Source organism: Emys orbicularis, chromosome 8 (genome assembly GCF_028017835.1).
Source record: "Emys orbicularis isolate rEmyOrb1 chromosome 8, rEmyOrb1.hap1, whole genome shotgun sequence".
Classification (NCBI taxonomy): Eukaryota; Metazoa; Chordata; order Testudines; family Emydidae; genus Emys; species Emys orbicularis.
The window spans coordinates 14,357,158-14,465,968 of record NC_088690.1 but is presented as its reverse complement, the minus strand read 5'-3'; the positions used below and the strand labels follow the sequence as shown (position 1 = coordinate 14,465,968).

General features: G+C 43.5%; 2 protein-coding genes across 2 annotated transcripts; one reads left to right on the top strand and one right to left on the bottom strand.

The window, feature by feature from the left end:
• Window positions 1-258: 258 nt before the first annotated feature.
• Window positions 259-33,456, top strand: C8B (complement C8 beta chain). The gene is made up of 12 exons (XM_065409807.1): window positions 259-350; window positions 3,038-3,194; window positions 4,707-4,848; window positions 6,601-6,742; window positions 10,024-10,156; window positions 12,357-12,554; window positions 21,044-21,284; window positions 23,274-23,402; window positions 23,984-24,147; window positions 28,580-28,733; window positions 29,757-29,825; window positions 33,305-33,456. Exons 1-12 carry the CDS (start codon window positions 259-261, stop codon window positions 33,454-33,456), a joined length of 1,773 nt encoding a protein of 590 aa, XP_065265879.1.
• Window positions 33,457-42,574: 9,118 nt separating this feature from the next.
• On the bottom strand, window positions 42,575-85,645 carry C8A (complement C8 alpha chain). The gene is made up of 11 exons (XM_065409875.1): window positions 85,395-85,645; window positions 81,698-81,818; window positions 80,300-80,444; window positions 77,491-77,635; window positions 74,255-74,444; window positions 69,198-69,398; window positions 64,124-64,364; window positions 57,489-57,617; window positions 55,172-55,329; window positions 45,008-45,230; window positions 42,575-42,726 (listed from the first exon to the last, which is right to left on the bottom strand). Exons 1-11 carry the CDS (start codon window positions 85,643-85,645, stop codon window positions 42,575-42,577), a joined length of 1,956 nt encoding a protein of 651 aa, XP_065265947.1.
• Window positions 85,646-108,811: the final 23,166 nt, after the last annotated feature.

The window sequence follows — 108,811 nt, the reverse complement described above, 5'->3', positions numbered from 1 at the left end:
CCTAAGCTGATTTTTATTTTCTCTGACATCCTCCAACAGACTTTTCAGAACTTCCTGTAGAAAGCTGTGTGCTAGCAACTATAAAGATTGTCATGTGAATTTGTCAGGAGGTGGGTCATAGTTTTTCTACACGGTAAACAAAAGATTGGCTAATTTACCCTTTGCTGCTTGAACCACTTTCAGATCCCATAGAAGGCTGAACTGGAGTTCTGGTGGTTTAGGACTGCCAGTGATATTTGCTGATAGTACCTTAGAATCATGAGTATATCACATACTATACTTCTCTTGTACCCAGTGAAAGTGTTCCTGTTTTGTGCAGTACTGGGCTTCCTAACTGTGCATTGCTTTAGGTAAGTGAATGTTCTTAAATAAATATCTATGCAATGACATGATAGATAATGAAATGTAACACTGACCGTCTGCTTTTCCTTTCATGGTGAATAAGGAATGTCGTCTGAAGCTATTTTGGAGTTTCTACTGAAGTAAGAAAAGGCACTGTTTTAAAATGAGCATATTATGAAGTGACTGGCTTGAAAAAAGTAATCCTGTCTGATAAATCTTATGAAGTGAAAATCTGTTTACAGTGCAGTTACTTACTGTGTGTACCTCACAAGGGCATTTTGAGGATTATTAGAGTTCAGCTTGATTTAGGGGTCAAAAGAAAATTAATTTAGGCTAATATTTGAAAGCTCTTCTACTATCTGACTAGAATTGGTACTTGCCCGGGGGGGAGTACTGGATCATACAAGATGTCTTTCCTTTACCTAGCTACGATGATCCTAAATTTCTCAACTGGTCTAATACCCTTTGGTCCTCATTTCATATAAACAAAACCCAACACCTGGACTACATAGTTGGCTGATCATTTTCCCCACTTCCTTTTTTACATATAATATTGAATGCACAATATTAAGAACAATCTGCTATACAGGAGGGTCTACGCTCACAGCTTACATTTTTTTGCATTCCTTGTGCTGGTGGAGGCTGGGGGCACTGATGGGGCAATTTGCTTATTGATGGTGGGTTGTGAGGAGGAGGCGTCTAACATCAGGCCCCCCCCCCCCCCAACCGCCTCTGGCCTTTAGGGAACGGCATTGGTAAGCTCTGCAGGAAATAGAAAAGCCTAGGAGAGAGGATAGAATTACTGTGCTCCCTGGGAGCTCCTGGAACTATTGTGTAGGTGGAGGGGGGCAGTTGTCAATCAACCCCAAATCAGGGCTTAGGCCTTCAAGACAACATTGAGCTCTAAGTTTTAGAATTCAAAGACCTTTGCAATGTTCTTTAAAAAAAATATGCACATTCTTTTAATCCATAGTTGAGCAAGTGCAGTGTACCCTTGGCTATAGGTATTAGTTTAAAACCACTCTTCATCGTTAAAAAAGATGTATGCTGTATGGGTAAAATTCTGCTCTCAGAGACACCAGTGTCAAGCCAGTGTAGTGAAGTCAATGGAACTACGTGGGATTCACAGCAGTATCACAATGAGCAGACTTTGTCTCAGCACCTCTCCAAGAGAAGGGATTGACATTTTTAACAAATCACCACCGGCAACTATAAATATTCTCCATTAGTTATCTAAATCGTCATCTTGGTTGACTGACTCTTTGATTAACCCCTGGTAAAATGAATTCATTTAATCTGTTTTGTAATTAAAGTCACTGGTGAGAATAAATGTACAGATGCCTTTGAGACTTTCAAATTACTGATAGAAAGCCTGGGATTTTTAGTTTGCTATTAGTAGGGGTCATGGATGCACAAGGCATGCCAAGTCTCTGACCTTAACGTAGACTCTTTGGGAGTATACCCTTCTTCGTGCTAGGCCCTGGACCTCCACTTTTGACTGGGTCGCAGACTTCAGCACTTTGTTTCTCACCATGACTCCTTCAACAGGTCTTAAAGAGCTTGGCCCCTGTTGGAGACTTACCCTCTTGGGAGCTGCGCAACCAGCAGATGTTTGCTGTGACTCAGGACAAATGGTTCCTAACAAGACACCTTTTATTAGACAACTGGAATTCAGTAATTCATGTCCTCAGGGTAGAAGGGAAAAGCAAAGCAGACGTGCATGTGCAGGCTGGCAGCCCAAACTCTCTCTCGTGCCCAAATGTCCAGGACTGACACACGCACCCCTCTGGCCCCACCAGCTAGCCCTGGACAGCAGGATTCTCACTGCAGTCTGCTCACACCTCAGTTCTTTGGTTCAAGCCCAAGTCACACCATTTCATGTTCTGCCCTCCTGGGCTGGCAGCCTTTAAAAGTTAATGCCTGGTCGGTGGTCTTCTATTGTATCTTCAAGGTAACTCTGTTCATATGGTGACATATTCTTACCCACATTGACCTGCCTACTTGACTCCCACCCAGTCACTGCATTTCCGATTCTTCTGTCCCAGGAAAGAAACTAACCCATTCACACCCAGTGGTTAACAATATAAAAGTGAGTGGGGAAACTGAGACACATATTTTTGCTAAAAATAATACCACCATTTCCCACAAATGGAAGGTGCAGTAAAAGCTGCTCGAAGGACCATCAGCAACAGGCACTCCCATTGCTTTAAACGATCCATGCAGTTTCCAGTGGAATTTTGTCCGGCCTTTAGATAAACAAGTCTGCTACAAAATCAATTTTTGCTGATTCTTTAGTAAAGTCCATGGTTTTTTACAGTTACGATCCAGCTGCAGGATTTTTGTCAAGTTGTGATTGTATCATTAATGACCTTGTTTGAGACCGTGGTGATGGGCATGTGATGTTTTACACTTAAATAATACCGTAGCCTTTGACACTCAAATTAAAACATTACGGTCCTGATTCTGCTCTCAGTTATAACAGTGTAAATCAGGAGCCGCACAGTTGCACACCCAGTGTGAGATCGGTAGCCAACTCTTTATTTTGCATGAAAGATTTTAGCGGAGCACAACAAAGGGATTGTTTTAGTGTGTGGAGAGAGAGAGAGAGAGACGCGCACACACACACAGCCTCTGTTTCGTTCTCCTAGCTTTGCAATCCTACACACTCAAGTTCTTATTCATTGTGAACATTTAGTGGTGAAAGGGAACCTCTTCTTCAGCTAAATGGAGTCAACATGAGCCTAGGCAAAGGCAGATGGGCCCGATCAGTAAGCACCCCTCCGCAGCCGATTGATTGTGTGCTTTCCAGCTGGTCACCGTGGAGCACCTGTGATCCCTGTCAAAAGAAAAGAGTGAGTATCTATGATCTTAACATGAAGCATAAGAAATACAAGAGAATAAAAGGCAAGACGGTCTTTCATAATATTGCCTCTGCAAAGACTCGGTGATGGAGTCAGTTTTTCTGGCCTGTGGCTCCTCACATCTCCTGCAGGGAGAATCTGCACGGGCAATGCAGCTTGATATGAAATTCACCCCATTCAAGGCATCCAGGGTCCAGCACAAGATCTACATACCATTGAAACGTCACAAAAGACCTCCTGGGGCTAAAGTGCATGTCTAAGCCTTGTGCTAGGCTTCCTTGCACAGGGATGAATTTCATGTCAGAGTTCCCGGCAAGTAACTCTTCTTTTTATTGGGACATGTGGGGCTTGCAACCCTTTGCTTTGGAATTCTGGTTCACCTTTGTCAGCTCAATCTCGCAATTCTTGATCTAAACATAGCTCCCATTGACTTCCATGGAAATTTGCTGCGGTAAGGGAGCGTAGGAACAGGGGCCGTTAATTTTCCCTCTCTTGTATAAAATGTAGCAAATGATCATAGTCCTTTGGCAGGAGCATTCACACATAGGGCCAGTGTCCGCAGGACTCCTGCAAGTTGCTAAGCACTCTGGATTTGAATGGGAATTGAGGGCACACAACACCTCACAGGGCTGGGAGACCCTTTTCATTACCTGCCATTGAGCATTTTCTAGATATGGAACATCTTCAAATTAAGATCCTGTTCCTAATGAAGTCAATGTCAAAAATCCCATTGTTTTAAACGGTGCACAGGACCACTTGTTAACAGGTTAAGATAACCATTCTTAGAATGGTTATCCCACGTCAGCCCTTTGCAGTCGGAGTAGTGATGCTCCAGCTGTGTAAGGAGTGAAGACTCTCAGTTATGAGTTTGTCTAGGAAATGGAAATGGGGCAGAAGGATAATAATCTATTGGATGGATCAGAGAATTACCTCACAGGGGTGTTGTCAGGAAAATATCAATAATGGTGTAGAAGGTTTAGTAAGTACACAGGTACAGATAGGGTGACCAGAGAGCAAGTGTGAAAAATCGGGACAGGGTTGGGGGTTATAGGCACCCATAGAAGACAAAGCCTCAAATATCGGGACTGTCCCTATAAAATCGGGACATCTGGTCACCCTAGGTACAGAGAATAACAAGAGGTGTCATTACCAGCTCTAATTGAAAGAAGGGAAATGCCATTGAACCCTTCCTTATTCTTTCCCACGCCGAGCGATTAGTGCCATTTAAACAAAATTTATCTTAATGACAAACTAAAAACCACATTTTTTACTCCATCACTACTAAGTGCGGAAAATCTTGTGTAATAAAATGAAAACTATCCCAAATTATTTTTTAAATTAATTCCATTACAAGAAAATCAAAATTCTGCCATATTTACTATTTTTCTTGGTGTTACTCCTATAGCAAATATGTCTCAATACAAGAAGTTTGTATTTTAATTTAGGAACCATAAAATTCATGCATTCTACACAGGTGAGTAAATGTTTTCTATGTCATTACAGTACAGATTTGCCCGGGTGGAACGGCCTTCTCAGTTCAATGGAGACCCGTGTGACTACTCTGACAAAGAAACAGAAGATTGTGTTACAAACAGTCCTTGCAGAAATAAAGTTAGATGTGAAGGCTTTGTATGTGCGATTACAGGTAAGTAGTTGAATTAGAGGTTGGAGCTAGGCTGTTCTCAGTGGTGGCAGATGACAGAACAAGGAGCAATGGTCTCAAGTTGCAGTGGGGGAGGTTTAGGTTGGATATTAGGAAAAACTATTTCACTAGGAGAGTGGTGAAGCACTGGACTGGGTTACCTAGGGAAGTGGTGGAATCTCCATCCTTAGAGGTTTTTAAGGCCCGGCTTGACAAAGCCCTGGCTGGGATGATTTAGTTGGTGTTGGTCCTGCTTTGAGCAGGGGATTGGACTAGATGACCTCCTGAGGTCTCTTCCAACCCTAATATTCTATGATTCTATGATTCTAGGGGACACTTCTGCTCCTGTTGAAATTGATGACAGAACTTTTTTATGGGATGTGCCTGAGTAAAAGTATGCCAGGATGAGGCCCAAAGTATATCAGCACTTACATCACATTTGCAAATGACTGATTTTAACTGGAGTGTAGGCCAAGTTCCAGTCTGCCAGTCTTGAGCATCTCTTTAGAATCCAGTTGTTTTGGAAAGTAGGAAATTAAAAAATAGTCTTGATAATAAAAGCTGACACAAAACTGGTTCAAAAAGTCAGATAGCGGCAGCAAAATATGTGCCCATGATTTTGGCACGTGCCTGAGATCATAAGGGAAAAGCTTTATATGGATTTGTTGTTGTAGTGGTGACAGTTCTGCCTACTCCACATAAATTACTGTTCTGTAGCATTCATTAGTTCTCTTTTCACAATCACTTTGGAGGAACTGGTGGTACCCTCTAAAGAGATTAGGGGAAATAATATAACAAGAGCTGGGTGTATAATTGAGTTTTCTGTTCGGCTGACTGGAAATAACAATTATTCGTTTTTTCTTGGCAAAATGAAAAACTGAATTTTTTTTGATTTGGTCAAACCAAACATTTAGCCTCTCTGTGCCTCAGTTCCCCTTTGGTAAAATGAGAATAATAGCACTTCCCTAGCTCACAAGAGTGTTGTGAGAATAAATACATCAAAGATTGTGAAGTATTTAAAGGTCTACTGATGAAAAGCGCCATATAAGAGTGAGGTATTATTTTTATATAATTCATTAACATCTCAGTTGTAGGGATCTTATTATGGATGGACAACACAGCATGAGAAAACAAAATTGTTCCTTCCGCCTTGATTCTTTTGAGGTCTCTGTAGAGCAATTCTAATAATAAAAGACATGAGAGACACGCAGCCTTCATGTCTATTATTTCCCTTATTAAGAATGTGTTACCAGTATGCTCCTCTCTCATATTAATTAATCCTGTCATTTAAAATGTCCCAAATTTGTTCATTGGAATTTCAAGTTATTTGTTCTTGTAATCGATCATCTACATAAGAAAATAATTATAATTATTCATTATTAAGGCCGGTGGGAAAATTTCCAAGGACTTTTTTTTTTTATCAAAAGAAAATTGGATTTTTGACTAAACAAAAATTTTTACAGAAAATTTCTGCCCTAATCAAAAGTGTTTGATTTTTCCATGGGAAAAACAAACAAACTTAACTTTTTTTCAGCTTGTATCCATTTTACACTTTTTGGCAGTTTTCAGACTTTTTTAAAATTAAAAGTAGAAATTTCTAGGGGGATGAGGAAATATTTTCCAACCAGCTCTAATCAACATGTTGTAATCTCTTAGTTTATAAGCTTTATGGGGTGATGACTGTGGCTTTATAGTTTTTAATAATAAAAATGATAAAGGACTTCTTAATTAAGTAATTTCAATGTTGCCTCTTAGGAAGATGCATTACACGGAGGTTGCTTTGCAATGGAGATGATGACTGTGGGGATCAGTCAGATGAAAAAAACTGTAAAAAGGTGTATAGAAAATGCAACCAGAAGATGGAGCAATACTGGGGAATAGAGAATCTGGCAAGAGGGTAAGTAGGCATCCTTTGAATAAACCAAACATAGCAAATTTAATTAAATGACTTCTTGAGAATAGAGACATATAGTAACCTGAAATGGTTAAAGTTCCCTGCACTTCTTTTTCAGATAAGGAAAATATGTTGATGTAGTCTCAGACTTGCTTAAATATTGAACTGTAAATGTTGTAACAATTGACAGGTCTTGGGTCCTGGTCCAAAGCCCACTGGAAAAATTCATATTGACCTGAAAGGGTTTTCATCAGAACCTTAGTAAATAACAGTCACAAAAAAACATCAGTGTGTGCAGTGAACACGCTAAATGAATTGTCTGGTTGTAATGCTCCACATGGCATAGGTAGTTAGCTTGCCAGTAGGCATGTCAAGGGAGCTGCTTTGTAGGCTAGTGTGTGCACTTATTTTCTTCTGGAAATGTGCCGATTGTGCCAAAGCTGGGTGAGTAGGTAGTGAACGACAAACCTTCTAAAACCTCTACAGATAATTGTTATTTAAACCATTGGACACCTGAGAAATCATGCATTTTTTTTTTGTTTTCTGGTTGAAGTCAAAGGAGTTACTCCAGATTTACATGGGTGTAAATGAGATCAGAATGTGGCCCGATAACTACTCTGTGCGTATGACAAATTTTGCCTGGGCCCAGGAGGCTGGGATAATGCCTATTTAAAAATCTGGCTCTGAAATAAAACACTGGGTGGGGATGTTGATATTTGAAAAGACAATTGAATCATGATTATATTATAGAATGGCCTGAATCAAAATTCTGTGTCCAAACTGTGACACTTTCTCGGGGCACCCAGACCTATGGGTGACCTTGTTACCCCTTTCAGAGTAGCAGCTGTGTTAGTCTGTACTCCTGTTCTTGTTACCCCTCTGCCTTAGCAAAAGAGAGGCTTGCTGATGCTAAACTAGGTGAGAGCTCCCTGTCACCACAGTCTGTTAGCCACCCCAGTCAAACTTCTCAGGACCATACTTTTCTTTGCACATAACACTTGGTGCACCCAAGTTCCCGAGTCCCTGGAAGAACATTCCCCTGGAGTATCCAGCCCATCATTGACACTCACAGAGATTACCAAATTTGCTATCTCCAGAGAGACCGTGTACACACCAGCTTGTTTGATTAAACCGAGTAGTCACACTTAATTTAATATTACAGCACTGTATTCTACTTCTGGTAAAACAAAGAGAAGTTTTTCATAACAACTGAGTAAGGGTAGTGGAAACAGAATTGGTTACAAATAAAACAAAAATATAACACGCTGGGAAGAGATTAAATATACCTTTAGCCAGCTACAGTCTTTTGGCTAAAGCATTTTTCTCACCCTCAGCCCTTTTGCATACATTGCTGATTTTCAGTCAAATCAGGATCCAGGTTTTTCATTTTTCACTCCTCTCTGCCAGGAGTATCCCTAGGTTCCTTTCCTCTTCATTATGCTCCAGAAAACCTTTGGAATGTATCCCTGTGATGTGATGTGTACCCTCAGACGAAGTTGTTTTCCCCTGCTGTTTGCTCTCAGTGTGCTCATGCCATATTGTCTTTCTCATTCTCCTGGCAACTTGCTTTTCCTGTTGTCTTTCAAATGAAGCTTGCTTTGTGTTGACTTACACAATGCTTGCTAGACATTGGAGGCAGGCAGGTAAATAAACATTCCTTTGTCTGGGAAAAACTTGTTTATCTACCCTGCCTGTTTACATCGTTCAAACATATTTTTAGTACATACATACACCTTCTTGACAAATGCCCATACATATGTCTTGCAATGCTTATGATGACCAGTATGATATAAGCTTTCATTTGACATGCTACACAACATTCTTTATAGATAAATACTATGACAGCAATTTGTTAGGTGTAGTGAGTTTGTCAGGCCTGATAGGAGTTGCTGTTATGTGATAATGAACCCTTTGTCAGTGGGCACTGAAGGGCTCTAACATCCCGGAGCATTGGATTGCTTAAAACCTGAATTTGGATTCAGATCTATATGTTGCAGTGGGCCTCTACATTTGGAATGGACTGAACCAAAAGCTAGGCCCCATTTAAGCCAATGGAAGTTTTGTCATCATCTTCAGTGGTGGCAAGATTTCACCCAAGAACTAAACAACCCTGAATTTTGGGGTGGTTGAATATGATCCAACTCATATAGGATGATAACTGCCTATAGGATCCTACAGTGGGAAAATAGTCCCCTAATCTTCCTTCACGTGCACCCCCTCAAAAATCTTGCTTCATAGAGTAAAAATCACATTGAAGGGAAAATGATCATTTCTGTGCAACTCTCTGAAGATGTGACTGCTAGGTGTGTCATTACTGATGCTTCATACTGTTAACCATAGTATAAATTAAAAAATAATTTGAACTCTTACAGAAACATGCCTCTCATTTCTTTGAAGCCACAAATGCTCAGTCATATGATTTTAGTGGATCTTCCCGCTTTTCACTGTGTTCTAAGATTGAAGATAATTTTAACAATTTCAGAGACCTTTTTATGCAACTTTTTGACTCCAAACTAAGGAAAGGGAGGTCTAACAAAGACCTGGAGCACAACATAACAATTATAGGTTCTGGGGATTTCCTGATTTCATCGGTATTTTTTCTTTTGTGATTTTTCCTCTAGTGATGCTCACTGCTATTTAAACATGATCTCATTCAGATTAGCGCCATCTCCTGAGACCGTGCACCATGTAGATGAGATTCCACTGGGATTCACCCTTCGGTGATGGTGGTGAATAACGGAGAACTCTTGGTCCCATCACCAAAAAAAAGTCATTCTCCCTACATAAAAAGATTGCCATGCTGTACTTTTACTCTTGACAGATGGATTTAGGATCTGATCCAGTGCCGCCCGAGTGTATATTTTGCCCACCTCTGCCCCTTCTGCCATTCCTGAAAAAGCTACTCCAAATCCTTACTTTCCAGCACAATTTCAATTCCATGAACTTTTATTGGCTGGGTAAAATGTTGCTATCACTGATGGGATGATGCTATAATGTCAGTCCCAGTTGACAGAATGTAATTCTTCTGCGCTTAATATTATCTTCAGCAATGTTTCAAAACATGACTCCCTCTTTCATTTGCTTGTTGGATGGGAAGGTTCTCCTAGGCCAATAGAGTGGATGATAGAAGATGGAAAGTTCTGATGACATAATCCCTAGGCAACGAAATAGGCAGGCACAAAAGGAAATAGAAAAAAAAATCTTGCCTTTCTTAGCCAAATTGTATATTTTGCTGCTAATTAAATTATAAACTTTATTGTTTCACTGTTATGCCTCCTACACAGGTTAAATATCCTCACAAACAATCTGGAAGGTTTGGTTCTTGATCACAGGTACTATGCTGGGGGATGTACTCCACATTATATTATGGATACCAGATTTAGAAAACCATACAATGTAGAAAGCTACTCCCCAGAGGTAAGAATCAGATTTTTTTTTTCTGCAAACCAACTTTAATTACATTTCCAATAGTTTTCAATGCAGCGTGTCGACACAGCTTCATTTACTACATGACATTTTAATGAATTTCAAGAATTGGGGTCAAGTGGTTTAGGACTAAATTTTGACCTACTTTGAAAATATTAGGGAACATAATAAGTGATTGTTATACTGTAATAATCATGTATATGTTGTTCTCAAAATGACACAAATATGAAAAAGTAAAGTTTCTGTAATGAAGCCATCCAAAATTCTCAGCTAGATTCTGTTGTTTCCTTGATTTGCTTGCAAGAAAGTGAACTAGATTTCAGAGATTCTCTATAATGATGCAGTGCACAATGGGTGCCTGAAACAGTAATGCTCATAATATGAGGAAATCAAGTATTAAATATAAAACTGTAGGGGAAGGAAAAAGGAATGATTCCAGTGTCCATAATGAAAGTGAAATATTTGTGTTCATGGCAACATGTAATTTGGGACACTTTTACCATTGTTCATTGTTGCACACAGCACAGAGTTTTGACTGGGTTGCATGTTCAGGGGAAGAATGGTCTCATAGTCCAGGCAGAGGACTGGAAATTAGGAGATCTGGGACCTAATTCTGGCTCTGCCAAAGATTTCCAATGTGAATTTTGGCAAATTCAAATAGGGTTTGATCTTATGCACATTGAAGTCAATGGCAAAACTCCTAATGACTTTAATGGTGCGGGATCAGGGCCTTACTTTCTCTTTGCCTCAAGAACCTGCTCCATAAAAGTGGTGTAAAAAATACTTACAACCAAGGGGCAGTGTGAGGAAAGCACCTTGAGATCCTCTGATAGAAAGGAGGTGTGATGGGATGTACCAACTCCACACTGGGCCTGAAGGGGTTAAGGAGAATCGGAGGGCTCAATCAGCCTTGCCCTGCTACACCTGTAGTAAGTGTCGAAGCTGGAGGGAGGAGCTAAAAGGGCCGAACCAGGCTCAGTTAGGGGTAAACTAGGAAGGAGTGCAGACCTCTGGGTCTCTCTCAGTGAGAGAAGCCTGGCTGGAGCCGGGGAGCTGAGTTGGTGAGTCCCGGCCAGGATTCAGCATGCTGCTAGACAGATCTGCAGGGAGCAGGAGGACTTCTGCTGAGTCAGTTGAGAAAACTCTCCTGCAGCAGAACCAGATGCTAAGAAGCTCTGCAGTGGGCCTGTGGAAGAGGCCTAGAAAGAAAGGTGCTGATACCTTGGGAGCCAGGAAAGAGGTTGCAGCAAAGGCTGCAGACTGGGCAAGGTAGGAGGTGTCCAGGGAGGCAGCCAGGGGTCTGTGTAGTGAGGCCTTGACTTCCTACTCAAGGGTCCCTGGACTGGAATCCAGGGGAGCGGGAGGGCATTGGGTTTCCCTACCAGCCCACTAGGGATGGTGGAGCAGAAACCCCCCTGTAAGGACTGTTGAAGCCCCCCGATACCAGGGGTAAGGACTGGTGAGTCCAGACTCAGACCCAAAGTTCAACAGGATGTTGATGGACTATTATTTGTCAGACTGCTGCTTTACCCCAGAAGGGGTGAGACTCTGTGTGACCTGGCCGAGTTGCAAGGAGAAGCTGGCCACCACAGAGCTGGCAGCACAGCTGGCAACCAGGGCACTAAAGGAGGAGAGCCTGGTACACTACACCCAGCCACCATGGGCTTGCCGGCAGTGAGTCATATGCTTATAGGAGACTACAGAAGTGCAAATAAATATTATTGTTTTAAAATATCCAGAACGTACTGTATAAAAGGGCAGGCACCCAAGTAATTTTCATACTTGTCATTTACCTTTAATGGGCATCAAAGATACGGAGCCTGATTAAAAGCCCATTGAAGTTAATGCTGTGTGTTATCTAGTGTGATTTGATTCGTGATGCCTATTAAGCAAGCTTTGTTCCTTTTGCAATTTTAAACGTGTTTAAACGTTCATGGACTTTTAAGATGTAGGCAATTGCAATACGGAGGAGACAGTAGCTCTCATCTGCATTTTATTAACCTGTGCTGCAAATCAAGTGGTATTGTAGTAATAATAATGATTAGCAATTATACCAGGCTTTTCATCTTCAAAGTTAAAGCACTAATTCAAAAGTATGTTTGTTGCAAGACTATCAAGACGTCTTCCCTCTGCTTCAGGTATGAAATCAGTATACAAGAAATAAAGTGTGTTGGTTTTGCTTTTTGTTTAGACCAAAGGCAAATATGAATTTACATTGACTGAATACGAATCTTATTCAAGTTTTGAAGAAAATATCCTTAGGGCAAGAGCTTCGCAGACTAGCTATGGCTTTGGAATAAAGATACCAGGAGTGTTTGAACTTGGTTACAGTTTAAGTGACAACAGGTTCAAGAAGTTCATTCGAAGGATGAAAAAATTTTCTGCAACTGTAAGTTACTTTCTACTTAAAACTGTTCTCAGTTTAGTCGTTAACACCTGAGATGTGAAGTTTAAATGTACGTGTGTGTATACATGTATTAAAAAATATAGGACTAGATCCTCAGCTTTTGAACTATAGCTCCAAGGAAATCAGTAGAACTACACCAATTTAGATCAGCTGAGGGTCTGTCCAATAGAGTCTCACTGTAAAAAAGTGAAAGAAAGAAAGAGGCCCAAATTGGTCCTCTGAACACAAAGGGAAGTGCACACCTATTGGTACAAGAGTACTGTCATGTAGGAAGGATTGGCAGGGGGCCTACTGATGCACAGCATCCCCTATATGAGCATAGGGGATATAGCACATATTATACTCCTGTGGGAATTCTGCGCCACTGTGCATGTGCAGAATTTATGTCCCCCGCAGATTTCTTTGTTTCCCCGCAGAAAAATGACTTTCTGATGGGGAAGCAAAGGGAAGCCACAAAAATGGTCACGTAATCCTCCCAAATAGTATGCCCAGGGCAGCCGGCAGAGAGGTAAATCACTGTGGGGCAGGGGCGGGACTGGGAAAGACACAGCTCATGGCTCCTACCTGCTAGTTAGACCCACCCCCAAATTTCTCCCCCGGCTGTAGGAAGCTCTGCAACCCTCCCCCTGCGCATTCTGCACCCCATCGCTCCTCAGCTGCAGGGGGAGGATCCCTGTACAGGGAGCCACTCCCCATCTATCCAGCCCCCCTCACACCCAGACTCTCCTGCCGAGTCTCACTCCCTCCCGCACCCAGAATCCCCCAGGCGAGCCCCACTCCCCCTGCACCTGGACCACCCCGATGAACCACCCGGATCCCCACCCTACCGAGCCCCAACCAGCTGCACATGTATTGCAACCCCACTAAGCCCCACTCCGCCAGCATCTGGACCCCCACACTTAGTCCCCCATACCCAGTCTCCCCTGCTGAGCCCCAAACACCTTCACCTGGATCCCCCTGCAGAGTCCCATTACTGTTGCACCCAAAAAACCCCAACAAGCCCCTGTGCATCCAGATCTCCCCCTCCCCTGCACCTGGATCCTGCACTGAGCTACCGACACCCAGATTTCCCCACACAGAACCCTCTCAACCCACAGCTAGATTCCCCCCATGCTAAGCCTCTTCACACTTGGATCCTGCCTTGCTGAGCCTGTCTGCCCACACCTGGTGCACCTGGCATGGAGTGGCAGGGCTCTGGGGTGTTTCTGGGGCAGGCCCGGTCCTTGTGCTGTGTCAGGGTTGGGTGCAGCCTCACCATTGAGTCCGTGTCCAGGGAGGGGGGAGTTGCACAGTGATCTCCCACCTCTGTGCAGCTAGTGGCCTGTGCTTCCCAATGCCATGCTGGAACCTCCACGTTTATTTGACAAATAAAATATGCATAATTTTTAAATTTTTGTTGCATAATTTTTAATTTTTAGGCACAGAATGTCCTCAGGAGTAATATTAAAATGGACAATCCAGCCATTAAAGGGGCTGACACATGGCTCATACCAGCCACTGGACATAGGAACTGTAAACTCCCAGGTTACCCTGCCAGGGAGTTTAATGTACGATAGCACCCACCTCAGGTCAGGAGACCATAAACAAAAATAACTTGCTTGATATGTCAGTAAATAGCAATGGTAGTGAATGAAATCAAAATGTCCTGAAAGATGGGTGGGAAACAGATATGAGACCCAGAACGTGATTATTCCAAGGGATTTCACACAGGTCAGATTGTTATTTACATACTGAGCCCTAGAACTTTGAAATTCCATCTGTCCAACTGGATGAGTTCCATTGAATAGCAAGTGAGTTCCTGAATAAAAGACACTCCCTTCCTTTGGGATGGATGGGATTTTCAGGCATCAAGTTTTATCTGTTTATGAATGCATAGAACAGTCTGTGCAGTGGAAGACTAGTGACCTTGGAATCCCAGCAGGATGTCAGTGCACACAGGAAAAGTCATAGTAGTGCAAGACAGGTGCTGTCACTGCAGTAAGTGACAATGCAAACAAAGAAACCTGTTAGTCAACTGTATAGTAGCTGTGACGGTAATATAAAATGAAAACTGCTAGCAGGTCTTCACTGGTTTAATTAGAGAATAGCACATGCCATTTCACATTGGTAGATATGAGCTACCCACAGAACTCAAGGCACACAGCGCAGAATGTTCACCATGAAGCATACATTTTCACTCTTGTCCTTCAATCACTTCTGTGACCTGGTATACACTCCAAGCCATCTGGAGGAGCTTTAATTTATACTCTTCTAGTGCCATGACTTCATTCTGGGGCAATATGCACCATTGTTTGGTTTCTTCTTAACCTTCCACTGTTGTAAACCAGGCCTACTTCATGTTGGCCGTTTAGTTCCACTGCTGTTATATGCTGGTGTCCTCAGTGCCATGTGCATTCAGGCCTGGTCTACACTAGGAGTTTATGTCGAATTTAGCGCCGTTACATCGAATTAACTCTGCACCCGTCCACACCACGAAGCTATTTAGTTCGACATAGAGGTCTCTTAAATTCGACTTCTGTACTCCTCCCCAACGAGGGGAGTAGTGCTAAATTCGACATGGCCATGTCGAATTAGGCTAGGTGTGGATGGAAATCGACGCTAATAGCTCCGGGAGCTATCCCACAGTGCACCACTCTGTTGACGCTCTGGACAGCAGTCCGAGCTCGGATGCTCTGACCAGCCATACAGGAAAAGCCCCGGGAAAATTTGAATTCCTTTTCCTGTCTGGGCAGTTTGAATCTCATTTCCTGTTTGGACATCGTGGCGAGCTCAGCAGCACTGGCAACGATGCAGAGCTCTCCAGCAGAGATGGCCGTGCAATCTCAGAATAGAAAGAGGGCCCCAGCATGGACTGATCGTGAAGTGTTGGATCTGATCGCTCTGTGGGGCGATGAGTCCGTGCTTTCCGAGCTGCGCTCCAAAAGACGGAATGCAAAGATCTATGAGAAGATCTCTAAAGCCATGGCAGAGAGAGGATACAGCCGGGATGCAACGCAGTGCCGCGTGAAAATCAAGGAGCTGAGACAAGGCTACCAGAAGACCAAAGAGGCAAACGGACGCTCCGGATCCCAGCCCCAGACATCCCGTTTCTACGAGGCACTGCATTCCATCCTAGGTGCGGCCGCCACCATTACCCCACCACTGACCGTGGACTCTGAGGATGGGATATTGTCGACGGCCGCTTCCTCGGACATGTTAGCGGACGGGGAAGATGAGGAAGAAGATGAGGAGGACGAGGCAGTCGACAGCGCTTACAAGGCTGATTTCCCCGACAGCCAGGATCTCTTCATCACCCTTACAGAGATCCCCTACCAACCGTCCCCAGCCGTTAACCCGGACCCTGAATCAGGAGAAGGATCAGTCAGTAAGTGTTTAAAACATCTAAACATTTATTTTTTACAGAACAGGAATATTAACAATATTAACAATGGGTTTTGCATGATTACTTTGCCCTAGGCGCTTAACGGTTCAGTCCCTGGCAGTGCAACTACTAAAAAAAATCTAACAATGTCCGGTTTAGCATGATTGTTCTGCCCAAGCCGCTCTACTGTTTAGTCCCTGCCAGTGCAGCTACAGTAAAATCCTGTCTATATGTCCGGGGATAGAGCAGAAATCCTCCATGGACATCTCCACGAAGCTCTCCTGGAGGTAATTGGAAAGCCTTTGCATCAGGTTCCTGGGGAGAGCGGCCTTATTGGGTCCTCCGTAGTAGCAAACATTTCCGCGCCAGGAGACAAGCAAGTACTCCGGGATCATTGCCCTGCAGAGCATGGCGGCATACGGCCCTGGTCTTTGCAGGCTTTCCCGAAGCATCCTTTCTTTTTCCGTCTCTGAAATCCTCATCAGAGTGATGTCGCTCATGGTGACCTGCTTTGAATTAGGTAGGGGAATGTTAGTATTGGGACTGCTTGCCTGTTCCTTTACAGAACGGTAACCGCCGGTTTACAGCCACGCGTGGAGGCGGGAGAGGGGCAGCATACAGGGATCTTTCCCTGGGACAGCCGCGAGGGGGTGGGACAGGGGCAGAGTTCATGCTTGGCCGATTGCTGGCAGCAGAGACTGGCATTGCTTTCAATGTGAATGGAGGCCAGTGGTACTACTAAAGTTTTAAGCAGCCACAAGTCTACGGCTTACCATGTCGGCCTGCTACACAAATTCCGGTGTCCTGCCCCGCTTCTCTGATGTGCACTGCAAGACCCCAGGCACTGAATGCGAAGGCCGAAAATTCGACCTTGTCCTGAGTGCGCATGTGATAGGTGCTGTGCATGGTCTTGTTCACAGAGAAAGACTATGTTCTTTGTTCACAACGAAATTTATCTTTCTGAGGAATTCACTCCCTTTTTCCCATTCCCACAGGTGCGACTGTCTCCCAACCCAGCCTGGCATCACACTCCCAGAGGCTAGCGCAGATTAGGCGTAGGAAGAAGAGGACACGGGAGGACATGTTCTCGGAACTTATGGGCTGCTCCCGAGCCCAGGCAGCCCAGCAGACCCAGTGGAGGGAGAACTTGTCCCAAATGCACCGATCACACATGGAACGGGAGGAGAGGTGGCGGCAGGAAGACCAGCAGGCGACTCAAACGCTGCTTGGACTAATGAGGGAGCAAACGGACACGCTCCGGCGCCTTGTGGATGTTCTGCAGGACCGGAGGCAGGAGGACAGAGCCCCGCTGCAGTCTATCTCTAACCGCCCTCCCCCGCCACCAAGTCCCATACCCCCCTCACCCAAAGTCCAAAGAAGGAGGGGCGGCAGAGTCCGTGAAAACTCTCATTCGACCCCTGCAGACTGCTCAAGCACCAGAAGGCTGTCATTCCCCAAAATTTGACAAGTCCTTTCCTTCCCGCCTCACCCAAGCCCCCGTCCAAGTTTCAACCCCCAGTTTCATGTGTAGTTGCTAATAAAAAATACGTTTCTGTTAATTACTGTTTCCATCATGTTCTTTTAGAGGAGAGTCTGTCTGAAGGGGGGGAAGGGGGTTGGTAATTGGACAGGACAGTCACCTTTACCAGGGTACAGAGGCGGGGGCAGGTTCAGCAGCAGGGCACACACACATTGCAGTCACTAGTTACCCTGGTCAGTCTGGGAGGTGGTTTTAGAGTTCTGTGGTGGTTGGGGGGTGCTCTGTGACTTTGTGGCGGGGGAGGGCAGTTACAGATCTTATGCAGCGGTCCTTATCCTGGATCACAGAGCCACACAGCAGGGGATCTGTAACCGTCCTCCCCCGCCACAAAGTCACATAGCCCCCCCACACACAGAGTCCCGAACAGGAGGGGTGGCAGGCTCCGTTGAAACCACCAGTCCACCACTGCGGAGCCTGTCATTCCTGGAGTTTAGAAGCGTCATTTGCATCACTACACTATACCCGCTCCCCACCACAGTCTGCGTCCCAGTTTCAACACTTTCCCACAAAAACAGTAATAAAGAAAACGGTGTTCATTAACAAAATTCAAGTGATTTTATTTTTAAACGTGTGTTGTAAGGGGGGGAACGGGGTATGTAACTGGAGAGGATACTGAACATTTAGTGGGTAAAGAAACGGGGGCAGGTTCAGCTTCTCTGTACACAAACTGAAAAGTCACAGGTTACCCTGCTCACTCGGGAACCTAGCTTTCAAAGCCTCCTGGATGCACAGCGCGTCCCGCTGGGATCTTCTAATCGCCCGGCTGTCTGGCTGGGCGTAATCAGCAGCCAGGCTATTTGCCTCAACCTCCCACCCCGCCATAAAGGTCTCCCCCTTGCTCTCACAGAGATTGTGGAACACACAGCAAGCTGCAATAACAATGGGGATATTGGTTTCGCTGAGATCACAGCGAGTCAGTAAGCTTCTCCATCTCCCCTTGAGACGGCCAAAAGCACACTCCACCACCATTCTGCACTTGCTCAGCCGGTAGTTGAAGAGTTCTTTTTCAGTGTCCAGGGCGCCAGTATAGGGCTTCATGAGCCAGGGCATTAGCGGGTAGGCTGGGTCCCCGAGGATGACTATAGGCATCTCCACATCCCCAAGAGTTATTTTGTGGTCCGGGAAGTAAATACCTTCCTGCAGCCGTCTAAACAGACCTGAGTTCCTGAAAACACGAGCGTCATGAACCTTGCCCGGCCATCCGACGTTGATGTTTGTAAAACGTCCCCTATGGTCCACCAGTGCTTGCAGCACCATTGAAAAGTAGCCCTTTCGGTTGATGTACTGGCTGGCCTGGTGGTCCGGTCCCAGGATAGGGATGTGAGTTCCATCTATAGCCCCACTGCAGTTTGGGAATCCCATCGCGGCGAAGCCATCTATGATGACCTGCGCGTTTCCCAGGGTCACTACCTTTGAGAGCAGTACCTCAACGATTGCGTTGGCTACTTGCATCACAACAACCCCCATGGTAGATTTGCCCACGCCAAAGTGGTTCGCGACTGACCGGTAGCTGTCTGGCGTTGCAAGCTTCCAGAGGGCTATGGCCACTCGCTTCTGGACAGTCAGGGCTGCTCGCATCCAGGTGTCATTGCGCTTCAGGGCAGGGGACAGCAACTCACAAAGTTCCATGAAAGTCCCCTTCCGCATGCAAAAGTTTCGCAGCCACTGGGATTCATCCCAGACCTGCAGCACTATGCGGTCCCACCAGTCCGTGCTTGTTTCCCGGGCCCAGAATCGCCGTTCCACAACATCAACATGACCCATTGCCACCGTGATGTCCTCGGCGCTGGGTCCCGTGCTTTCTGACAGGTGCTACTCTCAGACTTCAGGTCCTCACCGCGGTGCCGTAGCCTCCTCGCCTGATTTCTCTGCATCTGCCTCTGGGAAAGGTGGATGATAAGCTGCGAGGTGTTGACAACGGCCACAACTGCAGCAATGGTCGCAGCGGGCTCCATGCTCGCAGTGCTGTGGCGTCCGCGCTGTCACTGACCAGAAAAGTGCGCGAACTGATTTCCCGCCGGCGCTTTCAGGGAGGGAGGGCGGTAGTGACGGACGGATGACGACAGTTACCCAAAAGCACCCTCGACACATTTTTTTACCCAGAAGGCATTGGCGGCTCGACCCAGAATTCCAATGGGCAGCGGGGACTGCGGGAACTGTGGGATAGCTGCCCACAGTGCACCGCTTCCAATGTCGACGCTTTCCCCGTTAGTGTGGACTCACAAAGTCGAATTACTGTCCTTAGTGTGGACACACACGTTCGACTTTGCAATATCGATTCCACATATTCGATTTAAGTAAAATCGAACTACTCTCGTAGTGTAGACATACCCTTAGGAGCAGAACAGTGGCCTTGTTTCTGTGTAGCTTGTACTTGCCTGGACTGTGCATGTGTAACACTGATAGACCCCGGTCGCCGGTGGGTGGGATTGAACCTGAGTGCATGAGTCCAGGGGCGGCTCCAGGCACCAGCACACGAAGTGCATGCCTCGGGCGGCAAGCCGCAGGGGGCGGCCTGCTGGTCGCCGTGAGGGCGGCAGTGAGGCAGCCTTCGGCGGCATGCCTGCGGGAGGTCCGCCGGTCCCACGGTTTCGGCGGTAATTCAGCAGCGGGTACACCAAAGGCACGGGACCGGCGGATCTCCCGCAGGCATGCCGCTGAATCCGTGTTACCAGCGGACCTCCCACAGGCGTGCCGCAGAAGGCTGGCTCACTGCTGTGCTTGGTGCGGCAAAATACATAGAGCTGCCCCTGCATGAGTCTTTACTGCATGAGCTAAAAGCCATATGGCTGTAGAGCAGACTCCTCTCTCTCGCTCTCCCCCCCCCCCCCAGGTGGGATAGAATATCATACCCAGGAGGTGTGTGGGTTACACATGGTACAAACCCCAAATAGAACTTCCTTAATCAGGAGAAGATTTTACTAGGGATGTTCACCAAGGGGCCGAGAAGCTCCTGCAATAGACACCATTAGAGATGAGGAGGATCTAGGGTAACTCACACAGTCATTGATTTTTGAGGACAGAAAGGACCACTATGATCATCTAGTCTGACTTCTTCCATAACACAGACCACTGAATTCCACCCAATGAGTCCTGCTTTGGGCCTGATAAGGAGCCTAGATTTGATTATCCAGGTTGCAGGACGTTTTAAATTGAAAGATCCTCAGCTCTTTAAAATGTTTCCCTTGATGCCCAAACGAACCTGAGTCTGAATGCATTTAGGGCACAGTGGAAAGCCCATTTTATTATCCAGGCTTTTGCCCCAAAAGGGGTGTGGAGAGAAAGGATATTCTTTGGGTTGGACAATAGTTTGTTTGAGGGAATGTCTTTTTTTTCCATTGTGTAAAATTTCTCCCTTCACTTTTAAGTTTCGGTAATGGCACATTTTACAAATTAAGATCTATGTAGAGTATATGGATTTGTGTGAGCTGTTTAATGCAGACCAGTAACATCCATATTTATACAATGCACAGACTGTATATATAACATTCACTGAGGTAACATACTTTGCATGGAGAACCATGTCCCTCATTTCACTTGGATGCTGTTGTGTGTCTACATTTCATATAGTCCAGCAAATTTATTCATGCCCGTTCTGAGCTGGATGTGGCCCGTTATAAACTGAAGCCTCGGACTCTGATGCTCCATTATGAGTTCCTGCAGAGACTCCATCAGCTGCCTTTAGAGTATAGCTATGGTGAATACAGAGAACTCTACAGAGATTATGGGACGCACTACATCACTGAAGCTACTCTTGGAGGCATCTACGAATACACGTTAGTTGTGAACAGCGAAGAACTCCAAAAGGCAGGTCTGTGTATCCAATACTATACAGCGTTTAATGAAAGAGCAGTTCTTAAAGCTTTGGGGTCAGATCTACTACTTCTGCTGCCACACGCACTCCTATCTAGGACAACAATTGCCACCTCCACAGCTTTATTCCTACCTGAACCTCCAGATGCTGCTGTGTGGGGATTAGGCTCTGTCGATAGAGAGGGGGTAAGCCTGGGGTGAGATAAGGCTATGTGGGGGGTGGAGCACTGATGTCTGTAGCATTATCCCTAAGAGATACTGAATAAGATAATGCTCTCCCCTTCTGTATGTAAACCAAGGACCTAATTTTCAAATGGTGCTGAGTACTCTCCGCTTTCATCAACCTTAGCTGGAGCTGCCGGTGCTTATCACTTCAGCATATGAGGCCCGGTAGTTGATCTTTCCAAAGCTGACTAGACATTAAAATGAATGAGAATCCCATGGCTAAATCCCCAGTTGGCTTTGAAAATCAAAACCTACATTCTTCTATTCAGCGCTTTACAAGTGGTAGTTGTGAAACTCGTGTAGTCTCTAGAACTTTTCCAGAGTGCAGGAATCCAGGAAAGAGTGAATAATTTGCTGGGTGACTTTTCTGCCTGCTGCTGCTCTAGCTGTTTGCCTCATGCTCGTTTACAAGGGTTTGTGTGGAACAAAGAGAGTTGTGGGATGATAATCAGTAGCAGCATTCTTTTGTTTACCCATTGGCATGGGAGGTTGAGGAATGGCCTTCAGCGCCTATTTGCTAAAGTACTCTTTGTGTTACACAGAAGGGTTCACTAGCTGTTTGCTCTTCTGTTGAGTAGTACATTGATAGGTAATGCTATATTTAGACCCGAGCCAGAGGGACAGAACTTAGATCTGGATTTCAGGCATTCAGAATTTCGGTGGTATTCGAGATCTGTGGTTTTGTTTTGGGCCCATCTCAAGCTATATATTTTTTCTAGAAGCTCACATCTAAACACCAATGTATTACTATTACTGTTTATTACTGGGATCACAATAGCGTCTAGAAGCCCCAGTTGACCATGAGATTAGGCACTGTACATACACATAGCAAGAGACAGTCCTTGAATCAAAGATCTTGCAGTCAAAATAAACAATGTAAGCGTGAATGGAGGGTCAATCAGATGGATTTGCCAAGGTGCCAGTTAGATGTTAAAGCTGAAATCTAACTTTATTTGCCAATTTGATAAGTGCTATAGCCAATGTTGAAATGGAATTTAATTAGGATAACCCCTTTTTATTGAGTCCAGGGAGCACTAATTTAGTGCTAGTTTTATTCCCTGGCAGGGAGTGACTGTCAGATGTGATTGCTGGCAGAGAGGCTGCCGTTGATGAAGTGAAGGTAGTGCATCATCCTTGCTTGTTAAGGCCCCAGTTCAGCTAGGTATTGAAGCACATGTCTAACTTCAATGGGACTACTAATGGGTTAAAGTAAGTCATGTGGTTAAGTACATTGCCGAATTGGGACCTTAACTGCTAACTCATTGAGGGCCGAATCCCGCAAACATTTGCTACTGAATGCACGGTTTACAGCCCTAAGGAATCTTATTTAAGTCACTCCGCATGGTAAGCATGATGCTCAATGGCAAGTGGTTGCAGGATTGGGCCCTTAGGCGTTAATTTGCAAATTTGTAACTTGCAACAGGGCTTGGGTCAAAAGGGGTAACCATATCTTTATGATGCTCATTATTTGTAATGTGCCACTTCTTCTGTGCCAGGAATTCCATGGCATTTGATGTAGCCCCGCCAGCAAAAACATTTCAACTTTTGAGGGCAAAATTTTTCTTTACTAAAGGTCTGATCCTGAGAGCACTCAACTCCATCAAAGTCACTGGGAGCTGAGGGTACCAGATCCCTTTTAGAGCAAGATTGGGCCCTAAAAATTCCCTGTGTGTGGGGGGGGGGGGGAGGGGGAAATCAGCAAAAGGTACTTAAAATGGAGTGTTGTTTTTATAAATATGTGATGTTTTACTGTGTTTTTTAGGTTACTCTTTAAGTGACATCCAGTCCTGTGCACAGCGTGGCTTTAACGTTGGTGGAAATATCTATGGAGTTTATATAAGTCTGGGAATGTCAGCTGCTGGCTGTAAGGCTGTTTTAAATGAAATTGGAGGTAAACCTAAAATAGTCTTGTGCTTTGTATGTTCTTTTTTTATGTGAGAGCAATATATGCTCAATTTCAGACGTAAAATAGATCTGCACGCAGGAAATGGGCTTTGTTTTATGGAGTTGGATCTCACACCATTGACTTTAACAGAAGCAGGATCAAGCCCTTTACTCAAGGAAGAGGTGCTGCACCCTGCACTAGTTGCAGTTTCTGGTACTTTTCAATGATAGCCCCAGTAAGGGTAGGCTGATTTATTATTCTTTCCCTTGTGGCTAAGTGATCCCCTCTTTCCTTGAAAATCTATGAATGAATCTATTATTTGTTTGTTTTTTCATTTACAGTAATGTCAAATGAAAAGCTATGGGCCAAATCTTGAAGTCCTCCCTCAGGCACCACTGCCTTTTAAGTCAGAGGGCGTGCCGGATATTTGGCTGTATATAAATAATTGTGACCAAGATCACTTTCCCGTTTTGTTTCGAAATGGGATATGTAACTGGCAGAGTCTGCTTTGCTCCTAGCTTTTTATTCTATTTGTGATCCACTAAGAAATAGCAAAGCTGAGCTGGTCACTTTACCCCTTTTTGCAGACAGCATCGGGCAAAAGCAAGTTGTGGAAGATTTCATAGCCCTCGTTCGTGGAGGAGGGAGTGAGCATATCACGACACTTGCCTACAAAGATCTGCCAACTGCTCAGCTAATGCAGGAGTGGGGAGATGCAGTACAGTACAACCCTGAAATCATAAAGCTAAAGGTACTGTAAATAATACACCATAGAGCTTCAATTAGTCGAGTGCCATGGGGGACTTGGAATACATTCAGATAAGTGAGGTTTTGAATAATCAGGGAGATTTTCAGAGTAACTAATTGACCTGTTTTAGGTAACAAGGCATGTCAGATAATTGAAGTTTGAAGAATCTAGGCAGTGCTGTATTAGAAATATACCCGATGGCATTTAATATTAGAGTGTAATAAAATGACCTTCCTTTTTTCTGGATTACCCTTGCCTTTCATATTTACCATGCACTGTATCGTATAGTAGCAATTCTGTTTGGTTCCGAAAAGCAAAGAGTGCACCAAAAAGTCTGGCTGTTTGTCCAGACTATCTAAAGCTCATTAATCTGTAAAACTAAGATAGGATCTCATGAGAATAGATTTTTACTAGGCTTTCCTATTTCCAGTCTTGGCCAGGTCTCGAATGTATAGAGGAGCATGAAAATGAAAAATAACAAGGGGAAAAAATGTCAATAGAGCCTCAATTTTGAATGTCACAGTTAGTTCATTTAACGTTTGGGTGACTATTGTGAAGGCAGAAGAATATTCTTCTTAGGTATGGCCCTACACTAGGGCTGGTTTTCATTGGACTGCTCTTCAATGGAAAATTGGGTTTTGGTTAAATAAATGTTTTTGGGAAAAGTATCTGTTTTTCACAGAAAAAAATATTTTTTGTCAAAAAACTGAACACTCAAATCCCAAAATGCATTCTAAAAAGTGGAAAATGTTGATTTGGAATCTCTCCTCCACCCCCGCCTCCCAGTGCCTCATAGGATCTATAGGTGCCTCATATTCCTCTATAGGCCTGATTCCCCTGAACAGACTACATCTTCCATGATGCACTGTAACTAGGGACTCCCCATGGTGCGCTGATGTCTCAGCAAGCGGGAAGACCATGGTGCATCATGGGAGATGTAGCCCAGCCAGAGAGCCTGGCCCAGGGAGGAAAATGAGGGCATAAGGCAGCTGAACTATGACTGTCATGAGGCACTATGGCAGCAAATCCATATAAATTTTTTTGGTTTTTGACTGAAACTTGTCAATTAGAAAAATGGAAATGTCTAAATTTTCTGTGGAACCTTTTGATGAAAATGTGTTCTTTTCCCTTTCGCTGAAAATTTTCTTTAAAAAAGCCATTTTCCAACCTGCTCTACTCTGAACCCAAAAGCCTTGATTCAAACCCACTAGAGTTTTGAGGGTATTCATTTGAAATCTGGATCCAGATAAAATTCCTTAGATTGGGCCCATAGCTAGTGTTTGTTTTATCACTTGTGGAAATATGTTTAATACTTTAGCAATCTACGCATTCAAGGACTAATCCGAAGCCCCCTGAGACACAGAAAGACTGTTGACTTCAACAAGCTTTGGATCAGCCCTTTCTGCATTTGACTATATTGGTCAAATAGGTGTTTATTTTTCCAGGGCCTCATAGTTCACTCTGGCTTGGCACTGATTGTTATGTTGTTTTTCCCCTTTTTTCTAATAAAAATTTCACATACTGTCCATGTTTTCAGCTTGCCCTCAACCCACTCAACTCTTCTGCTTTGACAATATAGTGCATTTCTTTGTTAACTAGAACTCACCTCAGGTTTAAAGGAGGATATAAAATCAACTGTTTCAGGTAATCTACCCATGATTTCATAATTGCATTGAGTCCCAGAGATTTCAGTGTCCGTACTTGTGCAAGTTACACTTAATATCCCATTTAAAGAAAATTCTGATAACAAACTAAGGCTAGTTTTTTTTTCTAACCCTTTAGATTCTAACCTGATATCAGTGACCAGATCAGCTAGTAAAAACCACAGATTGATATAATTTGCATTTGGGCTATTTAGCCTTTAATTTCCCTGCTAATATCCTTGAGGAGTATGAAGATCAAAAGCACCAGTAGTGTGTGACTAAACATGAGACCTAAAAATGCTTCGATAGGGAAAAAATAAAGCAAAGCGGTTCATAAATCATCTACTAAAAGCACTTGGCAGGTCATTCTCAAGGCATTTCCTTATTTATATGATATGATTTCAAAAAGTAAAAGGTGGATCAAAGATCATTGTTGAGAAATGGAGACACAGTGGCAGTAACAAGAAAGTACCTTTTTCCTTAAAATGCATTTGTCCTCTGAATGACATGACCCTGTACAAATGGTATTGTGGGGCTTCATGTTTGCTTTGTCCTGATGGCATGCATAGCAAATTTGCTCAGCTTACAATAACGACTTTGGGCTGGATCCTCAGGTGACACAAACTGAGGAACTGGTCCTTTTATTGTAACTCCCAACCATGCAAACTTAGCCTAGGAATCCTCAGACTTTATTCTTACTGGCTACTGTGTTATCATCTGCCAAGAAGAATCTGTGGGGGAAATCTTACTCTCTGTTACACCTGGTTCTACTCTGTACCAAATTCTACCCTCAGCAACCCCATGATGTTCAGTCTGTGCCCTCACTTACACGTCTGCATGCCCATTATAGTCGTGGGGGTGCAGAAGTGCAACTGATGGCAGAATTTGTCCCTGCAGCAGGAACTTAACATAATTATTCTGTAGAGGATGCACAAAATAGAGTCCAGCTCTTTCTTCCAAAGCCGTAGCAGCTCTGCAGAGCTGATAGGAATAAAATGGTGCTATATAACAGGTCAGTTCTTTCAGACAAATACCTGGATCCTTGCCTAAGGAACTTCAGACTTAGATTACAATTACACACTACACACCATTTTGGGAGGCATGTAGCAGATGTTTCACTTCACTACACACTACAGCGAAACGCACACACTGTGTCCACACTGTGGTGTGTAACTACACATGTCAGTGAAAAGCTCTGGCCAACGTGAGGCAGCAGGGAAAGGCTTCAGCAGCTCCCCGTTTCCGGAGCGTTTCACTGAAGTGAGGAAAGGCTCTGGCAGGGGGGAGACTTTCCTTGTGGTGGGGAAGGGCTCCAGCAGCTGGGAGCTGGCAGAGCCATTCCCACTGCTGGAATCTTTTCCAGGGAAAGGTTCTAACAGCGGGGATGCAGCAGGATGCTATTAGGGTGACCAGACGGCACGTCTTCCCCCCCCACCCCTCCGTGTCCCGATATTTCATGTCTCTCATCTGGTCACCCTAGATGTTATACTGCTAAAAATGGTAGTGTAGAGAGGGAGGTACGGCTTGGGTGAGCAGAGGGCCATGTAGGGGATGTACTCGAGTACATACCCAGACCTTTCAAGCGTGTCTTCATTGTCCTGAGCTGTGCCTCACCATCTACACTGCTATTTATACCCGTGCAATCGGGGACAACATGGGTCTATTCACTAAACACGGCTGAAAGAAGTGTAGAGGCACCCCGCATTTGAAGGTAATGGGAACATTTCTGTTGGCTTCATGGAGTAATCGGGCTGTAAATACACTAGTGACTATGCTGCAATTAAAAAACAATCCATACAAGGGCAGCATATGAACAAAGTCATTGTACTGTAGAAAAAATGTTTCCTGGCGGGTTTTCAGGAAGAGTCCTAAAGGTAGGGTTGCCACCTTTCTAATTGCTGGTAACCGGATCCCCGAGACCCTGCCCTTGACCTGTCTCTTCCACCCCCTAAAACCCCACCCCTGCCCTGCCTCTTACCCCAAGATCCCACCCACGTTGCTCGCTCCTTTCCCCGTACGTCGACTCTTGTTGGAATGGAAGTTGCTGCAGCCTGACAAGGAACCTGCCTGAAGGTAGGAGGCAGCCCTGGCTGAACAGGGGCTGGCTTGGGTTACCTCCCCCTGCCCTGTGGTAACCGGACTTTTGGTGTCCAGTCAGTACATCTGACCGGACATTGCCCAGTCCCCTTTTCAACCAGACTTACTGGACACCTGGCAACCCTAAATGGCACCTGGACTCAGAAGCCAAAGACCGGACTGACCAGGTAAAACGCAGACTGGTGGCAACCCTACCTAAAGGAGGAGCAAGAGACAAGTCAATATAAGTAGTGTTGGTTAAAAATTTTTAATGAATTTTCATAAAATTTCAAAATCAGAAAACTACATAGGAAAACTTTGGATGAAACTTTTGTGAAATTCCCTCCCAGTTTTCAGACGACTCTCTAGCTGGTCAAAATTTTGAATCGGGGGTCGGGGGGGGGGGCAAATGAAAACATTTTCATTAAATTGCTGTTCTCTTTTTTCCACCAGCCCTAACCACAAGTTAACTGGAAAGCTGGAGCTGGTGGAGAGACTATTTATTCTATTCCATGGATGACTAATATGTTCCCGTTTTAGAAAGCTTTTATTGACATCTCCACAGAACACAAATCTCATAACATAGGGGCTACATTTTATTCATAAGCTGAGGTCCCACCATAGCTTGCAGTGCAGGGCTGACCTTATAAAAACATCTTGACCTTTGGAATGAATACAACAATTGTTTCTTCCCCTCTTTCCTCCCTCCCCCTTAGGCAGAACCCCTGTCTGAACTGGTGACTTCAACGGACTTTGCAAATGCAAATACACTAAGGGAAAATATGAAGCGTGCCCTTGTAGAGTTTCAGCTGGAGACCAGTTCCTGTCATTGTGCTCCATGCCATGGCAATGGCATTGCCTTTCTGAAAGGTAGAATCTCGCTTCTAATACTCCTCTAGTATAAACGAACAGAGGAATTGTAGGTAGGAGGCTTAACTGGCTGGTAATCTGTGTTCATTCCTTTCTCCTATTCATCCTGGTTAACATTATAAAGAAAATATATTTAAAAAAAGAGTAATTTCATTCATAAATCTCCATGGTTTAGTAGCAGCCGCAGCAAATTAACACCATTGTAGCAAGTGTCTTTATCAGTTACATTTAAGAAACAGTTCCCACCTCAATTATTCATCAAAAGAAAAGTTCATGTCTTTAAGTCTCTTCCTTTGCTTTCAAGATCATTACCATCATCCTAATGTCTCAGCATTAATTAGTGTTGTGTTGTGAAGATGAAAAGCACCATATAAGTGCTAAGTACTGGTATCATCATCATCATCATCATCAGAGTTGTTCAGTATTGTATCCTTTCCTTCCCTCCATTTTTAATAGAAGCTGCCCTCATTTAGAAGCTGACAATGATTTAAAAATGCTGGGGGAAAGTAATTAAATTGAATAAAAAACACATTTTCTAAATGGAGATGTATGGTGTGGGGGTTTTGCTAATAAAAGAAGATATTTTTCAAGTACCTAATTCAAATTTGCATCTGCAAAAGTCCTGATGAGAATCTGGTTATCATCTAAATGTATCTAATGCAGAAATATTGATTCAGGTACCAGCCAGTTTGATTATAGCTCTTAACTGATTCCTCTGGTGATTACACTTGTTTAAATAACTTATTAGCCCTTGAGTCCTGTTGTTATTCTATTTAGGATAATTTGCCATGAAAGATGTTTTCAAATGACCACTGTTGTTAATACCCAGACAATGAATTCTGGGATCAGGGCCCCATTCTGCTAGTTGCTGCACATGCATATAAAGAAAAGATGGTCTCTGCCCCAGAGAGGCAGCCTCTTCACCTGTCTATATATGGAAACGGGAGTCTATAGAGAAATGTTCAGTATAATAATATACTGTAGTGAAGTACAGTAATCCAGCTTTCACTGTTATCCTTCTAGAAACTCGCTGTGAATGTATATGTCCTATAGGATATCGTGGTACTGCCTGTGAGATCACAGAAAGAAAAGGTAAGAGTGATTAGAAAGATGATTAAAGAAATGTAGATCCCAAGTTAAAGAGAAAAACAACCCTAAAAGGAGAGTTGAAATGGAATGGCCAGTCATATGATCATGTGTGTAAGTTAATTAGGTCTTTTTATGTGATCATTAAGAACTATGTGGCCTAGTGGCTAAATCACAGGGCTGAGAATCAAAACTGTTAGGGGCTGGAGCATTTAAGTCAAGATGAGTTTTGCCACTGACTTTAGTTCTGCCACACATTCGCTGCCTAGCCTTGTATTTAAACTATCTGCCTCTGCTTACCCATCTGTGAAATGGATCTAGCTATAGTATTCATTAATCCTTATCATGTCTGTAACTCCATCTGTTACTTACCCTAATATACACACACACACTATAGCTAGCTCCATTTCACAGATGAGTAAGCAGAGGCAGACAGGTTAAATCCAAGGCTAGGCCGTGAATGTGAGGCAGAACTGGGCACAGAATTTAGGGTCTCATTCCTGCTCCCTGAAGTCTGTAGCAAAACTCATATTGACTTAAGTGATACAGGCCCAGGCTCTAAGTATCCTGATATATATAGATATAGATTTTAATCTTTCCTTATAAATCCATCCCTTTGGTCCTTTCCTCAGAAGTCCCACCAATGTGACAACATATTTCTGTTGCTCTGGTGTCCAGAACTCAGTGCAATTTTATACATGATTTCACACCAAAGCTGCCTTATTATTTCTGTGCTTTGAGGAGGAGCTGATTTTGAATATGATTTTGAATATGAAACAAGCACTCATATCCCATTATAAACTCATAGCTAAGGGCTGGTCTACACTTTGGGGGGGATCGATCCAAGATACGCAACTTCAGCTATGCGAATAGCGTAGCTGAAGTCGAAGTATCTTGGATCGAATTACCTGGGGTCCAGACGGCGCAGGATCGACGGCCGCGGCTCCCCCGTCGACTGCGCTACCGCCGCTTGCTCTGGTGGAGTTCCGGAGTCGACGGGGAGCGCGTTCGGGGATCGATATATCGCGTCTTAACTAGACGCGATATATCGATCCCGGATAAATCGATTGCTACCCGCCGATATGGCGGATAGTAAAGACGTACCCTAATTTGCAGTCTATTATGGGCCCTTGGTCTCCTCCTCCTCCTCCAGCATCTCTGCTTCCCAAATTTCTCCCTTCCACGGAGTAAATGTCTCAGATTATTCTTCCTCAACTATACTACAGCACATTTTAATTTTTCCCAGTTAAATCTCATTTTGTTATTTTCCACCCCTGGTGCTAATGTCCCTAGATCCCTTTGTATAATTTTTCTCTCCTGACTAGTTCATAACTCCTCCCAATTTAGTATCCTCTGCAAATGTAATTGCTATTTATTTCCTTCAGATCATTAATTTAGATGTTAAAGAAGACTAGTTTTTACATCCATCCCTGCAGAGCGACAGTAGACCCCTCCCTGTAATTTGATATATTGCCATTTATCATTGCCCTTCGTTTACCGTCGTTTCTCCAGTTTTCAGTCTAAATGGCTGTATCCTATCCAAGCCAGAGTGAGACATTTTCAGCTAAAATTTCACAGGGCACAGGGACAACTTCATAGCTAATAAGTCCTATGAGTCTTTAATTGTTGTCACTTACACATTGTTCTGGTCTGCTTACTGCATATGTTACAGCGGCAAAATCTCCCTTAGACTCAGATCCACTTATCAACATAGAACTTCACCTGTATTGAATTTGGCTTACTGAATCTAAAGAGTTTAATTTGTGTCACTTGCATTTTCTCTTTGGGAAAGATGGTCACTTGGTCCTGCTAGTGAAGGCAGGGGGCTGGACTTGATGACCTTTCAAGGTCCCTTCCAGTTCTAGGAGATAGGATATCTCCCCTCAGGAGGCTGATGCCCGGTCGCTGGAATCCTGCCACCTCCTCCCCCATGCTGGAATGCTCCCTCCCCCCCAGCTCTGCGTCCTCCCCTGCAGGGGGCTGGCATCTCTGCTTCCCCACCCCACGTTCCTCCACACCCACGCCACACCTTTTTTGACAAAAGTGGGCACTTGTCCCATTTGCTCTTGTCAGCTGATCAAGTCAGCAAAAGCAAATGGGACAAATGCCTCCTTTTGGAAAAAAAAATTGGGACGTCCGGGACAAAGCTTAAAAAAGGGACTGTCCTGGCCAAAATGGGATGTTTGGTCATCCTAAGAAGAGAGCGGGTCTAGCAGGAAAAGTAACTGACAGAAGAGTGTAAGTTAAAGTAGGCCACCTGCTACTTCAGAGGTGGGCAAACTACAGCCCGCGGGCCACATCCGGCCCACGGGACTGTTCTCCCCGGCCCCTGAGCTCCTGGCCCGGGAGGCTAGCCCCCGGCCCTTCCCCTGCTGTTCCCCCTCCCTCGCAGCCTCAGCTCACTGCGCCACCGGCGCAATGCTCTGGGCAGCAGGGCTGTGAGCTCCTGGGGCAGCGCAGCTGCAGAGCCTGGCCTGACCCGGTACTCTGAGCTGCGCAATGCGTGGCCGGCTCCAGCTGGGCGGCGCGTCTGCCTGCCATTTTGCAGCCTCACTGCCTACCACCAGTGCTCCAGGCAGCGCGGTAAGGGGGCAGGGAGCAGGGGAGGGGGGTTGGATAGAGGGCAGGGGAGTTCGGGGGGTGGTCAGGGGCCGGGGGTGTGAATAGGGGTCGGGGTGGTCAGAGGGCGGGGAACAGGGGGGTTGAATGGGGGCAGGGGTTCCGAGGGCGGTCAGGGAGAAGGGGTGGTTGGATGGGGCAGAGGTCCCGGGGGGGGGGGCAGTCAGGAAGGAGGGGTGGTTGTATGGGGCGGTGGAGGGCAGTCAGGGGCGGGGGTTCCAGGGGTGGTCAGGGGACAGGGAGCAGGGAAGGTGGATGGGGCAGGTCCAGGGTGGGGGCGTCAGGGAACAGGGGGGGTTGGATGGGGCAGGAGTCCCGGGGGGCCGTCAGGGGCAAGAAGCAGGGGCGGTCGGATAGGGGGTGGGGGCCAGGCCACGCCTGCCTGTTTGGGGAGGCACAGCCTCCCCTAACCGGCACTCCATACAATTTCTGAAACCCCATGCGGCCCTCAGGCCAAAAAGTTTGCCCGCCCCTGTGCTACTTAAATATAAACCTGCTAACACCTTTCTCTGGCTCCTCAGAATGTAAAGTGATCCCAGTTTATGTGCCCTTCAGCTCCCCCAGACTCCCTTAGTCTCAACCAGAAGAGGTAAAATCACTATATTTCAGTTAAAACTACCTTGTGTCTTTTCATTGTCCCAGTTGAATGAAATGCAGAGTCTGAACAAGCACCATCAACAATGAATAGAGAATTAGCACCTTTAAATAATTGTCCAGTTTTAAGGGTCCAAGTCAAGATATTCTTAGTAATGCGGATGAGGGGTACTTTGTTTGTATGTAGGTATAATTTGTGTGAGCTGGGAGCACCCCCTTTGGAAAAGAAACCTCTGTTGTGACACCCTTTTCTTTCTTCACGGTTTCTCCAGATGTTGCTATAGATGGAAACTGGGGTTGCTGGTCCAGCTCGTCTGCATGCTCTGGAGGACAACGGATGACAAGAAGACAGTGCAATAATCCTGCCCCACAAAATGGTGGCAAGCCATGCACAGGGCCAGATGTTGAAACTATTAGGTGTTAAGGAAAAATCTTAAAAATATATAAACTAAAATGACTACCACCTTGCAAAGTTAGTGGGAAGATAATTATAATTGACTTGATCAAGCCTCTTTATTCCTTTTTAAGGGCCTGATCCAATGCACACTGAAGTCAACAGTAAGATCTAACAGGTATTGGAACAGGATTAGTATTTTTAATATGAGTCATTCTGATTTGACATGCTGCATAATTGTCCTGCAGGATTAAGTGTCCTTGTTCGTTTTAATATTGTGGCTTTGCTATAGGCCTTTATTTCAATGGGCTAATCAAACAAAACTTTATTTCTTGCATTATGTGATACCTGTTGATTTTTCTTGAGTTTTAATCTAATGTGTTCTCAGGTTCCCCTGAGATAGGGAAAAGAGCATTTTATCTTGGATACACAGGAAAGCAGATGTGACTCCTCAGAAGACAGCTGTGTCATGTTGAGCAAAATGCAGAAAATTAAAAACTAAATCCGCATCAGAGCAATAGCATCTAATGTGAAATTTGAGTCAGATGTGGCAATGCTAGCCCAGGTTCCCAATTTACTGGTTTTAACATAAATTGTTCATCCTATTAGAAATCGTCTTGAAGGAAAGAGAATTGAATTGAGTAGTACTCTCAAATACACTCTCAAATACATGCTAAACTGTACAATAATTTGTACTCTTATTCATGTGTAGCCCCCGGCCTATTCACTGGCCCAGCATGAGGTTCTTTAAGATAGGGGAAATCTGCCTTGTGACTTTTTACATAACTTTGGGAAACTGGGCCTGAGGCTCCTCTGTGTGCTCTGCGTTGTGTCAGTGTGTATTCACCTCAGACCAGACCCACTCAGACAACCACCAGGAACAAGAGCAAGACTTCATTCTGTAAAGAAACACAGAACAGGATTACAGTCCAGCAGCCTCCTCTCTGCTTGCCTGCCTCTTGCTTCCAGCTTCAGTCAGTGCTGAAACTTCCTGCTGGGAGGGCAGAGGGTACATACTGACAGGAACCAGGAAGGTCTCCTAACATGCCGCAGTCTGTAGCCCACAATTGATGGTTCCCATGGCTGCTGCTGAAGCACCCAGGACCTTGGGCTGCACATGGGATAAGCTTTCCATAGAACAAATACATTTAGAAGGAGGCTGGAGCATAATATCAAAAAGGCAATTAAAGAAATGAAAATCACGAATTTTGAAGTATGCAACACCATGCCCCAGGATGAATACTGTATCCCATGGATGTTGTGGCCAAACAGGAAGTAGTGTATGGAAAATGATGTCTCAGAAAGCGGTCATAATGCAAGCCAATCAGCATTCTACTTTACATACTCCAAAAATATCACTGTCTTGGGAACAGCTCTAGCAATGATGGCAAAACTAGCCTTCATTGTCACAGAGGTGGGCCAATTGCTCCACTATTTGGTCCCCCTGAACACCTCAGTGTTTCAGCATACTCACTGCTAATCCAGCCTGTTCAAATATTTGAAATATGGAGAGGCCAGCAAACAAACCATAGCAAAAAGAAACTAGCTATCTTCATGCATTTCTAATGTACCTATTATTGTTGCCCCGGGTTCTCAAGACTCTTATCAAATTATGTGTGAAACGGGTCAGAAACATTCAGCTCTGCCCTTGTTTTAGCCACTGACCTGAGCAATACTGCTCTGGTTGCAGTGGGGGAGGTCTAGGTTGGATATTAGGAAACACTATTTCACTAGGAGGGTGGTGAAGCACTGGAACGCGTTACCTAGGGAGGTGGTGGAGTCTCCTTCCTTGGAGGTTTTTAAGGCCCGGCTTGACAAAGCCCTGGCTGGGATGATTTAGTTGGGAATTGGTCCTGCTTTGAGCAGGGGGTAGGACTAGATGACCTCCTGAGGTCCCTTCCAACCCTGATATTCTATGATTCTATGATTCTATGGTGATTGCCTCCTACTCCTTTCTTGTGTCTTCATTATTGGATGATGACCTTTGCAAAGACATTAGTCTGTAGGTGCCCATGCTGTGTAATAACTATAGTCATGTCAGTGTTCCAGCAAAACTATGAATATGGCAACATATGCAAATATTTATCTGCTTGCCTATTTGTTGTAGGTTTGTAACATTTGCAAGGGCAGATATTCTTTTGTCTGGTTTTCCAGTCCTTGCCACTTACTGTCCTTTCTAAATGACAGTCTCTTTATGCAATTCTGCTAAAAAGAACTCATGCTCACTGACATTTTAAACAATGGAACATACATTTGATTTTAATCCTCATGCTGCCTACACAGTTATGGACTAGGTCCTTGTGACAGCATTAAGAAAGGAAAAACATATTGCATATATAAAAGCAGAAAATACTCTTCTCATAACAAGCTACATAATTGAGCTGCCAACCCAAAAACGCTTCCATTTTTATGCTGTAATTGTTAATGTTTTTATGTGCTGGAAGTTTGCCAGGAGGCTCATTAGGGTCCCCATCAAAGAGGGCACAGTCAAAGCGAAATATATTTAAAGGGATACCAGCATGGCTGTTAGACAGAGAACCCTGATTAACCAACATTGTTGCATCTTACAGGTGTCCATGCAACTTGCATGCAAACATGCAGTGCCGCACTTGAGTTCTCCCTGCTTCGAAACAGGCAGAGGATGGAAATTAACAAGGTATCCTGCTCTACAAGAGTATGTTCTGTTTTGTATTTCACCAGCTTTCCTGAGCAGGCAGATCAGAGGCTCACATGCACATCCATCAACTGCATCTGCAGTCACAAACAAACTTTGTAACCTGACTTTGAAAGATCCACCAAGCAGATAAATATTTTATCAGTGTTTCAGGCCTGGGGTGAAGGGTAACACAGATATTTCAAAATCAGCAGGACACATTTTATTTAAGTATAATTTCTGTTGGAGATTTGATTTGGGGCCTGTAAGCCTGGGAAGTCTCCCTTAAAAGTCAGAACTTTATTTTGTCCGTGTGGTTTTTGAACTAACTTATGATTTATTATGGCCTACGGTAATAAAAAATCATGATGCACAAGCTTTTATTGTTTCATTTAGCTACATATTAAATAATGCTACAGTTTTATTGATGGTTCTAATTTCTGTGGAAATTTGTATTAATATTTCACATATGAAGACATGAGAGAGCTACAGTAAAAAAAATCTAATTGTATACAGGGTGTTTGCATGCTCCTTCTTTATTCTACTTTTCTAGTCCTTTTCAGTGATGCTCATTCAGCATTTTGGCTAGATGGGCCTTTCACATCTCAGACATCCAGGGATCCAATCTAGAGTAAGTGGCAATCATCTCTTCACTTTTGACTGGCTCTTAACAGTTCTGAGAAATGGGCTTCTCCGAGATCACAATATTACTACATGTATCAAGATCTTATTTCCCAAAACAATATCCCCAGCAAACCACGTAGATGCTTCCTGGGCTAAAGACCGAGGATCAGATTCTGACAAAAGTCTCAGCACACCTCTGTGTTTACAGGCACAATTTTGGCATGTGCAAACACTTAGGCCAGGTCTACACGGAAAAGTTAGGTTGATCCAGCTACATCGCTCAGGGGTGTGAAAAATGCACACCCCGAGCGACATAGTTAAACCAATCTAACCCCTAGGCTAGACAGCAATGTTGACAGAAGAATTCTTCTGTTGACATAGCTACCACCTCTCGGAGAGGTGGATTCACTATGGTGATAGGAGAACCCCTCCTGTCGCTATAGTGAGTGTCTACACTGAAACATCACCGCGGTGCTGCTGCGGTGTTTCCAATGTGCTGCTGTAGCTATTTAAGTGTAGACATAGCCTTATACTTTACTTATCCAAATGGCAGTGACACTTGGTCACTAGTTTACTGGGAGTCTAACCCCCAGTTTATACGTGAAATTGTCCTTTGCTCATGGCTAACGCAGGTTATTTTCTTGTGCAAAAATTCTGAATGCAAATGTGCCAGTTATTTTTTATAAATATGGCTGTCAGTGTAGCGGATACCTCTAAAATGTTCTGCTTTTTCCTCGAAGGCCATCACACTGGTCTATCTTTTTAGTTGTGGCTTCTTCTGGATCCTATAAATGCTGTTTCTCAATCTACTAAAGGGGTGTGCTAGTCAATTATGTGAGCCACATTTCATCTTTCCAGGGCAAAGCCTATTTCATACTCCCAGCCCCTAACAGGTTGGTGAACAAGCGAATCAACTTGGTGTCCAATTTACACCCCTCATTCTACCTTTTTCTTGCCAGGTAATACTACACACTCTTCTTTTATAACAATTAGCTATACAGAAAAACTTTACATATCTTCTCCCATACTGGCGTAGCTGTGTGGCCTGCTCGTCTTACCACAAGACTGGGGGCTTGGAATCCCTGAGTTTTAATCCCAGCTCAGTAGCCTTGGTCAGCGTCTCCTGTGTCAAATGGATATAATTATACTGCTCCAACTTCCCATGGGATATTTAGTTGGAAATAAGCATAACTTTGATTTTCTTAATCTAAGTATAAATAAGATTGAAATCTTAACCAATTTCTGTCTAGCAGCCAATGTTCTCAAGTATTCACAGAGAGATACATTTGTTGACTCTGCAGAGGGCCCACATATTCAGAGGGAATATTGGTGAGGTAAAGAATGGCCATCAACCCACTACCCTTCCAACTCTGCCCTTCAGAGCTGCATTAAAAATCAGTTCCTCCCCAAAGCCTCCTTTCTCCAAGCACTTTTCATAATTAATAAAGCTCCATGACATCTCTGTGCAGTAGATAGGTGTTATTTCACGCAGTTTACAGATAGAATAACAGAGGCACAAAGAGGTTAAGCGACTTGCCGCAAATCTATGCAGAGTAGGGAATAGGACCTAGAATCCAGGCTCCAAATCCTGGATATAGTGTTAAAAAAATAACTAAATAAAGCAAAGAAAGAAAGAAAATGAGAGTGGAAAGGGGGAAGAGGTTGGCAGGAAAGAGAAGGAGACATAATGCTATAACCACTAAAACATTCCACCTCTTGGTAGGTGCCCAGTAGAGTTGCAATAATTTGACCAAGTTACACCACCACATTTGCCTTCCTTCTTTATCTCCTGGTATAGTTATGTTTTAACTTTTCCAACGTTGAGAAATCAATGGAAATAAATGATACCACTTCATTATTTATGATGATGCAACATTTGAAACATAGGGATCATGACCCCATTGTGCTAGGCACTTTCCAAACACACAAGACAGATGTCCCCAAAGAATCTGGAATCTAGGGAATTTTTTTGATGTGTCGTTTGCTTATGTACATTTGTATTGCACGGTATACAGAAAGAAAAGGCAGTAATTTCACAGCAGATATTGCTGGGGATTCTTGTGGCTGTGAAAACCGAGCCTCAAAGGGAATCAGAGAGTCAGGTAGTCAGCGTGACATTGACCTTTAGGTAGAAAACAGTTCTCTGTCTGAAGCTCTGCCATTATCTGCTGTTCTGTATGCCAGTTATCTTGGGTCCGCACCTTGCAACCTAAGGTGTACTGTCATCAATCATTTGCTGTTGTCTGTTGTGTTCTGGTTCCTTGCTGCCCTCCCTTTGTTAATAAATTAGTTTGCTTATATGCATAAAATTATCTGATCTTGAGACTGCTTATTCACAGCATCATCCATCCAGCATTTAACTATAAGAGAAATAAACAAGGTCTCTGAGGAGATATCCCTGAAGAAATATATAGGATAAATAGCTGCATCAAATATATATCGATGTGCAGGAGGATAGAATTCATTCATTAAAAGCAGAATGGAATGCTGTTTTAATGTACCTTATAAGATTTTAGTTTAGATAAGAAACCTACTCTTTTCCTCTTCTGGTGCAACTTGCATGCCGGGATCTTGTTTCTTTGACTAGATCGTAAATGCATAATTTCTCATAATCTTTTACAGACCACACAGGCTGGTTCCCTCTTTCTCTGCACTTCCACTTCATTGCTCTGAATTCTCAGTTTCAGCTCGGAGCATGTCTGGGCCCCGGATGACGTCAGAGAGCCTCAGGGGAGTTAGGAGACTTCTATTTGGCATTTGAATAAAACCTCAGCATTTGTTTTTCACCGTCATTTGTTATAAGGCGATTGTTGAACAGTCTCCCCTGTAGATCTGTGACCATTTGGAAAAATTGCTCTGTACAATTTAGGACTTCAGGTTGATATGATGAAGTTGTTACTATAAAAATTGCTGTAACATTGAATGCCTCTATGTTAATGTGGAATCCACCATGGGCTGACATGGTTTCTAGCATCAGATTAGGGACAACGGAGAGTAGTTAGTCTTACCATCTGTAGTCTGACCACACAATGGGCATGCTAAGAAGTTTTTCTCAAGTGAGAACAGTTTTCCCCAACACCTCAACAGGGGGCAAGGGTTTGGAGAGTGGAAAATTAGCAGCAGCAGGGCAAACAAACCAAGGTACTGATGTTAGCCTTTAAAAATCACAGCGGATGGATGCATCGGGGGAAGACTCAGAGAGCCACACAGGAAGTTTTGGGCAGGAGAGGGAAAAAGACTGGGATGCTTTCATAGGTGGGGGGAGGGGTGATTTAGCTGAGGGGATCAACCAAGGTCAGAGCACGGTGAGCTGGAAAGAGAGATGAAGACTCCATGACGGAGAAGACAAGCCATGCACTGCAGGAGAAGGATCCTGAATGCCCCCAGAGAACTGTGACCCCAGCCCAAAGAATGCCAGGGAGTGATGTGGAAATTGAGGCAGGGAAATGCATGTAGAGTTATTTTATATAGAGTTATGTATTTATTGTGTGAGTACAGCGCAATGGTGTTAAAATCCTGTGCAAAGCGTGTGTGTGTGTGTGTGTGTGTGTATGATGTGTTACCTACCACATGCTCTGGAAGCGTTAACCTGTGGACCAAGAATGACCACATGGCTGGAGTTCTGGGTGAGGGTGCGTTCAACCAATGAGGATGTTGTGGGAAGTGTGTGTGTGTGGGGGGGGGTCAGCACTGGTCCCAAGGGTCAAGCAACTGGACCACAGGGTCAAAGCTATGAGGACCCCAAGCTAGGGACAGTGCATGGGCACTGTTCAGACTGTGGAGGCTTAAAGCACACAGGGGATTCGGCAGCTGTCACAGAAGTATAGTGATTGTCCAAGAAGGGGCATTTGACTAGATGCTGTGACAGCGTCTCCTTGTCTTGAGCCCTCTCCCAGAATATTCCACATTCAGGGTGGATAAAGGAGAAGTGAAACTGAATCCCAGTTATTGCTTCTAGCTAAAAACCATTCTATAGTTACTAGGTTCCTTTCAGTTCCGTTTTTACCTAAAAGGACAGTATTAGGTAAAAACGATGGGCCAGATTAATGTAACCGCATTGCCCCGTATATTTGCACACAATTGCCATTCCTTTGTTATTAATAATGCCATAGATTATTAAAACTAAGGCCCAATCCTACGACTGGTTGCATGGGCAGGCCCCTGCAGTCATGAAGATTTCAATCAGGTTTTTCATAGTTGTAGTATCCCACCCCAGTGGAGCTAGTTACAGGGTGAAGGGCTTAAAATATTTATTATTGAGCTAGTGTTTGTGGCGTCAGTCCTGGTGAACACAGCCTCTCTCTGCAAAAATGGCAAAAAGCTGCAACTTCTGAGCAGATCTGTGAATTAGCCTCCAAGTACCAATGTTGTAGAGAGATTTTTGCCATTGTCACAGAAAACTACATTTTGGATGTTCAGGTCAAAACAATGCATTCCCTCTTACAAGACAATAGCCTCTAGTTTTTGCAAACAAAAGTGAAAAATACATTCAAGGTCAAGTGAAAAATGTTTGTCTTTCTGGCAAACTCACAAAAATCCGGGGCTCAAGCTTAGCAGCTGGGGTCAAGCCGTTGAGTCAATGGAGCTACTCCACTGATTTACACCAGCTGAGGATTTGGCCCTAAGTCACCAGTTAGGGCCAGCAATTTCTTTTGCTGAACAATGGTACCAGAGTACCATTGCGTCTGATGAAGTGGGCATTCACCCACAAAAGCTTATGCTCCAATACTTCTGTTAGTCTTAAAGGTGCCACAGGACCCTCTGTTGCTTTTTAATGGTACCATAGCATTTTTCTCCCTCTTTCCCAAGCGTTGTTCCTTGTTGTACTTGTTTGTTTTTTCATAATACCAGATTCACATTCATGACTCTTTTTTCCCCCCTTTTAATGAAAAGCACAGTAAAACTAAGTGCCATTCAATTTCCATCCACTCCAGGTTTTTACAGCAGTTCATTAGAAGCGCTGAGCAGTGGACTCTCTCTGCAGTCTTGGCTGCAGTTCAATACTGTACGTATTCTTGCGCTAAGATTTACCTCTTACATTCAAAAAGGGCTCTTAAATCAACAAACCTGTTAACATCTTCTCCAGCTCTGGGTGCCTTGGAGATAAAATGCTTGTGTTCTAATGGACGAGTCATCATTGATCTTAAAGAGGAATAGCCTCGTTTGTGCAGGAATGTCCTCCGTAGAACGGTTTCATTTGGCTCGGATTTCAATTTATATTAACATTTCACCCTGGAACTTTAGCATCTTTGGGCTTAATATTGCTCCCATTGAAAACGACAGCCATTTGGAGTCCCTGGAAGCAAGATACTGCCAGATATGCTGTGTTTAAAGTTCTGACTGCACCAACCTGAAATAGCTTGCTTGCATTGTTACAGAAATAAAAATTATATGACACACATGTCAACACAAAACTCATTCAATGCAAGGATCATGAGCTTTTAATTTGTCTTCCAAAGGCAAATACAAACATTTCAGTTAGTGAAGCTTACTATGTAAACTGTTTTACTAAATGTGTTTTATTACTTTATAACCCCATTGTTATTCAGTAAAAAGCATTTGCCCTGATTCTCCACCGCCTTGCAACATGTCATCACAAATTGAGGGTAAAGAAAATGTGTGTGTGTGGTGTGTGTGTTTGTGTCTGTGTGTGTTTGTTTCAGAATTTACTGGGCAATGTTCAGATTTCATTTGGTGGCTCCATTATATCTTCCTATGAATGTAAAACTATAGGCCAGATTTATCATTAGTGTAATTCTATTGACTTCAGCTGAGTTACTCCAGTGGTAGTTACAGCCTACTATGCAAAACACTATCTAACATATACGCTCATTAATCAGTGTCATAACTTATCCCAGACATAGCCAGCCCTTAGCACGTCTGTGTCTGCACACTCTTTCCAGCACACGATGTTCCACCATTTTGCGGGGCTGGGTTATTACATTGCCTTGTACGTCTCTTTGTTCCAGACCGGCAGGGAGTCCAGGATGACCAGCAGCTCCAGCTACCATTTGTCTTACCACCTGTAAAATGATTTTTAAAAATAGATTATAAGGTTCATTTCACAAGCAAGTGAGTCTCAGCTGAAAGCTAAATTGCTTTATTACAGTGGCATGCTGCACTTGAGAGCTGGTGCAGAGTCAACTGAAGTTTCTTATGGGAGTGAGTCAGAGGCTGCCATGATAAACTTATTCTTTAGACCAGAGATCTAATCCTAGCTGTGACACTGGTTCCCTCTGCATCCTCGAGACTTAACTAGCACGTAGGCTTGTTGAGAGGATCAATGTTTATATGGCACTTTGAAAACAGGGTCTTCTAAAGAATATTTACCGTATTCAGATTGGTAGTCCATTGCTTTTTATTCTGCTTCTCTGATAATTTGCTGGGTTACAATTTGGCCTCTCTTTCCCAAGTGATTGGTGACGTGTCTCAGTGATGCATCTGTCTCACCTCCAAAAGGATCAAAGTTTCAGTCTTGTTCCAGGCAGGTCATCATAGTAATGCTGCCTGGGGAAATGCTGCCGAGATTCTTTGAGGAAGGGTCATTTCAGGGCTTTTTCATTACTGTATACTCTGACTTGCCAGCAGAGTTCAATACTATAGATTATGGTGTCTCTTTAGATTGATGGGAGCACATGATAGGGCTGTCACTGCATTATTTTTTTTTAATTTACTCAACTGGTCTCTGTGTGTATCACAGACACTGTATTAATCCAGTTGTGTTGAAGTTTGCTATGAAGTCCTGATGGACCCATATGCTCTTACTATCTGTATTACCAAGGCATCAGTTTTCCACTGATGTGGACCCAGGGCCTAACTCCTATTGATTTCAATCAGTGTTTAGGTGCTTTTGAAAATCCCATAAGGTGCCTATCTCCAGCTTTAGGTGTCTAAATCAGGGGTGGCCAATCTGTGGCTCCGGAGCCACATTCGGCTCTTCAGAAGTTAATATGCGGCTTCTTGTATAGGCACCGACTCTGGGGCTGGCGCTACAGGCGCCAACTTTCCAATGTGCCGGGGGGTGCTCACTGCTCAACCCCTGGCTCTGCCCCCATTCCACCCCTTCCTGCCCCCTCCCCTGAGCCTGCCGTGCCCTCGCTCCTCCCCCCTTCCCCTCAGAGCCTCCTGCACGCCACGAAACAGCTGATCTGGAGGTGCGGGGAGGGAGGGGCAGGCACTGGGAGCAGGGGTGGGGAGCTGATGGGGGGCAGCTGACGTATTACTGTGGCTCTTTGGCAATGTACATTGGTAAATTCTGGCTCTTTCTTGGGCTCAGGTTGGCCACCCCTGGTCTAAATGCTTTTGAAAATCTGACCTCTAGTCACTATTGTTTTGTTGATAGCATCAAGCATCATCCCTGGCCTCTGCCATGGCTTTCTCAGTTTATCTTCTCTCTCTCGTTTTCTCTCTCCCGGGGTTTGCATTGTTGTCCATCACTGTAATACCGATAAGTATCCTCCTGCTTAGCAGAGGTCCAAAAGTGGATGTCACATTAGCTCTTGCAAATCGGTACCTCAAAGACGCCTAGGTCAAATGGCTCTAGAAGTCTAGTTCCTCCCAGTGACACACAGATCAATGAGGACCATCTGGGTATAACGACTCCTTTCAGTCTCCATAGTGAGAGATCAGCGTTCCGCCATTTAAAGGCTATTTCCACACTTCCCCCTCTGTTATTTCTGTCTGACACTCGAAGCGTTGATCCAACCTCCAGTCAGATCATATTTCACGGGCTCCTTGATGGAGCCTGGTGCAGCTTACAACTGCAGCAGAGTGCTGCTGTCGGGTTCTGCCCATTTCCCCAGCCTTGCTGGTGATTGATTCCTTTCCCTGACGCGTCTGAGATCACACTTGTAACCACAGAAGAAGGAGGATCTAGTCTGGCTTATTGTAGTGATCTACACATGCCTTAAATACACTGAGCGGTGCACTAAGGCCTAGGAAAACTGATCCCTTGATGAGTCTCACAGAGCAGGGCAAAGCTCTGGCTGTTAGAGCTGTTAGCCGGCTGCTATTCTTCAGCTCAGACTTTGCCGTCTCCGCCAATTTATGCTGCTGACGTCTCTCCAGCTTTTAAAGCCTCCCTTGTTTAACCTGGCTTATTTATAATAATTACTTGAGCAGTTAATTTTACTCGTTTGCAAAGCCCCTAAGACTGCTTGGCACGAAAGGTGGTTTAGAAGTGAAGGTTTGATTGATGAATGGATTCAAATAGCGGCTGATTAGCATTGCCCAGGGTGAGAGCACAGTTGCTATTTCCCCCCCCCCCCCATTCCTCACCGCCATGTATGCATGTTGTCACCCTACCTCTGCGTCTGGTCTTCTCACAGGCTGGGCCCTCATAACCCAGTGGGCACTGACAAACACAGACGTCCCCAAGAAGCATGGATTCAGCATTGTTCTGACAAGGGCCACAGCGGCAGGCGTTGAACTCTGTTAAGTAATCGTCCAAAGCCCTTTTCAGGTTTTGCCTTTTTGTTTCAATATCATCAAGGTTGCTTCTACGGAGGATTTCATGTATGGGTTGTAGCTGCGTAGAACAGAAGAGAATATGTGGCTGCGATGGATTATAATTGCTTTGGTGGGTGCACAAAAAAGGGGATTTAATTTAATGAGTACAGTTCAACTTATAAAGTACTACAGCCATAGCGTGTTGGACATTTATTGGAGAACCCCCAGAGCTGAAGAAACAACTTACTTTCCTAGACAGCTAGATATGGTGTGTGTACAATATTATAGATGGGCCAAAGCCAGAAACCTCAGCTCCAAAGCCCTGGTAATTTTGGAGGTGTTGGAATTATTTGAATACTTGGATGTATGTGCATCCCTTTGATTCTGCTCCCAAATCAGCTCCAGGGCCAGCCCACAACATTTTGGCACCTGAGGTGGGAAGCTCAAATGACACCCCCATGCCCCCTCACTTGGGCCAAAACTTTGAAAGGTCTCAGTTCTGCCTTCTTCCTGTTCTACTCCTCTCATGGTACTGCTCTGCTACCTACCCCAATAAAGGAGAACTAACAACTTAAAATGCTTTGTTCAAAAATTTTAAATAACACAACTTTCAAACGTCTGAACAGCAAATGTAACTTTTCTTGTCTGCATACGAAACACTGGCATTTTTATCTGTTTGAATAATCAAAGTGGTGCTTTCCGTGCCTTCTTGGTTACAAAGATTTGAACTGCTTCCTGAAGGTCAACAGTCTGAGCCAGCTCATGCTCTATTGAGATGGTTGCAAGGCCGACCAGCCTCTCCTGCATCATTGTGGAGCGTAGATGTGTTTTTATTAACTTCAGCTTGGAGAAGTAGTGTTCTCCACTGGCAACTGTTACAGGAAGTGTTAGAAGTATGTGCAGAGCAACAAAAGCATTTGGAAAGAGTGTGGTCATCTTATTTGTGCACATATATTCCAGAACAGCCTTTGGAGTTGATCCTGCTGAAATGTATCTTGAAAGGGCTTTCAGTTCATCACCTAAATCACTCGCATCAATATCGTGCATGTCATCATGTGTCAACACTGTCTCTAGTGTCCTGCATTGCTGGTGTAGGCCTTCAGGTATAGTGAGGCGTTTTGGAATATCATACAACATCCCAAATATACTGCTGTGTTCCTTGAGCTGCATGAAACGTTCAACTGACTGTATTGCACAATCTAGCACCTGGTTAAAGAATTCAACTTTGAATTGTTGTTTGGGGTCTCTTATGGGATTATCCCCTGCCCCGTAATCAAAATGTCTTCTTCTTCAGTGACTCTTGTACTCTTGAATGGGTGGGAAAATAGCTTCAGTGTGAAGTTCCTCTGCCAACTTCTGTGCACTCTTCAGAACGTTTTGAAATCCCTCATCTGACTGGTAAGACTGTAGGTATGACTTTGCTTTGTCCAGTTGTTCCATTGCTCCAGATATATCAAGGTCAACACCTTGGAGTCTCTTGCTTACAACATTTATTTCGAACAGTATGTCATGCCACAACACTAAGCCACACAGTAATGTGAAGTTATGTATGTTTCTGGTTTTTACATTTCCCTCTGCCACTGTTCTCCCATGAACAGTTCCTGTCATAGCATTATCCTCCATAATGGCAACTCTGGCATCATCTATCTTCCCAATTTGGTGTTTGATAGGCTTTATCGCCTCCACTCAACTTTCCCATCATGTGGCACTCCGTGGTTTCAGTGTCAGAGAGGATGGTCCCAGATGTTGCTTCAAAATTTGCCATCAATGAGTTGATGCAAAGAAAACTACATAGATGCTTTGAATTACATTAAAAAATTCAGCAGCCTCACTAGAAGTTGATGCTGCATCACTGACCGCCAAGTTCAATGAATGAGAACTGCATGGGACAAAAAAAGCTTGAGGGTTTAACTCTCGGATCCATGTCTGCACTCCTCTGTTCTTTCCTCTCATGTTGGCACCATTATCGTAGCCCTGACCTCTCATGTTAGCTATCGCAATTCCCGTATCTTCCAGCTTTTTAAGAAGCACATTTGTCATACCAGCTCCTGTAGTATCATCAATGTCAATAAATTCTAGAAAATGCTCTCTGACAGTCACCATTGCAGAGACATTTTCACTAGGTTCTGTTCTTGTTACAAAATGCACCATTAAAGTCATTTGTTCCATAGGCTGATGTCAGGTGTGCAGTCCAGAATAACAGAGTAATATCTTGCTGACTTCAGATCTGCCACAATCTTCTGTTTGACTTTTATTGCCAGTAACTGTATGATCTCATTTTGAATTGGTTTTCCAAGGTTGTGGTGTGTGTACATTTCTTGGGTGGTAACTCTTCTTTGATGCTCCTGGAGTACAGCATCAAACTCAGCCATCAGCTCCACAATTTTAAGGAAGTTTCCATTGTTTGGCACATACCGCTGATCTGAAGTGCCACGCAGTGCTAGGTTTTGGGAAGCAAGCATTCTCACAATGGCAATGAGCCTTTTCAGAATATTTTGCCAGTAAAGAGACTCTGATGCAATCTTCTTTCGATGCTGATCATCTATGGTGGCCTTTAACCTTAGTCTCATCTCAAGCTCTTTCCTCCTATGGAATGCTCTCTGGTGATTTGCTGCCTTCTCATGGCATGCCAGATTTCTAGCCAGATTTTTCCAGTCCTTTGTTCCTGTAGAACCCGATGTGGCTGGAACATTAGACTGGAAGAGTTTGCAATAAAAACAGTATGCAGCATTCTGGGTTTTTGAGTACATAAGCCATGGCCTCTCCACTTTGTCACCATTGGGGATTTCACACCAGTAATGTGTTGGATGGAAACTTCTATTTTCATTGTCTTTGGGGAACATGAAGTTTTTCACTTGCTATGGCCCATGCAGTACAAGGAAGTCCCTCAGGCTACTGCTCAAGTGGGTCCACAGTCCTGGATCATCTAGACTTAAGGAACTAAACTCAGCAGCAGCTGTTTCTTGTGCCTCCACCACACTCTTCTCTGATCTACACTTTTCTTCAGGAATGTGCATGGTTACATCCATTTGAGATGGAGATATGGATGCTGCAGTAGCTGCCAGGTCACCTGCACTCTGACTAACGGGAAGATCAGGCATCTCCTCACCACTCTCATCCTCACTGGGGCTGGAAGGCTCACCATGAACATTTGTGTCTATGTATTCCAGGAGAGCTCCTTCCTGCTTAGATAAAAAAGCTTCCTTTGCCTTCTTTCTTTTTCTGAATGCTGCCCCAGAGGGGTGTTTTCTTCTTTCACTCATGACTGCTGTTCTGTGCCAGCTATAGTGGCTCTCAACACTCAATTGAAGGGGACAAATAAGCAGGCTGGTAGCAGGGCCTGAGTGAGGGAAGATATCAGCATCTTAAGGGCCTAACTGTCTCCTACTACTTCAGTTGACTGCCTGTTCTCCTCAAGTGGATTCAGGGAAGCAGCAGAAAACAGGAAGCTCCCTGAGAAGCTGGTGTTAATCAGTCCAGGCTCCTGGGGGTGCTCGAGAGGTACATAAGAGGCTCCTCCTCCTCTCTCTCCCTGCAGCTCCTGTTGCTTTCTGTTATTCCCTCTCACCTTTTCTCCTGCCTGCCTGTTATGTTTCTTGTGCCTTCCTTCCTCCAGCACAGCATCCACCATCTCTGTGCATCTAGAGCAGAGAGAATACATATGCACCAGCAGCAGACACAATTTTCTACACTCTGGGTCCAGGGCCGGCGCAACCCATTAGGCGACCTAGGCAGTCGCCTAGGGCACTACAATTTGGGGGGCGGTGACCGCGGCAGTATTTCGGCGGCGGGACCTTCCGCCCGCCGCTGTGGGGGGCGGCATTTCGGGGCGGGACCTTCCGCCGCCTAGGGCAGCAGAAAAGCTGGCGGCGCTCCTGTCTGGGTCGTAGTGGCGACCCCCCACAGTCTGGCACCTGAGGCGGCCACCTCAGTTTGCCTGATGGTAAGGCCAGCCCTGATCAGATCAAAAACCACAAGGGGCCATATTATTTGATTCATATTTAAATGTTCCCACCCACAGTCTTGCAAGAGTTTTCCATGATTTCTGCCATTTTGGACCAGAGTCCTTTGGTAGTAGCTTGTGACGTTTCAGTGCCATCTAATCTAAACTCTAGCCTAACCACCTTAATCAGAGCAGTATCAGTCCAGCATCAATATATACTACACGCATAGATCTCTATGTATGAAGCACACATAGTACATACATCCGTGGTATGGTATGATACAGTTAAAACATATTGTGCCATATGAAATATTTAAAACATCATGAGTCTAACAATACTAACATCTAAATCTGCTATGTATTTAGGCCTATATATTCAAATGTGGGTATCTAAAACTATGAACCTAACTTCCATATTTACCCACTTAAATAAAAATGAACTGATTTCCTGAGGTGCTAAGGATCCACCATTCCTATTGAAATGTTCAGCACCCTGAAAAATCAGGTTTTTATGTGGCTGTCTATATAAGGATTTTAGATAGCTAACTTTAGGCACTGAAATTAGCAAAAATTGGACTTAATATCTTTCCCCTTATATGTTTCATATTCATGTAATAGATTTTCTCAAGCACATGACAGTTCAAACAAAGTACATTTTAAAAATCAAGGTTGGCTTTATATATATATATATATATATGTGTGTGTGTGTGTGTGTATGTACATATACCTGAATGAGACTGATACATGCTCATCTGATCACACTGGTTGCAGAGACTGAGTTTTCTCTTATTACAAATACAGCATAGAAAAGATTTTCTGAGGAAGTCCTACATGGCTTTGAAAATGTTTCTTAAAAACAATGTGCATAAGATCCTTTAACAAATAAGAGTGAGCTAAAGATAAGAGGCATTCAAGTGGACACAAGTGCTTAGCAGCAGCCTGAACTCACTCCAGATCCCCACAAAATTGCAGAGCTCCTAGAGCCGCCAACTGAGAGGTCACCGAGTGAGTTACTAGAAAATTGCAGCAAATTTTGCCCAGAGTTGATGGAAACTTGCACAGAAGGGTGGATAACCTGCAGCAGAATGCTCAGCTGTTACTGAGTGTTTCTATTTAAACAACCCATTTTGTCAATATGGCAGAATGTTCTGTAATTTCCTATTTACCCAGCTAATAGTGTGGATAATTCCTGCTTCTGGGTTCCTTTCTACCTTCTCTCACATTTTGTTGCCAAAGTCAGAGGCAGAAGTGCTTTTAAGTTAGAAGGAGGGGAATGGCAATGGAGTAGCACGACTCGGTACCTGTACAATTGCCTAGATGCTCCTCATTTCATCGCACAGTTGTAGTCCCAGAGTAGGCTGGCAATTATAAGTTCTCATGGAAGATTTTCCACCCTTAAGTGCAAGGAGAGAAACACCCCCTCCACTGCCACACACTCAGAGCCGCGCCTATCAAGAAAATGTCTTGTCGAAGGCGGCGCTGCACTGAGAGATAGCAATGGCACAAAATAAAAGCTGCAGTATCTGACTGCAGTGAGTTCTTTTCCCTCCTCACTGACCTCCTCCTTTCCTGGTCTATCTCCTCTCAAGGACTCCCTTGCTGAAAGCTCTCAGGGTGCTGTGGCAGTTGGTCTGGAATGTCCTTGTTCCATTTTATGGGACACACAAGACTTGGGGGTGTTCTGGTTAGGGTGACTAGACAGCAAGTGTGAAAAATCGGGACTAGGGGTGGAAGGCAATAGGTGCCTATATAAGAAAAAGCTCCATATATCGGGACTGTCCCTATAAAATTGGGACATCTGATCACCCTAGTTCTGGTTTTAGCCCCTCCCTGGGCATGAATAAGCTACTGAAAGAGGATGTGCCTCCCCAAGCTGTACAGTTCTTGTAACTCAGTGAAAACCTTCCCTTCCCTTATCAAGAATGTAAAAACTCAGGGCTCACTGATGTCGATGGTTCTACACTAACTTACACTAGTCAAAGATCAGGTCCTCCGAATGGAGAATCCAGCAGCAGTAATTTAATTTTATTTGTCTTTAGCTTTCCAGGCTTTTGAATTTGAGGCCTAATCCTATGATGTGAGTTACCATGGAGTTGTGTCCTTTGTAGGATGGTCACCCATAACATCCGATTCTTGTTAAATGAATGCTGGTGTCAGGGTGACAACCACGGGGCTTGAAATCGGAGACGAGACAATGGCAGCAGTCTCCTCAGTCTGCCCCATCGATGTGCCTCAAGTCTGACCTAAGGAGATCCAGAGATCACCTACTGGGGTACAATGATTTTCAGTTTCCATGTACTTGGCATCTCAGTTGACATCAGAGATCCAGCTTTAGTTGTGATTTCCTGATTTTTATTTTATTTATTTATTGTCTGGAAGCAGCAGGACCTAGACCACTAATTTACAGAGGCCATCAAACAGCCAGCAAACTGTGTATTTAGAACTCCAAGAACTGCCTAGAGAAGGCACCCAGAATCAGCTGCTGGTGTGACCAACATGAATTGGTCCTCCAGCAGCTAGCAGGGCTGGGAGCAGGCTGAGCTGGCAAGATAAAAAGGTCTGGATGATTTTTCCAGGGGCCATTTCTGGGTGAAGCTGGGACCAGGGGAGGAAGGATTTCTCCTGTCTTAACCCAGGAGGCAAAGCCTGGTCAGGAGCTCTGGCTATACCTTTTTGGTTGAGCCAACACAGGATTGTTGATTTATGTTATGGAAGGTAAAGCCCAGGTAGCCATCTTGAGTTGAATATCAATTCACTGCAGTAAAAGTCAAGTGAGCGCACTTCATGAATTGCCCCACTGGTTCAGGCAAACACAATGACATGGTAACCTAGAAGTCAGAGATTCTGTATTTCATGCAGTTGATCTACTTATTCCTATAACTAGAACAATGCCTAATCCCCTGGAGCCGCCCCTTCAAGAAAAGGGGCTTTTTTATAAAGGCATGGAGTAGAATGTAAGAACGGCCATACCGGATCAGACCAATGGTCCATTCAGCCCAGCATCCTGTATTCTGACAGTGCCCAATGCCAGGTGCTTCAAAGGGAATGAACAGAAAAGGCAATCATCAAGTGAGCCATCCCCTGTCGCCCATTCCCAGCTTCTGGCAAACAGAGGCAAGGGACACTTCAGAGCATGGTTTTGCACCCCAGACCATCGTGGCTAATAGCCTTTGATGGACCGATCCTCCATGAATTTATCTAGTTCTTTTTTGAACCCTGTTATAGTTTTGGCCTTCACACCATCCCCTGGCAATGAGTTCCACAGGTTGACTGTGCATTGTGTGAAAAAATACTTCCTTTTGTTTGTTTTACACCTTGTGCCTATTAATGTCACTGGGTGATCCCTGGTTCTTGTGTTATGTGCAGAAATAAATAACACTCTTTCTCCACACCAGTCATGATTAAGGCTAAGATTTTGTCAAGGATATTTTTAGTAAAACTCATGGACAGGTCACGAGCAATAATGAAAAATTCATGGAAGCCTGTGACCTGTCCCTGACTTTTACTAAAAATATCCATGACGAAATGGGGAGCCTGGGTATCTGCTAGTGGGCTGGGAGCTCCAGGGGTCCCCACCACCCATGGGGGCTTGGAGCTCCAGGGTTCCCCTCCAGGGGCGGTGCTGAGCTACGGGGGTCCTCCCTGCTGCCTGGGGCAGCCAGGAGCTCTGGGGGTTTTCCCCACTGCCTGTGGTGGCTGGGACCTCCAGGGGGCTCCCCCCGCTGCCCGCAGAGGCCAGGAGCTCCAGGGGTTGCCTCCTGCCATCAGCGGCGGCTGGGAGTGGCAGCTGGAGCTATGGGGGTCCCCCCTGCTGCCCACCACAGGTGGGAGCTGTGGAGAGTTCACCAGCCGCCCGCAATGGCTGGGAGCTGCTGGGGTACCCCGCAGCTCCCTGCCTCCACAGGCAGCAGGAGACCTCCTGAAGCTCCCAGGCGACACTGGCTGAAGTCACGGAGGTCTTTGGAAGTCACGGATTCCGTGACCTCCGTGACTAAATTGCAGCCTTACTCATGATTATACAGACCTCCATCATATCCCCCCTTAGTTGTCTCTTTTCCAAGCTGAAAAGTCCCAGGCTTACTAATCTCTCCTCATATGGAAGCTGTTCCCCTAATCATTTTAGTTGCCCTTCTCTGCACCCTTTCCAATTCCAATATACATTTTTTTGAGATGGGGTGATCAGATCTGCATGTAGTATTCAAGATGTGGGTGTACCATGGATTTATATAGAGGTATTATGATATTTTCTGTCTTATCTATCCGTTTCCTAATGGTTTGTGACATTCTGTTCGCTTTTTTGACTGCCACTGCAAATTGAGTGGATGTTTTCAGAGAACTATCCACAATGACACCAAGTTCTCTTTCTTGAATGGTAACAGCTAATTTAGCCCCCATCATTTTGTATGTATAGTTGGGATTATATTTTCCAATGTGCATTACTTTGCATTTATCAACACTGAATTTCATCTGCCATTTTCTTGCCCAGTCACCCAATTTTGTGAGATCCCTTTGTAACTCTTCGCACTCAGCTTTGAGACTGAACTATCTTGAGAAATTTGGTATCATCTACAAATTTTTCCGCCTCACTGTTTACCCCTTTTTCCAGATCATTTATGAATATGTTGAACAGCACTGGCCTCAGTACAGACCCCTGGGGAACACCACTATTTACCTCGCTCCATTCTGAAAACTGACCATTTATTCCTACCCTTTGTTTCCTATCTTTTAACCAGTTACTGATCCATGAAGGAACCTTCCCTCTTATTAAAGTATGGGGAAAGCAGTGGCCAAATTCTATTTACTATTTCAAATAAAAAAAGTGGTTGCATCAAATGTGGGATTAGCTTTTCTACCAGTCTAGCACAGAACTGTCTCTGGATATTTTTTTTATTTTATCTTCTTTGCAAGTTGAGACATAAACTTTGCTCCTAAATTAGAGCATTCAACATGCAAGCTTTTTTGCAAAGACCGCCTAAAACTAGCAAAAACTAGCACTCTTGCTGATGAAGCATTTTGTATTACTACTTATAACAAATAGGAGATAGGTATATGCTAATACCCTTGAGAATTATAGTTCCATAATGGTATGAAAAACTGCTGCAGTGATTGATCAAGAATTGAATTAAAGGTAAATCCATCTGAGCCTTTTTTTAACTTGTGGCATTTTACATTTGGTTTTTTTTGTAGGCAGTTTTAAGTTTTGCATGGAAGTTTTTTAGGTTCCCCAGTTCATTGCAAGAAAATTGTATTAAAGGCAAGAAATGTAAACATGCTTCATTATGCCCCAGCAGTACAATCTAATCAATAAAACATCTTTTACCCTAACTAGAAAATTCTCTTTGCTATTTTGTCTCATCTTTAAGAGTGAAATACTGGATCCTGCTCCATGGCCACAGCAGGGCAAAAACGCAAAGGAAATCGCTACCTGTTTTGAGATGTATATAGTGCCTAACACTGTGATATTGAAGGACAGGGGAGCAACATGTAAGCAGCACAAGAAGCCAAGACAAAGGAATGTCTTGAAGCCAAGTTCTGCAATACCCCGCTCCATAGGAGAAAGTATGTTTATTGGAGTGCAGGGGGTTATGAGCATGACCACTGGACCTGTAAATTGTCTTTATACCCCACATTGGATTGCATGGGGTACATTCATTACAACAGCCTATGAGCTCTATTAGCATCTGCAGAGTGGCTGTGTGGGGGACGAGCCCATCCCTTCAAGTCTCTTTTTGATTCCCTATTTAACAGGGAGAACACAGATTTCAGCTGTCGCGAGAATAATAGGGATTAGGTGACCACTCCTAAAACCATTCCTTGGGAAGCTTGTGCACAGGGACACATCAAAAACTAAACTCTCCACTAAGCCAGCATTAAGCTTCTTGTCTGTCTCACCTTTGATGCTGTTGCTAAGAAATGCACTCCCCATTGTGGAATGTCTGAGAGGTTACCAGATCAGCGGCCCATTACATTTAATCTTGTTCTCTGATGGGATCACAATGAAAATATGAAATGATCTGGTCTACTACACTTTCATTCCTCATAGCGGTGGAGTTTCTTCAACTGCAAAAAGGTCTTACCTCGAAATCAATAACAGCAGGATTATATTTTAATGACCTTCCCCAGTGACGATACATATTGGCATTCCAACTGTTTAAAAGCCCTCCACTTGAACCAACATCTCCACCTTGAATCCGAGGAATAATATCTTCCACTACTGCACTATTGCTTTCATGATCTGGAAAGTTGAATTATAGCTACATATTAGTTACCATTTCCACACATTCAGTAGTACAGTAGAAACAGCGTGACTCAGTGGATGGCCACTTGCCCCCATTAAGGCCCTGATCCTGCACCATTAAAGTCAATGGGAGATTTGCCATTGACTTCAGTGAGCCTGGGGCAAGCCCTAAACAGCCTTCCCCATTAGATAGCTTCTGATGAGTTAAGCAGTCTACGTGCTATAATCATGGTGATGTAGGAGTTAAAGAACTTCTAAACTCCATGGCGCCGATCTGCTCATCTCTCTGACATATACACAGGACCCAATGTGTGGGGCAAAGATGGCTTTATACCATCTTTGTGCTCCCCAGTCCATATACAAAATAGCAATACTTGTCACTTATATCACACTTTTCATATGTAGATGGCAAAGTGCTTTATAAATCTTGGTAAATACCATTATTCCCCTACACATTTTTGTTTGGTTGGTTGTTTTTTTTTTAATAGAGGCGAAGAGACCTGCCCAAGGTCACACATCACGTCATCAGGGAATAGTACTCAGGTCCCCTGAGTCTAAATGAGATAGTTGGAGACGGAAAAAAATTCAGATAGACTGTGGAAGACATAGGCAGGGAGAGAGAAACATTGTATTGGGAATGTTCCATTGAAATGCCTTTTGTACAGAAAATGCATTTTCTGCAAAATTGAAATTTTATGTAGTGTGACAAGGTCGGACTGGAAAGCTGCAAGAGAGTGGTGGAAGCCCTAGACTGATAAAAGCCCTTTTGCCTACAAGCTGAGAAGGAGTTACCTCAGGTCAATTAGGGACACCAGAGTCCAATTAAGGGCTGCCTGAGACCTTTTAAAACTCATGGGGGGAGGCGGGAGAGAAGCTGCTGCAGGGATAGTGGCAGCAAGGAGATAGGTTTCTCCAGTGTGAGAGGCTGTTCTCTTCCCCATAGGGGAAGCAACCAAAATGGAGTGCCTGTTTAGGGGAAGGACTGACACCCCAGGGCAAACAACAGGACAATGTCTCCCCCACACACACTGTGGAGGCATGGAAAGGTATTCCCCCTTTGTTCTTGTGTTTGTAAATTTGTTTCTTTTTTGGTTGGCGGAGGTGCACCCCTTAGGTTTGCCCTGAGGCCTACCCTGAAAATACAGACAAATAAACGCAGAGGGGGAAGACAAACACTGCCTAGAGTGGGCCTGATTTGCCCCAAGCCTGGCCACCACCAAACGAGGAAGTGCTAAGTCTGGTGAGATGGAGGAGGAGGTGCTTTGCCACAGTGGGGAAATTGCAATGAAATATTTTGTTTTGGGTCAGTTTGATCTAAACTAAAATATTTTGGTTTCTTGAATTGAAACAAAACATACACTTTTGACTTAGTTTGACCTTAAACTGCATCTACATATGGTGCAATGATGTCTCATGGGAGTTGTAGTTTGGGTGCCTCATGCCCCCCAGAATGAAATATTTTGATTTGAGACTGTCAGAAAGTTTTGTTTCAATTCAAAATTGTCCAAACAAAACCTTTCCAAATTGAAATATTTTGTTAAATATTAAAAGTTTTGCTCTTTTGACTTTTTGTTCTGATTTGGGGTAATAGTAAATATTGGAATTTCCTGTGAGATGGATATTCCAATTTTTGCTCAGGTCTAGTCAGATGGTCTAAATCAGTGTAGCTCTGTTGCTGTTTTACACCAGCTCAAGATCTTGACCCACCATGTAGGGTGCCCACTTGTACTACCCTAGCTTTTGAGGTTGTGGACAGGGAATTGTTCAAACCCTAATGCATATTATCCTTTAGTTAGAGGTTAAATTGAATCTCTCTTGGAAAAAAAACACAAGTTAGAATAGGGAAAATGGTTTGTGAATCTGAATTAGTTTTGTGAACACTCCAACCCAACATTTATTTTGAGAGGTTCATGAAACCCCTTGAGCTGCATCCATCCCTACTTTAAATCATAACCTAACCCCCACTTGCACCTCCAGATCCAGGGTAGTCAGAAATCTGCTAATGGCAACAGGGGTAATAGGCCAGACTCACTACTGACATCAGTGGGTAGAACTCCACAAATGCAGTTTGATCCACTTACACCAATGGTGAATTCATTTCAAGATTTACTAGTAAGACAAATATATTCTGTGTACTCCCTTTTCAGGCATCATACCAGTTTTAAGGAATCCTTCCGTCTCACACTTTTTGTATGATAGTGACATTGATATATCTGTTTTTTCCTTTTGGTATATGAGGCCTCCTGACAGACCAAAACAGGAACTTATTGTTTCAGATGTAATGGCTGTGAAACAAAAAAAGAAAAACAATAATGTCAGTGTCATTATTGGTAAGAACATTATATTTTGTCCCCAGTGGTAATTGCGGGTACATCAACCAATAAAATATTCATACAGATATGTGGCATATTTGTGGAAGCCAAGAAATTATTGCCATCATTGTGAAACTGATTTTGCTGGGCTTTGTTGTTCTTGTGTGGAAGCCAAATATATGGCTGGGGTTTATCAGCGATTGTTAAGTCTGAAAGGGCAAAATACTTGCCCCAAGAGATTTTCTTCTAAAAGAAGGGTGAAAAATCTCAAATCTAGGAAGTCCCTTCATATGTCAGGTTCTGTTCTATCTGTTTAAATTCTGTTTCCATATGGGCCAGCTCCTTAGCTGGAGTAAAACTATGTAGACCTTCTAAAGTGAATTGACCTATGCCAATTTTCAGCAGCTGAGTATCTGGTGCATACATCATAATATGCCTCTTAATCATCTTCACACTGAGACTGTATGATTAGCTGCATAATTAGATAGAGGGTCAGAAGACAGTTGCAGAGAGCGTTTGCCTTTTTATAGGCGTTTGACCTTAGCCAAATATGACTTCGCTGGATACATTGGTCAGAACCTGAGCTGATGTAAATTGACATAGCTCAAGTGACCAGCTGAAGTTCTGGCCCCATATATTTTGGCCAGAAGATAATGTTTTACAAAACTTTACTGAACGGATGCTGAAAAAACCTCAGTACTGAAAAAAGCTGCCACAGAATTACAATATCATTTGGGTCAATTTGTATGAGTTATTTAGTGAGATAAAATGACTGGCTAGAATAGTATCTTCAATACAAATGTATCAATTGTTTATCCTTTGAAAATCACTGACGGTTTATTGCATGCTGTTGTATTACCGTTAACGGCTACTGCTGTATGTATTGTAAAAAATAAATAACTAGAATCCTATGAACAAGCTGTAGAGAAGAGAACTGAAATAAAAAAGTGGTTTCACCAAAGTACAGTAGTAGGCACATTTCTTAGGTCAACAATGTTTTGTTATGCGTATTTTTCAGTGTATTCCAAATATAAGGCAAGTTCAGCAGAAGTTAATGGCAAGACTTCCATTGATTTCAGTGTATGCAGGATAATAATAATTAATAACACCTAGCTTTTATATAGCCCTTTTTATCAGTAGTAGAGCCCTGCGTGAATACAAAATTTATATCCATGGATATAAAGCGAATATCCGCAGAGTTGTAGGGCTCTAGTGCCAGTGACTGGGCCAGGAACCACAGCGATGAAAGCAGCAGCATGTCGGGCTGCTGCTTGCAGGAACCAGTGCCCAGCACAAGCAGTTCCTCCGTCGTGGCTGTACCGCCCCCAGCCCTGCTCGCTGGCAGCTGTCCCTGGTCACAGCGTCCCTTCAACGCTCCTTTGTGTCTCCTGTCCAGGACTGTGCGAGCCACTTGCACACACTAGCATGACCAGGGATGGCTGCTTTTGTATCCGCGCAGGGCTCTAATCAGTAGTGCTTTACGAAGAACTTTGCTGTATCATTATGCCCATTTTACAGATGGGGAAACTGAAGCATAAAGAGGCAAACAGATTTGCCCAAGGTCGCCCAGCAGGCTGGTGGCCAAGGTGGGAATAGAACACAGGTGGCCTGACTCTAAGTCCAGTCCTCTATCCGCTAGGCAACACTGCCTCTCATCAGTATCAGGCCTGTAGGCCCGGGTTTGCTTCCATTGAAATAACTAGCAAATGCTGTTGAGCATGAGTCTCTTCTCTTCTGCTACTCCTGTCCATAAGGAGTAACTCCAGTTGAGTCACACCTGTGCATTCCTGCAACAATTGAAACCAGAATCTGGCTCATTGACTTACTGGTGCGGGATCAGCCCCTGAACATGTGAGATGCTGAGCACCTCACGAGAAGCAATCTGCCCCCTGAACTCCCATTCAAGTTGATGGGAGATGGAGAGTGGCTAACCCTTCATTTCTCATTGACTTCAGTAGGAATCCAGGGTCTCACTGCATTGTAGGCCTGGGCTCTGAGAAAGAGTAAACATGCAGCATTCAGTTACATGGAGTAAAATATTCAATAATTGTAAACGGAAATGGATAAAATTCATTCACCCAAAGCAACATGAATGATTGCTTTCTCAGCGTTGAAGTGCCATAAAATTAAAGTTGAGATACACTCTGATTAATTGATTCACCATGGCTCCTGTTGAGTAATTATGTTCAGCAAGGGTCTGTCAATACAATTTGCAATTGGTTGTAGCGAATACTGTAGATCCAGTCTCGATAAATATTGAAGTGGCTATTGCTGCAAAAGGGTGGTCATACAGAATATTGGCTCTTTGCAGGAGGGGAAACCATGATTGTTTATCATCTGATGTAATTTCAGATAGTTGAATGTGTCCTAGTCGTGAGATTTATTGCTGCATTTTGAATTAATCATACTACGTAAAGGCTCTTTCCATACTATTCTGTGCTGACTGCATCTCCCCTAAATGTCATCACAGCTGTTAATGAATTACTCAACTTTTCTGCTGTGTAATAAAACAATAATTTCTTTTAAAAAGAAGGAATGAAAAATATTGGTGGCGCCTTAGCCTGATACCCTTATTCATTTTTTACTCAGTCCTTATTGAGACAAATTTCCACTTTAGTGGGATTTGTGCCTTCATTCTAAATTGCATAATGATATTGGGATATAGTTTAGTAATTGGTTAGGACAAACTAGTTGTAGTAGTTAGTGCTAGTTTATGCAGATCAGTGGCTCAAGTTTTCGTGGTAAAGTTTTTGTTGTCGTTGTTGTTGTTGTTGTTGTTTAAAGAAAGTACAGGGCCAGTTCTTCAGCTGGTGTAAATTCAACTGTTTACAATTGAGCTGTGCTGATTTACAGCAGCTGAGGATCTGACTCATACACACCATGTAACAACATAGTGAGGAGACACCTCATTCAATAGGAAATCTGTCCAGTATTAAACCGTCAAAACATACCAATTATTACCATGTGGTGGAATCCGAGACTCTGCAGTTTCATTTCCTATAGGATATAATGCTGTATCAGTTGATAAATGTTGAGTTTTTAATGGTACCCACTATAGATGGAAATTATACAAGTATCCTACATTAGAATGAAAATTATCTCTCTTCTGGGGCACATTTTTTGTCTCTTGCAGAACTCCAGCATCCCTCATTTTTAAAATAGGGCGCCTTGTAGCAGTAAATCTCATCTCAGATATACAGTAAGCACAAGATAAAGTAAAATAATAGCCCCTGTCCAGCTGCTGGTGATTAATCCTTTCCTTTAACTTGGCAGTCTGCTTCTTAAAGTCTTCCTTGCCAAGATCTTGGTCGCCTTTTTGTCACTCACTTTTCCAGGAGTGGAGGACACAGAACGTCTCCAAAAATAAGGACACACACTTCAGGAGAGCTGTACAAATCATTTCTATTGCTAAGTACTTCTTTTGTAACACTCTCTATGGTTGGCTCTGAGCATTGAATATGTGTAGTTATAGATACCCAAACTACTCCAGGCCAAATCATAAACTGGCATAAATTGCCATAGTCTTATTGAAGTCAATGAAGCTTTGCTGATTTATACCAGCTGAGCATCTGGCTGTCTTTTACTACTGCTATAATCACAGTCTCCATCTTAGGCCACCAGGTTGAAATCAAAGCAGAACCTACAGCAAATGCTATAGATGACTAATGCCTGCTTGTATCACTGGATGTATAAGGGTTGTGGTATCTATCACACTCTAGCTGACTTTACATTTTCATGAACAATCTCGTGAGTGTACCAAAAGGACTATGTTGTTCTACATCCTCATTCTTGATTAGAAGAGGCTTAATGTTTCAACTGCCCAGAAACTGATGTGCATGCAATCCAAACTGCAGCTGATACATTACACAAACATAATTTACAGGCATAACCATGCAGCCTGCACACCTTCGTGGGTTGAAAGCTGGAGCGAGCAGAACTCTGTCATTCCTGAGATTACAAGCCATCCAGTGTAAAATGGCAGATGTAAGGCCAAGTACAATGCATTATTCACACATTCAAAACAAACACATGCCTTTGAGTGTATCTGGATCTGTCTGTGTAATGCCTTTTTTCTTGCTCTTAGTGCTAGCAAGTATAATCAAAGCTACAATTTTCCCCACCAGTGTGAAGAGAATGTCCTTGGGGGTCGCTCCTGATACACCTGTGTCTGTGTCGCTCATGATGACCCTTTCAGAGGAGAGCTTGGTTTTTAGACTAGGTCTCACTAGGGTTCCATCATATTTGATTGAGGCCTGCACTGATTGTTGAAGTATGAGTGACATATTTCCTCTGGATCTGTGTCTGCGGTTGTCTTGTTCCAAGGCAGCTAGTTATTAAGTCTTCAGACTTCTGAATATGGACATCAAACCCCTTAGTGCATTCTGGACCTGTCCCAATCTCTGTACTGATAAATGAACTTTTCTCCAGGTGCTGTCCTACCTTTCTGTAGTATTAAGCCAGGGAGAGCAAAAAGGATGTGGAAAGAACAGGTTCAGATTTGGGAAGCCTAGATGCTGATGACACAAGGCAGTCATCGGTTGCAAAATTAGCTGGTGGAAAGGATGCACCATTGCATGTAAGCTATAGGAGAATGAAACAGTCCAGAAAGGGTACTGGAGAAATCCAGACTCCTGCCTAAACTACTAATTACTGCCAAGGGAAACTTTCATGCAAGAAAGTAGAACAAGACGCCCTGCTGGTGACTTTCCTCTGTTTTCATCCCCACAGGACATACCTGTTTGTTTAACCAGTTGTTGTGCAAAAGATAATTGACAGTCCTTCTTCTGGTAATGAGAGCTGCAAAATTTGGATCCATGTTGGGTCTGGATGTAGAAACCATCGCCCAAAGCTTGGGGATGTTTGGACTTGTGATTCTGGTTTGGCCCATTAGAAAGGGAAGCGCTAATCATGAATTTTAAAAAAACCTTACAGGTCACGTCTTTTCAGATTCAGGGTTACAGAATACCTGTCTTCTGAGTTCTCCTGTTATGAGAGAGGACCATTAAGCACATTGGAGATGAGTTCATGTCCACTGGGATGATGCTTCCTGTATAGCAGCCATACTACTATTAAGATTAAGTAGATGGAAAAGCCATGTAGATTCCCCACTACAATGAGTGAGCTGGACAGGAACTGTATGCTGACTGGTTTCAGAGTAGCAGCCGTGTTAGTCTATATCCACAAAAAGAACAGGAGTACTTGTAGCACCTTAGAGACTAACGAATTTATTTGAGCATAAGCTTTCGTGGGCTACAGCCCACTTCATCAGATGCATAGAACGGAACACACAGAAAGAAGATATTTATACATACCGAGAACATGAAAAGGTGGGAGTAGCCATACCAACTGTAAGAGGCCAATCAATTGAGATGAGCTATCATCAACAGGAGAGAGAAAAAAACCTTTGAAGTGATAATCGAGATGACCCATAGAAGGTGTGAGGATATTTTAACATGAATAATAATATTTCCTCATGTTAAAATATGTTAAAATATCCTCACACCTTCTATGGGTCATCTCGATTATCACTTCAAAGGTTTTTTTCTCTCTCCTGTTGATACTAGCTCATCTCAATTGATTGGCCTCTTACAGTTGGTATGGCTACTCCCACCTTTTCATGTTCTCGGTATGTATAAATATCTTCTTTCTGTGTGTTCCGTTCTATGCATCTGAGGAAGTGGGCTGTAGCCCACGAAAGCTTATGCTCAAATAAATTCGTTAGTCTCTAAGGTGCCACAAGTACTCCTGTTCTGTATGCTGACTGTGAGACATACTTATTGGTTTATTTAACACCTTACAGCAGGATAAAGGATAAATAATCTAACCTAGAGAGCCTCCAGTTTAACTTCCCATGTGCCTCCTTGTGACCAAAAGGAGATCTACTTTAAAAAAAAATTTAGGGCCAGAACCTCAGCTGGTGTAAGCTGGTGTAAATCAGTGTAACTCCATTTATGCCAATGGACCTATGCCAAATGACACCAGCTGCAGAATCTTACTCATTATATTTTACTCACCTATGAAATGTACTGAAGCCAAGAATACTAAAGCGCTAGCACTGACTCCGAATGCCTAATTTTAGCCACTGTGAGCTAAATCCTGGCCCTGCTCTCCAAGGACAGAAGACCCAAATTCTGCTGAGAAGCTGCTGATTTGCTGCACAGGAAGGCAAACTATGGAAAGTCAGTGTAAGTGGCTCTGCATAAGCATACTGTGGAACAGTGGCAGCTAGTCCCGTGAGCAGTGGTGAGGAGGAATTTGGTGTAGGTAGACGGGTCAGGGGTGGGACGTGCCAGTTGGTGACTGGCTATAGGTATAGTGGTAGGTACTGCTTTAGCAGTGCCGGTACTATCGCTCCATGCCTGGGAGGATGAAGAGGGAGGAACCCAGTGGTTAGTTTTAACAGTTTATAACATTAAACAATCAGAGGGGACAGTTAGAGAATGAAGTGATGAACACAGAATTTGTAGCATTATTCTAACCTTTTCTTTTCATTTCTTCTTTGTTAACGACGAGGATATATTCAAAGATGCCTCCCATGGTCCCAGATGTCATGAAATGGGTACCGTAGTCATTAATAAATTTGGCATACATTCCATAGTTGTAGCTTTCTGGAAGCGCCATCAGGGACTGAAGCACGTCTTCATCCAGAACTACGTTATCCCGTCTCATTTTGAACCGTGCTGTCTGTACCTTTGTTATGGCTCTAATGAATCCTACGTTCTGCAGATAAAACAAAACAGTCGTTAAAAGGGAAACGTGCCTCTTCCCTGAGAAATATACAGGGGTCCACACTGCAGAATAGTGGTATAAACATTCAGTGGGTTTACACCAAGCTAGGAGCCCTCTGAAGGAGCATTGTCTGGGCTTGATTCTCAACTAAAGAACACTAACGTATTCCCACTGAAGCCAATAGAGAGAGATTAATCTAGAACTAGTGTTGCCAACACTTGTGATTTTTATCTCAAATCTCTCAATATCTGCTCTTTGTCTTACAGCTTCAGTTCCTGGAGTCAAGTGATTCTGAGAGAATCTCAGCTTTCATTTTAAAAAAGTTTCTAGCTCTTGTGGTTGGAGAAAAAAGCTTGAAAGTGTGACTCAAGTGTTCCTTAAAGGATCAAAAACAAGAAGGCATCTAACAATACATTTTATTTATCTATTAAAACATATTTTAAAGCAAATCACATGATTTTGGGGGGCTAGAGTCATGATTTTTGATCACCTGGGCAGTGAAGCTGGAACAATTTGCATAGTGGGGGTGCTGGGAGCCATTGAACCAAACCGCAAACTCTGTATATGATCGCAACCACTTCAAGCCAGAGGGTGCGGCCGCACCTCCAGCACCCCTAGTTCCAGCACCTGTGCACTTGGCGTTAGCAATACTGTATACGTGAAATCAGAATAGGCTCCTTATGTTTTTTCCCCCTCTAAATTGGATGCTCTATTCCAGGGGTTCTCAAACTTCATTGCACCGTGACCCCCTTCTGACAACAAAAATTACTTCACAACCCCAGGAAGGGGGACTGAAGCCTGAACCTGCCCAAGCCCCACTGCCCTGGGGGGGGGGGGGGGGGCCCAAAGCCCGAGCCCCACCACTCCAGGCAGGGGGGGGGGCAAAGCTGAAATTCAAGCACTTCAGCCCCTTGTCAGGGGGCTTGCAACCTGAGCCCTGCTGTCCAGGGCTGAAGCCCTCGGGCTTTGGCTTCAGCGCTGGGCAGTGGGGTTTGAGCTTCAGCCCTGGGCCCCAGCAACTCTAAGCCACCCCCGGCGACCCCATTCAAAGGGGGTCCCGACCCACTTTGGGGTCCCGACCCACAGTTAGAGAACTGCTGCTCTACTCCTTTCCTGTATTACAAATAATTCCTTTGACTATTGAACATCTAATGGACATGTCACTGTTTATGCTGTTTGTTCACTTTTGCGTATCTCTCAGCTTAGACAGCTAAAGTTGGCTTGTCAGTTTCACTTTGGGTTACACCAATTTTTAGTCAATTTTGGTGCTGGCTCCTATGTCCTAGCCCAAAGCTTCAATAATGGAATTGCAAATGCTTCCAGGGAATGTTTATATGTCTTAAAAATAGAAATATTAAAAAAAATGAACCATTTCTATTGGTATTAGGTTCTGTTAATATGTATTTGTTTTGAAAAACCTAAATTAGATGGCCAGATTTAACCTGGCAACTTCCCTTTACACAGCAAAACTGTGTTATAGCCACTGTGTTGCATAGCCAAGCAACGGATAGCTCAGTGGTTTGAGCATTGGCCTGCTAAACCCACGGTTGTGAGTTCAAACCGTGAGGGGGCCATTTGAGGATTTAGTTGGGGATTGGTCCTGCTCTGAGCAGGGGGTTGGACTAGATGACCTCCTGAAGTCCCTTCCAACCCTATGATTCTATAACAGAGAACCTCTGCTGGGGAACTCCACCAAACAAAGTTGATGTGATTCTTGGGGCCATATAAAGGACCCAGCTGCAATTGCTCACACATGATCTCTAACACAAAATACACACATTCCTCAGTGCTGGTACTACAACCTTGGTCCTTCAGTGCCAGAAAACATAAGCTTTTGCCACGTAAGTTAAAGAAGAGCTTATTCATAGATTCTAGGACTGGAAGCGACCTCAAGAGGTCATCGAGTCCAGTCCCCTGCCCTCATGGCAGGACCAAATACTGTCTAGACCATTCCTGATAGACATTTATCTGCCCTACTCTTAAATATCTCCAGAGATGGAGATTCCACAATCTCCCTAGGCAATTTATTCCAGTGTTTAACCACCCTGACAGTTAGGAACTTTTTCCTAATGTCCAACCTAAATCTCCCTTGCTGCAGTTTAAGCCCATTGCTTCTTGTTCTATCCTTAGGGAGACTAAGGTGAACAAGTTTTCTCCCTCCTCCTTATGACACCCTTTTAGATAGCTGAAAACTGCTATCATGTCCCCTCTCAGTCTTCTCTTTTTCAAACTAAACAAACCCAATTCTTTCAGCCTTCCTTCATAAGTCATGTTCTCAAGACCTTTAATCATTCTTGTTGCTCTTCTCTGGACCCTCTCCAATTTCTCCACATCTTTCTTGAAATGCGGTGCCCAGAACTGGACACAATACTCCAGTTGAGGCCTAACCAGCTCAGAGTAGAGCGGAAGACTGACTTCTCGTGTCTTGCTCACAACACACCTGTTAATACATCCCAGAATCACGTTTGCTTTTTTTGCAACAGCATCATACTGTTGACTCATATTTAGCTTGTGGTCCACTATAACCCCTAGATCCCTTTCTGCCGTACTCCTTCCTAGACAGTCTCTTCCCATTCTGTATGTGTGAAACTGATTTTTCCTTCCTAAGTGGAGCACTTTGCATTTGTCTTTATTAAACTTCATCCTGTTTACCTCAGACCATTTCTCCAATTTGTCCAGATCATTTTGAATTATGACCCTGTCCTCCAAAGCAGTTGCAATCCCTCCCAGTTTGGAATCATCTGTAAACTTAATAAGCGTACTTTCTATGCCAATATCTAAGTCGTTAATGAAGATATTGAACAGAGCCGGTCCTGGCTTCTTTAGATAGTACTAATAGTAGGATCTTGTATCGTCTCTATAGCAATATCACATGCGCAAACACACACACAGCTAGTACATTTCATAGCATGTCTATGAAAGGGAGTGCAGAGGGGAGGAGTGAATATGTCAATAGTGTGATCCGTGAGGGGCGGTGCAGAATAACAAATCCACATGGCAGCTGGTGCCTGCCATTGCTTCCCCTACTCAGCATTAATTAGCTGTGTCTCAGCTGTGCAGACACCCTGGCTGTTTTCCTGTTGAGGGCAGAGGATGCTGTTCCCCAAAGTCCACATGACTGGAGAGCATTCTCCTGCATGTTCTCTCATGTTTGGGCCATTGCTCCATGTCTCAGAAACTGACACAATAGGCTGCCCTGCTTGTGGTGGGGTATCAGCCCCACATGGACTTGGAAGGGGTTAAGTTGGCCAGGCAGGCCAATTAACTCCCTTGGGTGCACCTGGAGCGGGAGCCAGGGAGCTGGCCACTAATTAGGAGTAGGCTCAGCTGTAATGGAGCAGAAGGGGCCCAGTATATAGCCAAGTAGCTGGCACAGGCAGTGGGGATAGGAAGGCAGGCTGCAGTCACTCCCTGAGTGGAGGTAGTTAAGAAGCTGGCAAACCCAGGGAGGGGAGAAGCCAGTAAAGTAGGAAGAAGCCCAGGGAAACAGCAGTGAGGACTAAGGAGATATAGGCCTTGGCTGCATGTTATAGGGTCTCTGGGCTGGAACCCGTGTAGAGGGCAGGCCCGAGTTCCCCTACCAGCCACTGGGCAGTGGCACAATGTGTTGGAGATGCCATCCTGACAGCAGAGTCTGGAAGGCCTTTGAATTCCCTGGAAGGGGAGACTTTAGTGACCTGGCCGGAGGGCCAAGCCATGAAGAGGAAGCTCTAGATCTGGGAGTGACCAGTGCAGCGGGAGATAAGATGGCGGAAGACACCACCGGAATGAGAGCGCAGGCTAGTGGAGCTACTCCCCGAGACAATCAGAAGGAGGTGCGGTGAGTGAACCTTGTGACACAGCCCTTTTAATGAGTCATTTTCTGAGGATACAAAATCAATTTTTTTGATGAAAACAATCAGTGATGTGACTCTAGACAAGGAAGAACTAGATACTTTAATGATGCCAGCTTACAGCAGTTTTGAAAGCACTTCAACTAGTATCAAGAGGTAGCCGTGTTAGTCTGTATCCACAAAAAAAACAAGGAGTCCGGCGGCACCTTAAAAACTAACAGATTTATTTGGGCCTAAGCTTTCGTGGGTAAAAAGTGAGGTTTTTTACCCACGAAAACTTATGCCCAAATAAATCCGTTAGTCTTTAAGGTGACACCGGACTCCTTGTCACTTCAACTAGGACACTGTCAAGATAATTCTCTTTTACTGTTCCTTGTCACTGACCAAGAGAAAAGTAGATCACAGGCATAGTATAAATATAAAAAATTATCATTAATATCAGATCTAAATGGGGGGTCACCACATATTTGGCCATGATGTAAACTTTCTATTAAAAATAAACCCTTCCATCTAGTACTATTTGTTTACTAAGATACTTTAAACTTATGATACAATAGAAGCTTAATTTACCACCATATTGCAGCTTGTATTAAATTGAACAAGATATATTTGCCACTGGAGCCCATCCCCTGAGGACAACTGTTTTGATGAACAGCTTGATATTTTCCCCTCACTGTTTGCCACTTTAAGCATTTCTTTATTTATATACTTAATATAGCCATGAAACAGGAAGGGGCAAGATGACATGTGTTCTTATATTTCGTAATTCAATTTTATTCCCATTATAATGATTCTGTTTGCTTAGATGTAAGAAGACCAACAAACAAGATTACTAATGATCACACATTTGCAATTACATGAACAAATGAAGGTACAATTACTATTGTTTAAAAAACATGCAAGTAAAAGAATAAACTAACATAAGTTACACCGAAATTGCGCAATGCAACAAGACATGACTGAGAGAACACATGCACCATTGTTTTGTTACCTTCTCGTTATACTGCGTGAAATTCTTCAGGGATCCTTTACCCTGTGATAAACTGAAACCTAGCTCAAAAAGGGGAGGTACATTAGCATAACTTATTCCAAAGGTAAAGCCATAATTTGTGGATTTATCTTTTTTTATGGCCTCAAATAAATCTCTCGAATCATCGTAAAACTCAAAAGAGAATCCAGAATCAGCATGAGCCTGAAATGAAAAGAAGAGGCATTACTTTTGCAGCTATTACCTGCCTTCTTTACCGTATCACTCTCTCTGTTGAAGTATCTGATCCTGCCCCAACTGAAGTCAGTGGTAAGGTAATGCAGCCTATTATTAAAGTAGCCTGACACGTCTCATTACAAAACCCTGTTTTCAGTTGCTAATAACTTTGCCAAACTTTAATTGTTTTGGCTGAAATTTTCCCAGGTGGTACCTAACTCAAGCTGAATATTTTCTGGAAAATATCATCAAAAATGGTTCAACTGTTTCTGAGAATAAGGTTGGGGGGGAATATATTTTTGTTTTTGTTTTTGCCCACAATAAAAATGTTCTTTGAACCACTCTAGTTCCCCTATATTTGAGAGCAGTGACTTGAAATTTGGTTTGGTGGTGGCCTTTGTGTTAGGGATGTGCCTTTTGCCAAATCTGACAAAATTTGACCAAGTTATGAGTCTTTGAAAAATCACAGTTCACACATGCTCAGTAGAGATTGCTTAGATTTTTAGCAATTAAAATCTAAGCAGATTCCATCCTCAGGGAGCATGCTCAAGCCCCTGACAGCTCCTAGAGTGACTAGAGTGAGCGTGCACCTGAACACGGGCCACCCCAGGGCTACAGGGGCTCAGATGGACTTTTGCTGTAAATGCTGCTCCTAGCTGCTCTACACTGGGCGCTGGAACTAAAAGCAGGGAGCCTGTCTCTCTTAGCCCTGGTCTACACTGGCAGGGGAATCGATCTAAGTTACGCAACTTCAGCTACATGAATAACGTAGCTGAAGTCGACGTACTTAGATCTACTCACCGTGGTGTCTTCACTGTGGTGAGTCAACTTCTACCGCTCCCCCATCGACTCTGCCTGTGCCTCTCGCCGAGCTGGAGTACAGGAGTCAACGGGAGAGGGCTCGGGGGTCAATTTATCGCATCTAGACTAGATGTGATAAATCGATCCCCACTGGATCGATCGCTGCCTGCTGATCCGGCGGGTAGTGTAGACATACCCTTAGACTCTCAGAATGGTCAAAAAGCTGGACCGGGGAGGGGGAAAATGAATGGATTGGGACGAGATGTCTGGGGGAGAGAAATTGGAACTGGTTGGGCAAGGAAATTGCAACTAGGAGCAGAAAGGGAAGCTGGGACTGAGTGTCGGGGGGGGGCGGAGAGGAAGGCGGGGTAGAGGGAGTAGAAATTGGGACTAGTTGGGCAAGGAAACTGGGACTGGGAGTCAGGTCGGGGAGTGGGAGCTAGTGAGGGAAACAGGAAGAGGGTGTCAGTTGGTGGTGGTGTGAGGGATATGGAAATTGGATGAGGAGCTGGGAGGAGGGGGAAGACTGGGATTGGCTCGATAAAGAGACTCGCACTAGGAACCAAGGAGAGGGGAGACTAGTGTTGAGAACTGACAGCTGCAACTGAAATCAATGAGCGCTGTGCTTTGACCACATGAATTGCCCTATAATGCTAAGTACTCTGAAAAATTAGGTCCTCCTCAGCTCAAAATTTGTGGATTTTAATCTCAGTACCTCAACCCCATCTCTAAAATGGGGATACTACCCCCCTCACAGGGATGTTGTGAAGATAAATTAATAGATGTCTGTGAAGCACTCAAATACTGTAGGGATGAGTGCCATAGAAAAGGCCATGAGGAAATTAATAATTCTTTCTTCAGAGCACTATTTGAATAGTATGCAGTGAATACACCCCTCGAGGTTGGGGCACAGATTGAACAAGGAGCAAACACAAAATATTGAATAGGTGCTTGTTAAGTGAGCACCGTCCATCCTGTGCACTGAATTTTCCATCCTGTGGAAAATACAGTATCTGATCACGTAATTATAAACTGCAGCATAATGCTAACACACAAGAGGGCCAAATTAAGATTGCACAGGCAACCTTAGTTCTGGCTTCCTTAACTTTTTAGTGCTTGACTTTGCAATCTTAAAATTCTTTTACTTTTTTTGTAGTTCATACAGTGCATAACATTTTAGTGAAAGCAACAAGTCTCTGCATGGAATAGCTTGCCATCTTGAGGGGCATACAGAGAAAATACAGTTTGGGAACGTTATGGTGAAGTAGCATATTTACAGTTGTGTAAGGCATTTAACTTTGGTACTGCACAACATTTTGATTAATAAACTAGAATGACACAATTAATCCACTTAATGTTTGCCATGTTGAAAGTGGGATACGTCTCTAAATATAATTGCAAATGGGGAAATCATCATCTAATAGGTGTTTTTTTTTTCTCTTGGGGGTCCTGCAGGTTCTTGGCCCTAAATATTTAAAATGTTTATCAATGACTTGGAAGAAAACATGAAGTCATTACTGTTAAAGTTTGCAGATGACCCACAGATCGGGGGAGTGCTAAATAACAAATAGAACTGGTCACTGATACAGAGCCATCTAGATTGCTTGATAAGCTGGGATCTGGCAAACAATATGCCTTTCAATATGGCCAAAATCAAAATTCATACATCTAGGCACAAAAGATACAGGCCATATTTACAGGATGGACTCTATCTTGGCAAGCAGTGACTGAAAAAAGTTGAGTGTCAGGTTGGATAATCAGTTGAACAGAAGCCTGAAGTGCGACACTGTAGCCAAATGAGCTAATGTAATCCTTGGCTGTATAAACAGGGAATATTGAGAGGAGTAAGGAGGTTGTATTACTTTTGCATTTGGCACTGGTGTGACTACTTCTGAATACTGTGTCCAGTTCTGGTCCATACTTCAGGAAAGATGTTGAAAAATTGGAGGGGGTTCAGAGAAGAGCCTCAAGAATGATTAAAGGATTGGACAACATGCCATATACTGAGAGACTCAAGGAGCTCGATCTCTTTAGTTTATCTAAGAGAAAGTTAGCGGGTGATTGTTATCACCGTTTATATATACCTACATGGGGAACAGAAATTTGATAATAGAAGGTTCTTCAGTCTAGCAGACCAATGTAAAACAAGATCCAATGGCTGGACATTGAAGCTAGACAAATTCACACTGGAAATAAGGTAGAATTTTTAATAGTGAGGGCAACTAACCATTGGAACAATTTACCAATGGCTCTTCATGACTGCAAATATTTAAGATATGCTCTAGTTCAAGCACAACAACTGGACTTGAAGCAGGAATGTAATTTAGGGAAGTCCTGCAGGGTGTGTTGTTCAGGTGGTCAGACTAGATCACAATGATCTCTTCTGGCCTTAAAATTTATTAATCTAAAAGTCCATCTCCACTGCAGGAAGAAGTGTGTGTTCTGTGGGAATGCACAGTAAAATTTTCAAAATCGACTTAGAAGCTGAAGACCCATTTTCAAACATGGCCTAGGCCAGATTTTCAAAGGTACCTAAAAATGCAGACAGGTCCCTTCTAGGATTTTCAGAAGTCCATGTGGCGTGGCTATAGAGTTCCTGTTTCTCCACAGTTAACAGACACACTCAGGATAGGTTCCTATGGGGAGCTTACTAAATGTGGGAACTTCCTGGCAAGAGGGTTCTCTAGTAGGTGCTTAAAGCATGGCTTTCTGTGTTTATGACCTCATACTACAGATCCTAAGCAAGTTAGGCACCTAACTCAAAACTATTTCAGTGGGACTTAGGCTTGTGGGCCCAGATCCTTAAAGATACTCTGCTCAGCACTGCAATGCCTCACATGTAGGCTGTCTGCCACCCAGCGGAATCTTCAGCCTCAAGCTAGGTGCCCAGGTCCCCCATACAATGAATGGAGAGAGTTCAGCATCAGAAAGGATGGTAAGAAGGTACTTTTGAAAACCATGCTAGGCTCCGATCTGTATTTTTTAGGTGCTGAAATATCTTTGAAAATCTGGCTCTGAGTGACTTAACCAAGCTCACATAGGAAGTCTGTGGCAGAGCAAAATCTCCATAGTTCCTAGGCTAGTACCCTAAACATTAGATTATCCTTCCTCCCCTAATTATTATTTGTTTTGTGTTAGTGCCTAAAGGCCCCTGCCCCCATGTGCTGGGAAATGTACAAACCGGTAACAAAGAGGCATTCCCTGCCCCAGAGAGTTTAAGAAAGACTATAGCCAACAAGTGGGTATAACAATCTGACAGGAGGAGCACAAGGTAACAGGGATGATTAGGATAAGCAGTGGTCAATGCACGCTAACTGTTAACCATGGCAATGATGACTTTACCCTACAGTGTAGGAAGCTCCCAGCAGGACAGGTGGAATTTTAAAACTCCAGCATTATACAGACAGAAGTGGGGGAGGGAGGTGCCTTACCTCTTCTATGGCACTTGTCATCCAGACTGCAGATCTCAAAGCACTGTAAAAGTGGGCAAGTACCATCATCCCCATTTAACAAATGGGGAAACTGAGGCACAGAGCGGTGACGTGACTTGTCCAAGGTCACATAGCTTGTTAATAGCCGAGCTGGGAGCAGAAACCCAGTTCAGTGCCTTGTCCACTCAACCAGAATAAGTAATAGGATTGCTTGGGTGATGCAGCAAGGATCACATTAGTTCCTTCATGTGTGGGTTTTTAAAATAACTATGTTGTACAAATGTTTATTGTTAACTAGAAGATTGTTGCTTTAGAGACTGGTGGAAAAGGTGGGGTTTGTGGAAGGATTTGAAGGAGACCCTGGTTGAGGGGAGTACTGGCCCCAAAACATATGGAATTGCCCTAGTAATCTCTTGTATCAAAATGCACAATCTCAGTAAGAGCCCCAGAGCATATGAGGCTGCTCATCCATGAAAGTAGGTGTTCAATGTTATCTTTCTACTGCTGCAAATAACTGTAATATATATCCTGAGAAAATCTACATAACATCTCTAAGGCAAACTTCAGTACCTAGTGAGAAAATGTTGCTAAATTAACATCTTAAATACTTACTAGAAATTGATATACATGGAAATTGTAGGGTTTTCTAAAATATTTCTCATCATCCCCATAGTACAAACGTTCACATGCAGAGTCATACTTCAGTTCCCGCCATTCTCCATTGTAAATGTACTCACACTGGCCTCCATAATACTTAGGATCGTATACAAATTGCATTTCTTCTTGTGTAAGAACATTGTATCTTTAATGAAAAGAGACATCATCCAGAAATTAACTATAGCTTTCTTTGCTATTACAAAAAAATTGCTACCTACCCCCCCACTTTGACTTTACATACATTCTGTTCTCAGACACTGGACTCTACGTTGCTTTGGATAGCAATGACTCAGGATCTTTCGCTTCATAAATGGGAGGTTTTGATTCCACACACCTCCATTTTTGTCTTCTCCTGTGGGAACTAAACTAAAGTGATTTTTCTCTCTGACTAAAAATGAGACAAATAGCCTGTTATTTCAAAGACAGTATCATACAATCATAAATTAGAGATGGAAGACACTAATGAAATCATCCAGTTCATCTCTCTTCCAATACAACATGGTTCTCTGAAGTTCATTTTCTAGTGTTTGGTCAGGTAGAGTTATAAAAATGTCCCAAATTATGGGGCTTCCGTAAAGTCCCTTGGGAAATCATTTCACAGCCTCCTAATCCATCTCACTGTCACAAAGTTCTTCCTGATAGTCAAAGTAAATGTTCTGTTTCTTAATTTCATCACTCTTCTGTTAGTTGTTCTCCCATTTACCTATTCCCCCTTGGGTGTTAACACCCTCCATATACTTGTAGACTGCTCTCACTTAGTCAAACTATTCATAGTTGGTTCACTTAGTCTTTCCATATTAGTCATTTCCTCCTGCTCCTTGACCATTTTAGATGTTCTTCTCTCAATTCCCTTCAGTTTGTCAATAGCTTTTTGCTAACTTGGTAGCCTGAAATGAAAGTAGAATTAGAAATTCCTCAGAACTGGAAATTCTCTTCAAGAACATAAGAATGGCCATGCTGGGTCAGACTAAAGGTCCATCTAGCCCAGTATTCTGTCTTCCGATAATGGCCAATGCCAGGTGCCCCAGAGGGAATGAACAAAACAGGTAATGATCAAGTGATCTATCCCCTGTCGCCCATTCCCAGCTTCTGGCAAACAGAAGCTAGGGATACCATCCCTGCTCATCTTGGCTAATAGCCTTTGATGGGCCGATCCTCCATGAGCTTATCTAATTCTTTTTTGAACCCTGTTATAGTCTTGGCCTTCACAACATCCTCTGGCAAAGAGTTCCACTGACTGTGTTTTGGGAAGAAATATTTCCTTGTTTTTTAAACCTGCTGCCTATTAATTTCATTTGGTGACCCCTAGTTCTTGTGTTATGAGATGCAGTAAATAACACTTCCTTATTTACTTTCTCCACACCAGTCATGATTTTATAGATCTCTATTATATCCCCCCTTAGTCATCTCTTTTCCAAGCTGAAAAGTCCCAGTCTTATTAATCTATCCTCATACGGAAGCTGTTCCATACCCCTAATCATATTTGTTGCCCTTTTCTGAACCTTTTCCAATTCCAATATATCTTTTTTGAGATGTGGTGACCACATCTGCACGCAGTATTCAAGATGTGGGCATACCATGGGTTTATATAGGGGCAATATGATATTTTCTGTCTTATTAGCTATCCCTAATGATACCAAGCATTCTGTTCGGTTTTTTGACTGCCGTTGCACATTGACTGGATGTTTTCAGAGAACTATTCATAATGACTCCAAGAACTTTCTTGAGTCATAACAGCTAATTTAGACCCCATCATTTTATATGTATAGTTGGGATTATATTTTCCAATGTGCATTACTTTGCATTTATCAACATTGAATTTCATCTGCCATTTTGTTGCCCAGTCACCCAGTTTTGAGAGATCCCTTTATAGCTCTTCACAGTCTGCCTGAGACTTAACTATCTTGAGTAGTTTTGTATCATCTGCAAATTTTGCCACCTCACCATTTACCCCTTTTTCCAGATAATTTATGAATATGTTGAATAGGACTGGTCCCAGTACAGACCCCCTGGGGAACACCACTATTTACCACTCTCCATTCTGAAAACTGACCATTTATTCCTATCTTTTGTTTCCTATCTTTTAACCAGTCACCAATCCATGAGAGGACCTTCCCTCCTATCCCATGACAGCTTACTTTGCTTAAGAGCCTTTAGTGAGGGACCTGGTCAAAGGCTTTCTGAAAATCTAAGTACACTGTCTCCAATGGTTTTCCCCCTTGTCCACAGGCATGTTGATCCCCTCAAAGAATTCTAGTAGCTTGGTGAAGCATGACTTTCCTTTATGAAGATACTGAACACTTACTTTTGTGTGCTTTGCAGAGGGAAATATACATTACAGTAGTCTATGACAATGAAAACAAAATAAATATGTGGACTGATAAGCTTTTGATAGACTCCCTTGGAGCCTCTTCTAACCCCCCCCCCCAACCCCATTTAACTTACTGGGAGTCTTTCCACCAACTTCTGCAGCTTTGGATCAAGCGAATGTAGAGTTAAATGATGAATGACCACAGTCTCATACTGTAGCTCCTATTCTCTTTCACATAAGGCTATATATGTATATGTATATGTGTGTGTGTGTGTGTCTGTGTGTGTATGTATAAGTGATGCCATCATAGACAGTTTGCCAACGATACCTGTCTTAGATTCCACTTCTTTCTAACCTAATTCAGTCATAATCAGGGCCTCAGGCTAGGGGGCTGTTTAATTGAGGTGTAGACACTTGGGTTGAAGCCTGGGCTCTAGACACTGCCAGGCGAGCCCGAGCCCAAGCCCAAATGTCAACACTGCAATTAAATAGCCCCCTAGCCTGAGCCTTGTGAGACCGAGTCAGCTGACACAGGCCAGCTGCAGGTGTTAACCTCTCTGGGCATGTCTGCACTGCAGTTAAAGTGACTTGCTCAAGCTCACAGAGTGAGTCAGATGCAGAACTTGGATCACATGCCAGGTCTGTTGACTCAAAGTCCAGTGCCCTGTCTGCTACAGCATGCTGCCTCCCTTGTTACTCATGCTGTACCGTTTAGACTTTGAAGTCCTAGGGACAATACTGTCCTTCTGTTTTGTACAGCACCATGCACGCTGTCAGAGCTCAATTAATAGAAAAATGATGCTACTACTGAATAAGAGCAACATAAAAAAGGTAATCCTGGCCTGACTGCAAGAACAGCAAATATAGATTAATTACTTACCCTTGGGCTGCTCTTTCAGACCCAGGAATTGGGTCTAGGTTTTCACAGAGGCTTTCAGTATCTTCATTCTCACAGTTATTCTCATCAGATCCATCTCTACAGTCTGGCTCTCCGTTACATACAAGGTGGCGTTTAATACAGCGACCTGAAGTGTATATGTACATGTATCAGAGGGGTAGCCATGTTCATCTGTATCCACAAAAATGAGGAGTCCGGTGGCACCTTAAAGACTAACAGATTTATTTGGGCATAAGCTTTCATGGGTAAAAAACCCACTTCTTCAGATGCATGGAGTGAAAATTACAGATACAGGCATAAATATACTGGCACATGAAGAGAAGGGAGTTACCTTACAAGTGGGGAACCAGTGTTGACAAGGCCAATTCAGTCAGGGTGGATGTGGTCCACTCCCAATAATTGAGGAGGACATGTCAATACCAAGAGAGGGAAAATTTCTTTTGTAGTGAGCCAGCCACTCCCAGTCCCTATTCAAGCCCAAATTAATGGTGTTACGTTTGCAAATGAATTGTAGCTCTGCAGTTTCTCTTTGAAGTCTGTTTTTGAAGTTTTTGTTGTTTTAGGATGGCTACTTTTAAATCTGTTATTGAATATCCAGGGATATTGAAGTGTTCTCCTACTGGCTTTTGTATGTTACCATTCCTGATGTCTGCTTTGTGTCCATTTATTCTTTTACGTAGAGACTGTCCGGTTTGGCCAATGTACATGGCAGAGAGGCATTGCTGGCACATGATGCCATATATCACATTGGTAGATGTGGAGGTGATTGAACCCCTGAGGGTGTGGCTGATGTGGTTGGGTCCTCTGATGGTGTCGCTAGAGTAGATATGGGGACAGAGTAGGCAACGGGGTTTGTTACAGGGATTGGTTCCTGGGTTAGTGTTTCTGTGGTGTGGTGTATAGGAGACATCTACGTGTGGGCAGCCCTGGCTGTGGTAGCAGTATGGCTTGAGCATCCAGGGATCCAGTGACTCAGCTTATCCCCTCAGCAGGATGTTAAGCTGCCATAGGTCACCTGCTTCCCTTCAAGGTGAATTCCCCACTCTGGTTCAAGAGGCCAGCAGGTGTAGGGAGAACTAATTTACACTTCCCTGTGCCAGAGTCAGTGAATCTTTTCTTAGCTAGTAGGCAAGGTGAACTTGCTGTCTTGTTCACAGAAAACTGCACAGTGGCCACCATTTAAAAAGTCACCATTTGTTAAGTTACCCCCACACTGGCATTTACAATACCCCTATTCATGTACAGGGGAAAGCTTGGTATCACAGAAACCTCTGTGGTCAGGGCTGGCAAATGGTGGCATTATTAAAGGTGACCACTCTATTGTTTTTCATATGTATTACAATGTCTTACCTGCACTGTTCATTCCCTCTGGGGCACCTGACATTGGCCACTGTTGGAAGACAGGATACTGGGCTAGATGGACCTTTGATCTGACCCAGTCTGTCCGTTCCTATATCTTAGGAAGTCACACTGCCATCTCACCCTTCCAGGTAGAGATAAGCTATTGCAGTAGTAGAACTGCTGTCTTCTGCCGGCAGCAGAGACGGGGCAGGATTCCAGAAGACTAGGCAGGGGGCATATACTCCTTGTGATTCATGGGGCTCCATGCACCCCTTTGAGCAGGAGTTTAGGGGGCCAGCAAGCTGGTGGATCTGTAATCTGCTAGCTATTCTTCACTACAGCGATGGGCATAAGAGCCACAAAAGTTACTTCAGTGCTTTCTGCTACATCACTATAGCTTGGAAGAAAGTATTTTTTCCTCCCTGCATCTACAAATCTTCTTAATGCTTATCTGGGTTACTTGAACCAGGATTTGGGCCTTATTGCTTAGAGAAAAGCAGAGTTTGAACTTGAAACCATCCTAAAACTTTCCCTTGCAATGTGCAGTGCCGCACAACTGTGGAGCCTGGGTTGGACACCTCCTAAGTTCTAAATAATGGCTCCACTGTGGGAATCTTGTCAAGTTCATTTTGCTGATGCTCCAGTATGTTAATTATCTAAGATCATATTCCTGAATAGGAACTATAAGAATAAGTAGCTTCTTCAGTTGGCTAAGTGAAATTAACTGTCAGGTTAATGTACAGTTTTGCCTGTTCGAGTTGCAGAAGGTGTTTTGGGAATTTGTTACAATAATTATATTTCAGAAATGAATGTTTGCACGAGGCACAACTTGAGAATACTTGTGCCATTGAAAATGAAGGGACATATCTGCAGCTGGAGTAAATTGGTGTGAAGATCTGGCCCTAGATATGGTGCACATGTTTCCTAATATCTATAAGGGTATTGTATACTAGAAAGCAGAACTTGGCACTATGGTGTTGTAAGTAAAAACTATACTGATGCAACCCAATCTTGCAGGGACAGCCACCTGATCTCCTGATTCTGCTGTAGCTCGTGCTGGTAGAAAAATTCTCTGTCAAAACGCTTTTTTGATAGAAAATTGTGGGGTTTTTTTTTTTTTTTTTTGACAAAACAAAATTTTCAAGAAAGCTATCTGTTTCCCACAAATTTTAATTTTTCATCAAAAAAAGAACACCTGAAATGAGAGAAGTTGTGATTAAGCCAATATCTGAAATCTGGGCAGACTACACCTCCCACAATGCACCACATCCAGGGACTCATAGGACACATTCCCTTCCCTTACCATGAAGAGACAACATGGTGCATCATGGGAGATGTAATCTAGCCAGAGAATTTGCGCTGAGGAACTGGTCCATTGTTCTCATTATTGACTCTATCTCATCCAGGACCAAACTTCATTTGCTGTTGTTCCCGATAGCATTTCACTCACCTGTCTCCTCACACTGAAAATCTTTTCCACAGCGTTGGCTTGCTGCACATGTTTCTGTTGCTTGGCATGCTGCCTCATCCCAGAGATGACCAGTGCATTTGCTCCCTTTGAACTTGGCAGGCTGTAGCAAAGTTCTGTATCTGTACTAAATCACATTAAATAGGCAAAGAAATTGGCCAATTAACAAGAACTTTATATCCAGAAATGATAACATTTCGATTAAATATTAAGTAGTAGTAAAAACAAATCTCCTTTATAAATTAACCTGTTAGAAAGTGTTTTAATTATTTAGGAATAAATAAATATTACTGCAGCCAGCTATGGAAGTTAAAGGGCTTAGCAAGAATGAAAATAAGGTGAAAGACAATGGGCTGTTGTAAATCTGGTGTACATCCATTGACTTCAGTGGGGTTACTCCTGATTTAAACCAGTCTGAGTTGAATAACACCTATTATTTTGAACTAAGCGGCTCTTTTACAGTGGTGGAATAGATTACTTATTAATTTCAACATCATGCAGGTACCGCAGGCCTTTCGGATGGAGTATGTAAACTTCCCAGTCCTCATTTTCTGTTAATTGCACACATTTTAACTAATGTTCCTGTTCCATTAGGCCCAATGCCTGGTAAAGTTAGTTAATTTTTCCAAATTCTGGACCTTGTGCCTTTGTTCTATGCCTGTGATGTGGCATTAAGCTTTTCCAGTTACATATGTTTTGTAGTGGAATGTGGTGTGAGCTATAGGACTATCAGATGCAGACAAACAAAAATCTCAATTGAGATCCTGAAAGGTGCACAGCATTTGTGGCTGATTAATGGTGGATGCTGCTCCCTATCAAACTGAACAAAAAGAAGAGGAAGAGCAACCCCATTTGGAGTATGGCTCTTCCTTTCCCACTCATTCCATATGCTTGACCTCTTGGTTTCTGCCTACAATATAAGTGGAAAATAGAAGTTATGACCAATACTTAATAGTTGTGAAGAAACACGTGAAATGATACAAAAATCAGAGTAAACAGAGCTGATGAACGAATGCTTTTCAAAGTGTTTCTATATCTGAATATTTGCATTGAGCCAACGGAAATTCAATTAAAACCCAGCTAGATAAAGAAGAAAACTATTAGCCAAATATTGCGGGCCTGATTCTTCTCTCCTTTGCACCAGTTTTGCACCTTAGTAACACTTTCGGCTTAAATGAAATTATTCCTAATTTACACCAGCGTAAGTAAGAGGAGACTCAGGCCCCGTGTTTCTAATACAAGCGAATGTTTATCATATTTGGATGAGTTTACTGGATGTTTCAGAAACTATGAATATGCATAATACATATAATTAATCTGTGTACATGCTCATTACAGACACATCCGAAGATAAGTGAATACATTATGGTTGAGACTTACTTTTTTCTCTTGGCAAGGAAAGCAACCCGTCCATTCTGACCACTGGCTTAGCTGACAGTTCACAGGAGCCGGGGTATTGACATCTCTGCTGGTTCTTCTGAAGAGATTAAATGATACCGGCCTAAGTTTTGGAGCAGAGTTTTAAGAAGAGGTAATAGCTGTGGAGCCAAGCAGCAGGAAAATCATATCCGTTTTCCGTACAAGCACAGATTTTAGAGGAAACTAGAAACTTTTGCTGGAGAGAGTTGGATCCAAACCACAGGTGGTATAAATCAGTGTAACTGCACTGAGGGTCATTGAAGCTACATCAGGTTGCACCAGCTAAAAATCTGACCAATAGAATTTGCCAGTGGCAGAAGCAAAAACAGAAACTGGATGTATTGATCTGCTGTTTCCTGCTCTACCAATAGATTACATCCTTTTCCAGAACGGTGTATGTGATTATGTTTGGTTTTTACAACACCAATTAAGCTCCTAATAAATAATGGATTATACCCATGTTCTAGAAGATGGTCAGAAACAGAATGCTGGAAATGGAAGAGGAAGCTGATTTGAATTCACACTGAGAATCCAAGAAAAATAACAAGCAGCATTTTGACCTTGAAGTCTCTTTTGAGGACAATTTGTAAAGGAAAGCATATAATTAATGTGAGGAAATTTTAAGGTGGAGGCTATGAATATAATAGGCACAGAAGATACAGTAGGAGAGGGTATTGCAAACGGATAAGGTGCAACTACTACATTAAGGAAAAAGAAAGCAAAATAATCTGTAGTGAAGTGGAGGAATGGCAAAAATAGAGTTTAAAAACATTAATGGAAATTTGGAAATGATTCTGAAATGCATAGATGGAATGAAACCATGTCAATACAATTCTAAATGTGATTGGGCTAAATTCTACCCTTCCTTATGCCTGTGAAATCCCTTTGCCATCAGTGTATTACACTGGATTTTTATCGGTATAACTGAGAGGAGAATAACAATTCAAATCTCTAAAGACCAAGGGTCAAATCCTCTTCTGGTATAAATAAGTGAAACTCCACTGAAGTCAACAGAGCTCGGCACATTTACACCAACCAGTAATTTGCCCCAGTGTTTTGATAACACAACCAAACAATATGCGTGTGAGTATATGGAATCCGCTTTATAATTGTACAGTCTAATTTAATGATACTGTTGAAATGCACTGTACACTACAGCATATAGGGAAACTAAATCCCCCAAAAGAAAGGACACTCAACAACTATTAAGGCTGAGGCATAGAGGGCCTTGTACAAGACTCCTCACTCACTTCTTACTCAAGGAAAACTCTCATTGTCCTCAAAGGGAGTTTTAGCCATGTAAGGAGTAAAAAAAATACTGTATAAGGCTCAGAAATTCAGTGTGCACAAACAATTCTCTGTAGGCCTAATCCAAAGCCCATTAAAGTGCACGGAAAGACTCTCATTGACTTCAACTTTGGATCAGATCCTCAAAGAAGCTCTGTCAAGGCTGTATCCCCACTTTGAACTTTAGGGTACAAATGTAGGGGCCTGCATGAGGACTTCTAAGCTTAACTACCAGCTTAGTTCTGGTCCGCTGCCACCATTCCCTACCCTGGGAAGCTTTTAGAAACTTTTCACCAATTCCCTGGTGAATACAGATCCAAACTCCTTGGATCTTAAACAAGGAGAAATTGACCCTTCCCCCCTCCTTCCTTTCACCAACTCCTGGTGAATACAGATCCAAACCCCCTTGGATCTTAAAACAAGGAGAAATTGACCCTTCCCCCCTCCTTCCTTTCACCAACTCCTGGTGAATACAGATCCAAACCCCCTTGGATCTTAAGACAAGGAGAAATCAATCAGGTTCTTAAAAAGAAGGCTTTTAATTAAAGAAAAAGGTAAAAATCATCTCTGTAAAATCAGTATGGAAAATAACTTTACAGGGTAATCAAACTTAAAGAGCTCAAAGGACCCCCCTCTGTCTTAGGTTCAAAGTATAGCAAACAAAGATAAACACTCTAGTAAAAGGTACATTTACAAGTTGAGAAAACAAAGTAAATCTAAGACGCCTTGCCTGGCTTTTACTTACAATTTTGAAATAAGAGAGACTTGTTTAGAAAGATGGGGAGAACCTGGATTGATGTCTGGTCCCTCTCAGTCCCAAGAGCGAACAACCCCTTAAAACAAAGAGCACACACAAAAGCCTTTCCCCCCCCCAAGATTTGAAAGTATCTTGTCCCCTTATTGGTCCTTTGGGTCAGGTGTCAGCCAGGTTACCCGAGCTTCTTAACCCTTTACAGGTAAAAGGATTTTGGAGTCTCTGACCAGGAGGGATTTTAGTACTGTACACAGGAGAGCTGTTACCCTTCCCTTTATAGTTATGACAAGATCATTCATAGCACCAGTAAAATATTTGTCTCACCACCCAGAGCAGTACTTCTGAGCATTTGCCCCTCAATCTTACAACTTGTATTTGCATAAAGCAGTGTTTTGTGTTGTGGAGTACTGTACCAAAATATCTGTGTCTGCCTTAGCTCAAAACACATTTTGTGGGTTTATTTCTAACCCTCAGCATGATGATTATTTTGGGCGATTAACTAATGAGCAATCTGTTTTACTTAAGAAACTATGGTCCAAAGAGAAACACTGATAATTAGAGGAGGTATGGGGTACATTAGGGATTCATCGGAAGCTTGAGAAGAGAGAATACTAAATGAAACACACAAGCTCAGCAAAGGAGCCTATGGATACAGATCAGTGTGCTAGATGAAAACACACTGGATCTGCAGACAAACACCAGAAACCTGAAGACAGAACACTCTGGAAAACATATATGTTCGTCCTGACAGTAGCTATATCCTATATCCTTGGTGGCTATATCCTTCAGCACTTCATAAAGTATTTAATTGGCTCACCTTCACCTAGCTTTTAAAATTTTACCTCTTCATTATTCTGCCTTGTTTGAAAAGTTCATCAAACATCAAAAATCTCTGCTGTGTTCACTTTCAAAAGGGATTACCAGAGTAAGCCTTCATAATTAAATGTATCTCTAACAAGCATTTTTTTTCTTTCTATGTCCTCCCTGCCTCCATGTTCCAATTATCACTGATACCTTTTTTGAGCCTTCAAAATCATATTTGCCTTTAAAACAAGTTTGCAATTAACAACTTCAGAAAAATCCAATCTTTTTTCTATCATAAAACTGTTTTCTTTAAAGAAATGTCACTTGTTTATTCCTTTTTAAAGCCAAAATGACATTCATAACGAGATATAAAATGGGAAATAAATATAAAGACATATATAATTCCCATTTAATTCATTATTTGAATGTTAAGCAAATCAAATAATGTTGATTAAACATTCAAATCATAAATATGAAACAATTGTAGTGTTGCAAACACTACAATTGAAAGCAAAATATTAATTGTAAATAAAGCTTGATCGAGGAGATAGCAACCCAAAGTGCACAAATATAGCACAGTAAATTTAAAATAAATGAATATTCTCCCTTAAAAGAATAAAGTACATACAAACAGTGCATATAACAAGGAACGCCAATTACTAGACCATTATTTGGATGATTGCCAATATTCTTTTCTGGTAGCTGTTTACAGATAACAGTGCCCATATGCCTCCATTTGAGACTGAATTGATAGGCTAGCCAGATAGACAGTAATGTAAAGCTGTATCTTAAATTATATGGAGATAGACTTACCTCTGGGAAGGCAATCCTGTTACCGCACTATGTGCGGTAACTGTATCCTGACATATTAGATAGGCTATCAAGAGAATCAGAGGAGAAACTTCATTCAGGCTCCACCACATTTCTTTTACATATGTAAATATTTCATATAAAATAGTTGAAAACAAGTTTTTCCTTTGTCTTGGAGACCCTTTGGTTCCAGTGCTGATGGGTAGAATAGAAAAACCTCCAGATTCTGAGCATTGCAGAATACTGTAAATCATTGACAAAAGCACAGATCAAATCACAGGGGCCCAAGATGCATTCTGAAGGTCATTGCCTTTTTTGAAACAAATTCCCAGATATTAGGCAAGGGAATATATTTAACCAAGTTTCTATTTACACATTAAAGTCAAATAAGTCTTATCAGTGAAATGGTCATTGGACCAACCTCAGGCACTCTGACTAATTTTGTGGGAGAGGGATTCTGATTTTATTTAATTTTGTAACTTGTATGTAATTTTTTGTTAACTAAAATTAACTGTGGGGAAGTTTGGCAGTATGGCAAATTGAATATTGTAGAATTCTGTTACAGGGAACAAAAAGTGCCATGCACTATAAGGAATACTAAAGGTAATGGCAATTCATTTTTCTCCATTGCCTGTCTCAATAAAATAGTTTCCAGAGTCCAATGATGTGGGTGAGTTATTGCCTGACTCATAATGGCTGTCGGGTTTGCCTATGCAGTCACTGCATCACCGGAATCTAAATCTTTGTTTTCTAAAGTGATCTGGGACGAAAAAGGTGCAGCTGAAATCTAAAATTCTGTTCTGTTCTATATGGTCTGTGAACCCAGCTGTCAAATCTGTCTGCAGCCCACAGTTCTGATGACCTTTAATATAAATGGCTGCTTTGCACAGTCAAATGCCTTCTCCATGAGATTATAGAAGCATTAGAGCTACCTTTTTTTTTTCTTTCAAGATAACAGATCAGAAACATCCCATATATAATGAAAGTTATTTGTGGAATGCCCCCTAGAAATAAGGCTGCGCTGGTTTGTGCAATCTGGCACATCAACAATTTCTAACTGCTGGGCTTGGTCATTTATTTATTTTATTAGAGGGGGGACTTGATATGCAGAGATTTAAGCAGTAAAGCAATGCACATCCTGTTAGAGGTGAAATTAAAGAAATGCTTTCCAAGGTGTTCTATACCGAAAGTGAGATTATATGTATGTTATGATTCCATTTATAACAGTATGAATTGAACTCGTCTGAAATGTGCGTTGGATTTCTGCTTCTAATTCTTTGAACCTCTTTGCTTGAAATGCTGGCAATGCGTTAGATGGTATAAGTTGTGCGTCTAACTTCAGGAAAGTATCCCCAAAGCTTCAGATTGGGTCAAAACAATGAGCTGGATAAATGGGAATAAAAGAAGACTCTCAAATGGGGGTTAGGCTACGGGCTTGATCCTGTACCTGTTGAAGTCAGTAGAAAAGCTCCCAGTGGTTTCAATGGAAGCTCTGGATCAGGCATTATTCCAAATCAGTTTCCCCTGAAGTTGAGGTACTCTGTATTGCCAGCATATAATTAGAAGCCTTATAACTTTTCATTTAAAGCCCTTGTGTACTTAAAATCAAAGGCAGATTAGCTCAGTGTAAACAAATTTGGTCACATGCGTTCCTTGCTGTTCTGTTCCAGTTGAATAGATTTAGATGGCTCTTGTGTGAATTGCATTTCTACTTTCTTAATGTTTTGCTCAAGCTGCATGAGGGAACCATTCTTTTTTCTCACTGATAACAATATAGTACGGTATTTTGTTTCACTTCAACAGGTCTCCAGCTCAGTCATGAATACTACAGTGTCTTATCCACAAGAGCTGGAATTAATTTCTGCATGCAGAAACCATCGATCTTGTAAATATCACCTGAATGCCATATATGGTAAGACAGCTGTATTGAACAATAAGCTTACAAAAGCCCGGGCTTATGGTATAATTATCACACTAACTAACATTAAATTTCTGTGCAGCAATTTAGAACTAGCACTTTTATGGTTACATTTTTTCCTGTATTCAAATCTCTTCCACTGTAAGGAATCAGATTCTTTGAGAGAACTACCCTTCGCATACTTATTTTTTTTTTCATAGACATTTTGAGGTACACTATTTTTAATACTATAAATCTTAATTCCTGAATATGATGCTAATTTAGGACCTGATCCAAAGACCACTGAAGTCCACTTCTTTTCTAGTTCCTATGCCACACTCATCACTGTAGTAACTGAGTGCTTTCCAGTAGTGCATTATGCAATGTGCCTAACATCTGTCACATGTTTGTGTTCTCATTTTCTCCCCAGGAGGAGAATTGTATGCAGTGGAGTGTCTTCTGGTGGTAGGGTTGTGTGGTGGTGTTTTTTGTATGCACGTTGCTATGTATTAATGTTAGAGAAGGCAAAGTCAAATAAATGTGCCTCGCACTTAGAGTGGAAGGTGATGAATCTGTGATGGACCTTAGTTCCTGGGGGAGTTCATTCTATAGTCTCAGACTGGACCCCGTGAAAGTTTTACCTTCCATGCCGTTGAGCTTTACCTTTATTGTTGAGAGTTCCACTGTGCCAGAGGAACAGAGTTGTCAACTGTGGTCTTCATCCCAAAGCTTTAGGTGGCCTTTTAAATATCTTGGGCCCAGGCTATGGAGCACCTTGAAGCTAAGGACTGAGACTTTGAACTTAATTCAATATCCTATGGAAAGCCAGTGTACAGGGTGGAGAACAGGTTTAATGGGCCTGCGTGCAATGAGTCGTCTCTGAGCCTGACAAGTGCTGCTCAGTCATCCCACAGCCTGAGCCTGCTGAGTCATTCCTAAGCCTGATTATTTGAGGGCTCCATGTCAATCAACCAGCACTCAGCCAGTCCACAGGCAAAGGTCTAACCAGGTGACCCCAAGGCCAGGGATATAGACTCCCAAGGAGAGCAGCCATTCCAGTCTGTTCAACGTTGCTACCTCAGAGAGAATATCCCCTGCTGCTTCTGTTCCAGCCCCACCCTGTGCCTGTTCCTGTTCCAACCCCGTTCTTGATTCCTGCTCCAACCCCAGGCCCGACTGCTAGGCCGGACCGCCGATGCTCCAATCACTAGGCCTGACCATCCATTTCTCAGTTTCTGACATCGTGATAGCCTGTGTTGTTGAGGAGATGTGCTGCAGTGTTCTCTTTTAGTTGGAGTTTCCTAAGCACTGAAGGCTTCATGCCCAGGTATATTGCATTGCAATAGTCCACCCAAGAGGTGACAAAGGTGTGAATAATGTCAGGATAGGATGCAGTCTCCTAGCCAACTGGAGATGGTAGAAAGTGTTGTTCACAGATGTTGCTATATGAGAGCATAGCCTCAGTGAGGAATCCAAGAGTTCTAAAGTATAGACTATATTGACCAATGTGTGTACCTTCAATGAAAGCAGACTGCACTGTGGCTGCTAACTCTTCAAACGGCTTTCTTTTGCCCATCACCATCACCTCCATTTATTTAGGTTCAGCTTCAGCCAGCTGTTCTGTCCATGAACTGATCTTGTCCAGTCGCTGGGCCATTTTGGTGGTAGTGGTGTGATTGTATGGATGAAGGATAAGTAGAGCTGTGTCCCCTCTACATTTTGCTGGCACTTGATTCCAGTTGCCTGATCATTTTCTCTAGTGGTTGCGTGTAGCTCTTGAAAAGGACCAGAAAGAATTGATCTCTATGGGATTCAACAAGTGAGGAGTCTAATAGTGGAGGTACAGTTCTCCATTGACTTCAATGGGCTTTGGTTCATGCCCATAGTATGTGATCCATCCAAGCATATGTTTAACTTTAAAGACATGAATAGTCCTTTTCATGCAACAGGACTTCTTGCATTCTTAAAGCTTAAAGATGCTTAGGTGCCTCGATGGATCAGGACCATATTATGACAACCAGTCCCTTAGTAATACCTACAACAGATACTTGGATAGATAAAAGACAAAGCTAAAGAAGTCTGTTTTTTTTTTAATTGTGGTTTTTCATTGCCCTTCCTACAATGCCTGAATAGAGCGCCTCTTAAAATTTCTGAAATTAATCATGTGATAACTTTGATTGGACTGACAAATACTTTTTAATTGAACAAGTAGAAAACTATCATCATCTACATTGTCTACTTTTAAGATCAGTAAAGCTGCAAACCTCTAAAATAGCTAAACAGCTACCGTGATTCTAAACCCTGAGGTAAACAGATGAGCCTAGCACTCCCTCTAGTGGACAAAAATGCAATAGAATACCTTTCTATGGAAATAACTAGAAGCTTGGTTTAGTAGGAATGATCCATCTCTGAAAGTGACTTTAGCAATAGGCTCTGCACCACTTTAGCTGGGTAGCATTACATGAGGGGTAAGCGATGCACAGGCTTTGAGCTCGCCCTCTGCAGAGTGTGGTATACAGCAAGGCCTCCAGGAAGAGTAGAGATGCTACACTTCCTGTACACTCTTTATGCAGACTTTGGTTTCTGTTGACATGCTTTGTGCTGGGACATTAACGAAGAAGCCCAGCACAGGGCAGTTGCAGGCTGCAGCTACACAGAGCAGCAGCAAGTTTGTTAAATCCTTTCTGTACATAGTTCTCTTAATAAAAAGGGGTATCTTGACACCAGTCTGTTCATCATAAAGACACTGCACTGAGGATCAGTTTCAGCCTGTTAGAATCTGATGCTGCTCAGTACATATAGTTAAATGTGAGTTATGTTTTAAAGTCGGTCCTGTCAACACAGGTTCCAAATTTCTTCGAAGTTCTGGGGTGTTTCAATGTGAGGTGTTTAGTTTGGGTCCATCACTAGTCCAGAGTTGGTAACCACTGACAACTTTGGGGAATTCATAGATTCTGGCTGACTGGCCTATTGGCAGTTTTTGTGCAGCCATCATCATGGCATTGGGGCACCACTGTATCCAAACAAACCTATGTCAGCATCTCTGAAAAAGAGGCTGCTTTTAGGTGCCTCATTAGAAATTTACATGTGTCATGAGGTACACTAACCATTTGCTTCCTCGGCCTGTGTAGCTGGGCCAAGGTAACCTAGGCAGAGCCAAGGGTTAAACCTCTTCTTTTTTGTGTCAGGCCTGCTGCTCGTTTGGAACGAGAATATGGAGCTGTTAAGTGTCTGGGGAACAGATGGAGTAGGAGCTTCTTAACCTAGTGGGCCTAAGTAACATGTATAACAGGAGACAGAAAATAAGGAGTGGCTTGTCTAGTCTTTTCTCTCTCAAACTCAGGGAGATTTTGCTTTCCTGACTGGTCCCCAGAAAAGGGCTTTCATTCTGACTTCATTTGTACGTAGACAGGGAGGGTTCCTTATCTGAAGCTTTGGTTTATACCCTGAGAAACTGCTGTGCTCCTGTTTTGGGAGCATGCTGGAGAGCCATCCAATCCAGTGCAAACATGCCTAACTGTATGCACCCAAGTTTGCAAAATGTTAAGGCCAAAACTCTCACTCACCCAAAATTTCCAAATGGTAGGGCACCCTGTTTCAAGGTACTAGATGGAGCATTTCACTAAGATATAGCTTCCAAGCAATAGTAAGTTTAGACCAGCAGGCTCCATGGCACTGCAAGTGCCATCTCTTCTTCAGGAAGTCCTTCTTCTAGGCCAGCAATGCCTCAGGTGTGTCTGTGGATAGCATAAGGCAAGCTACTCAATGGAAATACATTTGCACACATCAGTTATAGAGAGGGGTCAAACGGAAAACCAACCCTGTGGTTTTACTCTTCTAAGCTCCACCCACAAAATAAGCTTCACCCACTTGAGCAATATCAAAATGAGACGCTTGAGATACTCAAATTCTGGTGATGCATGCTCTGTACTGGGCCCCTTGTGCTTGTCTTCTCCACAGTGGGGTTCAAATACACTTCTTGCTGAGCACCTCTTGCTTCCCATAAGTGGGTTTCAGATACCACTAGAATGCCTCAGCTATGCCCTTCTCTTTTCTTAGGGCAATGTGTACATTTACACAGTACACTGAATTACATGGGGCTCTATCAGCTTGTTAACAGCGGTGTGAAACCTTGTCAGTTTCAGCTGTCAGTCTCTGCTCACTTTCCTTTTCACAAACATTCTCTGGAAATATCTATCTCCCCCCCAACATACCCTTACACCCCTTCCTCTTTGGGTCTGTGATTACATACACCACATGCAATTACCTATGTGAATATGATGAGTGAAAATTAATTTTCAGTCTGTCCCTACTGTGACAGTGTACCCCATAAGGCTTTATGGGGGGGTGCTTATAAATGTATGTATGATATAACTGGAATAGGGTTTTGCTACATATGCCATGTAACATATCTATGTAAAGGTTATGATCTACTGGTTATGTTCATCCTAGTTGTATGCAGGCACCATTTGTATGTTCAAAGTTATGAACATTGGCTGTATCATTGCTTGATTTCTAAGTAGCCTTAGTTAGAACATTTGGTCACTTCTTGGGAAAGGAATGTGCAAATTAGGTGCTCAATCAGGGAGCACTTAACAGACAAAAGAGCTTGGAAGATTCCAATCCACATAAGAAGTCTACCTGAGGACGTTCAAGGTAGCATGTAGGTAATGGCTGCTACCTGCAAGTCCTGAGTCATGCATGGGCATGTGACTTGCCCATGTGATTCCGAATCTCCGTTTTGTGACTGGATTCTACACAGGGTGGGGAGGGGGTCTCCACCCACAAAAGAGTCTATTTAAACCCCTGGGATACCCCTCCATTTGGTCTTCAGCTGCCTAAAGAAGGAGCCTTTCCACCCCACTCCCCCCAGGATACTTGAAGGAAACCGGAACAAAGGACAGTAACTACAGGGGGTGTGAGTGATTGCTGGACCCAGGCTAAAAGAAGATTAGCCTGTAAAAGGGAGCATTCTGGAACTGGTAAGGATCTTATCTGTATTTAGTTTAATTAGATATAATTTGCGCATTTTATTTTATTTTACTTGGTGACTTATTTTGTTCTGTCTGTTACTACTTGGAACCACTTAAATCCTATTTTCTGTATTTAATAAAATCACTTTTTACTTATTAACTAACTCAGAGTATGTATTAATACGTGGGGGAGCAAACAACTGTGCCTATCTCTCTATCCGTGTTATAGAGGGCGAACAATTTATGAGTTTACCCTGTATAAGCTTTATACAGGGTAAAACGGTTTTATTTGGGTTTAGACCCCATTGGGAGTTGGGCATCTGAGTGCTAAAGACAAGCACACTTCTGTGAGCTGTTTTCAGGTAAACCTGCAGCTTTGGGGCAGGTAATTCAGACCCTGGGTCTGTGTTGGGGGAGTGTCTGGCTCAGCAAGACAGGGTGCTGAAGTCCTGAGCTGGCAGGAAAACAGGAGCAGGGGTAGTCTTTGCGCATCCGGTGGCAGCTCCCAAGGGGGTTTCTGTGATCCAGCCCATCACACCCACCCTATAATATTATGACAGTAGCCTAATGTTTCCAGCAATGATGTCCCAGGCATCGCTTGACTCAAGTGGTCTAGGAAAGAAAAGATTTGAAATGTCCTTACATTTCCCTAATCTTTTTGGACTGGCTCCTCTCAGCTCTACAAACTGCTCCTGCCCCCTCTCCGAGAGATTCAAAGGCCCAGAATAAAGAATATTTCCAGGGTTATCTGTTTTTTGTTTTGTTCTATTTCAAGGCCCCAAAGAGACCGAATAAAGGAACAGAACCAATACCATCTGACCAATCAGAGTAGCAATAATGAAATATATTTGCCAAATGCAGTGTGTGTGCACCCCATGAAGTTTGTTTGTGTGAAACATTAATTGAATTGAATCATTTAAAAAAACAAACAAATTCCTAAATTTCAAATTTCAGAGGGGTAGCTGTGTTAGTCTGTATCAGCAAAAACAACAAGGAGTCCTTGTGGTACCTTAGAGACTAACAAATTTATTTGGGCATAAGCTTTCGTGGGCTAGAACCCACTTCATCAGATGCATGGACTGGAAAATACAGTAGCAGGTATATATACATAGTACATGAAAAGAAGGGAATTGCCTTACCAGGTGGGGTGTCAGTCTATGAGACAATTCAATTAACAGTAGAATACCAAGGGAGGAAAAATCACTTTTGTAGTGGTAATGAGGATGGCCCATTTCAAACTGTTGACAAGAAGGTGTGAGTAACAGTAGGGGGAAATTAGTATGGTAAAATTAGGTTTTGTAATGACTCATCCACTCCCAGTCTTTATTCAAGCCTAATTTGATGGTGTCCAGTTTACAAATCAATTCCAATTCTGCAGTTTCATGTTGGAGTCCGTTTTTGAAGTTTTTTTGGTGAAGAATTGCCACTTTGAGGTCTGTTATTGAGTGACCAGAGAGATTGAAGTGTTCTACTGGTTTTTGAAGGTTGTAATTCCTGATGTCAGATTTGAGTCCATTTATTCTTTTGAGTAGAGACTGTACGGTTTGGCCAATGTACATGGCAGAGGGGCATTGCTGGCACATGATGGCATATATCACATTGGTAGATGTGCAGGTGAATGAGCCCCTGATGGTGTGGCTGATGTGGTTAGGTCCCATGATGGTGTCCCTTGAATAGATATGTGGACAGAGTTGGCACCTTTGCTGCCTCCTCTTTTTCTCTGTCCAAAGGATAATTTGACCTCTTCTTTAGAAGGCCATATTAAGCAGCCTACCTTTCTTATGTCCGTGAGATGAAGAAGTGATAGGTCATAACCCCCAGTTTCTCAAACTTCCCCAAAAGGACTCTGTCATTGCCTGAAAACTCCAAATGAGGCTGTGAAAGAAGTCAAAGCTGTGAGAAGTGTCATTCTTGAAGTCTTTTTTCCTTATGATCCTTTCCAAGAAAAAAGTAAACACCTGTGTGTGCAAAAGAAGTGTGTGTATGTATATATAGATAGATAGATATAGCCAGGACCTTGTTGAAAAAGCCACAAGGTGATACGTGGAAGATTTTCCAAAAGGCCTAGAGCAGCTCTTTGTGAGAAGAAAAAACTTCTAAATATCTCACTGATATTGTGAATGGAAAAAAACACTTTCCTTTCTCAGCTTTTAAAATGCCTTTTTACCCCCATCAGTCTTCCTAGTCCGAGCTAGGGAGCAGGAAGGATATCAGCTCTTTTAGTCCCTCTTGCTCTCCCCACCCAAAACAAAAGCCATAACATGATCCGCATTATACTGTACCCCCACCTAACAATGATCAGCTAATGATTTAAGTACAGGCTGAACCCAGCCAGCCCGAACACACATAGGTGCACAGAGCCTGATTCTCTTCTCACTCATTCTGATGTGACTGTGTATGTGTATATTCAGGACCTGGCCCTGAATACTTTCCTTTGAGTCTACATGCCACATTAATAAAAGTGTTAGATTGCCCCTTGGGTTGTCCCATCTATCATCTCCATTAAGCGCCTGCCCAATTAAGAGGAGACGCCGTGCAAACAAAAAAGCCTGAAAATATTTTAAAAGACTTAAAAATAAAAATACAGTTTTACCAATGAAATTCTCTTGCAATTCTTCTGTATTTCTAATTCTTTTAATCTCTCTTTGGAAACTTCTATATTTAAAAAAACCCAGAGTTTGAATGTCACAGCTGATTTGATTATTCATTTGCACCATTAAGCAGCATTTATGCTACTATTTTCTGACTAACTCTTTGGTACTGACACACAACTCTAGAGGTGCACCAGGAGTACTCCTAGCTCAACAGGTTGCAACACACCTCTTTGTTTTTTCACCCTTTTCATAACACCCACTCCCTTCATCAGCCGCCTGCTTTGTTCCACATCAGGACTGACCAAACTGAGGTGGCTACCTCAGGTGACAGACTGTGGGGGGAGGGGGACGCCACTAAGACCCAAATTGTCTGCTGCTGGTGCATATGTATTCTCTCTGCTCTAGAGGCACAGAGATGGTGGAGTGCTGTGCTGGAGGAAGGAGGGCAGAAGAGACATAACAGGCAGGAGAAAAGGTGAGAGGGAATAACAGAAAGCAGCAGGAGCTACAGGGAGAGAGAGGAGGAGGAGCCTCTTATGTACCTCTCGAGCACCCCCAGGAGCCTGGACTAATTAACACAAGCTTCTCAGGGAGCTTCCTGTTTTCTGCTGCTTCCCTGAATCCACTTGAGGAGAACAGGCAGTCAGCTGAAGTAGTAGGAGCCAGTTAGGCCCTTAAGATGCTGATATCTTCCCTCACTCAGGCCCTGCTACCAGCCTGCTTATTTGTCCCCTTCAATTGAGTGTTGAGAGCCACTATAGCTGGCACAGAACAGCAGTCATGAGTGAAAGAAGAAAACGCCCCTCTGGGGCAGCATTCAGAAAAAGAAAGAAAGCAAAGGAAGCTTTTCTATCTAAGCAGGGAGGAGCTCTCCTGAGATACATAGACACAAATGTTCACGGTGAGCCCCCCGGCCCCAGTGAGGATGTGAGTGGTGAGGTGATGCCTGATCTTCCAGTTAGTCAGAGTGCATGTGACCTGGCAGCTACTGTAGCATCCATATCTCCATCTCAAATGGATGTAACCATGCACATTCCTGAAGAAAAGTGTAGATCAGAGAAGAGTGTGGTGGAGGCGCAAGAAACAGCTGCTGCTGAGTTTAGTTCCTTAAGTCTAGATGATCCAGGACTGTGGACCCACTTGAGCAGTAGCCTGAGGGACTTCCTTGTGCTGCATGGGCCACAGCAAGTGAAAAACTTCATGTTCCCCAAAGACAATGAAAATAAAAGTTTCCATCCAACACATTACTGGCGTGAAATCCCCAATGGTGACAAAGTGGAGAGGCCATGGCTTATGTACTCAAAAACCCAGAATGCTGCATACTGTTTTTGTTGCAAACTCTTCCAGTCTAATGTTCCAGCCACATTGGGTTCTACAGGAACAAAGGACTGGAAAAATCTGGCTAGAAATCTGGCATGCCATGAGAAGGCAGCAAATCACCAGAGACCATTCCATAGGTGGAAAGAGCTTGAGATGAGACTAAGGTTAAAGGCCACCATAGATGATCAGCATCAAAAGAAGATTGCATCAGAGTCTCTTTACTGGCAAAATGTTCTGAAAAGGCTCATTGCCATTGTGAGAATGCTTGCTTCCCAAAACCTAGCACTTCAGATCAGCGGTATGTGCCAAACAATGGAAACTTCCTTAAAATTGTGGAGCTGATGGCTGAGTTTGATGCTGTACTCCAGGAGCATCTAAGAAGAGTCACCACCCAAGAAATGTACACACACCACTACCTTGGAAAACCAATTCAAAATGAGATCATACAGTTACTGGCAACAAAAGTCAAACAGAAGATTGTGGCAGATCTGAAGTCAGCAAGATATTACTCTGTTATTCTGGACTGCACACCTGACATCAGCCATACGGAACAAATGACTTTAATGGTGCTTTTTGTAACAACAACAGAACCTAGTGAAAATGTCCCTGCAATGGTGACTGTCAGAGCATTTTCTAGAACTTATTGACATTGATGATACTACAGGAGCTCGTTTGACAAATGTGCTTCTTAAAAAGCTGGAAGATATGGGAATTGCGATAGCTAACATGAGAGGTCAGGGCTACGATAATGGTACCAACATGAGAGGACAGAACAGAGGAGTGCAGACATGGATCCGAGAGTTAAACCCTCGAGCTTTTTTTGTCCCATGCAGTTCTTATTCATTGAACTTGGTGGTCAGTGATGCAGCATCAGCTTCTAGTGAGGCTGCTGAATTTTTTAATGTAATTCAAAGCATCTATGTATTTTTCTCTGCATCAACTCATTGATGGCAAATTTTGAAGCAACATCTGGGACCATCCTCTCTGACACTGAAACCACGGAGTGCCACATGATGGGAAAGTCGAGTGGAGGCGATAAAGCCTATCAAACACCAAATTGGGAAGATAGATGATGCCATAGTTGCCATTATGGAGGATAATGCTACGACAGGAACTGTTCGTGGGAGAACAGTAGCAGAATCACCAGAAACATACATAACTTCTGTGATTAATCTCTGAACAAAAGTATTGCCAAGATTAAAATGCACAAAGGTATTGTTAATGTTAGGCCTCAAACTTCCGCTTTGCAGAGGTGAAAAGGGCAAGCTTTGCAGAGGTGAAAAGGGCAAGCTTTGCAGAGGTAAGCTAAGACTTGTGGTCAAAACGCACTGCAACCAGATATCACAGTATGCTGACTCCTATAAAGCGAGATAAGTTGTGCCCCCAGGCACAGGTTGTCTAACCCACATTTAAAATAATTGGCTACAAGGAAATAAGTAAGCATAAATTATACTGTCAAAGCGACAACACTAACCACATTAAAGATTTGGCTAACCCTAATTGGTTGGTCTGTTTTAAGATACGGCCAACAGATCAGATAAAAAGTACGAAGGCATGGGACTGCATGTGTGTTTCGGTCATAAGGGAAACCTGATCCACACCCCCTGAATCGAAGGGACGTGCACTTGTCGACTGTACCTGGCCAGTGTGGAAAATGGCAAACTGAAGGGTAACGTATTTTCAGACGAATGCAGTATAAGTTTATGGAGTAAAGAAGTCTGGTTGCTCGAGCTAAATTAATCTCAAGTTGTATCAATACTATAGTGTTAAGAATAGTAGTAAGTAGCTAATGAATAATAACTTTACATGTACTCTATGGTGTTAAGAATAGTAGTAAATAGCTAATGAATAATAACTTTATATGCACTTGTGCTTGTCTTCAGTATAACTTGCCATTTATATTAATCCTTATTCAGTGTTGGTCTTCTTTCTTGCTTTTCTTATTTTTTCTGTGTTGCCTTTATAGTCAAAAGTCATTGAAAACCCTTTTTAAGAAATAATCAGTAGTTTTAATGTTTCTTAGATGGGCACTACCCAACCTCATTACATCTGTGTTGGGTGGTGGGAAGTAGCGATCACCCAGGGACCAATTAGGGTCTCCTTCTTCCTTTATCTCCGCAACTTCAAATTTCTGTGTGGCTTAGTGTTGTGGCATGACATACTGTTTGAAATAAACGTTGTAAGCAAGAGACTCAAGATGTTGACCTTGATATATCTGGAGCAATGGAACAACTGGACAAAGCAAAGTCATACCTACAGTCTTACCGGTCAGATGAGGGATTTCAAAACGTTCTGAAGAGTGCACAGAAGTTGGCAGAGGAACTTCACACTGAAGCTATTTCCCTACCCATTCAAGAATACAAGAGTGCCCAAAGAAGACATTTTGATTATGAGGCACAGGATAATCCCATAAGAGACCCCAAACAATAATTCAAAGTTGAATTCTTTAACCAGGTGCTAGATTGTGCAATACACTCAGTTGAACGTTTCATGCAGCTCAAGGAACACAGCAGTATATTTGGGATGTTGTATGATATTCCAAAACTCCTCACTATACCTGAAGAAGACCTACACCAGCAATGCAGGGCACTAGAGACAGTGTTGACACATGATGACATGTGCGATATTGATGCGAGTGATTTAGGTGATGAACTGAAAGCCCTTTCAAGATACATTTCAGCAGGATCAACTCTAAAGGCTGTTCTGGAATATATGTGCACAAATAAGATAACCACCCTCTTTCCAAATGCTTTTGTTGCTCTGTGCATACTTCTAACATTTCCTGTAACAGTTGCCAGTGGAGAACGCAGCTTCTCCAAGCTGCAGTTAATAAAAATACATCTGTGCTCCACAATGACACAGGAGAGGCTGGTTGGACTTGCAACCATCTCAAAAGAGCATGAGCTGGCCCAGACTGTTGACCTTCAGGAAGCAGTTCAAATCTTTGCAACCAAGAAGGCACGCAAAGCACCATTTTGATTATTCAAACAGATAAAAATGCCAGTGTTTACTATGCAGACAAAAAGTTACATTTGCTATTCAGGCGTTTGAAAGTTAAGTGTTACTTAAAATTTTTGAACAAGGCATTTTAAGTTGTTAGTTCTCCTTTATTGAGGTACGTAGCAGAGTTGTACCATGAGAGGAGTAGAACAGGAAGAAGGCAGAATTGAGACCTTTCAAAGTTTTGGCCCAAGCGAGGGGGCATTGGGGCGTCATCTGAGCTCCCCGCCTCAGGTACCAAAATGTTGTGGGCCGGCCCTGTTCCACGTTAGCCCTTCTTGCTCTTATCTTGGGCCTGTTTCCATAATGCTCTCCCGCTGATGGTGCCAGCTAGCTCCTCCTACTGCTTCCACACTCCCCAAAAGGTGGTCTTCTGGCCCTGCCTCTCTCTTGATGGACCTTAAGCCTTTCACCTTTCTGTGATCTGCCATTCCACTTTCCGCCTTTAGACTCCAGGTGCACCTGACTCTCCCATTGGCCTCTGCACTGCCACTGCCCTTCAAGGTTTCTAAAAGAACATTGGAGTGGAAAGTGTCTCCAGTCCTCCCCTGTCCTGGTCCCATCCGTCCTTTCCGGATCTAGGGAACCCCATCCATGCAGAAGAGGTTTTGGGGCAAGGAGTAAACATACCTTCACAGATGCACAGCGAGGTATGTTTCACAGCATTTATACCTAATTTTGCTCTCTGCTCCTTGGTCTCAAGTGTTTTGATCCACAAGGCACTAAATTCTAGATAATTTCCTTTCATTGTCAGCACAAATATACAGTATATTTGTAATGTTCTCTCCTATTCTTCATTAGCTCTTAGGCTGTGTGATCTGAGCAGAGTACTGGTTTGAAGGATATGCTGCTGCTGAGAAGAAACACTTGGTTTCACATGAACACAAATCTGAGTTTGCCTTCATTGCATTGATCAAACTGTAGCAGCAAATAAAGCTTGTAATTAAAACAATGGGGTGATACATCTCTCTGGTTTATCAATGACTCTACTCTGCCTTTTAGAAGACTTTAGTACTAAGAAAGGCATATAATGGGTGTTATGCTCAACCTACCTTAAGGGCAAGATGCAGCTAATAAGCACCTTGCTACTGGCTCAAACTAACATGTACAATAATATGTTGTTGTTTTTGTTTTCACTAAGACCAGTGTACAATGTTCCACCCTAAAAACTTCACACAAGCTCCTGAAGAGCTTAGCAAATGCAGCATGATTTAATGTTGTGGAAATATGTCACACAGCCTAAGCAACTTCGGAACATCCAGCAGCCTGTATGGCCAGCCACTAAATGCCACAGTATCTGCTGCAATACCCCAGCCAGCACCCACTCAGGCGTACTGGTGCCATTAAACTCAGACTGTCCTGAATGAATGGAGTCAGGGCTTTCCTGCTAGCTGATGCACAGTTTTCAGGAAGGCTGGAATGAGGTTTAGTGAAGAACAGAGAGAAATGGATCTACTCCGATTTCAAAAATAAATTAAAGGGCAGGGTACTGCAGTCTCAAAGCGTATTATTGTTGAGAGTTGTACCCCAGAAGCAGTATCTGTCTATAGTACATACAAAGAGTGCCATCTACTGGCACATAGGGATAAGATCTGCATATTGTTCATAAATATGAACGTCCCAAAGTTGCTGTCACATTGCAAGATCACTTTTAGCTGAGTAGGTGTTAACCCAGAGGTGGGCAAACTTTTTGGGCCGAGGGCCACATCTGGGTGGGGAAATTGTATGCAGGGCAGGGGGGTGGGGTGCAGGAGGGAGTGAGGGGTGTGGGAGGGGGTGCAGTGTGCAGGACAGGGCTCAGGGCAAGGGATTGGGGCAGAGGAGGGGTGCAGGGTGTATGAGGGGGTTCAGGGCAGGGGTGTGGGGTGCAGCAGGGGGCTCAGGGCAGGGGGTTGGGGTGCACAGGGGTGCAGCAGGGGGCTCAGGGCAGGGGGTTGGGGTGCTGGAGGGATGTGAGGTGCAGGCAGGGGGCTTAGGGCAGGGAGTTGGGGGGCGGGGTGCAGGAGAGGTTCGAGTTCTGGCCCAGCGCTGCTTACCTAGAGTGGCTCCGGGGTGGCAGCGGTGCACCTGCATGCCTGCCCTGTCCCTGTGCCGTTCCAGGAAGCACTGCAGCCCCTGGGGGGGGGGCGGCGGCGCAGAGGGCTCTGCGTGCGCTGCCCTTGCCAGGTACCTCCCCTGAAGCTCCCATTGGCCAGGGTTCCCCATTCCTGGCCAATGGGAGCTGCGGGGGGCGGTGCCTGGAGGCAAGGGCAACACACATGGAGCCCTTTGTCCGTCTCCCCCACCCCGCCCAAGGGCCACTTCTGAGAGCAGCACGGGGCCTGCGGCGTCATGGGGGGCAATCCCGCGGGCCGGATCCAAAGCCCTGAGGGGCCGGATCCAGCCCGCGGGCCTTAGTTTTCCCACCCCTGTGTTAACCACTACTGTACAGCCCGGTCAATTCTCTTCTACGATATGCGTTCTGTGGGCTTAAGGAGAACATTGACTGCTCTCACTGGGAAAGATAACAGTAGCCAATCAGTTAAAAAGGAAAAGAGAGTTCATGAGTGCTGGGGCCATTAATTCTCTTATTGCTAGATTAACAAGTCTTTTTCTTGGGAAATCTGCTCTGAAGAAAATTGGCTCAGTGTTGAGACAAAAGACAGAACCCTCTAGGCTATTCTCTAGGGAAGATATGTCCCGTGATAACAGAAGTCTGGCATGTCCCTAGGATTCTGATAAATCGCTCACTTAGGCCTTGGCTACACTGGCGCTGTACAGCGCTGCAACTTGCTGTGCTCTCTCAACTTGTGAGAGAGAGCTCTCGCAGCGCTGGCGGCGTGACTACACTCGCGCTTCACAGCACTGCCGCGGCAGGGCTGGGAAGTCCTAAGTGTAGCCAAGGCCTAAGAAGGGGAGATACCTCGCTATGAAATACGTTTAGACTTGTTTAGAGAGGATGTTTGTTTTTACTAAGCTCTGCTACCTGGTGAGAAGGAAGAAGCTCTTTCCCTCAGGGGAAATGTCTGCTGTCATCTCTCTGATGGCTCTTATTTATGCTTGAGGAGGAGTAGACATGCTATCTGATTTATAATGGATAGGACTGGTGGACTGATGAAACACAATAGCTGTACCCTTCATTCTTCCTACTGATAAAGAGGAAAGGATTGGTGTAAAAGAAAAGGCCTGACAGAGAACCATGGATTAGAAATAGGGATATGTCCAAGGATAAGAGCACAGGATAGATTCAGGGCATCTGGCTTCTAGTCCCAATTCAGTGATAACTGGTCTTGCTGTGCATTCATTTACTCCTCAGTAAAATGGATAAAATTGACAAGTACTTAGCACCTGCATAACACTTTACAAGCAGTAATTAGTTAATGGATCCTCCCAGGTCTGTGTGGCATAGGTGGTATTTTACAACCAAATCTTTCCATGGCTTGGGCTGTGTACCTTGAAGCTGGGAGTTTTGTCTGGGGTGGGGGTGGGGGTGGGGGGGGAGGAAGGACTGCAGGATCTGAACTTGCACGCCCCAATGGACAGCTGCAGAACATACTGACATATATGACTGACAAGAAAATGTTGCAGTTGCCTAGTATTAAATGGCAGTGGTGGGAGCAACACACAGAATTCACATACTGATTAAACCATCTCACTTTGAGATTGACTGACACACATCTTTCTTTATGCAAAAATAGTTTGCACTGGGTACCAAAGGGGACTGTGGTAAGAAGTTAGCAATACAAAAGGCATGATGCATGCAGGTGAAGTACTAAAGCAGAGATGCTAATGTCATGGGGAAATCTGCATGAGTCAGACAAGCAGGATTTATCCCTACAAATGCAGAACCTCCTAGATATATAGGGTGGGATTTTCAGACCTGTTCAGTGATGGCCAAACTCTACTGCTATTGCAGCCAGTGGGAGTTTTATAACCGACAGCACTAGGGGTAAAGCTTGGCTAATGCTGAACACTTTTAAAAATCCCACCCTATATATCTAGGAGGTTCTACACATGTAGGGGCAAATCCTGCTTGTCTTACTCATGAGGAATTCCCAATGACATTAATCGAAGTCTGTCTGGCATTAAAGGGAAGTAGAGATTTGGGGTCTAACAGTTAAGGAGAAGCACCGTTCCTAGGTAATATGAGCAACTGGAATTCTGTTCCCATTTAAAGAAATTTTTAAAATAGTGTAAAGCCCTCTGTGATTAGGAGGCTGCATGTCTTGTGCAGAATCAGCACTTCAGGAAACTTCTGTACCCTTAACTCAGTGTATGTGAGCTTATGACGTAAAGAACAAGACAACCTTCCACTCTGAAGAGCCATTTTGAAAAACCCTACCCATATCTAATCTACCTGTGAGGCCTTACAGGGGCTTCTTTGTCTTGCCTATTCTTCAATAGGAGGCACTAGAGAAATGCAAATTATTATTATAATTTTCTTCATCAAAATCCAAATCCAGAGATCGATAGCCAAGCCAGGTGCTGGCTAGAGGTAGGGAAAGCAAGATGAAGGTTTCTGCCTACGACCAGCATTTGCAGAGATTGCAGAGACAGTCCAGTGGCTGAAGTAGCATAGCCCCCCCCCTCACAACCCCTGGTGGAAGGACAGGAAGATCCATGTAGTGGTGAATCCCTGTTCTCTTTTTGCTCTTCCGTGCCCCACCCACACGTCATGTATGTTTTACCTGACAATCTTCCCCTAGAGGAATGCCTCCTCTCTGGGCTTGCCAGCAGCAGGGGAGGGAGGTCACAGGAAGATAATATGGGCACCAGGGGATGGATCACTTGATGATTACCTGTTCTGTTTATTCCCTCTGGGGCACCTGGCATTGGCCACTGTCTGAAGACAGGATACTGGGCTAGATGGACCTTTGGTCTGATCCAGTATGGCTGCTCTTATGTTCTTAGGAGTCCTGGGGATCCAAAAGTCAAACATGGGGCCTGATTTTTTTCAGAGTTGTGAGAAACTGCAGCTCCTCCTGTTGGAGGTGCAGGCTTTCAGCTCTTCTGAAATCCAGCCCCCCAGAAATTCTCCTCACTGCCATGACCCATCATTACACAGCTCATCCCTGGGGCAAGGGTGGAGAGGAGAGATCTCCTGGGGGAGAACCCCATAGAGAATATGATGCCTCAGAAAATAGCATAAGGCTTTCTTGTACAATACAAGAGTTTTTGGCAAAGGCGACAACAATGATTTACAGAACACTGCTGAGGTTCAGAATTAAATGCAATAAGAAGGTATAGTGCTTTCCTCTGGCACCACTCTGCCTGTTTGTAGTGATATAACCCGAGGCCTTCAGCAAATGCAGTAACAGTATTTAGGTTGTTAGCTCCACAGGGCAGGGGTTTACAGGTTCCTAAACAGAGCAGAGCACGTTGCTGGCTTTTTTTCAAACTGTTAGCAGCAGCAGCAAGAAGATAGGAAACTGTGCTGCATTGTGGCAAGCCAGCCTATGTCTGAAAATGGATCCACCTTGGAGTATGGACACCTATTGAGACTTAGTTTGTCCTGTCACTCACCATGCCCCCAACTCTCTACTGCTCACTTGTAGACCTTCCCACCCCTGCCCCCATTCTCCAATCAGGGTACTACTCCAGAACCCTCTTACCTCTCAATCTTGTCCTTCCCTATCCATACACCAACTGAAACCTTCCACCTAACCCCTGAACTCCACTCCTGATCATTCCCAACACATCTCTTCCTTCTGCATCCTGCCCCCTGCACACCCATTACTAGCCTTGCCCCCACTCACACACAAGCTCTTTGCCCCTGGAACCTCACTCATACACCACTGATAACTCCTGCCCCCAGACAATCCACATGCCTGTCCTTCCCTTCCCACCTGCCTTCAACCCCCTCCCTCTAGTCTCTGCTCGCACATAAGCGCTCTCATTTGGCAGACAAAAGGTTGCATAGTGAATGACTCTATTGCAGAGCTCAGGTTACACAGGTGTACTGCTGATTCCTGGGCTGCTTCTTGCCACTTCAGAATCTGAGGCTGTGGAAGGTCCTGAGGTGCCATAGAGAGCTATACAATTGACACTGCCCCAGGCGTGACCCTGTGCTGCCATGCCCTAATGGCAATACCCAGCCTTTGTCCTAGAAGCTCTGAACAGGGTGGTCCATCTCAGTGAGGCAGGGATGTCTCCAGGTGAAGATATTCTGCACTCCACCCCTCTGAAGGACTGGACAGGGAGGAGCCAGGTCTGAGTGCTGCAGGACTGGTGCTCAGGTGTACTGTGCATGCCCCACCTTCCCTGGGCTTTTACTCCTACAGCTCTCTGCAGTGTAATTACTAACAGCTGCTGGGGCGAGAGGAAGTGAATCTCTGTAAACGCTGGCTGGAGACAGTGAAAGTAAAATATGCTACAAAGCTGAGCTATTCGGATGGGTGTTGGACAGCTGAGAAGACATGGAAGTAGTAAGTGTTGTTATATTGTTGCTGCCTTTTGGCTTTGCAATGCTAGGGCTAATGGACATTACCCTGGGTCGTGTGACATGTTTGCTGTTTGACTTTCTTGCTTTGCTTTGTAGTTTCAGGCGATTGTCTTAGTGAACAGGCAACAGGTGTGGAAATAACTTTTTGATTTCTGAGCATTGCCTGAGGAGAACATCCCAGACAGCCTGTCTGCTCTCTGTTTTTTCTGGTTAGCTGGGGTCTCTTGTCCTGCTCCTATGGTGGAAAAAATGTCACTTAAGGGGTTGGGGAAGAAACTTCAGCTGGGGGTGTTGTGTTCTCCATTAACTCTTCCTGTTTCTCCTAGCTCTGCAATCAGCCTGTACTGAGCTCCTCCTCTCCATTTCCTCCTAAGCACGGGTGGATTTGCAGGAAAAATCTAGGGAGCTAATTAACAGGTGATGCACCTTGAGCACATTTTATTGTGAAATAGAGCAGTCCGGGAAGTATGCGGCAAGCCTTCAGCTAGCTGTGTTGAGTGTGTCATGCAGGGTCAGAGTGCAGTTGGGATTCAACGTTCAACAAGACAAGTGCCTTTGATCCCTTTTCTGTTCAGACTTCACCAACCAATAACTTTCACAAAGGGGGATTGCAGTTCTTCCTCTCAAATCTGTCATGTGTACTGTCTGAGGGGGGTTATGCTTTCTTATACCAAAATATTAAATTGCCAATTATCCTACATGTGTATAGACTGGTCCTAGCTAGACACTATTACCAGCACCAAAACCCCCAGCTGTTCCTGTTTCTAAAACAGATCCTCTGGTTTGCTTTATTCATTTATTTTATTGGGAGATATTTATATTGGACTAGCAATTTATTTGCAAGGGGGACGTCAGTGTAACTTTAATCTCCCTTCTCCAACCCCTCCATAAACTAACTGTTCCCTGGCTGTAAAACATCAGTAGCTTTCAAGCCTGAGAATGACTGTCTCCTTTTTTTTTTTTTTAAGTTGCTAAGCATATTATGACTACAGCAGGGCAAATAATTCACTGACTACTTGCTGCAAGTTTCTGGCAATCTTTTAAATATAGTAACTTACTGAATTCTCTTTCATTGCTTGACTGGCTCTAATTTATAGCTAGCTGCCTCTGACCACAGCCTTGAGGCCTTTGATTTGCTCTCAGAGGGCTGACACGGAGACTTGGTATATAGGGACTGCTAGCTTGCATTGAGAAATGTACTTCCAGATTGAGGTGTTGCTTTGTTTTTAAGGCTGCACCATGCTTAGCACTGAGGTTAGCCACATGGTCCATCTGAGTTTAACTGACTGTTCTCACACAGGCTGAATCTGTGCAAAGGGTTTGCATTGAGTGTTGGACCCACTCAGATCAGTCAGGTTTGAAGTTATCCTGATTCTGACAGGAGGACGTTTACACAGCTAAAAGGCCTGTCTGGAAGTTGGGGTCCTGGTGACTGCTGCGGTGGGAACAAACCCCAAGGACTCTAGCTGGAAGCAAGCCCAACCTGAGTGAAAGGGGGGGGATTTTGCTGGCCAGCTAAAGGTCTCTCATAGCTGGTAGCTGTGAGCCTACAGCTGGATCAGGGTCTCTTTCCCTTTTGGGGGACACAGGAGTGTCTGCCCCATAGGGGAGCCCCAAAACGAATTTTAGGTATACTGCCTCCGCCATGGTCAGTGTCCAAGTCTCTGGGAGTAAGTTCAGGAGGAGGGTGTGACGTGCAGTCTATATGGTTTTATAAAAACATGATAATAAGTGAGTATAATGCACCTGGGATATGCTTCGTGCAAAAGGTCTCTTGTAAGGTATCATTACAAAGCTCATAATCTACTGAGTGTGATCATCCTATTTGTAGAAATGTACCACTCTTGTATCTAAAACTAGAAATATAAAACATAACTCTGAGGGCCTATTGTAATTATGTAAAGTGTGGGCCATTAATGATGGTTTGGAATCTTGATGACTCCCACTAACCAGGACCATTGTCTGCAGATGGCTGTGTTTACCTGTTAGTCTTCCTGTATATGTGTGTGCTGGCAAGTGGGCAATGAAGTCTTGCAGTGACATGTGATCATGTCACCTGAACTGGAATCCATCTTTAACCTGGTGCTTTTCCAGTGAGGGGGGGTGGAAACCCAGAGGGACAAAGGGTTCCCGCCTTATGCAAAAGATATATAAAGGGGTGGAAGAGAACAAAGGTGGAGAGGAGCCATCATGAAGAATCCCCTAGCTATCACCTGAGCTGGAACAAGAGCTGTACCAGGGGAAAGAATTGTGCCCAGGCCTGGAAGGTGTCCAGCCTGAGAAAAAAACTTACTGAAGCATCTCTGAGGGTGAGATTATCTGTATTCAGTTTGATTAGACATAGATTTGCGCATTTTATTTTATTTTGCTTGGTGACTTACATTGTTCTGCCTGTTACTACTTGGAACCACTTAAATCCTATTTTCTGTATTTAATAAAATCACTTTTTATTTAGTAATTTACTCAGAGTATGTATTAATACCTGGGGGAGCAAACAACTGTGCATATCTCTCTTTCAGTGTTGTAGAGGGCGAACAATTTATGAGTTTACTCTGCATAAGCTTTATGCAGGGTAAAACGGATTTATCTGTGTTTAGACCCCATTGGGAGTTGGGCATCTGAGTGCTAAAGACAAGCACACTTCTGTGAGCTGTTTTCAGGTAAACTTGCAGCTTTGGGGCAAGTGATTCAGACCCTGGGTCTGTGTTGGAGCAGACGGGAGTGTCTGGCTCAACAAGACGGGGTGCTGGAGTCCTGAGCTGGCAGGCAAAACAGGAGCAGAGGTAGTCTTTGCACATCAGGTGGCAGCTCCCAAAGGGGTTTCTGTGATCCAACCTGTCACAGTGCTGCTTTGTTTTTAAGACTGCACCATGCTTAGCACTGAGGTTAGCCACATGGTCCATCTGAGTTTAACTGACTGTTCTCACACAGGCTGAATCTGTGCAAAGGGTTTGCATTGAGTGTTGGACCCACTCAGATCAGTCAGGTTTGAAGTTATCCTGATTCTGACAGGAGGATGTTTACACAGCTAAAAGGCCTGTGAATCCTACCAGGACACCTCAATTCTACTCCTTTCTCCACCCAACATTCCCTGGAAGTCCAGTACCCTTTACCCTGTTTGGTCACCTGGTGCTCCTGGAGACCTGTCTCCCATCTCGTATCTTTTGGAGACAGGCCTGTACCACTCCTGCAAAATCTCCTGTGGCTCTTGGAAG

What these genes read in the sequence shown, in the direction of transcription:
- C8A (XM_065409875.1), bottom strand. Translation starts at nt 85,645, where the DNA reads ATGATTTACAGTATTCTGCAATGCTCAGAATCTGGAGGTTTTTCTATT. An exon ending in TTCCTTGCCAAGAGAAAAAA is followed by an intron (nt 80,445 to 81,697) that starts GTAAGTCTCAAC and finishes AATGTGATTTAG; the next exon opens with TACAGATACAGAACTTTGCT. An exon ending in TGAGAAGACCAGACGCAGAG is followed by an intron (nt 42,727 to 45,007) that starts GTAGGGTGACAA and finishes ATCATTTTACAG; the next exon opens with GTGGTAAGACAAATGGTAGC.
- C8B (XM_065409807.1), top strand. Translation starts at nt 259, where the DNA reads ATGAGTATATCACATACTATACTTCTCTTGTACCCAGTGAAAGTGTTC. An exon ending in ATCCCTGTCAAAAGAAAAGA is followed by an intron (nt 3,195 to 4,706) that starts GTGAGTATCTAT and finishes ATGTCATTACAG; the next exon opens with TACAGATTTGCCCGGGTGGA. An exon ending in TGAGATCACAGAAAGAAAAG is followed by an intron (nt 29,826 to 33,304) that starts GTAAGAGTGATT and finishes CGGTTTCTCCAG; the next exon opens with ATGTTGCTATAGATGGAAAC.